Below are 113,770 nucleotides of genomic sequence, written 5' to 3' on the forward strand. Positions count from 1 at the left end.
GCCCAAACGACTGGATCCAATTGGTTGGATTTCAACACCAGATATAAGGCTGTTTTCCTGTATTTTTTGGAAGCAAATGCCTTTGAAAATAAACAAAGCATAGCTTTGAAACGTTTTTAAACATACAATTTAAATATCATGGACTGTTAGTCCCTCCTCCATAGCTCTCTATGAATCCGAGAGGGGTCAACTTCATACAAAACCAGTGGTGAGCCGGCAATTGGCCTGATTAAATAAATTCAACTTCCACCTTTAACTGAGCAAACAAAAGGCAACTTCTCCTTAAAATATACCTTAAATGTTGCAGGACTATTTCACAGTAACTGGACAAGGTCAGCATCATTTAGACTTCATATTGACATTATATTTAAGGGTTAGACTTTTTCAGTGCTATTAAAATGTCAATGTTTATTGTTAATACTATACAAAATGTATGGCAACATGTGTTTATTTTTTCCCAAAACCAAATAAACATTAAACTGGACAATAACAATTTCCTCTTTATTAACAGTCATAAGATTACCTCAGAGAATCTCCTCAAATGTGAGGTCGGTTGCCCTCAGTTTGCAAATTTCAATGGCTACTTTTTAAATGTAAGTTCACTTATTTATCTTATTCAATATTGCTCTATTTGATCGGATTGAGAAGTGCATTTAAAGCTTATTACTATTAATTTAACTTAATCGTATTCTCTCTGTCTAAACCTATTAAATCAGCACCAACCTCTTTACCCTTTCCACGCTTTCCAATTATGAAAGCCCTCTTAAGTCTCCCCAGCAAACATCTCTCTTTCACTCAAACAGTTTTTGTTTCTCTAAATCTACTTAAATTGTCCCCGGATAATAAACATCCAAGGTATTGCCACGGAAGGCTTACTTTTACACTCTTCACTGTGAATACACTAGACTTACCTTCTTTGTTGGCTGGGTGGCAGCTTGCAGTGAAATGCATTTACTTCTATTGTCTATTGGTCCATATTCCCCTGTTAATAACATTATTGCATGCTTGCTTACTTTGTTTTATCAATTCCCTGACATTTTACGCAGCTCCCCCTTGGCAGCTTTCTTTTTAAGATCATAAAAAACTCTCATCTGAGGTCTTTGGTAAGAAACCAGTTCTACTCCACTGAAAGCACTCTCAACCACTTAACCAACCAACTCTTTACCCACTCCACTGAACTATCGAAGGCTCATCCTATCTATCTATCTATCTATCTATGTAGATTGACTCCACTAAAAGAACTTGCATTCAGATGGATGAGGAAACAGGACACATACTGTATGTGATGTCAAATCTGTGTGTGGTAAGGCCTAATTCTTAAAATAAATAAATAAATAAATACAATATTTGTTCCTAGCACTGCATTTGCCTTCTAAACTTGTGGTTAACATAGCGGTATGCATGTGTTGAGAATTGCCTCATGAATTCACTACATTTCATAGCCAGCCCTGGAATTAAACCAGTCATACCAGGTATACCATCTTGGATCATATGGCGTAACCTATATTACGCATTCCCAAAGGCTTATAATTACAGCAATATTGTTTTTTTAATGTAAAGTCGTTACATTTTTTTTAATGTAAAGTTGTGACGAATGTAAAGTCGTCTCAAACTGGTTTCATGAACATGATAATGAGTTCAGTGTTCTTCAATGGCTTTCCCAGTCACCGGATCTGAATCCAATAGAACACCTTTGGGATGTGGTCGAACGGGAGACTCACAGTTTGAAACTGCACCTGAAAAATCAGGAATTGTGTGTGCAATCATGTCATCATGGACCAGAATGTGAAAGGAATGTTTCCAACATCTTGTGGAATCAATGCCACGTAGAATTGAGGCTGTTTTGAGAGCAAAGGGAGGCCCTACAGTGTTCCTAATAAAGTGCCTCTTGAGTGTATTGCAGGGTGTAAGCTTTAGCACAGATGGAGTTTCAGTGAGGAGGCAGATATGTTTCAAAAAACCCTTTGTGGGGCATTTTATTGGTACCGATCTCACAAAAACCAACCCCCCAATGGCCACAACAGCCCACACTTAAATACCCTCCCAGGTGACATGATTAACACAGGACAAACCAAACCAGTCGATACCTAGCAGGTGACTGGCGACAGATCAACAATGAATACTGTATAAATTGGGCCCACAGAGAAGGCCAAGTTGTTCAGTAGAGCTCTGCTGAATCCTGAGCGCGGGAGCTTATTTTTCTAAGCTTTTTGATACTTTTACCTCAAATAAAGACTACTTCTTTCATCAAGATCAGACTGGAACTATTTTTCCTTATAATCCCTTGTTGTTCTCAGTCCTTCTGCATCTAGAGTTCTGTATGAATTTGAGAGTGGTGTTTCTCCAACCCCCATACCTGAACCGTATGTGGCGGGGGTGGCTTTTTGTTGTTTTTCGAAATGCAGAGATTGTTGCTTTAATAAAACATACAGAATATGGATTTGTATAATGCCAGTTTTTTCTTTGTTAATGTGTGAGACTGTTGCGCGGTGTCAATAAGGGGTGCTCGGGCACCAAGCATGGAAGGATGACAATAATAATCCTAAAAAGAAACAAATGTTTAGATAAATCAATATTATACATTCTAAACAGCAGAATTATGTCACAAATTTGTTTTCAAACCTAACATGTTAAAGGGATAGTTCACCCAAATTATAAAATCACATTAAAAACAAATTGCTATTTAAAAAGCACTTCACAGGTTTATTTGTAAATTATTTACAGAAATGTAATTCTTTTGTCATCCTAATCTGGTGGGGGCCATGTCCAAACGCTCATAATACCTACAATTTACTTACAATAAGTATTTGCTATACATTGACAATATCACATACTATATATAATATACTGTCTGTTGTTCACCAAATGTTAAGTTCCATTGAATTGTGGGACTGAAATTGGAATTTACTTAATAGTGTGTAGCAAATTCCTACGACATGGAAGGGTGAATTTAGTATGACTCTATTTTAGTCAATTTAGCAAAACGTTATAATCCTGAATACTCAAAAGCCCACAGCAGCCCGGCAACCTCGTAAAAAAAAAAAAAAACATGCCATATCTTCTGGTACGCATTCTGTGTAGAGGATGTCCTCCTAGATTGGTAACAGTATCCAGCATATTTTCACAATTCCTGAAATACATTTGGCCCAAGGAGGAATTCCTCTCAATACTGGAAGCTTCTCTTGGTCTGAATGTCATCCAGAATCTGCTGCAGCTCCTCATCTTCAAAACGTCCCTCTAAACTGTAAAGAGGGAAGAGCAAAGCTTTAATTCCACTTACTTGTGCAGAAATTGTATACAGTGGCTTCAGAAAGTATTCCGACCCCTTCACTTTTTCCACATTTTAATGTGTTATAAACTTCATTTAAAATGGAGTCTATAGCACAATTTTAATAAAAATGTTTGCCATTAATCCACACACAATACTCCATAATGACAAAGCAAAAAAACATGTTCAGACATTTCTGCAAATATATTAATATTGAAATACAGAAATCCCTAATTTACATATGTAGTCAGACCCTTTCCTATGACACTCTTAAAATTAGCTCAAATGCAAAAATGTCACCAACAGGTCACTCAATAAGTTGAATTGAGCCTTTTTAAATAGGATCTCTGATTTGCATATCAATGACATTGCGTGGATCAGGTTGTCGTTACAAACTGAGCAAATGGAGAGGAACAAAACTGCTCAGGAAAGCTTGGGGAGACTTCCAAAAATCTACATCTGTCGAAGTTGAATGGTGGAGAGGAAAAAGCACAGTCAATGGGACAAGAACATCTCAGTCACTCTACCAAATTGGTCTATAACCAAGTGGCCAAAAATAATTCTGTGTTTGTCAGGATCAAGAGAAAATTATGAAATTTGCTGAGTTAGTAGTGACATCCTAATCCACAGAGTGCGTAATTGATTCCTATGCAAACCAGAGACTGTAAAAACAAAATATATTAATTCTGAAATCACATGTACTATTATCATTGCACTTAGATGGACTCAATTCAACTTGTTGAGTGACTTGTTGAAGACATCAGAATCAGAATTATTTTATTTGGTATGTAAGTATATTTGCACATACAGGAAATTGACTTGGTGAGGTTGGTGCATGGACAAAAAACAATGGCAAGTATTGACAAACAAAATAGCAAAATATTAACAAAATAAACAAATTTACAAAAAAGAACAGCAGAACAATATAATCTTGTAGGCTGTGTGAGGCTAAGTGGCAATGAGGCTAGAGGCTGTGGAATGGTTATGGGGCATGTACACTATAAATTAGAATAATTTTAAATAATTATAAATTACACTGTCAGTGCATTGTGTACGTGACAGGGTGGGGGGGGGGGTGGTGGAAGTCCCTAACCCGTGAGAGGCAGGGGGCTTGTTTATGAGCCCCACTGCCATGGAGAAGAAACTGTTCAGGTGGCGTGAGGTTTTAGTCTTGATTGACTGGAACCTTTTGCCGGATGGAAGTCTATGGAAGAGGTTGTGACCAGGATGGGAAGGGTCAGCTATGATCTTTCCTGCTCTCTTACTGGTCCTGCAGTGGAACAGGTCCAGGAGAGATGGCAGGTTGCAGCCGATGACCTTCTTGGCTGACCGAATGATCGGCTGCAGTCTGCCTTTGTCCTTGGCAGTGGAGGCAGCGAACCAGATGGTGATCGATGAGCTGAGGATGGACTCAATGATGGCCATGTAGAACTCGACCATCACTTTCTGCGGCATGTTGAATTTCTTCAGCTGCCACAGGAAGAACATCCTCTGCTGGGCCTTCTTCATGGTGGAGGTGATGTTCTCCGCCCATCTGAGGTCCTTTGAAATTATTGTCCCCAGGAATCAGAGTCACACATGATGAGGGGGGCAGTTGGGGCTGGGCTTCTCCTGAAGTCTACTACCATCTCTACAGTTTTTAGGGCGTTCAGCTCCAAACAGTTCTGGCTGCACCAGGAAGCCAGGCTGTCAACTTCCTCTCTGTAGGCGGCCTCATCACCATTGGAGATTAATCCAATGAGGGTTGTATCATCCGCGAACTTCAGGAGTTTTACATAAGGGTGGCTAGAGGTGCAGCTGTTGGTGTAGAGGGAGAAGAGTAGAGGAGAGAGCACAACCTTGTGGGGCTCTGATGCTGATGGTCCGAGGCTCTGAGACAAGCTTGCCCAGCCGCACCTTGCTGCTTCCTGTCTGTCAGGAAGTCAGTGATCCACCTGCAGGTGGGCTCAGGCACCCTCAGCTGGGATAGCTTGTCCTGGAGGAGAGCTGGGGCGATGGTGTTGAATGCAGAGCTGAAGTCCACAAACAGGATCCTGGTGTAGGTGCCGGGGGAGTCTAGGTGCTGGAGGATGAAGTGAAGTCCCATGTTGACTGCGTCGTCTACAGACCTGTTGGCTCTGTAGGCAAACTGCAGTGGGTCAAGGAGGGGGTTAGTGATGGCCTTGAGGTGGGTGAGCACGAGGCGCACAAAGGTCTTCATTACCACAGAGGTCAGGGCGACTGGTCTGTAGTCATTAAGGCCTGTGATCCTCTGCTTTTTGGGAACTGGGATGATGGTGGATGTTTTGAAGCAGGCAGGTACCATGCATTCAACCAGTGAAGTGTTAAAGATGTCCGTAAACACTGGAGATACCTGGTCTGCACAGTGATTCAGTGTGGAGGGGGAGACAGCGTCTGGTCCATCTGCCTTGCGGTGGTTCTGTTTCTTTAACAGTTTGTTGACATCTCTCTCCTGGATGGAAAGAGGTGTGATGGGGGGAGGGGGCTGTCTGGGTCCATTGTGTCGGGGGGGGGGGGGGGGGGTAGTGTCATTGTCCAGGCTGGGAAGAAGAGGTGTGATAGCTGTGGAGGGGGGTTGGTTGTGTGGGTCAGAGTCAGGACTGTTCCATTGTCTGTCGAATCTACAGTAGAACTCATTCAGGTCGTTCGCAAGTCTGAGGTCATCCATGGAGTGGGGGGATTTGGTTTTGCAGTCTGTGATCACTCGAAGGCCTTTCCAGACTGACGAGGAGTCGTTGGCTGCAAATTGTTGTTCCTGCTTCTTTGAGTACTGTCGTCTGGCCTCCTTAATCTCCTTGCCAAACGTGTACTTAGCCAGTCTAAACCTTTCCTTGTCTCCACTCCTGAAAGCTCTCTCCTTCTGCAAACGAAGCTGTTTGAGCCTTTCTGTGAACCAGGGCTTGTCATTGTTGTAACTCACCCTGGTGCGTGTTGGAATACATCTGTCCTCACAGAAGCAGATGTATGACGTCACAGACTCTGTGTATTCGTCCAGGCTGTTAGAAGCAGTCTTAAAAATGTCCCAGTCTGTGGTATCTAGGCAGTCACTGCACCCTCCACTGCTTCTCTGCTGTTCCAATTCTTAGATGTCCGCACAGCAGGTTTAGAAAGTTTAAGTTTCTGCCTGTATGCCGGGATCAGATGAATAAGAGCGTGTTCAGATAGTCCCAGAGCCACGCGGGGAACTGCGTGATAAGCTTTGCTGATGGTGTTGTAACAGTGATCCAAAATCTTCTCCTCCCTGGTCGGGTATTTTATTACCTATTTATATTTAGGGAGTTTGTGAGTTAAGTTGCCCTTGTTAAAGTCCCCAAGGACAATAACTGGGGAATACGTGTTCCCTCTCTTTCTCTCCACTCCTGATATTTGGTCGGCGAGTTGACGTTGAGCCACTTTTACATCAGCTGTGGAGGGATGTAAACTCCAGCCAATATAAAAGAAGTGAATTCACGTGGAGAGTAAAACGGTCTGCAGGTGATGAAAAATGATTGCAGGTCAGGAGAACAAGTTAGCAAAATCACTTTCACATCATTGCACCAGCGTTGATTTATATAGAAACAGATCCCTCCACCTTTTGTTTTGCGTGAAAAAAATTGGGTCGTGATCCGCCCATAACAGCTGAAAGCCGGGCAGCTGTACAGCGGAGTCTGGTGTAGATTCAATCAGCAATCAGTAGATTCAATCCGGTGTAGATTCAATCAGTGAAACACAAAACCGAAGAGAGAGAAAAGTCTCTTTTTGTACTGATAAGAAGCAATTCGTCCATTTTGTTGCACAGTGAGCAGACATTTGAGAGGAGTATTCCCGGTAGAGGCGAGCGTAATCCTCTCTCCCTGAAGCGCACCAGAGCCCGGCGCGCTTACCTCTCCGTCTCCGCCTCACTGCTTGGCCAAGGACCAGAGCACATTTGACCTGAATGTCCAATAAATCCACAGATGAGGCGAGAAAGTTGGGACATAAATCAGTTGGTGTTGAGTCCCTGATGTTAAGTATCTCGTCCCTCATGAAAATAATCGGAGCGGAATTACAATTAACAGAATTAAAGACTAAAAACAAACAAAGAAGTGCGCACAACACACCGTGGCAGCCGTAGAAGGCGCCAACATGTTTTCATTTGAGCAAATGTTAAGAGTGTCATAGCAAAGGGGTCTGAATACTTATGTACATGAGGTATTTCTGTATTTCAATTTTAAGAAATTTGCAAACATTTCTAAAAATTTGTTTTCGCTTTGTCTGGAGTCAATACCCAAAACGATAAAATATTTTGTGCATGCATAATGCACCAGTTTATGCTAGGTTTCCTAGTGTGGACCAACTGCTGTGGTCAGTTACCAATGACTACCCAAACCAAAATTAACTGTGTTTGAGTTTTTGGGACTTGGGCGGGGTTTGGGGGTAGAGGTGCAATATATACTGCACCCTCCCATTGTTTTGCTAGGCTAGTCTCAAATGTTTAAAAACATTTAAATGCACTATTAAGTTTGCTCAGCTGCAGGTAAACACCTGTTTAATTTATTGGGAAATGTAATTGGCTCATCTGGCTGCATGGATAACTGAACAATCCGTGCTAGTTTTCGTGTACATTTCCAAACTAAATATATGCCTCACATTCAACCACACAACAGCTTTGCTAGTTTCAAAGTCATGTTACTAAGAAATTCCCTGGAGAAAAACATGAAGATTATTGACAGATTTCTTGTTTCAGTAGAGTAGTGCGAGGGTGAAACTCGCCGGGAAATGTATTTCTGACAAAGTCGATAGTTTGCTCCTCCCTGATCTCCCCAAGTCCTCAGAATCACCCTGGGTGGTGGAAACACAATGCACAAAAAAAAACACACCAGTGCTTGGGCCCAAAAAAAGTCTGGAGTGCGACCCGGTCTCTAGTGGAAAAGCAACATTAGTGTATCAATTCAGCAGGACTTACCTCGGGATGAGGGCTTTTGCCTCCTCTGCTGCTTCAGGACAAAGATTGGCCAAACTTGCCAGTTCAAACTTGTGCAGCTTCTTCTGCAAGAGTAAGCTGTGTGGGACACACAACAGTGAACCATTTCAGTGACTAGACAAGTCAAAGGCATATTCTGCCATTTGAGTATACTGCACTGTACCATCAGAGAGTTGGCCACCTACCAATGTGTAGTTGCAACTGAAAATAAAAATGCATGGTCAAAAACACAAAAACACACTGCCGCACTCTATCACTGAATAAAAACCTGCTACAAGATTTCCTACTTGTTTGTTTTACTGTTTTTTGTTGCGGGAAGTTAAAATGAAATCAAAATACTCACCAGAAGTGATTTTTGATCCGTGTTTCCCTGTTGGCGGTGTGTTCCAGTTGCCGGCTGCAGCCACATACTTTCCCCTCAAGTTGCATACCAAAATAGGAGTTTTGCACAAAAATGTCTGTCATTCTTCTAACAACGCATGACGTCAACAACTCTTTATTTTGACTTGAGGGGAAAGTGTGCACTTGCATCAGACATCCTGAACACAACAACAAACAAGTAGGATACGTTCAAGCAGGTTTGTATTCAGCTATAGAGTGCGGTGGTGTTTTTCTGTTTTTGTCTACGTATTTTTGTAAAACCCGAGTGTGAAGCCTCCAGTTTCAGTTGCAAATAATGCATGCCCTGATATTACATGTAAAACACTTGTCTTCTATGATATATCTGTAAATCTGAATGTTGATAGTGTAATGCTAGCCCCATCGGCGACTAGTATAATTTTTATATTTCAATTTGGGTGTTATGTTTATACAATTTGTATTATTGACGCCCAAAATCGGGGAGGGGGACTATGATTCGGTCGCTGTCTGTTCATATGTCAATGGCTCTATGGCCAAACTATGGTGAAAGATGTGTCTTGACAGAGCTTGTTTAGGAGTTTCAAGGTGACGCCGATTCATCATTAAAAACGTCATAATTGGGTGCGATGTGGAGAGCTAGGGGGGGCATGTCTACTGTACACTTGTTACAGCTTCTATCATAAACAAAAGAGGCTTGTGTGATGTCACTGACCTGCGAACACTTGCGATAGTCTCTCGGTTCTTGAATCTGCTAAAACGTGCAGTATAGTTGAGAGTCTTCATAAACACTTCCGACAGCTCTTGTTCATCCTCAGCACTCTCATTCTGCTGCTTTCGATGCTCCAGAAGCATGTGCACTTCGGAGTTGAGAAGTGTCTCTGCATTCTCGAACTCTGAAATAAAGTGATGAGCAGGAGTTAAAGCATGTCACCAGAGCGGTATAGGATCCACTCTTAAGCCATCTTCACACTGACTTATGGCGGCACAGAGACAGCACTGTATCGTCATTTAATTATGTGGAAAGATGATAAGCCGTCCTAAAAAAACAGCTCCCTGAACCACCTCAACCCCTTATACCAGAGATACCTCTGTATCAGCATGTCTGTGTCAATTAAAGATACTACAGTGCAGGCTTAAATGTCATGGTAACCATTGTGTGCGGAGTACGTGTTCAGCTGTGCGGCACGTGTGGATGTGCTTCATCCCAACTAGCCAGTCAGAAATAGCGAGTATTAGGTGAAATATTTATCACAACTCTAAACATCTCTCCTATGCCTCTATTGTACTCTTCTACAATTTGTGAACGTTTATTTTAAGTTTTGTTTGTTTACCTTTGAAGAATAAGTGTGATCTCATGTGCGATCTATACTCACCGGCCACTTTATTAGGTACACCTGTTCAACTGCTCATTAACGCAAATATCTAATCAGCCAATCACAGGGCAGCAATTCAATGCATTTAGGCATGTAGACATGGTCAAGACGACCTGCTGAAGTTCAAACTGAGCATCATAATGGGGAAGAAAGGTGATTTAACTGACTTTGAACGTGGCATGGTTGTTGGTGCCAGACGGGCTGGTCTGAGTATTTCAGAAACTGCTGATCTACTGGGATTTTCACGCACAACCATCTCTAGGGTTTACAGAGAATGGTCCGAAAAAGAGAAAATATCCAGTGAGCGGCAGTTCTCTGGGTGAAAATGCCTTGTTGATGCCAGAGGTCAGAGGAGAATGGCCAGACTGGTTCGAGATGATGGCAACAGTAACTCAAATAACAACTTGTTACAACCAATGTATGCAGAAGACCATCTCTGAATGCACAACACATCGAACCTTGAAGCATATGGGCTACAGCAGCAGAAGACCACACCGGGTGCCACTGCTATCAGCTAAGAACAGGAAACTGAGGCTACAATTCGCACAGGCTCACCAAAATTGGACAATAGAAGAATGGAAAAAATGTTGCCTGGTCTGATGAGTCTCAATTTCTGCTGTAACATTCAGATGGTTAGGTCAGAATTTGGCGTAAACAACATGAAAGCATGGATCCATCCTGCCTTGTATCAACGGTTCAGGCTGGTGGTGGTGGTGTAATGGTGTGGGGGATATTTCTTGGCACACTTTGGGCCCCTTAGTACCAATTGAGCATCGTTTAAACTCCACAGCCTACCTGAGTATTGTTGCTGACCATGTCCATCCTTTTATGACCACAGTGTACCCATCTTCTGATGGCTACTTCCAGCAGGATAACGCGCCAGGTCACAAAGCTCAAATCATCTCAAAGTTCACTGACAACGAGTTCTGGTCCACAGTCACTAGATCTCAATTCAATAGAGCACCTTTGGGATGTGGTGGAACGGGAGATTCAGCAACTGTGTGATGCTATCATGTCAATATGGAACAAAATCTCTGAGGAATGTTTCCAGCACCTTGTTGAATCTATGCCACAAAGAATTAAGGCAGTTCTGAAGGCAAAAGGGGTCCAACCCAGTACTAGCAAGGTGTACCTAATAAAGTGGCCGGTGAGTGTATATATATATAATTGTCAGACATGTCACGCTGGGTTTAAGAGCTACTGAAGATTACAAAATAAAATAAAAATCAATAGAAAAAGCATCGAAAAATAAAAGGTGCCGATTTTTCTCCATCCGACCCTGCTTGAGAACATATAATTGCCATAGACATGTCTCTTCAAGAGCTATTGAAGAGAGAAAACCGAATATCCAATATAAACCAAACGAGTGTGTGCACGAAAGATACATTTTCCCGCGGTTAGTTTTTGTGTGGATACCGTCTATTGCAGAAATAGAATGTTTGTAAATTAATGTTGTTGTTGTTTTTGAATAATTATAGCGTCACTGTGATCAAAATGGCTTTATAGAACTGGGCCTTATACAAGACTCTGGCTGCCATTAGTAGCGATGTTGGTAATATACTGAGCTAGATAAGGAACAAAATATATCTGGTTTGTTACGTTAAGTAGATACAAACCTTTCGGGAAAAGTAGCTGTGAAGCATCCTCCTCAATATCACCGACATGTGGTGGCACTGAACCACCTGAAGCCATGGATGTTAAGCTGCCCAGCTAACGCGTTAGCTACAATTAATTATCTCAAATGTGGTGTTACCCTGACGATTAACACAACACACACAATAACCTGTTTGGTTATATCAAACGCCTTATTACACGGCTGTTGTGCTAACACACAAAAAAACCATATGGTCAGATATTCGGAAGGTTAGCTCAGAGACGTTGTCAGTCTCTTTAGCTTGCCAACAAAAACACAATACGTACTTCTTCTTCTTCTGTGCTACACTGGCTAGCGCGTTGTTAGCGCTTGAACAGAGACAAGGATCTTGAGCGCAACCTGGCGGTTGAAGGATATGCGACGACAAAAAGCACGCGAGAGTTGATTTGCGAGATGCTACAATTCGCGAGTTTAAATTGGAAAGCAAAACCGACTAAACACCAGACATAGCTAGGCGAAACAGGCGGGGGCAGTGCAGTCTCCAATTGGACAATGCAGTTAAATTCTGACTGTACAGCTTGAAAACATGGCAGTGACAACATGGCATTGGTTTATAAAATCCTCAATAACGTCCTATGAGTTCTCTTTGAATAGGCGAACCATAACACAACCACCAACTGAACATTTGTAATTAATAGATATATATCATAATGATTTAAAACCGACCAGTCTATACATGACAGCACACTTTTTCAATCTCCCAGCTGTAGTAAATATCAAGAAGTGTACATTTTTTAACAAGTCGAGATAGAGGTAGAAATCCGAGGACGGGCTCATTGCAATGAATGGAATGAGGAATGGTATCACCGAAACGTTATTTTCTATTTGGGTAAAGGCACATTTTCCATCCTAGTCAGAGTAGCTGTGTGTTTGTGCGCAGGCGTGTGTGTAGAAAAGGAGGGATTGTTTACATAGAATATTACTATTTAATTGGATATTTCTGTTTTATCCCCTTTATTTCTGTCAAAGTTGGAAAGATATTTTTTGCTTGATTTAAACATACATTGAAGAAAATGTAATATCGTCCTCTTGTATTTCAAAGGCTTACTGAGAAACAATTTTAATTAAATTAGCCTACACATTATGTTGCATCAATGACTTTGTTGTGCCATTGTGATTATTTGTGAAAATAGCTTGATTAAGTGTGACACTGGGCAGGGTTCAAACCTGGAAGACACATGTGACACTGGGCAGGGTTCAAACCTGGAAGACACATGCGTCTACTTTGAGACCAAGAGGACATCCTCAAGGTCAGAAAGCAACCCTTGAGTTTACATGTCTCGGGCAGGGCTACCTCATCATGGGATTGGAATCAGTTTGCTGATTCCATATCACCTCCGCTTCACTACAGTATGAACCCCTTCTCCAGCCCTAATCCCAGCCCTAATCTCAGAGTCCGGGTTGTGACCGAAAACTCATAAACCTACTGTGTACTAGTATCATACTAACCATATAATCTCAGAACCCAGATTTAGTTAGACTACTAACTTTACTATTTAGAGCCTACTGTTAAGTAAAATGTAAGCAGTAAGCGACACATTTCAACATACTACACCTCATTCATATTGAGAAACCATCATCTGTAGCTTAACCATGTTTTTCATGGTAATTGGTTAAATTTCACTACAGCCCCCCTTACCTGCTCTATTGAGTTGTGGGATGAAAATCAGGGCTTACATCCAGATTAGTGTGCAGTGACATCCTGGCATTTTGAGTAATACATTTTCGTAAAAAAATCCATTTCACATATTGAAACACATTCTAATTTTGCATAGTCAATAGGAATCTAATATTAAAATTAAGTTTAGTCTCTCATCTAACTTAACATTTATCCTTAGATTTTGAGTTATTCACCATTATTTCAGACAAAGACATTTGTATTGGGGTAGGCTACATGAAGCCAAATGATCCCATCCCTTATATCTCTATTGAAATGCATTTGAGGCAAGTGTTAATGCTTTGAATGTCGCATGTGACCATAGCCACTGATGTACAAAGCCTGTGTCCACATTTGTGCCTCTTCAAATGTATTTGTCTTGATGTGTTCGTGGTTGGAAAGGAAGCTTCTTTGGTGCATTTCCCTTGAATGCGGTTTCATTATTTTTGCCTAAAGGTGCATACACACATCTAGCGATTTTGTCTTGAGACTCTGCAGAAGTTGTCATGGGCAGAGTGGTGTATTAGAGTGGAGCTGTCATGCGAAATTCTGCCCAACTGCAGAAACTTGACTGGGTAGTGTCACAATGGGGGCTTGAACAGCAGTTAGCGTCCATTGTTATTATGATTGAAGTCGTAATGTACTTAAATTACATTTTTATAATGCAGTCATTAACAAAAAAAAATGACTGCATGAGGGTCTGTCTTTGCAATGAACATGCCTCTATTTCTTATGTTACATTGTAGGGGGAAAAGCAAGCTGGCAGATAGGGAGAGAGAAGACACATCAGAGCTCAAGCTCTATATCCTTAATTAAATCTATGTCCTTTTTGGATTTACATTGTAAATTTACATCTAATGCAGCTAACTCACAAATGCCATAAATAATAGGGCAATAATTTAAATTATAAATGCTGTGTAGTAAATACACTTAATGCTAATGCTGTGTTGGCCATGCCTGGTAGATTAAGCGTTTGCCATAACCCGTTGGTAAGCAAGCAAAAACATCTCCTTTGGAGACTAGTTTTCTCAAACCTACGGTACTCCAGGGTACTAACATACTATATACACATACATGACATCTCCCTTTCTTTAGAATTGCTTTTTTTGTCTTTCGATCTGTTTCAATCCAATTACATTGCAAGTGTTTCGTTTTTTGTTTCTTTAAACAGTTGTGATACAAAATAAAAATCTTTCAACACAGGATACAATACAAAACTTTTCTGTCTTTAAATTTTTTTTTTGAATTATTTACAATCTCTATAACTCCATTTTTTTTCTCGGTCCTAATAACGTTTTGGCACCGTATGGGCCTCCCAAATCGAGTAATTTTCACACCTTCAGTGGCTTCTCTATACTCCACTCTGCACTTTGGTGTTGATGGCATTTGAGAAAGCTCTGGTGATTTTTCTTCTAGGTTGACACTAAGTTCAGGTACTCTATACAGGAAAAGGTAAGTCCTTAACAGTCTCTGGGAAAGTTGTTTTTCTTGACGCAAGTGTCTCCAATTTCTTATGAATATTTTCTCATTTGGCTTTTGCACTATGTATGACCTCGGCTGGTCATGCTTTCCTAGCACAATAGCTGGTTGCCATTTGTTATCCGGTCTGATTCTGACTTTTTCTCCTTCCCTCATGACAGATAGTTTCTGTGTACTTTGGTCGAAATTGTGTTTTTGCTTTTTCTGTCTGCTCACGTGACGACTTCTGACATGCTGGTGATGTCCTGGCTTTAACAGTCTCTTTGAGATTTGTATATTTGTCTTGAGCCTCCCTCCCATAAGTAGCTGTGCAGGTGATAGACCTACTCCGCCCAGTGGTGTGTTTCTGTACTCAAGGAGTGGGATGTATGGATCTCGGTTGCTGTCTTATGTTTTTTTTCAGCAGATTCTTCACAGTCTGAATTGCTCTCTTGGCTTGACCATTTGACTGTGGAAACCCAGGAATCTATGTGGTGTGTTTGAACTTCCAGCTGCTTGCGAAATCCTGAAGTTCTTTACTGACTAGCTGCCTTCCATTATCAGAAAATATTTCGTCAGGAACCCTGTGTCTTGCGAAGATCTGTTATGACATGCATGCTTGTGATTCCTCCGAGCTTGACTAGTAATATTTTGCATAGTAATCTACACATAGCAGATATTCAGCATAGTTGTAATGGAATAAATCCACTCCTACTTTAGCCCAAGCTCTCTCCGGTCTCTTGGATGAGACATGAGGGGCTCTCTTTGATTGTTGTTTTTTGTGCGTTGCAGGTTGCACATTTTGACACAATGTCCTCAATCTGCGTAGCCATGCCCAGCCAAACAGAACATCTCAAGCTCGTTCCTTGCATTTCACGATCCCCATTTGTGCTTCATGGACATTTTCCAACATCTCATCTCTCATGTTATTAGGAACTATCAGCTTTGCGCTCTTGAACAGTAGTCCATCTGAATATGTCAGATCCTCTGAAAGTCCAGTTGTGTTGTAATTTTCTTTGCAACTTTGCTTGTGTCTCCCATAGAGATATTGATGAAACTTTTCGCAGTCGTATACTATAGCTAGTAGCTCCTTTTCTATTTGAGGGTATCTTTTCTGACAGTCTATAAGGGACCTTGACCCGTAAGCAACTGGCTGACCATCTTGCAGGATCACAGCTCCCTAGCCCTCTGAACTTTCTCAACAGAGAATGCCACTGGCTTGTTCACATCGCAGTACTTTAACACTGGTGTATTGCTGGCTAGTGTTTTCAGGCTCTCAAAGCGCTTTTGCTGTTCAGACTCCCAATGCCACTCTACCTCTCCCTCCAGCAGTTTCCTTAGTCGCCCTCTGACGTCTGAGAGATTTGGGATGAACTTTGCCAGATACTGCAACATTCCCATGAATCTCAGAATTCCCTCTTTGTCTTCTGGCTCTGGCATTTCCTATATTGCTTTGATCTTGTCGGAGTCTGGCTTCAGGCCGTCTTTGCTTAACACATTTCCGATGTAGCTGATTTCAGTCATTCTGATTTTGCACTTTTCCTTGTTCAGTTTCATGTTGATACTTCTGATTCTGTCAAGTAGCTGTCTCAGCTGTCTGTCGTGTTACTCTGTGTCCTCGCCCCAGACCAAGATGTTATCAACCACATTGACCACACCCTCTAGGTGTTGGGCTAGGCATCTCTGGAACACCTCTGGTGCGGAAGACATCCCAAATGACATTCATTAAAACCAAAACCTCCCAGTGGGTGTATTGAAGGTGCATAGTCTGGAACTCTCATCATTTAACTGGATTCCTTGGTTAGTGTCCAGAACTGAGAATACCTTTGCATTAGGCATTTCTGTAACTACCTATTCCACTGTGCATAAAGGATAGTGTTCTGTCTTGATGGCTTTGTTTAAATCCTGTGGGTCGATACAAATCTATATCTTGTTGGGCTTCACTATAGTTACCATGCTGTTAACCCACTCAGTTGGCTCAGTCTGTTTTCCATCCTCTTGAGTTCTTCCTCAGTTTTAGTTGTCAGTGCTACTGGCACTTTTCTGGGTGCATGAACCACTGCTGCAACTTCTGGGTCTGTCTGAATGTGATGAACTCCTGGAACACATCCCAGTCTTGTGAATAAATCTTCATATTCATTCAAAATGTCAGTCTCTGTCGTTTATTCAAGCTTAAAAACTCTCTGTATCAAGCCTAGTTTAAGACAAGCTAACCGTATCGCTGGTGCTTTTTCATTTATAACTTGAAATTACAGTTAATGTAATTTCAGTGTTTTCTTACCCTTCGTCGCCATCTGGTGACAAGAATACGTCACTAACTTGCAGCTTGATTTTTGCAATGACTCTCCAGTCAGTTTTAGCGATCTAAAGTCTTTCATGGATATCACGTTACATTCTGCCCCTGTATCCAGCTTCGCTGTACATTTTTATTTTCAGTGTTTCACTCCACTGTTCTTTCTCAGTCTGAATTTGGTTAACATTCACTGCTTCTAGCTGAGCAACATGATGTGTTTCACTTTAATTGTTTCCCTTCAATAGTGACAATGAACATTTCGCCTGTGCAATCTTTCTGTTGTCAGTTTGCGCGCTTGACTTGCACATTTTTGCGAAGTGATTTTTTTCTGTTACATACATTCCAACTCTGACCATATGCTGGACACTTTTGTTCATGTTTGTAGCCACATCTTGAGCAATCACCCCTCGTTTTCTCATTACGTGTAGGTGAACTGTATGTGTCTTTGCTTACTCCAAGTTTTCTTTTGCTTATTCACTTTGTTCACGGGTACCTCGACCTCGTCATGCAGCGTTTTCAACTGGCTCTGGCTCACTAGCACGGCAAATGTCTATTGCTCTCGCTAACGTGCGATCTGGTTCTCTTGAGTAGTCTGCTTCTGATTTGGTCATTAGTGATTCCACACACTATTCTGTCCCGTGTCAATGAATCCGTAAGTTGTACGAACTCACAGTCTTAGCTTTTGTGTTTTCAATGGAGGAGGTGGCGCGCGCGCCGCAGACTTTTGAGGCAGCACAAGCTGCACCCAAAGTTGAAATTCATTGAACTCAGGGCACAAGCTGCGCTGTACCTTGCGTTGAGCACCGCGCCTGTCTTGTCATGTGATTTGTGTTGCTTGTTTCCCAAAACCCTCATTACTAACGTTGCACTTGAAAACGCTTGTAAATTAAACAAGTGCCTCAGACCACTCACAGCAGCAACGTCCATCGTGTCAGTTTACACCGACATGCCCTTTAAACAAAATTCATAGCTTTATTCAGTTCCCTGTGACCTCTGACGCTCATCCAGGCAACTTTGATCAAGTTTGGTATTTGCAAACAAGCACATCAAGGAATTAAAAATTGACTAATCAAGACATGCAAACGTTTTAGATATTTTGTTTCGTAGGCTTATTTATATTTCAGTCATGAATGGGTGGATAAATAGCTAATTGTGATAGCTTATATTGTAACTTGATGCCATCACTTTGATCTTGTGCGCACCACAGTAACCCAAATCCGTTTAATATTATAGTCGGCTAAACATTCAGACAATGGTTTCACAAGAATCGAGAAAGCCGACGTTTGCCGCTGTCGTGTTGAGATGCGCTGCCATGCTATCGGTCGAAATAATATCTCCGAGAGACCTTGAATATCTTATTTTCTGCCTGTTTTTTTCATTGGTTTAGGAGTGCTTTTGACCTGTACAACATAAAGGGGTTTTCTATAGTATAGCCTATAGGAATTCAAATTGTTCTTTTGTTTTACGTTTCCGAGGTATATAGTAAGAAAATAATTAAGCAATCCTACTGCCCTTATGATAATATCTAATGACTTTGAATATAACTGCTCAATACAAGTCGGATACAAATGTACAATACATGGTTTTAATGAAGTACGTTTTTAAAATCACCAGTAATACGACCTCAATTAATTATTTTATAAAGTTTAATGTTTTAAATGTATAACATGATAAAGGAACCATGGATTTGTATGCTGACAAAATATCACAATAAAATGTTTGAGAAGTTTACCTTGGCATTGCCTATTTCTAGGGACATGAGGGAAACCGTGTCAGAACAGAGATTTTCCTGAATCAAACCAATACTGGGCTAGAGTTGTAGAGTAGGTGCAAATAAGGGCTAGTCCCGGCGCGAGTACCAGGCACTGGGTTCGGCCTGAATTTTCCAGAGTATCTGGGCCGAGGCCGTGCCGAATCCATTTACTAGGCACTGGATCGCTGATGGCGCGTGGATTTTCGCCAGGTCCGGTCCGGCTCTGGTGCGGTTGGATACCTTTCAATTTCAATTGTTTGAATGACGAAGTGCAGTGCACCCGAAACCACCCAGCACGAGCCCCACTCACCACACCATACAAGCAGAGGGAAAACTTTTTTTTTTTTTTGCTGGATGGCAATCATTTTGTAGCAGTCTATGTGCACGTGGCGTAACGCCCTTGAAAAGCCTGCGAAATTGACAAACCCTGTGACGCAGTGAAACTCAAAAGGAACTATGCGGGTCTATGGAAATTACTCATGGGGAGTAGGTCATATAGATACTCTGTGGCTAAACTACAGCAACATTTTAAGTGGAAAGTAACCATGACAAAAGATATGAATGACTGGGCTGAAATGTCATGTATTAAATAAGTTGATGTGACATCCTCTCGGTAAAATACAAACTACAGAAATTGAGCATTATGCAGAGCAGATTATTTGACAGATGATTGTTATGAATACTTTTATCGCAAACGGTCCCAAAATGAATAATACTCCGATATCAGGCTGGGTGCGTGAGTGCAATTTCAATTAGGTAGTGATGCATTGGAAGAAGATTTCCATTCTCTTCAAGTCATTTGCTACCATTTTTGTTGAGCAGTGGAATTTTGAGTCAGAGTCTAGTCACTCTAGCGTGAGTTGATTCTTCTCCCTCTCAAATTGGAGTCGACTCCGACTCCAAAGAGTACACTTTAGGGGTCGACTCCCCACCACGAGCTCGGCTGTTGGGAGATGCTGCTTACCCAGAGAACTGTGGCAAGCTGTTGCGGTTTTCCCATGTTGGGACTGTTATGGATTTTTCTGAAGGGTCCTCTGAGTTCCTACATTGAGGAACATCATCTTGATAGGGCCTTATGCACTTGAAATGTATCCTCTTTTTGTCCTACTTAATCATACACAACACACAAACAATAACAATACTCTTCAACATGGATGAAGAACATTTTAAGAAATAAATACCCATTTTCTCATGTACATCTGTCCCTTATACAGTGCCCTCAATAAGTATTTGGACAGTGAAGCAAATTTCAGAATTTTTACCCCATACCCCAACAATCTGATTTGAGATTAAATGATGAGTATGAGGCATAAGTATAATCTAATGTCACTTTTTATTTGAGGGCATTTTTATGCATGTTTTACCATTCAGAAACATGTATTTAGTCCTTCCATTCAAAAAAAAGAAAAAAAAAATGTACTTGGTCCCATACCCATGTCATGCAATGACTGCATCAAGCCTGCAACTATAAATTCTTTGTATGCATTTGCAGTGTGTTTTGGGCCATGTCTTGTGACTGATAGGTGAATGATATCTGGGAGACTTTTTGTATTGCAAGTGAGCAGAGATGGTGTTTCTAAACTTGTCTAAATTCATTCTGATGCTGCCATGGTTATGAATAATAATGCATAATGATGAAAGTTGCAGCGGATACAAAATACACTGTTTTAGGTGTTGAGAAGTTAGCATCGTTCGGTGCACTTGAACATTCTCATTGAGTTCATAGCGTTGAGGTTTGATGGTTACAAGGGATATGTAACCAAACACTGACATTTTTAGTGCTTTTACTTCTAAATGATAGAACAGATATCAGGGTTCTAACCAATGAATGTAAGAGGGGCGCGGCACCACCTTGTCGACATGTCTACACCACTATGTAAACATTCCAGAGCAAATTAAACTGATATTTAGTAATGATGAGTAACTATCTTTGATCGCCAATGACATTGCTGAAAACAAAAGTGAAAGCGTTACCATGTTCTGCAGTGTTTTAGCAGTATTTTGAGATGAACAAACGCAAGTCGGTTTTCATAATGCAATCCAGCGCTACCTTGTTAGAAAAATCCTGGGGAGAACCCTGGATATGTATGAAAATGCCCTCAAATATAAGGTGATATTCTGTAATTTTGCATCATATTAATCATTTTATCTCAAATCCAAACTGGTAGAGTACAGATAGAGCTAAGATTCCTATTATAGCTTCACTGTCTAAATACATGGAAGGCACTATGTTTGAGTAAACAAAGAGTGCATGCGATTTACATCCCAGTACACCAGTTGGGCAGAGTTTGCACTCAATTCTAATTCAGCACAATAGACAGTTGGTCACTCAGCACCCAGGCCATGCCAGGCTCAATTATGTGCATCCAAAGAAAAAGTATGGTGTGGGGAGCAAAGGATTGCTGGGACAGCAGCCAGTTAGAAGCAGTTTTCCCCCCAAAGGATGCTGATTGGCAGGTGGGGTGTAGTACAGGGTTTTAGGTTATTGGTGGTTGCAGTCAATTGGCAACTTGGCATGTTGTAGTCGTTGGTGAGTTGCCTAGGTGAGAGGTCTCACAGGTATCCTTCCTTTTTGAACTGTTCTTGCAAGATATCTCGGTATTCGTCAAAGCCCCCCTCCACTCTTCGCACTTTCCCTCCCTCGCAGACCCACAGCTCTTTACACACCAACCGGATCAGGCGCTCATCGTGGGAGACAAGTACCACCCCACCCTGAACAAAGGACAGAAAACAGATGTATTCCATGAATCAACTTAATGAAACAAAACAAGGGATATTTTTTTAGCTAGGTAACCATGCTTACTTTAAATTTGTTGAGTGACTTCGCTAGTGCCTCAATAGTTTCCATGTCAAGGTGATTGGTCGGCTCGTCAAGGATGTAGAAGTTTGGGCTGAGAGAGAGAGAGAAAATATACAATAATGTCAATTCTACTACTGACAATGACCATTGCTGATTGTAAAACATTTCTTCATTCCTTATGTCCATTTTCTTTGCTTTTGTTCTGGGTTGGATCAATCGGCCCACTGGCGGGCACACCTCAAAAGCTAGTGGCCACTCGTAGTACCGTTGTAGTTCTCACTTGTAGTTCTGCCCAAAAAGACAATTCCCAATGTAATTCCAATGGCAGAGTCAGTATTGTTCCTGGCCAAATTAGGTCGATTCCAGCGTGACTTCGATGTTCCACAATTGCTTCACATACAAATAATTATTAAATATACAAATTCATGCCTTGGCCATCGTCATTTTTTTGGAGCCCAGATTGGACAATAGAAGCATTTCTCTTACTTCTATAAAGCGCAGACATCATATGGAAGAGTCTGAGCCAGCCAAGGGGTGGGAGCGCGCAGGGATTGTATCAGCACAAGTGAGCCACTGAGAACGAGCATAGTAACCCTATGAACCATGCTAAACTTCGGCATCCAGAAGTGCTGCAACAATTGAACAGACACTACAGTACATAAAATCACATTCTGTGGTCAGTATAGACCAGTATTATTTTCTATATTCTGAATAATAATTGTAACATGTAGCTATACCGTACGATCATGAATGCAAGATGACAATATAGGAGCCCAATAAAAAATGTAATAATTAATTGATTTAACTGATGATGATGTATAATAAATAGTTAATTATGGACAATAAAGACACTGATGTTGAAAATTATGAAAGTGTAATGATACATGCCATAAATGATGAATTTGCAAAGAGCATCATTTGATAGATAATGGCGAAGTTAAAGGACAATGACATTTTAATTATTAGTATCATTTGGCCAACTGAAGATTAATGAATGACGACAGCGATGATTAGGCTGCACAAAGTTGTAATGATTAAACGTCACCAACTAATATAACAGTGCAGAAATATTTATAACTATATACAATTTGTATCATTATTATTAATTTATTGCAATTGCTACATCATTTGTGATTGGTCTATCACATGGATTCACTACACAAAAATTGTGCGTCAATTTCTTTCAATAGTTCGAACTGATTAGTTACGTGTCAAAATGCCGTCTTGTTGTGACTATAATTGTACTGTAAGTCGTACTGGTGGGGCCCAAAGTAATTTATTCTTTCATGTAAATATGCATCAAGGAATGCATTTTTACAGGACAAGCTAAGCAACATAGCCTATTGATATATGACCTGGCTACATTGGCGTAGCGTGAGTTTGATGTTTGGGGAAGATATTTCATACAATTCTACACATTCTGATGTGTGAACAAATGTAGGGCCGGTTTACAATTATAATCCATTACATAAAACAGGGCAAAATGTTGTCTATTGGAAACGCTTTTTTATGCAATAGGCCTACATTTTAAATTACCATTTGTTCTGTGTGCCACCAGCCTCCATGGGTTGTGGAGGGAGGCTGTGCTCCTGATGTAGAGCTTTGATTCAGCTCGGACTCCACCAGGGGTTCGGTCTCACTGGAATTTCTAAGAATCAATACGGACTGAAGCGATCAGTGCAGCGCCTTGCCGAGATGGGCAGGTGCGTCATTTGGGTATTGCATCCTGGCCCAAGACCAACCCCCGAAAGCAGAAAGGTTCCAATCCCAAAAAACAAAGATAATTGTAGACACTCTCGCCCCCCTCTGCAATACATGTATTTACAGTCGTCTGCAAAGTCAGGTAGCCAAATTGCTAATGTCCGCTACTTCAACTCCATTTCGGAATCGTATTATTATTAGGGAGGATGTTGTTGTTTGGAACTTAAAACTGAATTTAGCCGCGATAGCCAATGGTGGCAGATTTCTGACAAACATATGCCCTACTCCTTTAAGTCTATTCACATTGTGTGTAGATCCCCAGTGTAATTTCACACGTTAATATGCTGTTTTTAATATTTTTGGATAATTCACATGGTTGTAATGAAATCCCGTTGTCATTTTTAGCACATCTGATCAAAGTTTGTAGTAATAATAATTGTCTGGTGTCAAGTTGTGGGGTCAGGGTAATGGCCCTGCCATTGTTTAGAATGTTTATATTGATTGCAGACTATGATAAGGATCGAGGTTAGATTGCTAGCTCGAGAGCTTCACAGAGCTAGTATCCTACTGTACTTACTCTACCAGCTACTGTGTTTACTGTACTAGTTACTGCATTTACTGTACCACCTAGTGTATCAGACTATACAGTTACATGTAAATGAATGTAATACTTTTATGAGATAATTTAGTGTTTGAATATATTATAGAGTCCAGGCTTGTATCCGCCAAAACCGGAAGTGCTTGTTGGAGAATGATAAATATAACCTTTGACCATCATCATCACTGAGGTCCTTGTGTGAGGCCACAGACACAACACAAACTAGCTACCTATAAAGCCTACAGCCAATCAACAATACACAACACAGACTAGCTACCCATAAAGCCTACAGTTGAGACAGTACCCCATTACCCCGGGCCGGGTTGACATGCAGTTTCTTCGATGGTGTCTACAGTGTTTGGGACTGAGTTACATGTATACATCATATTGGGACATTCTACTATGGTGTACGTTAGCTACTACAATGTATGACAACATTTGGTGGACTATTATTACATCTACTGCAGGGTCTAAGACTACCTATGTTACATATGCAACCCTAGTTACCATGGCATCGTCATCTGGGCAAAGGCCACTCGACTCTTCTGCCCTCCTGACAGGCTAGCAACTGGCCGTGTGGCAAGTTCTCCAGTTATCCCATATCCACCAAGCTGGTGTCTGTACTCTTCCTCTGTACGACCTGAGGGAGAAGAACAGAAGAGAGAATACAAATTACATTGAAGTTACATGCTATTCCATGCGGAAGTCAGCATCTGTGTGTTTTTGGATAGTACCTGGGAATTTGTTGAGTAGCAGCTCCACTGAACACACGTTGAGGTCCAGCTGATCAACATGGTGCTGACTAAAGTAACCGATCTTCAAGTTCCTGAGCATAAATGCAAAATAAAGCTGACAATTACCAAAGCTGTTACAACTCTATTGACATTCATCAATAGGGTCGTGGCAAACACTGCCTTTTTTAATTTCAGTACTTTTCTGTGTGTGCACCCTGAAGTGCACAGGAAGTTATGGAGCTAGCACAGGGAAGGAAAATAGTTGTAATACAAAAAAACATCAATAAAGAACCTTGTCTATAAAGTATATAAAAAGTCCACATAGTCTTCTACACAGATACAAACATTAAAATTATCATTACAGTTTATTATGACAAATAAAGAAACTATTTATCATCAACTTAACATGCCAGGTTGGAGAGGATTGAAGAATCAGAAGGGAGCACATTTTGAGGGAGACAGCATGCGTTAGAGAGAGGAGATGGAGACAGAGATTGATAGACTGAAGGTAGCAAAACAATTGTTCAGTCATAAATTTACCATATTTCTATTGGTTAAAATTGAATTTTCTAAAACGTATGTAATTTAAACGGTTATGACGATCTGTTTTTTTTTTTTTCATGGCCAAGACAGTGAAGACGATCAGACGATCAGTGAAGAGTGCTGTTTTGGTCCAAAGCAAGGACTTTCTCCAAATCTGGTGTCGAGGTCCAGCACTGGCCTACTTAATGTTTTGTTTGTTAACAAGGATATGCACGTATTTGCCACTATTATAAAATGTAACATATGTGCATTTTCAGTGTTCAGTGTGGCCAAAGAGGGCAGCAAGGTGCAAAATTACATGCTTCAAGGCTAACAAACTTTTACAAAATAAGCTTTTGCTCATGGATTTGTGGGGATGTGTGCCCGTGTACGCCCAATTGGGTCATTTCTCGACAATATTTCTGTCTATTAAAGGCACCCATTTAGCCAAAGAGCACTGGATGTTTCAGCAGCCAGTACCCCATGAACCTCAGCTGTCATACTAAGCTTTTCAAATGTTTTTCCTATTATCAAGAGCTCAGATGCACAAAGCTCAAATCAGGAATTATTGATGATCATCATCAATAAGGTCTTAACACAACCACCAATGACACACTATCAGCATAGGAACATGGCTTAAATTATTTACTGGACTTACCGATGGGCTTGTCTGATGCCATTGATTGGTGTTAACTCCCCCATAAGTAGCTTGAGCATGGTCGATTTTCCTGCCCCATTCTCACCCACCTGAGAGGGAAATCAAGAGATTGGTAAGTTTTAAGAGGTGCAACAGGGTAAGGGGAACAAGACACAAGAGAGACAAAGATCCTCAAGAGAAGATACCCAAGTTTTGTATGATATCCTCCAGTCTATAAACAGTAGTAGGCTGAGGTTTTTGCTTATTTTCCTCATCTTTTTCATTTTAAATTGTTGTTTCATTTATCTTTGCTTTTTTTTTTTTTTAATACTGTTATGGTTGTACTACTTAAATAGATCTAATTTACATCGTGCTGTAACATCCTGTTTGTGGTTATTTGTATGTTTTGTCTGATAAAAAATATGTCTTAAGAATTGAGCATACCTACATAATATGTACAAAACATTCATATTTCTGCTCTCCAATAAAACACATTTAAAACATAACAATAGTTGTAGGGTTTGCGCCATTGGTTTACAATTTAACAAAAGATGGCAGCGCATGTGACTTAAGAGTGTGTTGACGTACAATGCAGATGCGAGACTCCAGATCTGCAGATACACACAGTCCAGTGAAAAGGCAGTGGTCTGGGCTATAATAGAAATCCACCTCATCCAACTGAAGGACTGGAGGGGACAGCTTCTCAAAGTTATCAGGGAACCTGTGGAAGCACACACAACCATTAACACAAAAACACATCAGATAACAGTGAATATCAACACTGAAACCATGAATATTATTGAGGAATGCTCTCTCACCGCAAGGTAACTTCTGATTCCTTTTCAAGAGGTTTAAGTTCAGGGCTGAAGGACACAATAGAGGTGAGGTTTGGAAATCAACAAAGAATGGCAAAGATGATTTGTTTGAAAATAGATATACTCACAGTTTTTCCAAGAGCTTCAATTTGCTCTGCACCTGTGCAGCTCTATTAGCATTGTATCTGAACCTGTCAATGAACACCTGGGAGAGAATGAAGGTATTACCCCCAGTTTGGACTTCTTGTATATGTTCAGTTCTTATTATCTACATATGTATTTAATTAATAAAGACAGTTCATTGTTATTAATATGACACCTTGCCTATGCGTCTGAAGATATATTTCTGCTCTGTACAACAACAGTGTAAGAGATTTTACCTGAATGTGCTCTCTGTACTGGAACTGGGCTTCATACTCCCTCTGCTGATTTTTCAGACGATCCTCTTTGGTTTTGACAAAGTTCTCATAGTCTCCTCTGTAACTTTCCAGCCTCTGTGAGTGCAGGTGAATGATGTCAGTGACCACAGCATTCAGGAAGTTCCGGTCATGGGACACTACCAGGATTGTGGATTGCCAAGTCTGTGAGAGGGGCAGAGAGAATGTTTTTATCAATTCCTGTTCTCCGAGGTTGGAATCCTAACTCATGGCGCATACATTTAATCATTGCACAAATTTCCCATTGATATCAATACAAGATTTATCCGAATGTCAAGTAACAAGTGCAGATCTAGAGTTACGATTCCACCCTTTTTAATAATAAAAAAAAAAAGGTTCTACAGTGTTCGTGTGTGAAGGAATCTGAATCACAGGAATTGGTCCTGGGAATAGATGTCTGTCTTATTGAACATCCATTCATACTATTTCCTACACTTTGTTGTGACCAACTGTGTCTTAAAATGTACATAACAGAAGGTTTAAACGCATATCAGTTATGTCCCTCATGCTCAGGAACAACTAATGCTGGCTGTGTAATGTGTTATTTTAGTAGAAGAGCCTTGTGTGTTGGACAACCTTGGAAGCTATGTTTTGAGAACATGAGATAGGTGGGGAATTTAGATGCCCCCCCCCCCCCCCCCCCCCCGAGTGAAATACAAGTATCACGGGACTAATTATCTGTCCTCTCCATGCACGTTTTAGCATGCACAAGGTCTTTTCAGTCTAAAGCAAATGAATGTTCCAAGTTTTCGCCAGAGTCTTGAGGAGCTGTGGCTTCCAGTAAACAACTATTCTATTTCACCTGGGGTATGTTGTGCTCTCTCCTTGCAAGTTTTTTTTCTGTTGATTTCAGTTCTAGTAAAATACATTGATAAATCGAATGAAGGATAATAAATTATTAATTTGAGTTATCCCAATTTCAGAGAACACTAGTGTCAGTCTCACATTCTTTATTTCTAGTGAAAAAGTATATTCCTTCAATTGGTGCCGTGACCAGGATACCTCGGAGTCGACCAAACTCTTCTTCATCAGCTGAGACACAATCGACCAAAACCATGGCCAAAGGTAAGACCATTGCTCTTATAACAAATTTGGCTTTGTGTGTGTGCTCAGTTGTTGAATCTAGGTGTATATTGCTGCCTATCAAGGACTAGCAACCCTAGGAGTTTGGGATTAGCCCACAAAATAGAAAGTGGTGATTGGGTAGTCTATTTTGAAGAAAAGGATTTCCCCCTGGTGCGTTCAAATCTAATTATGAATAGTCTGTTGTTAGACAACAGTATAATCTGTGCAGTATGCGCCACTGTAATTAGAGGGTTGGCTTCTGTCGAACAATTGGTCAAAGCCCAACAGTGGAATAAAACAATGTAACCAAATTCAATTGGGGATAATATACACCACAATTGAATTTGGTATTGAAAAGCTAACGAAAACACATTTGTTGGACTGGACTGCGTTTGGGCATCCTGCCAGTGAGGTTCAAAAATCAGAAATAGTATAAACATTTGGAAATATGGGACAGGAATCAGGAAACTTTGAAGCCCCAACAAGGGGTCGCTTCTCTGTGGCAAAACTCCAGGTGCATGTAGGGGATGCGTATGATGTGGCAAAATGGTCAAATTGGATGACCCACAATGGGGGTATGACACGTGGCCTCCTGAGGGCACTTTTAATAAAAGAAAGAGTTGATAGATTAAAGGTGTTACCACAAAAGAGTTTATGATTTAGAGTTTGTTAGTTTGTAGAGTAATAAGCATTAAAAGCATTCTCACTGAGATCAAATAGAACAATATTGAATAAGAAAAAGGGCAGCTAACCATAAGTTTTTTGTTTTTTTCCCTGAGGTAATCTTATGACTGTTAACAAAAGAGGAAATTGTTCATATTTTGAAAATGTTTATTTATTTGTTGGGTTATACGTTAGACCAGGGGTGCCCACACTTTTTCGGCTTGCGAGCTACTTCCAAAATGACCAGGTCAAAATGATCTACCTACATTAAAAAATGCTATATATGTATATATATATATATATACATTGAGTACATACCTTACTCTGATGACTTGCACTGAATGGAGTCAGCCAGGGTTGCATAGTCCGGACAGTAGCTGCTGGTAGCTAGTCTCAAGCAGGCTTCCAAATGATCATCAGTCATGGTGGAACGGTATTTGGACTTAATAATCTTCATGTGGGAAAAGGCTGATTCGCATAAATAAGTAGATCCAAATAATGCAGTCAAGGAGGTAGCACATTTCCTCATGTTTGGATACTTTTCTTCTGTGAGTAAGTTCCAAAATTGTCCATGAGCTCTGGACTTAAGCTCAATGTCAGCCTGTAGTGTCAAAATCTCATCCTCCACTGCAGACGAGTTCAGGTGAAACAATGTTGCAATTTTTGATGCGAGTAAATCAACATCAACATCTTCCCTAAAAGTGTAGCGATTGGCTCGAGTAAAGCAAAGTCTTGAAACCGTTTGTCAAAGTCTGACAGACAATTTTCAATCTGCTCTGTGTAGCGCGCACTGTCAAGTTGCGCACACACCTTCCCTTGCGTCTCCAGCTCTGATGCGAGGTTTTGGAAGTTCCCCAAATCATGGCACTGCAGCTTTGAGGACATATGTTGCATTTTTCTTTTGAAAGCATTAACTGAGCTGATCATATTGACCACGTTTTTTTCTTTTCCTTGCAGCTCTAAATTAAGGTCATTCAGCATCCTGGTCAGATCAGACTTGGCATAAAAATGCCAAGTCTAGCAGCCACTTACTGTCATTAAGTTGCGTATATTCTGCATGTTTACTGTCAAGGAGAAAGTCCTTTATCTCCGGACAGAGTTCTTGAAATCTCTGCAGGAATTTTCCCCTACTAAGCCATCTCACGTCAGTGTGTAGCAGTAGGTCAGAGTAGTTGCAGTCCGCCTCCTCCAGATGTGCACGGAACAGTCGTCTTTGTAGAGGTTTCGCTCGAATAGAACAGGCGATTTTTGTTGCCACATCCATTATCTCTTTCATGTTTAGCATTTTAGCACACAATGCTTGTTGGTGTATTATGCAGTGGTAATTAAGGAAGTCGGGGAAGGCATCGTCCTGCCTGCACTTGGCAATAAATCCATTCGAGCGGCCCACCATTGCGGGTGCACCGTCCGTGGTAATTGACATTAATTTACACACCGGGAGCTGGGTTTTATCGATAAAGTTTTTGAAAGACTGAAATGTCCTCTCCCCGCGTGTGTTCTTTCATGGGCAGTATTGTTAAAAGCTCCTCTTTTGCAGTCTGTAAACACCATCCGAATAAAAATGCACAACTGGGCTGCATCACCTATGTCTGTGGACTCGTCTAGTTGCAGTGAGAAACACTCGCAGTCCGTGATGTCCTTCCAAAGCTGCTGTGTCAAATCATCTGCCATTACTTCACAGCGCCGTGTAACTGTACTTCTTGACAGCTGAAGAGCTTTTATTGAAGACAATATTTCTGGTTTGTTTTTAAAATCCCAAAACAACAAGTCCGCTGCCTCAACGAAGGCCTCTTTGAACATCTCTCCATCTTGGAAAGACTTCTTATGCTTAATGATGGAGTGACTCACCCGAAACGATGCTTTGGTGGCTGCCTTTGCTTTTGAATTCAGCTTTGTGAAAAACGACTACTGTCCGATTAACTGTGATTTTAGTTCGCTCACCTTTGTTTTTCTCAGCTTGCTTTTCAGAGGGAAGTCAGTGTCGTACTGTTTGTGAACAGTTCGAAAATGCCTCTCCACATTTCCCTTCTTTGGAATAGCAATGACAGATTGACAGATCAGACAAATGCATTTCGAACATGACATGGTGAAAAAAAAGTCCTCCTCCTATTCCGCATGGAAGTGGTAAGTTTTTGGCTTCTTACTTGGTCCAGCTCCCCCACTCATTTTTATATCCCTTCTTGAGTATATATAAATTGGACAAGGTCACTTAGCTTGCTGGAGTTTTGCAGTAGGTAGCGCGTTTAACCACGAATGCATGGTGACACGTGACCCGTAGAAGAGAAGCGATCTCAGACTGGCTGCATTGTACGTCAATCAAGTGGCGCACTCACACTGGCACAATTGCGATTGATGAAGCACAAATGTCCTTCGTAAAAACGCGATCGACCGCACTACTCTCGCGATCGACGTATTGGGCACCCCTGCGTTAGACGTTATTATAAGTAAAAAAATAAGGAAAAGTTTGGTAACCACTGATATGAATTGAATGACCCTTGATGCAGATCAAATCTAATATTGTACTTTTAATGAACATTTTCAGGAATTGGAGTAATACAAAGAACCTTTCTAGTGTACCTACCACAGATAAAAGTTAATTTTGATATAGGATCAAAGAAAATATTAGGGTGCAGAGCCACACCTTACTGTAGGTTCATTTATCTTGTTGTTGGAGGAAGACTTCAAAATGTGCATTAAAAAAGGCCACTCTAAGTATTCCAGAGCGAGGTATGATTTTGTGAGTCGTCACAACCATTGAGCATAGACAAATTAATGGAGAGTTTATCATCCGTGCCTAGTTGACAATAATAATGTTTGCTTACTTGGTCTACAGTGTGTGCCTGGTCTTGTTCAACAAAGTAAACATACTTAGAGAAATATAAGTGAACATTAGACACCAATTCCAATTAGTAGCCGGCTGTAATAAGGGTGTTTTTCTGACATTAATCTCGTTCCCAGACACATCCACCCAAATGCTCGGAAGGTCTGGTGGACCAAAACATCAAACTTCATTTACAATAACATGGACAGGGAGAATGTGCCAGTCCTAAACCATACAAGAAAGAGAGTGGAAATTAAGAGAGTTTGTCTAAACTAGTCTCCTGTAACAATTCATTAAAGTTTATACAAAATATTTTTGATATTTTGGGATGATTATGGACATTTAAAAACTGAAGTGTGAAAAGAGTATGAGAACTGCCAAGTCGCCTTGGACAATAGTTGATAATATCATTGTTTCCCAAACAACTTACAAAATGGAAAATAATGTAGATGTTGATTTTAAAATTGAAATGCAATGTTGTACTCAAACTGATAAGTTGATATAAGAGGTTAAAATGTTCAAATAAGAGGTTAACCTTTATTCCTAATAAAAAAGGATAGAATCGGCACTGGTATGTGAAGGCCACATACATGGCATTGAGGCAGACCATGCTGTACAACCACTGGTAGCGGGATGTTCCGCACTCGTTCTCATTTGTTTTGTCAGCTGGCGACCCTCAGTGGATAGTTATACAAACTTGTTGATTGTAGATGGATTTGTGTTGTGGTGGATTCCTGACTAGCACAGAATCACCAAAAGCAAATGGGGGGGATAGGGCAGAGACCATTATACAATACAAAGCCATTTTTCAGCCCATAAACATTTTGGGGAGTTTTAAATGAGGAGTATCACATTGACAGTAACTGATATATTTTCTTTTTGAAAAGAAAAAGATGAGTGTCCCCAGCGTTGATGTCAATGGAAGCTAACATTAACACAATTTGTCCTTGTCCCCTTTAACGGTACACATTTACATTTTAGTGACATTACAGTGTTTGAGTGTTGTTCAGTGTTTCATAGGACATTAGTTGAGCCAGATCCCAGGGGTCCAGACCACCTTTGTGCAGCCCAGGAAACCAGGGAGGGAGCACCAAATGGAGCCATGGAGGCACCACGTGGAACAGGACCCATGGTATAGCTCTACAAGGCGCCCACCGGTTCCCCTGACTAGTCCAATGAGGGCATAATAATGTCCCTCTCCACACAGGCCTAATAACAAAGGTCACTCTGATCTACCTTTTGATTTTGTTTTGGAAAAAGGGCAATTAAGTATGCTGCTCCCTCTGCTTGGAATCAGTTGCAAAATTACCTGAATCTTTGGGAGCTGGTCTCACTGGATGAATTTAAAGTAATTCTAAATGACTTGGAGGCAGGCACATCTGGCTGTAGATGTTTTGGCTGATTCACATTGCCTCTGTTTGATCCCTGATTGTTGATGATGAATATTGATTAACATTTTTTGATTCTGTAATTTATTGTAAATTGTTATGTTTTTTTTTTTTTGTATGTGGTTTCCTGGTTAAATAGAGGTTATAAAAAGGACATTGTTCCAGTGGGCAAGGACCCCTAACAAAAGGCAAGCAGTCACTCCACTTCCATACTCATGTGCTGATCAATTTGCAAAATACTTTTGGGTCAACGTCACATCTTCAAATTTCATTATAATATGATAATGACATCAAGTGTCAAATGAACATCGATCTAAAAGAAGCAATGACAGTGAGACAGAATGGTATTGCTTGGTGTGGTGGTGGTCCTCTGACTGCAAGGATCACCACTGGTGCAATCCCTTTTGCTTATTGCCTCTCTAACCTGAATATTTCCTTGTCGCCCCTAAGATTTCATTAAGTACAGACATAACCATATCTTGGCTCTGATTAGAATCATCCAAAGATGAGGGTCAAGTAGTTAATATGTAGCACAGATTAACACATTTCATGAGGGCTTTGTTTGGTTGTTATTTTTGTTTGGTTGTTACTTCTTTCAATTGAAATCTTGATGCTTGGGCTCAATATGGTCTCCTGCTACTTCTCAAGTTTAGGAGGACCGTTAAACAGAGCTGAAATGTCACTGTCCTTACCATCTTCAATTAACAGGGAAAGGGGGGGGGGGGACCTTGACCAAAGATGCTCCAGCCTCAAATGACAACAACCCTAACCAAGGGTGAAACCGCTGTGTCTGCCCCCAGGGGAGGAAAGAACTGGTAAAACAGCTCAATCCCTCCCTAAGGGGCGGGGGTGAAGTTCTCGCTCAAAAGGATAGAACAAAGTACAAAGACTTGTGTTTTACCTGTGGTTTAGCCCCATTTGTGATACAAAAAAAACAATAAGAAACTTAAGGCTAATGAACAACCCCAACACTTGCAATGGTGGGTAGACTATGTTCTGAATGCATGAAAAGTATCAGAACTCTAATGGTCTATCTAAAATAATCCTGTAAATAGATGTCTTGAACTCTTATTTAACTTCCATTCATACTATTTCTTACACTTTATTGTGATCAACTGTGTCTTAAAATGTACGTAACAGAATGTTTAAACGCATATCACAGTTATGTCCCTCATGCTCAGGAACAACTAATACTTGCTGTGTAATATGTTATTTAAGTAGGAGAGCCTTGTGGGGTTTGAGAACATGATAGGTGGGGAATTTAGACAACAATGACCCCGGTGTGAGATACAAGTGTCATGGGACTTGTTATCTGTCCTCTTCATGCACGTTTCAGAAGGTCTTTTCAGTCTATAGCAAATGAATGTACCAAGTTTTCGTCAGAGTCTTGAGGAGCTGTGGCTTCCAGTAAACAACTATTCTATTTCACCTGGGGTATGTTGTGCTCTCTCCTTGCAAGTTTTTGTTTCTGTTGATTGTATTTTACTAGAACTGAATTGAGTATAAATTCTTCATTTGATTTGAACCAATTTAGGCAAATACTGGTGTCAGTCTCACATTCTTAATTTCGAGTGAAAAAGTATGTTCCTTGATGTGCCTACCTGCAGGTAATTCTCCAGCCAAAGAATGGCTCTGACATCCAACATGTTGGTGGGTTCTGAAAGAGACAGACAATCAATTAAAGGGCTTTCGCTAAATAATGTAGATCTACTAACTTTGAATTGTGTATGAACCTTAATGAAATCTAAATGTGTTCCGCTTACTCACCATCAAGTAACAAAAGATCAGGCCTAAAAAACACAAAAAAGACATAAAACTGAATGTCAAATTAATGGTCTATCATTCAAAGATTCAAACCACATAAGCAATTAATATCTATATGTTCTAAGGTTGGTTCTACACATTCCAGAGGTAACTGATAAGGAGACTCACTTAGCAAAGAGAGCTCGAGCCAAAGCTAATCTCATCCTCCAGCCTCCTGAGAACTCCCTGTGCAGAGAAAACACAGTTGAATTGCTTTTACACCTTCTACTTAATGTCAAACACATCCTCAGACACACCAAGGTGAAGGTGACTGGACACTTACTTAGTTGTCTGCTGTTGCATTTTGGGTGAAAACCCAAGACCAGCCAGGATAACTGAAGCTCTGTATAGGGATAGAAAAAGAGAAATATAATTTTGTATTTTTGAACATTTTGAAACACACTGGTATACAATGTGCATACTTAAATGCATGTGCATACTTATATTACATAAGATATTTACATAAATGGTTATCAACTTTACCGAGCAGGGGCCTTGTCTGCTTCAATCTCCTCCAGTTTAGCATAGATTTCTGACAGCCGCACACTCTCCAATCCATCCGCACTACAAAAGAGTATGTCAGTAACGGTGAAAAAACTTTTAATGAATCTATATACTTTGTCTTATGTCAAACATACTATATCATCAGCACCAATCAACACAAAAACATTTATTCTGAGATGCTACACTGAGCTTCGACAGTTTAATAGGGAATTGATGTTGAAGTCTAAAGTACGACTTTCATTTGCTCTTCCTGTTTATATCACAAAGTTATGATACCTGATCCCCTGATTCCTGCGACATTAAATTACTCTGTGATGTATTTGTCACGGTGTGAGTCATGTCAATGCCGTTCATGCCCATCCCAGAGTAGCTTACATCCCATTGGCGATGCGGGTGTTGAGCAGGCGTTCCTCAGTCAGAAGCCCCTCCCTGACGGTGTCACTCTCCAGCACACTCTGCAGGGCTGCCGTGTCATCGCCATCAACCTCCTGCTCAACATGCAGGGTGGAGATGTGGGCAGGGACACGCAGACTGCGGCTCGCCATCATCTTCAAGAGTGTAGTCTTTCCAAGTCCATTCCGTCCAACTAGGCCATAGCGACGGCCAGTGGCCAGAGACAGCTCTGCTCCCTGCAGCAAGGACCTGGAACCACAAATAACGATTTTTCTCAAGTGGTGAGAAGCGTTTATAACAAAAAACACACCAGGGTTGCACCCTAGTCAATGGACAGATGAAACAGTATCACAACGTCTCACTCAAACGCCTTTCAGAGTATGTAACAAGCCCTATGGTGTTTAACTAGTACCATCATCGTCATCCATTTGCCAAACAGCCTTCCTCTGTCCATGGAACAGGACTGTAATATTCTGCAAACTGTAGCATATTGCTAAGTATGAACTACTTGCTAAAAAGATGTATGAGAGAGTGAGTGTCTTACTCACCTCTCCCCAAAAGACACATCAAAGTTCTCAATGCGGATGTCATAGCTGCGATTCTTCCCAGACATGTCCACACGGCTGTCCTTCTTACTACTGGCCTGGCTGGCTGATGCCTCTTCCAGTACCCTGAGAAAGAGAGGGACAGAGACGATGTTTCTCTATGTAAATGTAATGGAGAACACACACACCACAGAATAAATCAAGAGTATTCTGAAAAAGAAATTGGATCATTCAAGAGAAAGTGAGAACTATGAGACTCACAGTGGGCTGGTAGTTTTCTGTGAATCACGTTCATTTCTCCTCACATGTTTAGCTTTCAGCTTGGCCTCTGCCTTCTCCAGCTTCCTTGCATCCACAGTCTGAAGAATTTGAGAGTGTGTGTGTAAAATAAGTACAATGGTAAAGTAGATGACAGAAGAAAAACATTAGTGCAAGTCAGACCTGAAGCTCAAATGGAATGCACAAGAAGAAGTGATGCAACAATGTGGGGCAAGACATTACCGTGCTCTGGCCCCGCTTCATCATCCAGATCCCTTGGATATCATTGGTAGCAGACACTGTGAGGAGAGGGACATGGGGGAATGAGGCAGTGACAAGCAACCAAAAAATGAAAATAAATCGAAGAAAAAGATTTGAGCTGTGTGTGTGTGTTGGGGCTAAGAAAAGGTAAAGATAGTTCATATTCTTGCAAAGTAAAACAACAATAACAGAATTTATCTTCAAACTGTATTATTCATACGCATGACCATATAAGGAGTTGCCTGGCAGTGTTATGCCTCTTCAAGAAGCTTACCACAGTCTGCAGATATCTGAGACAACTGCACTGGAGCATCAAGCAGGACCTGTTTCTGAGTGGTGTGACAGTTGTTCCTACGGGAAAAGATAGGAAGCAATAATTAAACAAATAGACGGGGGGATTTGCATCAACAAGTTGCCTTTGAGTACAATGTAGGGATGTATCTTCTATTTGCATGCTATGTTTTCAAGTGAAGTGTGTATGTGTGTGTTGTACTTACAGTTTAAGCGTGTTAAACATCTGAAGACAGATGTCACGGATGTCCTCCTCGTTTTTACAGTCAGCTGACACCTCTTGCAGTACCCCACCAATTGCATCAAACACCTCGTCTTCATCCTCAAAATCGGCCCCTCCGCTGTCTAATACACCTGCAACACACACGTAGGCTACGGTAAAATACAGAGCCTGTACAATCACACAGAATGGAAGGCGCAAACTTAGGTGTGGTTACGGATGTGGACACCGGTACTTGGCACAAAATTAGCCCTCATCAGACTGTGTTAGCGAACGTGTCTCCCTGCGGGTATGACTAAACCCTGGAACGAAATCTATAATGGAGCTGAAGAGGTAACGTTCATTCTGTACTTGGTGGGTAAATGTAATTTTCATATATTACTTAATGTTCAAAAGCCCTCAACTGAATAAACTTCATTCTATAATTGAACAAAAAAAACGCTCCATAGAACTAGAACATTCAATTTCAGCAATTAGACAGAGCCTCCTTTGGGTAGAGCCTCTAGCTGCTTTCGAGAGCAGCCAAGTTAGCTGGCTAGCTTCACGTGCAAAGAGAGGCACTTATACATTCGACTTCGCTCGGCAAAAAAAACATTTCAAACTGTACGCGATCGATTGATGATCTCCGGCAATTCACGGTCTCTTACCGGTGATATAGTCGAACACTTCGGTGTCAATTTCAGGAAACTCGGTCTTAAGAATATCCACGTATGTCGCCATGATATACCGGCCCTGTAGTCAAGAACCGCGCATGTGCTCTTTCTTACGCGACAAAGCATGTAACAAAAGCAATGCATTATGGGCATTGTGGTGTTTGAGCAAAATGATGGCAGCTTTTTAGAAGGCGTTTTCATTATTAGGTGGGTGGGCCGAAGCGCTCTATCTGGTTTAGTTTTTGAGATGACTGATCCCTGGCGAGGGGGGAGCCAGATTTTTTAAGCTACATGTATTTTTTTTCAACACATTTGCGTTTGTTGGCAATGTCAGTTCTTGCAGTTTTTTAAAACAACTTTAAACACGTTTGGTAGTCGATCAGGCAAACGGGGGGCATTACTAAATAGTAAACCAATCCAAAACTCGTGTTACCGTCTCATGACCTTGAATCTGTCAATCATGTAATTCCCAACTGTGAGACAAGGAAGTGAACAGACACACGGAGCAGAGAGAGGTATGAAAAACTGTAGCTCAGCGTTAGTGGCAGAATTACCATCATGAACAAATGTAATGCCATCAGGTACGTACGGTGTTTTGATTGTTCAGAATCTTTTTAGTTATACGATATTATATCATTGATGCAAACTGTAAAAATATCTCTCAGGTTTGAAAGTAGGATTGATGCGGCTAGCTAACAAAACCTATGTATATGCCATTTAGCTGACGCTTTTATCCAAAGCAACTTACATTGCAGTGAGTGCATACATTTCAGTATATATGGTCCCAGCAGGATTTAAACCCACAACCTAAGCGTTGTTAGAGCCATGCTCTACCAACTGAGCCACAGAAGACCACAGACAAATAATTCATTATTTATGAACAGGTGTCCCTAGTAACATTCCTGAGCTGTTACCAATTTAAGCAATTTGGCCCCACAAGTTTAATTAAGGTAAAACCTATATACATGCATTGTTACTACCTACAATATTGCAAACTTACAAATACATTACCTGATAGTACCTGCCTAGCTAGCTATATTGAAATCTGCAGAAGCTATGGCAATATCCATCTTCAACATTCAATAATTACCCTAATTTTGCTATTCTTAGTACATGTAGAACTTGAACCTTGGGTGCAGTTTCATCAATGATGTTCTCTATCTGTCCTTGCACCTGTATCAGTGTAATGAGACAAAACGATAGGGGGAAAGAGAGATGATAGCCAGTTCCCGTCACATTATTAAATGTCTTAAAAATGTCTTAATCTCAAAGTGATTGCTGTTATTGTAATATTACACTTTGCTTTTTCAGGGAATATGTAAGTCCCAATTTGGATTTGAGGTCAGGAGAGATGGCTTTGAGTGATAAGTATAACATGAAATTTTCATTTGTACATATTAAGTACCTGTTATCTGTTTGTCATCAGGCCAGGACCATCTCTCATCTATCTTATACTGTCACATTATATTATAACAGATAACGGTAGTTGTGTAAGAACAACAACATTAACATCGTACCTATAGCCTTGTCAATGTTTGGTGAAGGAGGATTGCAGAACTCCCACAAGGTGCACTGCCTTTATTCTAGTAAAGTAGTTATGTTGCCACAATTATATACTGCTAGGACGTTCATCTATTTCCTCTTCTGCAATGCTATGCCGTATTGATTTCATTTGGTTCGTACAATTCTCTACCCTCTCACCTGGCTCCTGCTGATGAGGATGGGAGCAGGGCAGTCCTCCTACCAGAGATCTGGCCTAATTCACCAATATGGACTTGATGCTGAACCTGCCCTACACAGAGCAGACCTCACAACTGTAAGTATATGGGGTCTGAGGCTCCCCTATTGAGGCTGCTGAGGGGATTAACTCCTGTGGCACAAATTCTTAACATTATTAGATTCCTGATTGCAATACATCATTGTGAACCTGAAGTCCTCTACTTCCATACTACTTCCAATCTCAATTAATACCAAATTCTTTCAAATTCAGAATGAGGAATTGCAATCAGGAATGGAATAACATTAAGACCAAGTAGGATGACTTTGTGCCATAGGAGTCAATCCCCTCGGCAGCCACAATAGGGGAGCCTCAGGACCCCACATACAAGTATGTACATTGAGATACACTCAGGTTAGACCTGCCCCAGAGGGGAGACACCCTTACCACAAACCTGCAGTCATTTGACCCTTTTTTCTGATAGATACAAGCCATAAATGTTCTCCTTGTAAATATCTAATTTAAATAATTTTCATGTGTGTATTTGTGATGTGAACTGTCACACACGACAAGACCATCCAATTTAGAGGCATAGGCTGGTTAGATAGGCCCACCTGAGACTGATTATCAATCAAAGTTATTGCTCCTACCACTCATCATTCTTTTAGTAGCTGCTGCAGCCACACAGGTTGGATGGGACTGAATTTCTTTGGCCACCTTTATTTTTAATTGTTTGATGAAAGTGTTTGTGAAAGCTTGAATTCATCTATGATATGCTTTATTTAACCTTATGTGAATAAATACTTTGTTGGACCTTTACCCTGCCTCCCTGAGCCTCTGTACCAGCTCCTTATCCTGTGGTAGCACCTCACCCCATATTCCTCAATATTTTTAGAATGATGTATTTTATTATGTATAAACTTGTCTTGTATCAACTCCTGGCTGAATAATGCATTTCCCTACTGGGACAATAATTGATTGATTTGAGGTGCTTGGCTGATTCTTTTCATTAACTGCTACTTGAAAGGATAAACTGTTGGAATAGACGTATAATCCCATCATTGGATGTAGTGGTAAAAAGAAAACAGGTGGTCAAACCCTGAACACCATGGATTGAATAGGTTGGAAAACCCTAATGGTTTAAGTGGCATGCACATTGCGTGGTTTAAGTAAAGTTTAGTAAATCAAGACAGATAAGAGACGCACACAAATAAACAGGTGAAATTGAACATTTCTCTGAACAGTTAAGACTATGCACATAATTCAGGAACTATAGCCACAGCCTTTAGCACATAGGTTATCTGCTAGTAAATTTCTCTGATCTTTACAATGTTTGACAATATAAACAGGACAAAAACCAAAACGAACAAAACCTGCCCCCTTGCCCTGCCACTCTCAAAGTGCCCATCTGGATGATGTATTTTTTATTTTATTTCACATTGCATTGCACCACACAAAACCCTAGGCTTACCAAAAACAACAGTTTGGAACATCATTAGAGATGAAAGAAAGAAAGCACTGGTGAGCAGAATCGCAAACGGCCTTATACAGTGGATGACCGAATAATGCTTACCATAATTAAGAAAAAACAACATCAAACAAAACAATTGTCTGACAGATCGGGAACACAGGAGGTAGGCGTGGATGTGTCAGCCACTACTGTCCGAAGAGTTATCCACAAAAACAGGATGGCTGGGTACAGTTTGCTAAAAAGTACCTTAAAGAGCCTGCAGAGTTCTGGAAAAACGTCTTGTAGATAGATGAAACAAAGATGTACCATGTACCAGAGTAATGGCAAGAGGAAAGTGGAGAAAAAAGGAACTGCCCAAGATCCACAACATACCACCTCATCTGTAACCCCTCTGACACACAGGTGGCAGACATCTCTGCCCAGATGTCTACTCACCACCTCAAGCTCAGTCTTGACAAGATGGAGCTGCTCTTCCATCCTGAGGAAAGCCTGCCTTCTCCAGGATTTCTCCATCAGGTTTGAGAACTCCACTGTGTCCCCCTCCCAGACAGCCAAGAATATTGGGGTGATCCTGGACAACCAACTGACCTGTGCGGCTAACATCACAGCGGTGGCAACAACAACATTAGAAGGATACGCCCATTCCTCGTGAGAATCAGCACAACTCCTGATCCAGGCACTTGTCATCCCCTGCCTAGACTATTGCAACTCACTTCTGACTGGGCTCCCCGCCTCCGCCATCAGATCTCTGCAGCTCATCTAGAATGCTGCAGCCTGTCTGGTGTTCAATTTCTCCAAATTCTCCCATGTTATCCCCATCCTCCACACTTTTCACTGACTCCCAGAAGCAGCTTAGATCAGATTCAAGACCCTGGTTCAAGATTCAAGACCCCTGCCTATCTGGCCACTTGGCACCACCATCTCTATGAGGACGTAGAGGTTGTTCTGCTCAGTCACGGCCATTCTCTGTCTTGGTGCCCCAGTGGTGGAATGAGCTTCCCAGCACTGTCAGGACGGCAAAGACACTACCTATCTTCCGCCGTAGACTAAAGACCCATCTCTTTAGGCTACACCTGGGCTCCTCCTCCCCTGACCTCTCCACCCCTTAACACCCTATTGTACATTACCTGGAAAAAAATAACTTGTTTTCTTCCTTTCTCTAGCACTGACTGCCGATGGCACTTGTTCCTATCAAAGGTTTTCCTTACGATGACTGATGTATAGTTGATTTACTTGCTTAGACAAATGTACTTATTGTAAGTTGGAAAAAAGCATCTGCTAAATGACTTAAATGTTAAATGTAATGTAAATGAGTAGTTTGGCTTGGGCATGTATGGCTACCACTGGAACTGGCTCACTTATCTTCATTGATGATGTAACTGCTGACAGCAGCAGCAGAATTACTTCTTAAGTTTACAGAAACATCTTGTCTGCTGAAATCAAGTAAATGCCTCTAAGCTCATTGCACAACATGTCATCATACATCAAGGCAATAAATCCAAACATACTGCCATAGCAATTAAAAAGTGTGGAAAGTTCTTGACTGGCCATGTCAAGCTCCAGATTTAAATCAAATTGAACATGCATTTAATTTGCTGAAGAGGAGACTTAAAGCAAAAAGATCTCAAAACAAACAACAACTGAAGATGCCTGGAGTACAGACCAGGCAGAGCGTCACCACCAGCTTGGTTGGTTGAGTGGTTGAGAATGGGTTCAGTGGGGTAGAACTGTTAGCCAAGAGAGCGCATTGTTGTGTAATCACTCTAAGAATGTCTTCTGCAGGTCTCCTGTTGATTCTGTATTGATTCAAGAGTTCTGAAAATTCCATAGCAGTTGTGATAACAATAGTTGCTCTCAGAATATTGGCCTAAATCAACATTACATTTTACATTTACCTTTTTGACATTCCACCTTGTTAAAATAGTACTGATGCAAGCCCACTAATAATAATTTTAATGATAATAAGTGAAATAAAACAAGTAATTTGAATATCAAGAATTGGTCTAGCTGATGCTGCTGACTCACAAATGATTAGCCATATACAATATCTTCTACAATATAGCCTATAATTTGAAAACAGCCCAAGGACAGTATTATTTCAAAGCAATCAATGTCCGCTTTTGTAAACCAAAGTAGCCTGTGTGAGCTCCGAAATTCATCATCCTGCAAGCAAAAAACAGGTCTGTAAAGTCTCTACAGTTGTTTACACCACTACATGGCAAAAAAGTAATTAACTACGGGAAACACGGTGAGATGGACATTCAATCCTTATTGATCACATGGCACTATCACTACCGCTTCAGGCCAAAACGTGATGGATTATAATTGTAAAGATTATGAAATGTATACCCCCCCCCCCCCCCCACACACACACACACACAAACCCCCACTAAGATTAGAGTGGATTGCTGAATAAACAACTGTTGTTGAAATAGACTCCAACTTGTGTGTTATGATCTGTTCAGCCAATGACGTTTTTCCCAGAGAAATTGCAATTCCTGAAAAAGTAACATCTGATCTGACATATTTCGAGAACTTGAGCTGTCAACAATATCATGTCAGAATTTTGGAAGGGGTCGGCAATAAGGAGAGGAAACCATATAATTATATGAAGATTTTATATAATTCTGTGGGGGAGACAATAAATTATTATAGGCTGCTATAATATCATAATTAAATTAGGGCCGCTGTCTTTCATTGGTCCCAAAACTCGTTCAACGGTCTAGACTTTGCGCTTGCGTACAATCTGGCAGTGGGAAAGCCAGCCAGGGAGAATCGGTGGGAGTTAGCTGTGTAATGGCGGCCTCGGTGTTGGTGTCTGCGGAGAACACCGGACCCACTTTTGCGGTCGGCAATTGCGGGGCGGTAGGGGCCCCCGGTAATGGAGTAGGAGCACCTGGTCCCACATCTTGGAATCGATCACTGGATAGGGCATTAGACGAAGCTTCGGCAACTGGTTGTCTCAACCTCAGCGGCAGGAAATTAAAGGAGTTCCCGAGGAGCGCCACTAACCACGACCTCACAGACACAACTCGGGCCGGTAAGTTTAGGAGGGCCGGGGAAACGATAGATGAAAATAGTCTTGTCAAAGTGGATTAAATCACATTGAACTAACGTTTCATCAACGGCAAAGGACGGTGGCGTTGACAAACTAGCGCGTTTGATTGCTCAATAAATTGTTTATTGGAGTAACGTCAGGACACCCGCCAACAGCCGTGATAACCAGCTAAAGCTAGCTAGCCAGCAGCTAGCGACCAGGCAGTTGCAGTAAACACGGGTGTGTGATACTAGTGTCAGGAATGACATTTTCCAGCCAGCACGCATACAAGAAGTTCGCTAGCTAGGTCAAATTCGTTTGTCATTTTTTTTAATACTTGGAATGTAGCCTACTTCAAATCAATGGAATTTCCACGTGTTCCAACCTAACAGTTATCAATCATAAATGTTCTAACATATTACGTGGCGCGAGACTTTACAGACTCGGACCCAAGGCTCTACCTTTATGGAATGTGTGGAAAAGCTTGGTAAAGCAAGAATAAGCAACACGAACTATGGCGTACTAGACAGCAACGTTCATTTCCTGTTTTAAATCATATTTACTTGTGGGTGAGAAAATGAGAGGGGAACATGGAGCTATTTTTGTTTGTTTTGTTGTTGGTTTTTCATTGGCTGTGCTAGTGCATCGTCTCGCTGTTTGGATGGAGGACAGTTAGTGCACTGATTGGGACACACACACGCCACACAAACGTACGTTCACAATGACTTTCTGAGTGTATCTATTACAAGTCTATATTGATGGTCTGGATGGAAATTACCTAAATGACTATCTCTGCTTATAGGGATGTGCCACTTTGAAAAAGAGAACCTGTTTATAATTGATTACTCCAGACAGTTTCTAACCATGTATTTTGCTTCTACAGAGACTGTCATAAGTAAAAATGTTTGGTCAGTATGGCCATAGGCCCTATTTAAATAAGCTGTGATTTCACCAACAACATGTAAAAATGGGGACAATGCATTATAACAAGCTAATGGTACAATATTTCTATGACATCTGCTGCTTACGGAATTACATTGATTCCTTAAGAGCAGCATTACTTTTTCTAAACATTATTTAAAAATATACATAATTAGTTTACAAAACCTCCTGTCAACAAAAACAGAATATACAGTAATAACTAGAAAAGGAAATTTCAGTAGAAACTTTGTGCTTGCTTAGCTAGCTAAAAGTATTAATTATTGGTAGTGGAGGAAGTTTAGTGACATACTTCTATCGTTGAGTATTGTCAAGTGAGATAAATAAGCTTTTGGTAACCATTGGCATTTTCACTACAAATTGAAAAGTTAGGTTGACACAGTTGGTGTGCATATAACATTAGTGTCTATATTCAGGTTTTTAAATAGATTGATCATTTAGCAAAAGACTTGATGAAGCTAGGTGAAGAGTAGCATTCAAAGCACACACAGCCACCAAATTGAATAATAATAATTTACCAGTTTTTGTAATTAACACATGTTGTAACAAATGCAATTAAAGTGATTTGGAATATGACACCATTAAATCACTGTAGTCATCTTAGATTAGGGATAAGTATCAGGGAAAACACACAGGAGGTACAGAGCCAGAGAGGTAGCAGAGGAACAGCAGTCTGAGGCTGATTCTTGATGAGGGACAGGGGTGAGCAACTTGGTTTTGTATACAGTAAGGCTGGGATGGGTTATAATTCAGGTTATTAGTAATTCTATAGCAGGGATGTAAAACCACCTTCCAGGAGGACCACCTTATCATTGTGTTTTGAGTGTATACCAGCCAACTTCATGTCAATCAAACTGTCCTTTGTTCAGTTCCAGCATTCATTTTAAGGCGCCAGAACTGACCATTTAGGCATTTAAAAATCTTCCTGGGGGGACATGTCCCCGGACCCCCCAAGCAACCATGAATCCTCCACCATGCCCTGCTCCCCACCTAAGCTCTTTTTTGAGCCAGGAAAAACCCTGTACGACTTATGTTAACATTATGAAGTTGGTTTGGTGTTCCTAGCTTCAACAGTGTAAGTGTAAGAGCAGTGGGGTTCTAAGAATTGCAAAGAGCCTGGGGGTGGTTCAGTGGAGTGAGAGAGTAGACTCTTTAATCTACTAAAACCTTAAGTTATACCTAATTTACCCCAATAGTAAATGTCATTTCTATACGTAAGTTGTTGAAGAAAGAGAAAGTGAGAGATGGGGAAAGAAACAGTAAAAAGGTATGATACGTTTTGCCACAGGTGTGCCTCCGGGGGATAGGTGGTACGGAGAGTGATATTATAGTGGACACTGATTGTAGTGGCCACTTCTGTTCACTGTGGGCGCTGTTTCTCATTTTGCAGATAATGCACATTACCTTAGTGAGAAACCTTTTTATCTTCGATTAAGAACAGTGTTTCCGCAATGCATTCAGCAGTGGCCCGCCACTACAAGATATTTACCTCCTCTCCTGTGGGATTTTAGAATTGTATGAGGTATGCAGTAACACATACAGGCTCTCCACGCTCTCTCCACTTTGAGCAACTAGGGCAAGCGACAGGGCGTCAACCACTCGCACAGCTAGTAGTCTATAGGCAAGATCGCAGATGCAGCATCTTCTCCAGTCACCTCGGAGCAGAGTTGCGAGAGAGAGACAGACAGTTGAGTGACGGTGGGTCAAGAACAGGGTTGAGCAGCTACAATAAGGTAGAGAGAGAGAGCTAGCTAGCGGTAAGTTACAAACTTGTTGCACAAAAATTCCCTTCAACATGTGTTGTTGACTACGTTGTCGACTATCCTAGCTAGATGATGGTTATTTTTTATATGACTTTGCTAGCTAACACAGTTCCTCAAGGTGATATTTAGCGAGCATATCAGTTTAAATTATGATGATACAAGCTGGGGCTAGCTAAAGTTAGTCAAACAAATTCTTCTTGATATATTTTTCAAAGAGGAGAAAGCTTGCCCCTGATGATGAAGAAATAGTAGGTAGGGAGAAGGGGGGGCTCTGGGCTCTTGAAAATGACCCTACATTTTGAAGGGGTACAAAGGAATTATGCCCTCTGAAATGTCTAATGGTAAGTTAGCTAGTTGCTACAGGATTGTAATGTTCTTACATGTTGCCTAATAAAATACTAATGAGAGAATTATCCTCCTGAGTTCTTTATGTTTAAGTGTATTTACGTCATCAGAGAGGTAGAAGGGTAGGGTAGTGTCGAATGCAGCAAGGGAGAGATGAAGAGGAGGAGAGGAAAGAGGAGAAGGAAGAGATGAGAGGATAGAGGAGAAGGAAGAGATGAGAGGATAGAGGAGAACAAGAGAGCCATTGTCTGGGAAGTACAGACTGAAGATCTATCCATTTGGGATGGGACCCCAAATGGGTAGATCTTCCAAAGCTAAAGCCATGGCTCTACCACATTGATCATGGTGAGTTTATTCAGCATTACAACATGTCTTCAGTGACAATAAACATATGTTCTAAAATTAGACATTTTTATCTCCTAAATTGACATTCACCCCAACCCAGTTGGTGGGCTATGTCAGCATGGGGTGCTACACTGGCATCGTGCGCACAATTCATAACCTTGACCCCCACTGTGGAAAAGAAACCAAGGGGAAACATTGAAGAACAATGAAAAGTAAACTTACAGTGACAATTTAAACCCAGTCTAATACCCAGTGTTAATAGCATGTAGTATCAAAAAGCTTCATTCAAGTTTTATAAAGTTTGAGCCAGACTACACACTGCATTGTTGAGTTGGTGCGTCCCAGAGTGTTGTGGTGCGTCCCAGAGTGTTGTGGTGCGTCCCAGAGTGTTCTGGGTGTTCCCATCTTAAAGTATGATAGAGGAGTAGTGTGTTCAATCTACTATAAGTACATTTAAGCTTACTTACCCACCAGTAAAGATAATTGACATACTTAAGTTGTTGGAGAGAGAGAGTGATGGATAACATGGAAAAACACTAAAATGGTATGATAAATTATTTGCCACAGGTGAGACTTGAACTCTGGTCTATAGGCCTGGAATGTATTGTCATAACCATTAAGCCACAATAGTTGTTTTTATGTAGATTGACGAAAATGGCGGATTTAGACAGCATTGACCGAAATGGTGTGTTTTTAATGTTCAACAGCAAAAAAAATTAGCTGGTATTCCTGTCTTGCTAGTTACACTAGCTATATTTCTAGATTAGATTGAATGCTGGCATCATATTTGGTTAGTATATTTGTAAAATACAGAGCTAGCTAGCTAGGGACATAAGACACATGCTAGCCAGCAAGGTGGCTAGCTAGCTAGCTAATATTTCACTCGCAATAGTGATATTAGCTATCTTCCATATCGCTGTTTTAATCAGTGAAAATGCTTTTGTAGGACTATAGGCAACATGGGGTATTGAATTTACAAGTGTTATTTTGACAACATTTGCTCAATTCGGCTTATAAACATGTCTTATTCATCTGCAACTGGTTGCTAAGCGATTTAATGGCCACCATGAACAAAGTTCAAAGTAAGTTGCTCAAATTCAGTCTCAGTTAAGTTAAATTTTTAACTCCATGTAAACCCAATGGGACTTTTTGCAGTGAAAAAAAGTTGAATAGTTTAAAAAGTATAATAGGTGTCAGACATTTTACAGGGTTTATAGTTTTTTTAGTTTTCTGCAACAATTTTAAAGATTGTTTGGAGTGTGTCGCTTAAAAGGTGTACCAACCGCAGTGTTCCAAAAATTGCATCCTTTGGTCATCATCGATGAAAACATTTGCACTTTTAAGTATGTATAATGAGTATCAACAAGTTGAATACAAGAAACTCAACTTAGACCTATGCATGTTATAAAGTTGAAATGGTATGTTTTGCATAAAAGCTGTAGGAGGAGTAGCAGTGAGAAGAAGATATAATAATGGTAATAATAAAATTAATTATGATGAGTAACAGTAGTGTGTTGCTCCGCAATCACACTAATAAGTCTGTATTGCTTTGGTATGATGAGGTACACTTGTCCTACTCTCAAAGGTATTTAGGAGTAAATTTAATCATAATCAATACATTTATTCTTTTTTTATTACTCAAAAAATCACTGATATCTGCTTTAATTCTAAATATATTCTGAACCCAGATCTTGTTACAGACACTCCAATCCTACTCTGATTACAGTGAAGACACTGTCTGCATTCCATTTTTGAAAAGTCACTTTAATACACTAAAATTGAAGTTAGCATTTTGTCGTTGTGGTGCATCAAAACATTGAAATCAAAAGTCCTCCATAATTATATGACTTTTCAAAAATAGAATGCAGACAATGTACAAGGTAGTAGGTAAATGGATTTGCCATATCCACTCTGGGATGACGAGAGATTAAGTGAGGGAGGATGGGATGGAGGGAGTTCAGTCAAGATGTTTCTGCTGCTGGACAGGGACGCCCTTGTTGTGATGCCTCTTGCATGTCACATGAAGGGACTGAATTATACCATCAATGCTGTGCCAAACAACAGAGTTTAAAATAGCTGGAACCACGGCTGAAAGTACTGTAGACTGGATGTTCGTTTATCTTGGAAAATTTAATACGCAACACTTTATAAACATCTTTATTAATGGAAACAGCACCGTTTCAAGCAACAGAGATTTACAAAAAAAAAACTATCATAAATCTAACATTGTATATCTGATGAATGATGTCATAGTTAAGCTATCCATTTCTGTGTAAAGGCCTGGAATGGTTGAGTGTGTAGCCTGTCTGTGATTAGCTACGATAAAGATAAGTCTTTGTCTGAATAACAGAAGTCTCAGGTTTGTGTCTGTGTTAGTGAGAGATTGTATGTTGGAGAGAGAGACTATGAAATGATGAGACTATGATGAGACATGTGCAGCATTGCACTGATTGTTGTCTAAGCTAAGGAATTGGAGCATAGTCATTACTGTGTGAGAGAGAGAGAGAGAGAGAGAGACAATAAGGGCGCTTGCAAATTTGGTGTTGCTTGGGGCGAACATACAGGTCACACAGACAAGCCGGAGGAGGAGAGGAGGAGAGGAGGCTAAGGCCTGACTGTTGGAAACATTTGTCCTGTTGTCCTCTCTTGCTTTTCAGCCAGACTTGCTTCTCTCCACATTGTTTCTCAGGGAGGAGCTCGCTGGAAGATATTAAAGAATTAGGAGAGTAGAGAGAAGGAGAGGGTGAAAGTATTATATAACTTCTGTTCAGCTATCTGTCTGGCTCTCTGTCATCCAGGCTGAGTATGTTGGTGTGTTTGTATATGATGAGCATACTCATTTCACACTGTATTTCTGTGTGCTGGTCGGAAGGAGAGTATGGCGAGGGAAGTGGACGTTGTGGAGAGTAGGGTTGAAAATTCCCATGTGACTTACAGGAATGTATGGGTAAAAACGTTTTTGCACACTGATTGTATTTATCAATGACCCTTTTATTATACTCTTCTATTACAAATGAAAAAACAGCCTCTTTAAACATAATCTTGGTGAACATTTTAAGCTGTAATTGAGTAAGATTGTAACATGAAGTATGAAGTAACATTGATCTTGCTCCAGATTACACCTGTGATACACGATATATCTTGATATTTTGTATTTGTTTTCCTTATAGCCTGTATAAGGCTTAGCGTAAAGTTCAAATACAGTTCTTATTCAAAGAAACAGTCTGCATTTACAATGTACAAGTCATTTCTATTGTGAAGTTTTTAGAAACTAATTTTCTATTAAAGTAAATAAAGTTATGCATCAGTTATGCCTAGGTCTTTAACAGTGACAAAATCCTGACAGTGGACTATTTGCAAAGTCTGCGTCAAGACAACGATCTGCAAGATTTCTCTGTGCACAGATCCGCTATTCCTCTCTGTTCTCTGGTTTTCTCCTGCAAACCGTCCGTTGCGCTCCTCTGAAACATGAATTGTCAGGTGGCGTGTGGCCACAGCTCCAGTCGCCTACGAGAATGCAAACAGAAGAGGGTGAGAGAGATGGCAGTGTTTCCACAAAAACTTGATGCAAGGATTTGTAATTCTCCAAACAGCCTATTTCATGCAATTTAAACCAATTGTAAACACATTATGTGCCCCCCATGTGCTTTTGTAATAGGGAAAAATTCCCCAGATTTCTCAACCCATGTTTCGGAAATTCACTCAACCTTCCGCCCCTTTGCAACCCCAATGTAGAGCAGTACTTCCTGTATCTCATATCCCGGATCTGCACACAGCTGCAGAGATAAATATAGATTTAAGCTGGGAACCCCATCAGTGGGTACAGCAACATCTCAACACTGTACGGTGATACTGAACAATACAACACACTCACACACAAACAAACATGTGTAACATCAAGTTGTAAAACTAAACTTATATTTGGTCAGAGGCCTTCACTTTGGAAATGTTGTCCAGTGAGTGTCCTCGTGCACTCTCTACTTAACACTGTGCCTCCGTCTGTGCATGCCTCCTCCTCCCTTCCCCGTCTGTGCATGCCTCCTCCTCCCTTCCCAGTCCTGCTCTTCAATGTTTTGGGTTTATTGTCCTCCTTTCCTATCGTATGTTGAGTTTCATTTTTTATTTTTGTCAAATTGTATTATTTGTATTTATTCATCCATTGACATGCCGTGTTTGATTATTAGACTGCTCTTACATACACACTCGCATGATGACAACAACAACACGTTTGTTGCAGGTCAGGTACACCATAAAGTACAAAAAATACATATTCAACAATTTTTTGATACAGACTCTGGAGTGTTGTAATAAAAACAAATTACAGTTATTACACAGTTATGCACTAAGCGAAGTCAGGTCTCATATCCAAACTAAATTACATGCATGTGATACATTTAGGCATTAAGTTTGCAGTGGCAGCTTAATCTTTGAGTCTCCATTACTAAATTCAAGTTTTAAATCTTCAGAGGCTATAAGATTTGTTGTTTTATAATTATTGGTATGTAGTCTTATTTAATTATGTTATTAGGCAGACATTTCTTTGTCACTGTCTGACACACTACTGTAGTGTGACACTTGTGACTACTGCAACGCACTCTTGGCCGGGCTCCCTGCCTCCGTCATCAGACCTCTGCAGCTCATTCAGCATGCTGCCGTCCATCTGGTGTTCAATCTCCCCAAATTCTCCCATGTCACCCCCTTCCTTCGCACCCTTCACTGGCTCCCGGTAGCAGCTCGCATCAGATTCAAGACCCTGGTGCTCGCCTACCGGGCGGCAAGGGAACAGCCCCTCCCTACTTGCAAGCAATGGTCGGCCCCCAAACCCCTGCACGATCACTCCGCTCTTCCACCTCGGCTGGCCGCCTGGCTCCGCCGCCTCTACGTGGATGCAGCGGTCGTGCTTCTCGGTCATGGCTTTTCACTGTCCTGGCGCCCCGCTGGTGGAACGAGCTTCTCACTGCTGTCAGGACTGCAGAGTCACTACCAATCTTCCGACATAGATTGAAGACCCATCACTTCAGGCTACATCTTAACTCCCTCCTAAAGACCTCTTCATCCCCACTACCCCCAGTACAGTTTCTCTACTGTAAATAAATTAATAAAAAAAGAAAAAAAAAAAGAAAAAGGTAATTCTCCCTTCTTCTAGCATTGTGACTGCCAACGGCCCCTGGTCCTAGCATAGATTACTTTTTCTTATGATGACTGATGGATAGATGATTCACTTACTTAGACAAATGTATTTGTTGTAAGTCGCTTTGGATAGAGACGTCTGCTAAATGCCAAAAATGTAAATGTAAAAAACACACACACACACACACACACAAACAAACTCAAACACACAGCCCTGCTGAGGGGGCTTGATTATTTAGCTATGCAGCATAATTCTATTATTAGGCATGGTCGGCCTCTCTTATTTAGACAAGCATACAAAGAGCTACTCAAGATACTGAGCTCTTTGATAAGCCTGGGGGAGAAAAGTGTCCTTTTATCTCGGTCAGCTTGGCATCTATTTTCAGCTGTCACGGGTGTTTCACTTTGTATGTGTGTGTCTTGGGTTGGAGATGGTAATGGCCCACTGTGCTTCTGCAAGTAGTTCATGCAGGATCAGTAACTTATTAAATGTATTGAAGTTTGAAAGTGGTCAATTGCCAAGTAGATGCTCCATTTCTACACATGTCTTGTCAGCTATTGAAATGTCTGTCTGTCTCTCTCTCTCTCTCTGGAAAGACCTGTCCCGTAATCGGCTGTCAGAGCTGCCTCTGGAGGTATGCATGTTTGTATCGCTGGAGAACCTTAACCTGTACCAGAACTGCCTGCGCTCACTGCCTGAGAGTCTGCTCAACCTTCAGGCCCTCACCTATCTGAACATAAGGTAATACACAAACACACACAATTTAGTCGACAAACATGACAAATTGACATGTTTATACATTTGTAATGACATTACCAAGTAGTGACAGATTCGTATGAACCAACATTCTCCACAATGGAATAACAGCCTGTTAAAACACTAAGACTGAACCAAAACATGGGGAAAGATATCAGATAAAACAGGATTGTGAGGAGTGTGATCAAAGTAATCACAAACTAGTTTTGAATTATTATTATTATTATTTTTTGTATTATTTTCTTATAACAGCTGTGGAATGTTGAGAGTAGATTTGTACTTGAGACATGACTGTTCCCTTTTTCTTTTTCTTTAATTCATCTCTACCTAGCCGGAACCAGCTGTCGAATCTTCCCGGACCGGTGTGCAGTCTGCCGTTAAAGGTTCTAATCGCGTGCAACAACAAGCTTGTATCCCTGCCTGAGGAGCTGGGACAACTACGGCAGCTCACAGAATTGGTCAGTTCAGCACCTCCAGGGCCCTACTCTAAGTAGAAGACCAGTGCTAATTACTTAAGTTTCAGGGGGAAAATGCTGAATAAATGTGAATTTAGGGGTGGTTTGTGAGAATTGTGTAGATATTCTTTAACACCAGAGGAGGAAGTATTTGATTAGGCAACCTATAAGAACTAGGGATGGGCATTCGACTAAATTGTCTTAGTCGATCGTCGGGAGAATTAACGATCGATTTTTGATTAATCATTAATATTTTTATATTAAAATTCACTATTTATAGGCTATATTCAAAATGCAATGAAAATACAAAAACACAGCGTGTTTTCCTCATTGAGATCTTTATTACAAGATGAACAACTCTTGTGGCAGTTAAACAAACAAGATGAACAACTCTTGTGGCAGTTAAACAAACAAGATGAACAACTCTTGTGGCAGTTAAACAAACAAGATGAACAACTCTTGTGGCAGTTAAACTGGATCCGTTCAATTGAAGATACGCGCTGCTGTGCTCTAGCAGCGGAGCCTGCAGCTAAGCCGGTGCTTATAAACACAACTGACCCTCGTTTTTTTTCCAAAATAATAATAATATTAAAAAAAAACAATCATGTTAAACAATAACTTAACCACAAATATATAATACTTAGGTCGGACAGGTTTTGCCAAATGTAACCAAAATGGTCCCACACCACACTTCGCCGTGACCTCTTCATGATTACTTTTGAAATACACGGAAACTCGCAGGTAACTGAGTAGGCCTGTGGCGTTTTTTTCAAATATTGCCCCCGTGTGGTAAAATTAAGCAATAAGCCCCAAAAGGCCGCGGGTTTCGCTGATTTTACAACAGGTAAGGGGAGTTGTTTGGCATGACGCGAAGCCTAGTTTCATCGACTAAAAAAATTATGTAATCGGCGAAATTCTAATGATCAATTAATCGATCGTCGATTAATCATGCCCATCCCTAGTAAGAACATTACAATACTGTAGCATCTAGCTAACTAACCACTAGATATTTTAGAGGGCATCATTTGGTGGAATTGCTTCAGCAAGTCCAACTATTTTTCTTCGACATACTTATTATTATTCCAATTCTTCCACCTACTACTCCTCCTACAACTTGTACACTATTCCCACCAATTCAACTTTAAATTAACAGATAGGTCAAACTTGCATTGCTATTTGTTGTGGTTATGATACCTGTTCAACTTTTTAAACTATACAATCTTGAAAGTGCACTTTTTAACATGAAGGTAACTTTTGCGTTATTCCGTACGGCGTACTCATATTTCACAAAAATCCTGCAGGAGCGGTGGTACAGATCCTGCAGTGGCCGGCTGTGCGGCTGAATGCATATAATAGAAGCACTGGTGATTCACCCCATGTTATTTATGAACGTAGGGTAATGCAACAGTGAAGCTTTTGTTATTATTTTATTATTATTATTTTGGTTCTATACTTATAAGTCTGGATTTGAAATCAAACAATTACTATGAGGTTAAAGTAGAGGTCATCAATTTGTATTTGAGAGTATGTGTGTACATATTGGTTTCACAATTTAGAAATAACTTTTTATACATAGTCCCCCTATTTCAGGGCACCAAAAGTAATGGGACAATTGGCTTGACAAGTGTTTCTGTTAAGTCAGGCGTGTTCCGTCACATAATTTGTGCAGGCAGCTATTGGTGTCTGTCAACATGAGGACCAAAGCATTGGTGAGCTGAGAAGGAAGACTTCTACGCTGGATGACTGAAGAATTCTCACCATAATTAAGAAAAAAAATAAAAACTGTCCCACAGATCAGCAACACTCTTGAGGAGGTAGGCGTGAATGTGTCAAAGACTACTATCCGCAATATACGTCACCAGCCGAACTATAGAGGCTTCTCACTGCAAGGTGCAAACCACTAGTTATCTTCAAAAAGGATGGTCAGGTTACAGTTTGCAAAAAAGTACCTAAAAAGCCTGCAGATGTCTGGAAAATGTCTTGTGCATAGATGAGATGAATATTAACATGTACCAGAGGTATTTCAAGTGGAAAGTTTTGAAGAAAAGAGGATCTGCCCAAGATTTACAGCATACCACAGCATCTGAAATATGGTAGAGGGTTTGGGCATGTATAGTTACTAGAACTGGCTAACTTGTCTTTTTGATGATGTAACCACTGACGGCAGCAGCAGAATGTATTCTGAAGTGTACAGAAACATCTTGTCTGCCAGCAAATGTCTCCAAATTCATTGGAGTTTTTTTCAGGGTCAAAAAGTAGAACGTTATTGACTGGCCAAGTCAATCTTCAGATTTAAATCCAACTGAACATGCATTTCATTTCCTGATAAGATTTTAGGCAACAAGACCTCAAAACAAACAACAACTGAAGATTGCTGCAGTACAGGCCTGACAGAGCATTACCATAGAAATACCCAGCATCTGGAGGGGTCAATGGATTGTAAACTTCAGGCATTTATTGCATGCAAAGGATAGTTGACCAAATATTAAACATGAGTGCTTAATTTGGACATTATATTAATCTTTCCCAATACTTATGGAGCTCTGAAATGGGGGTTCTTTGTAAAAAAAAGTGTTGTCATTTCTAAATGGTGAAATCAATATGTACACAAATGCCATCAAATAAAAGCTGAGAATCTATACTTAAACCTCATAATAGTTGTTTGATTTCCAAACCAAACTTTTGGAGTATAACATCCCTAACTCCTGTCCTTGTTTCTTCCCAACTTCTCCCCTTAATGTGTGATGTATTCAGAGGTGAAACATTCACAATGTTGCAGATAGAAATTTGATATATTAATTACATGACCCCATATTCTACATATATCTACAACACATATCTACAACATATTTCTATCTGAACATTCTACCCTCCCAAACAGGCACCTGTATCAAATCTTCTCTTACCCTCATGTCTCCTATTGTCTCCCCCTCTCCTCTCCCCATAGGACGTGAGCTGTAATGAGATCCAGACACTCCCTCCCCAGGTCGGCCAGTTGGAGGCACTGCGCGACCTCAACATCCGCCGGAACAACCTGGCCCGCCTCCCCCCGGGTTAGAACCTTGTTCACACACCTTAGAAACATATACATATACATATTTTCTGCTGCTGTTTACACCGTCTGTGGCCTGCTCACACAGAGTTGGCGGAGCTACCCCTGGTGCGTCTGGATTTCTCCTGTAACAAGGTGACGTCCATCCCTGTTTGTTACCGCAACCTGAAGCACCTGCAGAGCGTCGTTTTGGACAACAATCCCCTGCAGAATCCACCTGCACAGGTAACACACCACTCAATTTAGAAATACAGATTGTAGATAATAACTAGTTAAACTATTCATTCATTATTTTGTCTATAACTAATCTCTCTCCTTTTCCCCCCAGATTTGTATAAAGGGGAAGATCCATATATTTAAGTATCTGAACATGGAGGCAAGCAAAACTACTCCTGAGCTTCCAGACTATGACAGGAGACCACTTGCCTACGGCTCCTGGTGAGATGCAGACACACGCACTCCAAACATGCACCATGCATACACTCACCATGAGAAGAGTATACAGACATAGTGTACAAACACTAGCTATTTGTCCTTAAACATCCTCCAACACACACGCACACACACACACACACACACACACACACACACACACACACACACACACACACACACACTTCCACTGCCAATAATAAGAATGAGAGGGCAGCCCAAGAAGCAGCTGTCTGCAGAGGGACAGCTGTAGAGGGGCAAACAAGGGGTAGTTTCCTCTTTATCTCTGTCTTCTAGTCTTTTTCTCTTGGTATATATCCACTGCTATCTCTCCTTTCTATATATCTGCTCAGCTCTACTTTGTTGTTTCTTTCTATTCACTTGTAAATGTTCAAAGGAACATGGCAGGAGACTCTCCAGATGCTGGGAAGAGAGATGAAAATGGAGATAGTGTAATGAGAAAGAGAGAGCGTGAAATACTGGTGGGAAGGTGAGACATACAGCTGGAGGAATTTCTGGATTAAGGGGATGGGACTGACATGAAAAGATCTTTCATAATGAATTTAGATTTAGAATAACATGAGGCCTGTAAACACACACTAGCCATGCACACACACACACACACACTGCTGTGTGCATAGTCTCGAGCCATCCGTCGCACTAATGCGGAACATCTGGAAATAATGGATCCAGCTTTTTAGGAACTTCGAGAAGGGAGAAACATATCTTCCGAGGAGGGTCTTCTACAGACAGACACCTCTACCAACAAATCACAAGTTTGGGTAGGTGGGGCTCAGAATTAAGGTGGAAATTGCCCTCTATAAATCGAAATAAATCTCTATAGCTAGTGCACACAGCTAAAATCGGCAAACCTCTAGAAGTTAGCAACTTATTTTGTGTCCAGGGAAAGATGTTGACGATAAGGCACAACTAGATTCGGAAGACTAATAACGGCAGATACAGTGGGGGAAATAATTATTTGATCCCCTGCTGATTTTGTTAGTTTGCCCGATTACAAAGAAATGAGCGGTCTATAATTTTTATGGTACTTTTATTTTAACAAATAGAGACAGAATATCAACAAAGAAGTCCAGAAAAAACACATTATATAAAGTTATAAATTCATTTGCATTTGATCGAAGGAAATAAGTATTTGATCCCCTACAAACCAGCAAGAATTCTGGCTCATACAGACCGGTTATATGCCCATGAGGCACACAGATTACTCCTGTCACTTTAAGAAAGTACTCCTAATCTCTGCTTGTTATGGGTATAAAAGACACCTGTCAATAGAATCAATCTCTTCCATTCCAACCTCTCCACCACCATGGGCAAGACCAAAGAACATTCAAAGGACATCAGGGTAAGAGTTGTAGACCTGCACAAGGCTGGAATGGGCAACAAGACCATCAGCAAGAAGCTTGGTGAGAAGGAGACAACTGTTGGTGCAATTATTAGAAAATGGAAGAAATACAAAATAACCATCAATCCCCCTCGGCCTGGAGCTCCATGCGAGATCTTGCCTCGTGGGGTAAGGATGATCATGAGAAGGGTGAGGGATCAGCCCAGAACTACACGGGAGGAGCTTGGTAATGATCTCAAGGCAGCTGGGACCACAGTCACCAAGAAAACCATTGGTAACACACTACACCGTAACAGATTGAAATCCTGCAGTGCCCGCAAGGTCCCCCTGCTCAAGAAGGCACATGTACAGGCACATCTGAAGTTTGCCAATGAACACCTAAATGATTCAGAGAAGGCGATGTGGTCAGATGAGACCAAAATTGAACTCTTTGGCATAAATTCGACTCTTCGTGTTTGGAGGGAGAGAAATGCTGAATGCTACAATCCCAAGAACACCATCCCCACCGTCAAACACGGAGGTGGAAACATTATGCTTTGGGGTTGTTTCTCTGCTAAGGGTACAGAACGACTTCACTGCATTGAGGGGCCAATGGACGGGGCCATGTACCATAAGATCTTGGACGAGAACCTCCTTCCCTCAGCCAGAGCACTGAGGATGGGTCGTGGATGGGTCTTCCAGGATGACAATGACCCAAAACATACAGCCAAGGCAACAAAGGAGTGGCTCAAGAAGAAGCACACTAAGGTCATGGAGTGGCCTAGCTAGTCTCCAGACCTTAATCCTATAGAAAATTTGTGGAGGGAGCTGAAGCTTCGAGTTGCCAAGCAAAAGCCTTGAAACCTTCAGGATTTGGAGAGGATCTGTAAAGAGGAGTGGACCAAAATCCCTCCAGAGATGTGTGCAAACCTGGTGACCAACTACAACAAACGTCTGACTTCTGTGCTTGCCAAAAAGGGTTTCTCCACCAAGTACTAAGTCATGTTTTGCTTGGGGATCAAATACTTATTTCCTTCGATCAAATGCAAATGAATTTATAACTTTATATAATGTGTTTTTTCTGGACTTCTTTGTTGATATTCTGTCTCTATTTGTTAAAATAAAAGTACCATAAAAATTATAGACCGCTCATTTCTTTGTAATCGGGCAAACTAACAAAATCAGCAGGGGATCAAATAATTATTTCCCCCACTGTATAGGCAGATTTCCTGCGTGTGCTAGTTTTGTGTTCTGCTAGTGTCCTTGTCACTACTGGTAGCTTGAGGCGGTACCTGCAGCCCACTCAGGTTGCACAGGTAGTCCAGCTCCTCCAGGACGGCACATCCATACGTGCGGTCACAAGAAGGTTTGCTGTGTCTCCCAGCACAGTCTCAAGAGCATGGAGGAGATACCAGGAGACCGGCTGTTACACGAGGAGAGCTGGACAGTGTCGTAGAAGGGCATCAACACAACAACAGGACCAGTATCTGCTCCTTTGTGCGAGAAGGAACAGGAGGAGCACTGCCAGAGCCCTACAAAATGACCTCCAGCAAGCTACTGGTGTGTATGTGTCTGACCAAACTGTCAGAAACAGACTCCATGAGGGTGGCATGAGGGCCCGACGTCCTCTAGTGGGACCTGTGCTCACTGCTCAACACCGTGCAGCTTGATTGGCATTCGCGAGAGAACACCAGAATTGGCAGGTCCGCCATTGGCGTCCTGTCCTCTTCACAGATGAGAGCAGGTTCACATTGAGCACATGTGACAGGTGTGAAAGAGTCTGGAGACACTGTGGTGAACGTAATGCTGCCTGTAACAACATCCAGCATGACCGGTTTGGCGGTGGTCAGTGATGGTCTGGGGAGGCATATCCTTGGAGGGTCGCACAGACCTCCATGTCATAGCCAACGGTACCCTGACTGCTGTTAGGTACCGGGATGATATCCTCAGACCCATTGTCAGACCGTACGCTGGTGCAGTGGGCCCTGGGTTCCTCCTAGTGCAGGAAAATGCCTGATACCCTGATCCAGGTCTGGGAGGAGATCCCCCAGGACACCATCCGCCGACTCATCAGGAGCATGCCCAGACGTTGTCGGGAGTGCGTACAGGCATGCGGGGGCCATACACACTACTGAATCATATGAGTTGCCGTGATAAAATTCACAGAAGTTGGATCAGCCTGTGATTTGAATTTTTTACTTTGATTTTCGGTGTGATTTTGAATCCAGCCCCCAATGGGTTGATGATTTTGGTTTCCACCGTTGTTACGTCATTTTGTTCTCAACAAATTATACAATGTACATCAGTAAAGATTTTCAACTTGAACATTTCGTTCATCAAGATCTGATGTGTCCCTTAAGTGTTCCCTTCATTTTTTTGAGCAGTGTATATATTTATTTTATTTTTCTCCTCAGTGTGAGGATGTACACTGCGCTTCCCTGGAGGAGTGAGGGAGAGAGATCTGTTAATTTTCTATTTGTTCTTTCTTATAAATATTTCGGTATGGATGAAAAAGTTGGTTAAACTTAATTTGTACAATGACTTGTTCTGTAATAGAACTACAGAACCCCTATACACTCAATGGCGACATTTCAGCTAAACCTGTGGCATAATCATTGGCGCTAACATTCAAAATCATAATGAGGGCTCTGACGGCAATGTTTTCTGATTGTTTTCCCTGTCACAAGAACTCCAGGGCCCAGTATTTAAAAAAACATTGAATTTGTATCAGAATGATCTATACTACTGAAAATCTGCCAGCTAGATCTGATCCTGGATAGCAAAAAATGATCTGGATCATTATCATCAAGATTAAAAGTTTTGAAATATTGGGCCCTATGGTGATGACGTCCTTTATCTTAGCTCACTCCTAAATTAATATACCGATAGCAGATATGTATGTATTATATCTCTGGTAGATAGCACACTGGTTAGGTTACTACTAAAGCCCACACTTCCAAGCGGTGTAGCCTAAACATTTTTGAAATGCAAAAATGAACAGAACCATTTTATTATATTCTTGATGGAAAATGGAATTGATTGACAGTTAAATTTTCTTCTATGCAGGAAAGAACAAAATTAATTAAATTAAGAACATTACTGTTCTTGGGGAGGAGTGGACCTGGATTGTATTTAGCATTCTAATTTCTAATCTCTTGCCATATATAGGGGGAGGGGAAATATAGTTTTAAAATGTAGCCCAAACCCAAGAGACTTGTGGACCTATTATGACATTTTATATATATATATATATATATATATATATATATAATGCAGAAATAATGCACATCTTTTTTTTTTTACGTTCTCTCGTCAGTCTTTATTACTGAATTGGTGTTTAAAGGCTGCGAAAAAATATTAGTAAACATTCCCATTTCACTAATGTGCATCTACTCTGTCATGCTCTTTTCACCTGCACCTGACCAAGAGTCGGATCAATTGAAAGCATAACAAACAAAGTCTTATACTATTGGCATCAACGCTTACAAACACACAACAGGCGACAACAGCGAGGTCTGGCTAATTTCTGGAAATATACAGTGCCCTTCATAAGTGATGCATATTTCCTTCTTTTGGCTCTACAAAAGTTTGGACTTGAAATCAACCAATTAGTATGAGGTTAAAGTATAGATTCTTAGCTTTTTTTAATGGTATTTGTGTACATATGGGTTTCAACACTTTTTATACATAGTCCCACTATTTCAGGGCACCAAAAGATATGGGATGAATTCATATAAAGTCCAAATTAAGCACTTGTTTCTGGTATTTGGTACTTGTATTTGGTCGACATTCCTTTGCAGGCAATAACTGCCTGAAGTCTGTAACCTGTAGGAATTTCACCCTTGTGAAATAAAATGTCTTGCAGTTCCAAAAAGTGTTTAGTCAAGTAACAAGTTTATTGTCCAAGCAAAATAGTATTGTACAATACACCGAGTACACTGGGTAAATGAAAGGCAGTGCAAATATAACTACATGTTTGAGAGACACACATTTTATACAAGAGACCCCAAAGGTGTGGTGACCTGGAATTGGGGGTGGTTAACAATAGCCTTCCTGTCCACCATTCAAGTGGCAGATTTTCAGAGGTGTCGCTGAGGCCCCTTATTCATTGTTCCCATATGGTGACTAGACAGACCTGTTAGCATTATCATTGATCAAATTTCCTTACAATGCTGCTTCTGGCATTGGTCAGTCTTACTCTTTGATCAGAGATCTCCAGGACATTTTCCACAGGGCATATGGTGACTAGATAGACCTGTTTGATAGCATTATCATTAATGACATTTGCTTACATAATCCCCCCTTGAACCTTAATCAAAGTAAAAGGAAATGAGAAAGGTTTAAAGATGACATTTAATCTTCAGAGACAATCCTGCACATTGGGCACCTCAATTGGTTAATGCATGTAATCACAATTGTTGAGTATCTCTATGATGCTTCCCAAAATCTATATTCTGCAGGCTAACATGAGTTGAATTCAGTTTGAATGGTGATTTTACACCTTTTGTCCTTGTCCTAGTCTGAAGCAGTATTCTATGTGTTAACATGTCCTTAAAAGTCAAATTAAAACTTTGTCTTCATTATTTTGATGGCTCATCACATTCAACAAATGTGCATAGATCAATTGACAAAAGAAAAATTGAAAAGTAAAAAATAGCATAAAGAGCAGTGAGAATCCCAGACTATGTTGTGATCTACCAACACCCGTTTCTGAGTCTCCTCACAGTCTGAATCTTCCATTCCATTCCACCCTTTGATGCTGTTTTCACTTAATAGAAATATCATCACAACAATTGAAAGTTATTCAGCTTTAGTGGTATATACCATTCTGTTTTAGGTTGTCTCCCTCTTGCTAGGGTAATGTTACCTGTCTCTGTTTGCTAGTACCGAGTTGGACCCCCTTTTGCCTTCAGAACTGCCTTAATTCTTTGTGGCATGGATTCAACAAGGTGCTGGAAACATTCCTCAGAGATTTTGGTCCATATTGACATGATAGCATCACGCAGTTGCTGCAGATTTGTCGGCTGCACATCCATGATGCGAATTTCCCGTTCCACCACATCCCAAAGGTGCTCTATTGGATTGAGATCTGGTGACTGTGGAGGCCAGTGAACTCATTGTCATGTTCAAGAAACCAGTTTGAGATAATGTGAGCTTTGTGACATGGCTACTTCCAGCAGGATAACGCACCATCAGAAGATGGGTACACTGTGGTCATAAAGGGACACATGGTCAGCAACAATACTCAGGTAGGCTGTGGCGTTTAAACGATGCTCAATTGGTACTAAGGGGCCCAAAGTGTGCCAAGAAAATATCCCCCACACCATCATACCACCACCACCAGCCTGAACCGTTGATACAAGACAGGATGGATCCATGCTTTCATGTTGTTTACGCCAAATTCTGAACCTACCATCTGAATGTCGCAGCAGAAATCGAGACTCATCAGACCAGGCAACGTTTTTCCAATCTTCTATTGTCCAATTTTGGTGAGCCTGTGCGAATTGTAGCCTCAGTTTCCTGTTCTTAGCTGACAGGAGTGGCACCCGGTGTGGTCTTTTGCTGCTGTAGCCCATCTGCTTCAAGGTTCGACGTGTTATGTGTTCAGAGATGGTCTTCTGCATACCTTGGTTGTAACGAGTGGTTATTTGAGTTACTGTTGCCTTTCTATCATCTCGAACCAGTCTAGCCATTCTCCTCTGACCTCTGGCATCAACAAGGCATTTTCGCCCAGAGAACTGCCGCTTACTGGATATTCTCTTTTTCTGACCATTCTCTGTAAACCCTAGAGATGGTTGTGCGTGAAAATCCCAGTAGATCACCAGTTTGTGTTGCTGTTTTGGATGTTTTCTGGCTGCACCGCCTCCCTTGGTCCAGCAGTATCTCCATAATGCGGTAAATGTTTCCACAGTTGTGACATTTGATTCTGTGATGAACTTTCTTGCCACCTTCCTTGGTGACTATTGCTGATAGTCAGCTACTCAAGACGCTACATACATTTGCAAAAGTGCAATTTCCCTTTTTTTTGCTTGAGGTTCAGTGCAAGTTTGGTGGCTTCATTGATTAATGAACCATACTGTTTGCATGACCAGGGCCAGGAAAGCTGGATCACTTCTTTGGGGATTTAGACTTACAGAATTTCTTGTGTAGCAGGAAAACAGTCTGTTCAGGTAGGCTGCAGGATTCTCACTCCTCACTAGTGTTGTGTTTTGAATCAGTCCCCAGTTTGCTTGTGGATTACCAATAAGAGTCATCCATGCAATTTCTCTCTGTTGAGCAGAGGACCCATCCCACTGCCCTACACTTTTGCAAAGGTTCCCGAAATCCATAATAGGCAGTGGAACATGTTCATGTATTTGTTCATATTCATAGCGTGTGGTGGGTTGACCACCATCTTGTGCTAGTTTTTTGCAAGTCCGGCGTCAAGTCCCTTATGTGAAATGGAGCAGCGTTGATGGGACCAACAGTATTTCTGCATCCCTCAGTTTCAAAACCAGCATCCTCTGTGCTGTCACAATCAGTTTCCAAGTATGCTGGTCGGTTGATCCCAAGAGCATCCACGTGATTCCAAATGTGTGAAGTTTAGTTGACAGAACATTATTCGCTGCAGACTTATGCTTAACTTCTGGATTCCTCCCACTTCGTGCCAAAAGAAACTCATGCATTTTAGCATTTTTACAGTTGCTTGGTCAGTGATAGATTCAAAGCTTTTCACACACTTAATCAGTTTTTCAGAGAAGTCACTTGATGGCGCAGAGTAATGCTAGTTTCTGCTGCCAATCATTGTTCAGCCAATCCTGCTGCATTTTTTGCTTTATGGTTCTCCATTGTTTCATCCTGTTCAGCATATTTTTCCAGATGGTGCCTCAATTCTGTCTGACCCTCAAGCTTGTAACACATTGGCATGTTTGCGCTTCTTGTTGGAACATTTACTATTGCGCTCCTTGACATGATTTGACTAGCCAATCTAACCTTATCTGTAAGTGATCCATAGGATTTTTCCTTGCAATGTATAATAATAATAATGTTTCAGATGTCTATTTTATTTTATTCTATTATTCTGTTGTCACTTTATTTTGTTGTTTGTGATGTGAGCTGCTTTCCCCCCGGGAATCAATAAAGTACCTATCTATCTATCTTTTGCAACATACTCAATGGCCCATTCCATCGTATTAGGTTCTAAGAACACTCGTACAATATACCTATGGTGGCAATTTAACAGAAGGACAGGATAGATATGGGATACTGTGCTGGTTCTGAAAAGCCCAGTTCCTTTGCAAATCCACCTCCCACTTAACCCCCAGTATAATTTTCTAACTTTACAGTGTTAGCAGGTCAAAATCATACATCCATCAGATGCACATCAAGGAGAATTCTCATGCCTATGTATTGAATATACTCCTAAATCTCCCTTTTCCTATTTTGTTTAACTCTTTCACATTTGCTATTATTCATGGCTTGATACATTTCCCCTCTTGACATGCAAGTTACTCACAGGATTCCTTTTTTCTTTGTTCGTCGAAAGGAGGTTCAGAATGGAGATCTTTACACAAAGGATGATCTTGCCTCAGTTGTTGAATTTTCCTCAGATTGTTCCTGGGTTGAAGAAAATGTTGATCCTCAAAGTTGAACTCCAAGCGTCCATCCTTTGGTTGGCAATGTAAACCCATAATGCAAGTTGAATAGGCTCTTAACATTCTACGTAATTTCTATAAACCCCCAAAATTCCCGCTATGGGTTTGTAATGGGCAGCGATCTAGCCTACAATGTGAGGCGGTGGTTGGAGCTAGGTGTGATTCACTTTCTGAGTGAATTTATCATCTTCTCTAGGCTACTAATGATCCAATAATTGAATTAATCAGATCAAACAACATAGACAGGAAGTCTACAAATGTAGACAATAGATAGGAAGCCTACAACTGTAATGCAGAAGAAAACATTGTTAAAGCATCCAGAAAAAATACATTTGAATAGAGGCACAAATGTCCTTGAACTTGAAATTGACAGTGATTTCAGTTTTGAATCATCCAATAGGGCCTATTTGAATTATTTCGGAACATGTTGACAAATGAGGCCCCCTGAACATGAGCAGTTATCCACAACAGGGTGGTTGTGTGGTACAAAAAATGTACATCCAGGATTTCCCCCACTTCACCACACCCAAATGGGCTGAAGCAGGTTGTCAGACTATTCACACCCTGGCCATTGTTAACAAATGGGTGGGGGAATTGAACGTTGCAAAACACGTTTTGCGCACATAGGCATCTCTGTCATATTAAGTAGAGACATAGGAGAGTAAAAAGAAAAAAATAATCTACTTTACTATCCAGTCTCAAACCTACTGAAACCCCAAATCCTTACTCCTCTCAAATGAAAATGTAATTCTGTGATCCATAGGTTGCATTATCAAAGCTGATTATTTATGTGAAATTACAGCTAAAACATTTCCCCTTCACCTGAACCTGTCGCGTGTTGCTGCGCATGAGAGAATGCGTGATGACTACAACAAACAGTATGAGAGAAGATAAGGATATTGGAAAAACACATTTCCCATTAAGATAAATTGGTATTTAAACAATTTACACTCTTCATCTCCCTGTAATGAGCTGATCTGCTAATCAACTCTGTTTGACTAAATATAGAACATTCTCTTATTTGTGAAAGGGGTTTATTGGGCAAGCTGATTCAGGGAGGCTCTGTAATCTCAAACTATTCTCTCTCTCATGTTCAATTTGTGATTTTTTTTTTTACTAGGAGGAAACAATATTTTATTCTATTGTCACTTTATTTTGTTGTTGTTTGTGATGTGAGCTGCTGTAACGCCTTAATTTCCATGGGGATCAATAAAGTAACTATATATCTCTATCTATCTATCTATCTATCTATCTAAATGTCAGCACTGTCAGTAATTTCTCCCACAGAAGGATGGATCTTTTTAAAAGATCTTTCATAGCTCTTGCCTCCACCTTGTTGTGGCTTTCGGCAGCACTTCACACGTCTTCACAACTATTATCTGCCACAGCTGTGGAATTGAGTTAATCCACCTCTGCGATGACAACATGCTATTTTAAACAGTGACTTACTGTGTCTATGCACAATGGCCTACCTGTCTCTGTCATACCATAGCCATGGAGTCTGTTGACCATTTATATAGTAGAGGATGGCATGGGAAGGAAAATAATGTTCTCCTGTCCTGGATAGTAGTCTATTTTTTTGATCCAGTCGCAATTCTGCTATAACTTCCTGACTTGTGTCTCAAAGAAAATGAAAATTCCACACTTAATTCTGAAATGGGTGTTATAGTACGTCTCACGTCTAGTCATGTCAGTTCTCTGCGCTTTTGTCTTGCGCCTAATCTGTGTGTCGCGTATATAAACTCATTTAACAGATGAAAGCTAACGTTTGAATGTTGTCATAGTGTGTTATATTCATGTAAAACATATGAATTAAACAGTTAGCTGCACACAATCTGTACATGCTATGACGAGAGGCGCAAAACCAGTGTTGAACAGTTGAAGGTCTAGTCAAAATACATATCACAGCGTAGATCCATACTGGTATACTGCCTAGCCCTACATGTGTACAACATATTGTTCTAAGCATACCTGTTGCTGTTCAATGGTCATTTCAGTTAATGATACACATTGGTTCTTTAAGAACTTTTATGCATTACGAGTTTAACTGTCCCACTTTTATAATGTATTATATCATAACCCAAATGGCTGTTTTAGTCAACTGTATATGACCAGATCTCCTCCCTGATCTTTTTCTAAATAATTATGATAAAATATGGGTATAAACTTTGAAGTATAGTAATCAGTTTCAAAACAGGACGAATCTGAGGGGGCAAGTGCAAGTGCCCCCTATGGGCATGAGGCCTCTTGATACAGGCTCCCCACACTCTTACACACAGATATACACTGCCCTTAGGCCTTCACACAGATGCACACATCATAGCCTTCTGTAATATTTCCTTGTCAGTATGGAGGAGCTGTATCCTGGACGAACATATGGAGCACTGGACTCGGGCTTCAACAGTGTGGACAGTGGGGACAAGAGATGGTCAGGCAATGAGGTGAGACACTTGCATCAATGCTGACATATACTAAAGCAAAAGGACCAGAGATTAAAGAGGGCTTTAAATACTTTCAGCTAATACTCAGCTTGCTTTAGAGATGTTGGCTATACATACAGTCTGTACATCTGGGCATTAATTTGAAACATCACCCAAAAACAACTTAATTGTTGACCTCGGCTCACCTCTGTGTGGGTGCGGCCTTTGAGTGATGCAGCGCTGACTGTACGTATAGACTTGGGATGAAAGGACTTTGTATGGGATCAAGCTTTGACTTTTTTTGTGTAGTAGTACTGTGTGTTTGCATATGTTTACATAAGAAAAGACATTCTAAAATGACCTCATCATCTGTTACTCATATAGAGTTCTTTAGATTTACATGACTCTTTTGCAAAAGTCACACTGGTGCTATGTTTGCAAGTTGCAAGATGCTAATAATTCAATTAATGTTATTCCCCCACTTCTATTTCTGTCTTTCCTTTTGCCTTCTTGTTGCTGCCACACTCACTCTCTGCTCATCACCTTTATAAATGTTTATTTTCCTGCAGCCCACTGAAGAGTTGTCAGACTTGCCGTTGCGAGTTGCAGAGATCACCAAAGAGCAGAGACAGCGACGAGAGAGGGAGAGGGAGGAGAATAGAAGCGGGTCCGTGGCCAACGGCACATGTGAGAATCGACAACTGTGTGTTTGTGTGTTTGTGCGTTTGTGCGTTTGTGTGTACGTCTGAGTCGTTCCTTAAAATAAGGGGCCAGTGATGATTTACTGGAGTGGAGTACTTGGTAGAGCTGTTTAAAGGAATTGTGAAACCACTTTTAATGGAGGAACATTAACCTCGCTGAGACCAGGCTTTCCTAGTTGGGAAAGCTTGTGGAAATCTTTTGCAGAAAGTAACTACGAAGGGGTGAAAACCTGTTTGGAATGAGTGACGCCTCGTGACGCGTCAAACCATTTTCTTCAATGTTACAAGCTAGCATAGACAACAACTCTCTGCAAAATAGTCTTACCAGGTCGGAAAAGCTGTGATGCATAACAACAACCATTCTACGGGCATGTGGGAGGGTTTCTTGGAATGTAACATCCAATGGAATTGCAAGAACATTCTCCCATTGCTCTGTCCAGTTCAATCCAAGACATAGGCTAATCTAAAATTCTCCAGACCTCCAAAGGAGGCGTGAGAACAACTTGATTTGGAGGTATGGCTACGCGAGACGAGAGGAACAGTAACAGTGAAATTGTTAAATGTTTTTCCTGTAACTACACAGATGGAATTACATTCCATTTTTCTTTGCAGTTCAATCTAACCATTTAGAAACTTTGACCTAAAAGTCACACACTTGGCTCCCTTATTTTTGGAATGACCTTGTTCCTTCCTTTGTGTTTATCTTACATGTTAGTAAGTCGGTGATATTTGGTATTTTCCTGTTTGTGTGTAATGTCTGTCCACCCCAACTCTCACTGGCTTTTGTTGCAAGTTTTGTCTATTGATTCCAAATCTAAGCTGTCATGGTTTGTGTTTGTGTGTCTGTCTTCCTCCAGTGGAGGCGGAGCTAGAGCAGATAGACTTTATTGACAGCTGTACAGGAGAAGAGGAAGAAGAGGAGGGGAGGAGCCGTGGAGCAGAGACCATCAGCCTCAGTTCTCAGTTCATGGCTTATATCGAGCGTCGCATCACCAGAGAGGTAGGCTGGTGTTAGACTGGCTAGTGTGAGGTGTCACATGGAAGTGTTAAGGTGGTTGTATTGATTTGTTGTCCGTTTTTTAGGGCTCTCCGGTGAAGTCCAACTCCACCAGAGACTCAAGGGCAGATGACGCAAGGCGACATAATTCTCTGCAAAACAGGTACAGATTACAGATCTACTGAATCCTACCAATCCACATTGCAGTGACCTCACTTACAGACATGTCAGTCTCCACTCTACCTACCTGTTTATTACGAGCTCTGTTGCAGAAATCTGATTGAATTCTTGTTGTCCCCATCTGTTTTTCCAACCTGCAGAAGTGCCCATGATATTGGCATCACAGCATCTTCTGTTATTCAGGTAATGTGTGTGTGCGCTGTGTGCACAGTGTGTACCATTCTACAGGCATGTGGGGGGAGGTTTGTTCTGTTTGTTCTGTAAATTGAGTTGGTGGAAAATCAGATTCATTGAGTCACTGGTGATACCATTTCATGTCCATTTTTTCACTCTTTCTCTTGTTCTCTCTGTCTCCCTGTGCTCAGAGAGCTGGAGGTGTTGTGGGCTCTGGGCTTGGGTCAGGGCCTGGGATAGGTGGGGCAGTTGGTGGTGGTGTGGAGCGTGTGCGGCGGGAGGCCCAGCTTGCTGCCCTGCGGTACGAGGAGGAGAGGCAGAAATCCCGCTCCATGCAGAGAGAGGCCGTTATGAGCTATGTCAAGGTCAGAAATCAACGTCAAGTAACACACATGCTAATATGCATGCCTGATAATATGCAGTGGAAACACAATTACCCTCACAGCCTACTCATACACACCCACACACACACACACAAGCACACAAACACATGCGACACCTCCGCCCAAATGCTTGAAATGTTTGGTGGACCAACGCATCAAACTTGCCCTTCCTTGAAAAAACAATAACTCTGAGAATCTGCCAGTCGCATAGTCACTGGCTTTATCATCTTAATCTACCAACCAATCATCTCCTACAATACCTCCCCAGTGCTTCCGCACCACACTTTTCTGATTCGGAGCCACGCCTTGCAGTCGTGTGATTCGCTGAAATCAAATAATGACAAATACTTTACTCTGTAAATTCCCTCCCACTGAAGCCAGGTTTGAGTTGTTGGTATTCCAGGATTATATGTGCTGTGCACAATAGCTTGGAGACAAGGTTATTATGCAAGTGAATATAATGTTAGTAGTTAGTAAAGGATGTTGACGCCTTGTAGCTGAGTGTGTTTGTCTTTGCAGCACAAAGCAGTTCAAAGCCCTACTAAGCTGAGTCCCACAGAAAGCGAGGTGAGTCAATACACTACTCTCTCAACCCATTCCATCTACCGTTTTTTCTCCCTATTATGTTCTCTGTTCATCTTTGCATGTTGAATTGGCTACTGTTTGGATGAAGTGTTGAGGATAGGATGCAATGGTATTCCTTGAAATGGCATGCTTACACTCTTAAGCAATCCTGTCCATTCCCCATGCATTCTATCTCATCTATTACAGTGCCCTCCATAAGTATTGGGAAAGGGAAGTACTTTTTTTCTTTTGGCTCTATACTCCAACAGTTTGGATTTGAAATCAAACAATTACTATGAGGTTAAAGTAGAGGTTCTCAGCTTTAATTAGGTGGGCTTACTTAAAACACCTACACCTTTTTAGATATTCACCTCATTTCAACTGTAAAATGTGCCAAAAACTCAAAATGATCAACTCAGATGAAAGCTTTTTGATACCTATTAAACCTTTTAAACTATTAAGGTTTTTGTAACTCCAAAACCTCTCATCTGGTTAACATGGTGGAATGTTGATTCAAGCCAACATTCTGTGAGCTCATTTGTTACTGCAACTACCATGGACCTTTCAGGACTCTTCAATAAAAAGCAACAGGAGACCTGCAGAACACATTCTTATAATGAGCAAAACAGAACAATGCACTCTCTTTGCTACCGTTCTACCCCACTGAAACCACTCTCAACCACTTAATCTACCAACTCTCTACCCCAGGCTCATCCTATCTATCTATCTATCTATCCAACCAACGAAGTAACCAAACTATCATGAACTTTATCCGCTACTATAATAACACTCACTTTCTTTCAACTACCCAGCCAATCCATCAAAACATATTTCAACTTTTTCCACAACAAAAATAAGACTTTGCAATGGCCAAGCCCACGTTTCTTCTCAGGCAAAAATACCTAAAAACTAACAGCAACTGAAGATGGCTGCAATACAGCAGGCCTGGCAGAGCATCACCACAGAAGATACCCAGCGCCTGGTGGGGTCAATGGGTCGCAGACTTCAGGCCATTATTTTATGCGAAGGATTGTTGACCAAATACTAAATATTAGTGCTTCATTTGGACATTATGATTTTCTCCCAATACGTTTGCTGCCCTGACATAGGGGGGAGTATGTTTAACAAATCTTGTAATTTCTAAATGGTGAAATCAATCTGAACAAAACAGCATTTAAATAAAGCTGATGATCTCTACTTTGACCTCAAAGTAATTGTTTGATTTCAAATCTAATCTGTTGGGAGTATAGATCCAAAAGAAAAGAAAATGCTTCCTTTCCCCAATAGTTATGGAGCGCATTGTATCAAACTATACATTTTACATTTACCCTCCATCTTTCCCAATGTTTCACTCCCTCTGTGCTGTTCCCCTTCCGTGTTGTATATCCTCATTCCCTCTCCTAACTCCCTGCCAGAACATGTACCCTTCCAGACGCTCCACCCACACTGATGACTCCGCCCTCTTCATGGTAAGAGCCTGTGTGAACCTCTCCATGCTCCCCACCCTATCAACCAATCATCCCTCAACCAATAACCTTTCCTTATCATCCTCTTCTCTACTTGTACGGATGCAGGGTTTAAGTTACACTCTCTACAGTTGATTTGTAGAGAACTCACACCATTCACACCGTGGATTAGCCGAATATTTATGCCAACCTCCATATGCATTTTGAATGTTTATCTTGGTCAAAATCGGCCCTTCTTCTTTGCAATTTTAATTGCAACTCAAGTTAAATTAGTGTGTCATGCAATGGTCATGCCAATAATTCAGTGTTGCTTTGTTAGTGAGTACTGCGTTCCTCGTTTAATACTCACTGAAATAGTGGAGTCATGCTTTTTGTTTGCATTAATGCTCATGATCTGCTGCTTGGTTTTTGGATTGTTTGGTTGACTATTGGATGGCTGTTGGAATCCTTGCCTATTCTTCCTTTCTGACTCTAAACTATCTTTCACTAACTTCTTTCACAGAGAGTAGGTCACTCCTTCCTGCTGCATTGTAATCAGCATACAGTTGCTTAAACCCTCCTCTTCTTGACTGCTTTCTCTGACCCTGTGTCTCTCTGTGTTTGATCATCTTTCTCTCTCTCTTCCTCTGGCTGGCTCCCTGTAAGAGCGAGTACCAGCCTCTCATGGTGTTTGAGATAGACAATGACACCAACACTATAAAAAGGAGGCCTGGCACTCACAAACAGGTGAAAGAGACTTTGACTTTGTACTCAACTCAACAAACACATTTCCCACTCACATATACATAAGTGTCTTCCGTAAATATTGGAAAGAGGAAGCATTTTGTCTTCTTTCAGCTCTGTGCTCCAACGGTTTGGATTTGAAATCAAACAGGTCATGAGGTTAAAGTAGAGATTATCAGCATTAATTCATTTTCTATTTTAAGATTGGTTACACCGTTTAGAAATTGCAACCCTTTTTATACATAGTCCCCCTTATTTATATAATGAAAATTGGCAGGTGTTTCTGGTTAGTCAGGTGTGTTCTGTCACATCGTTTGTGTAGGCATAAGAGAGCTGTCAATGTCTAGTTTTGATTCTCGGTTTTGCATTTGCCTTTGGAGTCTGCTATTGGTGTCTGTCAGCATGAGGACCAAAGACACGTCAATGAAAGTCAAGGAAGCAATTATGAGACTGAAATATCAGAACAATCAATCAGAAATATAGCCAAAACCTTAGACTGACCAAAATCAACAGTTTGTAACGTCATTAAAAAAGAAAGAAAGCACTGGTGAGCTCAGCAATCGCAAACAGGCTGGTAGGCCAAGGAAGCCTTCTACAACGGATGACATAAGAACACTCTCCAGGAGATAGGCGTGAATGTATCAGAGACTACCAACCACAGAATACGTCACAGAGGCTTCACTACAAGGTGCAAACCACTAGTTATCCTAATAAAAGATGGTCAGGTTACAGTTTGCTTAAAAATACCTAAAAAGCCTGCAAAGGTCTGGAAAATGGTCTTGTGGACAGATAAGATTAATCTTATCATAGTGATTGCAAGTGGACAGTTCAGAGAAAAAAGGATCTAGATAGATAGATAGATAGAAACTTTATTTATCCCTAGGGGAAATTCAGGAAATCTGCCCAAGATTTACAGTATACCACCTCATCTGTGAAGCATGGTGGAGGGGGTGCTATGGTTTGGGCATGTAAAGCTGCCATAAGAACTGGCTAACTTGTCTTTATTGATGATATTTCTGCTGACAGCAGTGGCAGAATGTATTCTCAAGTGTACAGAAACACTCAAGTACAAACAAATACCTTCAAATTCATTGGATAATGCTTCATCAAACAGTAAGACAATGACCCCAAACATACTTCCATAGCAACTAGGGCAACTATCAGGGGCCAAAAAGCGGGAAGTTCTTGACTGACCAAGTCAGTCTTCAGATTCATATCCAATTGAACATGCATTTCATTTCCTGATAATAAGATTGTAGGCAAAAAGACCTCAAAACAAACAACAACTAAAGATGGCTGCAATACAGACCTGGCAGAGCATCACCACAGAATATACCCAGCTTCTGGTGGGGTCAATGGGTGGCAGACTTCAGGAAGTTATTGCGTGCAAAGGATTGTTAACCAATTACTAAACATGAGTACTTAATTTGGACATTATGTGATTGTTTCCAATACCTTTGGAGCCCTGAAAAATGTTGTACTTTCTAAATGGTGAACTCAATTTGAAAAAACAACAACCATTCACTTAGTTTATAATCTCTGTTCTGACCCCATAGTAATTGTTTGATTTCAAATCCAAACTGTTGGAGTATAGAGCTAAAAGAAGACAAAATGCTTCCTCTTTCAAATACTTATGGAGGGCACTGTATATATCCTAATGCAGATCCCACATGTGCACACAGCATACATAAACTAAGGTATGTAAACATACCACCGTACTCATACACAGTTGTGGTTTTGTGGCCTGTAAAGTATCTGTGCTGCATGCTGTGTGTGCTTATTCAATTAACAGTCATTCAATAAACAGTCATGATGCTGTTTTTGCTGTTATGACTAAAATGGAACCCCAACTCTTTCTCTCCCATTTCTTCCTCCTCTCTCTATTTGCATATATAATCCGTTATTTCATTTCATTTCTCTATTTTATATTCACTCTTCATTGTACATGAGTTATTCTTTCTCTAAATTCTTATTTTATTTAAAAACCTTGATCCTACTATTGCTTCGCTATCTTTTCTTTTCTCCTTTATTTCTGTCTCTCCTGCACTCTCCTCCTTATCCCTCCTAGTCTCTCTCTGGGATGTCCATAGATGGATGTCTTTCCCACCCTGCTGATATCACCTCCTGTCTGCTGCAGGTACTGACAACTCAGTATGTGTTGGCTTTTCAGAACAGCATATTTTTTCTCTCTCTTTCTCCCTCTGTGTGCCACTGGTCCAGGACCACTTCTGTGATGGTCACATTACACATTAGCCATTTTGATGTTTTTTAGCTGATATATGGAATCCTTGTGCTGCCTAATGTTATTGCCATTTAGGTCAAAGTATGTGTATTTGGCATACATTTTATTTTCCTAGCTCCTCCTAAAACAATTTCCCACATGCCATGACACATGCTGTTTCATACAGCTACTGAGTGACATGGTTAGCCTGTTTGTTAAGTCAAATATAACCCTCTGAAACCCATTCACAGGCTTTTTTGCAACCTTTCGACACATTTTATTGAGAATTGCTCCTAGCTATATCTGGTGTGCCAAATAGCTCAGTGAATGACTAACATCATCACTTGTGCATCTGTTCTTTGAGTATTTTATTTTTTTCAAGAAAAGCCAGGAAGCAAAACTGACTGGTGTTGGTGTTTTAAGTTTAGAATTTGGGTAAGATGAATATGGACAGATTGAAAAGGGGGAAAAAAGCCATAAATGCTATGAATGTGTATGCTTTCATCCCATGCAAATTTAAACCAAGATTAGAAAAATAAATAATAATAATAATAATAATTACATATATATATATATATATATATATATATATATGTGTGTGTGTGTGTGTGTGTATATATATATATATATATATGTGTGTGTGTGTATATATATATATATGTATATATATATATATGTTTATATATATATATTTTTTTTTGTATCTGTACTTGACTCTCTTCTTGACTGGTTGCTCAACAGGGGGAAGAGCGTGCCTCCCTGTCTCCCACAGGTAAGCAACTGTTTGTGTCATTAATTTGTCATTTACATCAATTACTGAAGTTCAACAATATGTCCCACTGGCTTGCAGCAATCCATTTAGTGCAACACACCACACACTCTCCTCGCTTCTCTATGCCAGCTTCTCTATCACTATCCAATACACTCCCATTCACTCTGCTTCTCTCCCACCTGCTGAATTCTTGTTTTGCTTGCAGCCCTCCAATCACCCACTTACCCTGGCCCTGTTGCACTGCCCTCCTGCCGCGGTCCTGCCCAACGGCCAGACAGCTTCCTATTTCGCCTCAGCCAAAAAGAGGAGAAGAGGAGAGGTATGTCATGGGGTCATGACCAGGGCCTAAAATGTAATTTTTGGTCTACCAGCCAAAGTGTCTGGTGGATAAGAAAATTGCCACAATTTTTTACCAACCACATTTTAAACCAATATACTCCCTGCACAGAACAAACCTCCTGTATGCTTTATTTTAGGTTGTAACCAGAGACATTGTTGTAACCGGGTTGGGGGGGGGGGTTGTTTGAAAGTCAGGAGAAGTGTGATGGAGATGCGGAGCAGTTACAGTCAGCTGAAGGAGGAATGAGTGTTGTCACAAATGTTAAATCAACAGTGACCATTTTTTTTTAAATTATTTTTTATCTCTTAAACCTTTGTTGGCTACCCGCCAAAGTGGCTGGTAAGATTTACAGATTTATCCGCCAATGCCAAAATCTACCTGCATTTGGCGGGTGTTAATCTTTTGCCCTGGTCAATTGGGTGTTGCATACTACATTCCTCTGTCAAGTCTGGCCCGGCCAACACATCTTGATGGGACTTTTTCAGTCCCTGAACGTATACATCGTCTTCTCTGCTTTGTGTGCTATGATTGTGTGTGTGTATATGTGTGTGTATATATATATATATATATATATATATATATATATATATATATATATACATACATATCCATATATATATGAGACCTGTAGAACACATTCTTAGAACAGTGGTTTAGCACTCAACCACTTAACCAAGAAACTCTGCCACTCTCAACCATTCACCCATCCAACACTCTACCCACTCTGCTGAACTACACCAGGCTTATTCTATCGATCGATCGATCTATCTATCTAACCTTCTCTCATCTATCTAATCTCTCATTTAACCTTCTCATCCATCTATCTATCTATCTATCAAATCTATCCAACCCGCCAATCAAATCTTTAACTTTATCTGCTACCATAATAAGACTCTCACTTTCTTTCAACTACCCAGCAAATCTATCTTATCTTTCCTCCAAACCATCTTTAAACTTTTTCTACTACCAAAATAAGACTTTGCAAGCACACAGATTCTTCTGGAACTTATTTTTCTAGTTTCAGAGTTCTGTCTTATTTTAAAATTCTGTCTGTCTCATTTAGGAGTTTGTATGGCTATTGTATTCTCAATATAATAATATACATTTAGCAGATGCTTTTTTCCAAAGCAAGTGAGTGAGTGCATACATTTGTTGTATATATGTTAATGACATACACTTTCAACATATAGACCCTCACAGAGTGATGTTCTACAGTGGCCATGCCCCTCAACTGGGGTACGGAAATGGGGTTTACAATGGGTTTTTCCAATGTCATTACCCAAACTATTTTGATAATGATGCCCCAAACCCATGAACATTTTTATTGAAACACAAAATACTAACAGCGAATGTTAAGAATAGTCAACAGTAAGGGAATGATGATTATTTATAATGTGAGGTACATGGTGGGATTTTGGGGAGGGTTGTCCATTTTCAATTTCAGTCAGGGTTTTTTTCATGTGTTTGTTCATTGTGTGCACACACTGACATGGCCCCCCAACTGGGTTGGAGTGAATGTCAATTTAGGTGACTCAAGGCTTTTAGAACATATATTTATTGCTATTTAACAAATACACAAGCGATGTAAAAAATATACATTTTAAAAACAGGAAATCTCTCTCCATTGAGAGTATTGTGCCCAAAACGAAGATATCAGGAAAATCACATCCCTAAAACATGCAGCTCAATGGCAGTTTCCAGCCTACCTGAGAGCATTTTATTGTCACCCACTGATGAAATCATACCTCTGTTGCAGCAGACACGCGGTGTGAAGTGCTGCTGAAATCCACCACTAGGTGGTGACAAGCTGTGAAGGATGAATGGTTTGCCTCATCAGCTTTCCTTATCAGATAGATTGGCAAAGTCAAGTTTATTATAGAAGCTTGTGAATTGAATAGATGAAGATTGGAAATAGTTTGAATATCAGGTTATTTAAACGAGGACCAAGCAATGGGACCAACTCCTATCTACTCTCATACCGTCATCACGCATTCGCTCACAGTGCAGAGAAACGGGGAAATGTTTTAGCGCAGTCTGACATGAATAAGCACGAGTCGGCATTAGTAATGTAACGTATTGACTACAGAATGAAGTTTGTAATTTTCATGCGAGACAGAAGTAAGAATGTTGGGTTTCAGTGGGATTGAGACTGGATAGAAAAGTAGCCTACAGTTGTTATCTATAAAACCGTCATAATTGGGTGCAAATTTTCACGGTAGCCTTCTCTCGTTCACACAATGTAATAATAAAAATGATGCATTTACTTTCAGGGGGGAGAGCGTTCTGGATAAATTGTCACGCTTTTGTTTGTTAATCGGAAATTTGTTAATAATGGCCGGTAACTGGACACAATGTGCTGGTTTGTTCTGTTATTTCAGTTTTATTCAATGCTGATTACATTCCGGATGATGGGAGAATAACACAGTGGTTAGTGCAAGTTAAATGCATGAAATGATCGGGTCTCCGGTAAATGACACAAGGCCTACAACTGATTCACCCGAGTGGACCCAATAAACAGATCTGATCATGAGTGTTGCATATATTTGTCAGTATATCAATCCCAACTCATCCAAACCTGCACTACAATCTAGCACTAGCCTATGCCAACGCGCACCACGACACAAAGTGATCGCATATAGGCTTTAGGAGTAGCCTAACCAGTGTGATATCTAGACTACCAGAGTGCAAGTTGCTATGAGTGGGGGAAGGTGAGTGAATTTGTCAGCAAATGTGGGATGATGTCATCTTCTGCTGTCCTATGTAGGTTGTTATCATTAAGCGTCACAAGAGGCTCTGTCAAATCCAAGGGCCCAAATATGGCATCTGGTGTGAGGAGGAGCTCTCTAAAGGTCTTCTGAACTGACAGTGGCAGTTTAATCTGAGACCACCAAAGTTGGCGGAGTAAGGACACAGTTGAAGCTAAGGCCTTACCATTAGAGCGTGCTCTGTCCATCTGGAGCAGGAGTAGCTTGGACACCCCTGTAGCCTTCGTGAGGAGATCCTCATATCCTCCCGGGAGGCAAGAGGTCAGCAGAGCCATCTAGGACTAAAGAATTGTTATTATGGTGGCCCATGATGCCGAGGGTCCAGAAAATGGTCTTCACGCAATCATCGCATCACACCTGACTTACCAAAAAAAGCAAGGGACGAAAGCAAATCCAGACTTCAATCTGCAGAGAATGACAATACTGGCCGGAGCGTTTCAAGTATGGGTTGCCAGGCATTTGTGAACACTGCAAGATTGTTTCAAAAGTCCCGCTGCCACGGAGGCATTTGTGCACTGTAAATTAAAGAATGAAATTGGCTGATTTGCTAGTAAAGTTGATACATGTTTGTTACTCGCAAGAGTTAAGGTTAGAGAGGAGTTCAGGGAAGGACATTTTTCACGTTGAGACTCCGGTTGAATGCACAGTGATCCGGAATAGTTTGATTTCTTTGTTCAATTATGATTTTTTTTTTTTTTCCCCCTAGTGTGCTTTGAGTTTCCCCATAATGGAACTAAACTAAATATAAATGTAATAATATGATTGTGGTCAAACAATTAAACAAGTCAATCAAGTTAATTGCATGGTTTGCTGTGATGAATCACAAATTAACCGCAATTTCTGTTTATCATCGACTGTTGGCGTATCCTTCTCCATTAATTGTTGCATGTTGTAAATAAAATCAATGTGCACGCTCAGCGAAAATAAAACAATTGTACAATACAAGGGTCAAACTGGGGAAAAATGGGTTAACGGTGTTAAAAAAACAAAACGGGTGTTATGGAATTTCTTTTAATCACAGGAATAAACGTATTAACTTTTCCAGCCCTAAATAATATACATATAATACAGGCTACTTATTTTCTTCTGCCATGGTATTGTATCAAATATCATGATACTGAACTACTATCAGTATCGAAGTTAAAAATTCTGGTATCATGACAAAGTGTGTGTGTGTATACGCACATGTTTATTTTTCTTTCCTTGCAGGAGATTCTGCAGTCCCTATGGCTGAGCCTGAAGAGATCACCCCTACTCAGCCTCAGGGCCCTGTTGGTGAAGAGGCTGAGCTGGTGGGGCAACTGCGGAAGGTAACACCTGACATAATTATACTAAACTTTAACTATGCACCCACTCTTGGATTCCACCTTAGACTTTCAGGAACCAAGTTATGATCTCATGGAATGTATTGTATGATTTCCTACTCTGACCTGCATACCCATTTCTCCAATTAGCAAATATTTTTACCCTATCAGCTTATTTTAGAATATCGAATATTTGTTTTGGGAAAGTGCTAAAAAGACTGAGGAGCTTGATGTTGAGTCTTCCCCAAATAACTTGTTATATTTCATGCAAATCTGCAAATATGTTGCTTATGACACAATTGTATATGTATGCTTATGACAGAATTATTTGTTCTGGCACATCTAATATTGAGAAGGCTATGAGAGACTTTTCGAACTGAAACGTGTGCTTAATGCAAGGAAAACCAAATTCAGGGATTTCACTTCTCTGAAAGCAGACAGATGGAGTCATTTGCAGGTGTTAACTGTAGAAAGCCAGTAAATTGATAGGGTCCCCTCCTATAATACCTTGGGATTTGGTTAGATGAAAAGCTACATTTTAAACAGCACATTGAACACTTGACCAAGATTCTTTTTTTTAAAAAATTTTATAGTAACAAATATTGTTTTTCAATTAAGCAATTATCGTGAATAAAGTCACAGCTGAGGGGTGTTGTTCGGTCTGACGCAAAGAGCAGGGTTAGGCAACCCATCAGATGTGACTTTATTCGCGATAAAGCACAGATTCAAGTGCCTTAATGCTTTTATACAACGGTTACAAAATAAAACAGAATTGTGATGACAAAATAATGCCTTATGTATTTATTGTGTGATAGATTGTGGTGGTTTCTGACCTGAGGTTAGAAATATAGTTCTCAAAATTACCACTGTTGTCATGGTAACATGATAAACAAATAATTATTGTAAACGTAATTCCAGTGTTTGCGCAAGGATATTACCGTAATGTATAGTAAATAGAAAAAACGTGTCATAGCTGTTACTATATTAGGGAATAAAGCAAGGCTTCAAACGCCTCTTGGCCAATCACAAAAATCTCGTTCTGATCAACCCGTTGTATAATGTCAGTTAGATCTTGTTCAAAGCACTTTTTTTTATTTTTTTTTATCTGTGTTGGATTATGGTGATATTGTTTATATGCAGGCCTCAGCAAGTACCTTAAAAGCTCTTGACACAGTGTATCATGGTGTTTTAAGATGTATCACCAATGCTAGGTCACTCACTCATCACTGATGTCATGGTGCAATGGGCCTCTCTTTCCACCAGTAGGTTAAAGCACTCGTGCGTATTCACCAGATCAGTCACTCAGTATAGTCTTCGCTCACAGTCACTGCTTTATCTGTTCCTAAGTCTAGAACTGAGATAGGGAAAATAAAATTTTCACATAATGCCCCTTCATCCTGGAACATATACATATGTTTAAGTTAGAGAAGCTAGTGTGAATAAATAAAATAAAAACATGTTATTGCTGTTTCTTCTCCTGTAAATGTCTGGTGCTCTTCTTGTAGAACATTGAGTCGCGCCTGAAAGTGTCCTTGCCTAGTGACCTGGGAGCCGCACTCACTGACGGGGTCGTGCTGTGCCATCTAGCCAATCATGTGCGACCACGATCTGTGCCCAGCATCCATGTGCCCTCCCCTGCTGTGGTGAGTGCATGTCTTATGTATGTGCATTGGAGAGATGTTCCTGTTAGTATTCATGTACCTTTATACATTTTCACATCAGACACTAACATATCTAAACAATCATTTTATATTGGAATACATTTGCTTTTAAACATCGATTTTTTTAATTGTACTTATTTTTCTGTGCCTTAAGCCCAAACTGACAATGGCCAAGTGTCGACGGAACGTTGAGAACTTCCTGGAGGCATGTCGTAGGATCGGTGTCCCACAGGTAAGACTTTCACAAGGAATTAACTAACTTAAATGTACTAATTTCAAACTTGCTGAAAATGTTTTCAACCTATAGAGCTTTTTTATTTATTTCACTTAATTTGATGCTGCTTGTCTGCTACTAACAATAACTTTTTCTCTCTCCCCTCTTTGCTCTTCTCTTTAACCATGACACCTCCCTCCAACTCATCTTTCATCTGTACACAATACCTCCCTCTATTTGATCTTGTCCCCCTCCCTCTGCCATGCCCATGCCACCATGTCCCTCCCTTCCCTTTGCGATAGGCGAGTTTATGCTCAGTGGGGGAGGTTCTTGGGGGTCAGGGGGGTGGTGTTTATGGGACAGTGGGGGTCCTGCTCACCATGGCTCCTCCACTCATGCCCTCTCCCCCAGCCCAGTTAGCAGGCTTTGCCCTCTTCTATCTCTCCATCATGTCTGTCTTGTGTGCTCTCTACTGCCACCTGGTGGCCCACCTTTGAACATGACCACACATTCACTGCCTGACATTGAATTGGCTCTTTTATTCATCCACTCATGTAAAGACACATGGACACACACAATTACATACCTAAACTCACTCCTCAATGCTTGTCCTTACTGAGGGTCACTCCCATAACCATTACTGCAGCAGTATCCAAACTAACAAGTGGCAGAACTCAAGAGAAAAGCACAAGAATGAGTGGGACCTCCACTCAGCCTTAAAAAAAGAGGAGCTTGCCAGTGACTGGTTGCAACCCATCGAAAATGGCACAACTCTTGCCAAATGACAGTCCTTTTTTCTTCTAGCTGTTTCTTTGGGGGTTCCATTCCGTCAGGGAGTGGTTAGGTGGCACTTTGATACCCCTGTGTGCCCCTTCCCTTTGTTAGCCATCCCCCCTGAGAGAGACATTGGGACCCTGGAGGTTGTGTTGTCTGTGTCACTAAATCCTCTGCTGTACCTACTAAACCTTCTCCTGTGCCTTAAGTTTGTCTGCCTGTGTGTATGTATGTTTAAGAGAGAATCACACAATCAGAAAGCACTTCAATTGCACAAAAATCTATTTTGAGTGTTTCTCGTATATGTGTGCTTCCTTTCTCACTGCACCTGAGTACCACCAGTGACCTACTAACATGGAGGGAGTCTTATAAATCATTGCCAAACGCTTCTTTCTTGAACTCAGCTTAGCTACAAAAACTGTTTGCCAATGAATAATGGCAAGTGAATCGGTAAGCCAATCAATGGTTGTGTAGACACCTCTCAGTGCTTGTCATCAAAGCCAACACTCATTTGTGTTGGACGAATGGGGTTAGCAGTTACATCAATCAGCTTCTGGACATAGTAGGACCAATTTTAATGGGTCCTCATAGGGGCCGTCTCTACCGGATGTGTTTTTCAATCCTGTGACTGTTGTTGCTCGGCTACCTGATGCAGTGCTTGAGTTGGTCATGGTAGCTAGCAACAATTAGCGATTATGCTAACAAAACTTAGGTGTAGGCATTTCTGTGCTAGTAAAATAGTAGCTTGCTATCAAGAGGGGGTAAAATAAATGCTGTTTTTGGCAGAGCATCCATCTTGGAATTGCAATCCATCTCTTGCCATGAGACACACACAGTAGTTTTTTCTTCTAGCTGTTTGTCTGGGGGTTCCATTCCCTCAGGGAGTGGTTGGATGGCGCTTTGATACCCCTGTGTGCCCCTTCCCTTTGTTAGCCATCCCCACTGAGAGACATTGGGACCCTGGAGGTTGTGTTTTTCTGTGCCACTAAATCCTCTAAATGGCTATCTCAGTGCAAAATGAGGATGCCTTCCACTACAATTTCTGAAAAACGTATACACTCTTTTTGTATGAAACAAACACTCTCTAAATGTATTTCACCCCCTCTTGCTGGCAGGCTCCTCTGTTACTAGCATACAAATACCTACGAAGTTCGTGTTACCATAATCGCTAATCGCTGCTAGCTACAAGCACTGTACCAGGAAGCCTAGTAACAACAGTCAAGTCATTTTCCACTCCGCTTTGAACAGTGGAGCGGCTACATTATGAAGAAATCATGCCTTTTGGGATAAAACCACATTTTACACAGAGCATAAACACCACAAAATTGGTGAGTGGAAATGTGACAGAAAAGTACCCCAAAACGTTTAGTTTTTAGGTTTTTTTTTCCAGTTATTTCACCCCTGGTTTCAGTATCAATAGACAAGTGGGAAATGATATAATGAAAAGAAATCTGCCCTGTGCATTTCACTCTGGCAAATCCTGTGTGAATTGTTTTTGTCCAGTGGAGAGAGAAAACCCCAATTTTAGCAGAGTTTCTTAATAAAAGGTTAGCTTGAGCATTTTAAGTTAAGCATTTTAAAAATCTTTAAATACACATTGTAAAGTCGGATACGGGTGTCTAGCTCAAAGTCAAAGTCAAAGTGGCTTTATTGTCAATTTCTTCACATGTCAAGACATACAAAGGAATCGAGAGGACGTTTCTCACTCTCCCACGTCTCTCACTCTCCCACGGTAGCTCAAAATTAACACTAACATCTAAGGATCCATGTTGCATATCATTTTATCAGTATATACTAGAGAACAGTAATATTCATTTTCTACTTGTTTACATGTAAAATATTGAAACTAGGGATGAAATACCAGCAAAAACACAATGACTCGGACCATTTTAGGGTACTTTTCTGTCACATTTCTTCCAACCATTGCCCCAAAGTGATTATTATTATTATTTATTATTATTATTATTATTATTATTATTATTAATAATACAGGGGAAAACACACTGAGACCAAGACCTATTTTGCAGTTGCACCCTGTCCACAAAAATCGATACAATTACAAAACAACATATTCAATATACAACACTGTTAAATACAGAAATAAATACATCATGTAAAACCACAATAGATCAAGAGAAAGAATCACATCCATACCAAAGAGGTCCTCGATCAACACCCTAAATTTCCCAAGCGGCACCAGAACAACCAACTGTAATGTTTTTTATAGATTGTTCCAGCAGTGAGGTGCACCACAATTAAAAGTGGTGGAGACCCGAGGAACCTCAAGAGTTAACCAACTCTGAGAACGAGTTAGGTAATTGATGTTCTTGAATTTCAATAATGAGGTTAGGTAAGCCAGGAGTTTATGCAGTAGGGCTTTAAACACAAAAAGAGAGTTATTGACAAGATCTACAGGACTTTAACAAGGTCCAGACAACCATTTTATAAAGTATGCAATGAGTATTAAAACGATCACCTGTGATAAAGTAAAGGGCACTATGGTAGATGGGATCCAAAGGTTTAGTGGCTGCTGCATTTTGGTCGATGATATCAAGTACTGGCATGAAAGTTCAATGAAGGGGAAAGGCACGATCTATTTCTATAAAAGAAGCCCACCTTAAATTTTAGCTTTTGAACAAGCTCCTCCGTATGTTTTCTGAACATCAAGTCTTTGTCAAAACTTTGTCAGGTATTTATAGGCGGGGGCACCACCCAAAGTACATATGCATAAATCAGATAAATTTTTCTGCAATTTGGTAAATAACATATATTTAGTCTTTCCAGCATTAAGCACCAACCTCAGCCCAACCAATGCTTTTCTACAGGAGAAAGAATGCAGACTAGCTCAGAAAGAGCCTGGCCAGTCGTAGGAGCAATAGCATATACGACAGTGTCATCGGCATATAGATGTAGTTTACAATTATTTACAGATAATCCAATATTGCTGATGTATATAGGAAACAGAACTGGACCAAGAATTGATCCTTGTGGAACACCCTTCGTGATGTCCAGAAAAACTGATTTAACACCATCAGTTAAGACGCACAGCGTTCTGTCCATTAAATCATTTTCAAACCATCGACATGAAGCCTGAGCCAGGCCAATTTCAGACAACCTCTGAATGAGGTGCACATTTAGAATAGAATGCAAAGATAAAAAGGTTCTTAGCTGGGAGTTGACCAGGGACTCTAATACTTTGGAAAGGCAATGCAGCTTAGATATTGGGCGGTAGTTATCTAGGTCGGGGGGGTCACCACATTTATGGAGTGGGAGCAGCCTTCCAAACCTTGGGGATAGTACCTGAGATAAGTCAGATTCAAATAAGTGTCAATGACTCGAGGTTTGTCAATGGAAGAAAGCTGTAATAGGCCTGGATCAAGCAGATCAGCCCCAAGAATAACATTATTGAAATGAAAACAAAGATTGACTGATCTCCCATCGAGCCAACTGGGGGCTATGAGATGGAAGCGCAGTCAACTGTCTGACCAAGGTCAGCCAAAGCACCATTTCTCTCAAATAAAAAGCCTGTCGGGATAAAATGCTGAGCGTTAACTCTTTTATTTAGTGGCCATTTCTTAAATGGGCTGCCAGGAGGGGGTATAAGAGCAAATCTGTGATGGTCCTATTGCTAAAAATGCTCTTTTTAAGACCTGCCAATGTGTACAATTTTGTACTTTTATCCCAAAAGGCACCAAAAGTGCTTTTCTTCAAAATGCGGCCTGTAGCTGCTCCACTAGAAGGCCTTTTTTGTAGGCAAAAGCGTGTTTGGTGGATACGGCCCTTTACTGTCCTATGACAGACAAAGCACATCATTTTGTAAAAGATGGTGAATCTGTATGTAGTTTATTGATGATCTGACGTCGAAGGGCAAGAAATAGTGTCTCCTTGTGCCTAGTGTGGTGTGTATGCTTGTATTTTCTGTCGGTCTGTGCCTATTGAATCTCTCCTGTGTTCTCTAAACCTTTCAACTCTGCTCAGAGCTCCTTTCACAATAAAATAAACCAAAATATCTTGTGTTACTCCTCTATCCTTTTCCTCTTTTCAATAGTTCTGCCTGTCTTGATACACACACACACGTACATGATGAAGTTGTAAAACTTACATTTGGTCAGAGGCCTTGACTTGTAGGTCCAGTGACTGTCCTAGTGCACCTCTACTTAACCCTGTGCCTCCATCTGTGCATGCCTCCTCCTGCCTTCCCAGTCCTCTGCTCTCCTCCAGCTCTTCAATGTTTTGTTCTCCTCCTTTCCCATCTTATGTTGAGTTTCATGTTTTTACATTTCCATTATCTTTTAGATGCTGTTGTTGTTATTTTGTTATTTTTATTTATTCCTCCATTGACATGCCCTTTTTGTCGCCCCACCCCGCTCCACTCCGCTCTGCCCCCTGTCCTGTGTGTGTTTGTCCGGCATCAGAATCAGCTGTGCCTCCCCCTCCACATCCTGGAGGAGAGGGGGCTCCCTCAGGTGGCCGGGACAGTGCGTGCGTTGATGGATCTGGCACCCCCGAAACATTCGCCCTCACCCGCCAACACCACCGCTACCCCTCTTGCCATGTAGGGCACATTTACGCACTTGCTCATTCAAGGATTGGACAAGCACAGGACCCTCCTCCATCATACATGGCTTGCCTCTCAACTGCCATTTCTCATTACCCCTTAGCCTCACCTCATGAACTGCCCCAGCCATACAGGGGCACCCTGAACCCAGCCTCCCCAGACATGTCTTCCCCTAAACTCCAATGGAGAGAGAGAGAGAGAGAGGCAAGAGTAGGTGGAAGTAAGGGATGACTATCTCTTCCTCAGTGACCCCACAGACTGCTTATTACTATGAGCCCATAAAGAGATGAACGGATGAACAGCAGAGACCGTCACAGATGACCTGAAAGGAAGAGTTTATTTTTCTTCTATATATTAGTCAGTTGTCTTTGTTCACTTCTCACTCTGTTCTCTTTCTCTGTCCATTGGGGATTGTTTTATTTTGCACCATATTAATATTGCTTTATTGCATCTTATTTTTTATATTCATTTTATGGACACGTCGGAAAAATCCTTGCATGTTGGGGGAGTTAGGAGAGTAGTGGTGTGTTGCTTGAGTAACCCTTAAGGTCATGTGTTTCTCATGTGAGCAGCAATAATGGTGATGGTTGCAATGGGGTTACTGATACTGCCAACTCATTAATGGTTGTAATTTAAACCCGATTCTTTTTCAAAGTGGTTGTATCAAGAGCTGGCTGAATCAAAATCTGTGCTGGAGTAGATCAAGAGAGCCCCAGGGATCTCTCAATTTTTTACTTTCTTAAATGTTATGTGTACAAATATATACTGTATATATAAAACTGCAATTCATGTTTGTTGCCACAAGGAGTTGCAGTTTCCCATAGCTGCATGGACACTGCACCCGAGGGTGTAGGTAGACGCTGTCCCTAAGCGCTGGTCCAGGGCAAGTAAAATAAAGTACTATAAGATAATACAAGCCTCTGATGGTTAGTGTTACAGTGGGATTGAGAACTGATCCTAGACCAGTGTTTACAGGCAACTTCTTCCTTGAGCACAGCTCAAATCAGCCTCTAATTTAGGGTATAAGAGCAGGTTGAGTGACAGCATGATGCCAATCTGCTCACTTGTATCTGTTTATGCGTTTTTGTCAAATGAAATCCTGCAATATAGTTCTCGTATTAAGTCCACTCTGACTGAGGGTTTTAAGGCCGGGGGCTGGGGAAAACACCAGGATACTGAACACTAGAGTTAAGCCTACACTACCTTTTTTTAAACAACTTTTTTATTTAACAAGCTGCCTCTCATTTGAGTTTGACAAACATGGAGGGGTCTGTGGACTAGTAAACATGACAGTGTTGTCTTTGAGAATGTTGTATATGCACACAGGACTCATTTGTATTAATTGTGGAACATGTAGCCAACCTTGCATGATATTCAAAGGGGTCTTCAGTTTGCAGAACCTTACGGTTCTCATGATCTTACTACTTTCGTGGACATAAGGTTCGCTCTTACTGTACACATGGTACACAGATTGCTCATTTGGTCTGGCTATGGATAGTGTAACCCCCGTCCCCTTTGTCTGCCAGGCTCTAGCGATATCTACAGTACGTCACTAGATGTCCTAACGGGACATAATTTAGGGCTGTGTAATTGAAAAAGAATGAAACAACATTTTGTAAGAGGTATGTTTTTACCATTTGCAAATATATTATAAATCTTTTGTTTAGATATTTTAGTATTATTCACCCTTACCATGACTAGGACATTTCCCCAGCTGTAATCATGTGACCCTATTGTCCCCTGCGTGACATGGACAGTAAATAGATAAATTCCATACATTCCATACAAGTGCGTACTACATCCCACATTCAAGGACCTTCTTTAATTTCCACAACATGGTCTTTTGAAAATGTACTTTTCATTTTTACAACGCTTGTTGAGAAATTGTCCTTGAAAACATGTTAAAAATGGAAAACATCTGGAATTAATATTTGGCGTTATGTTTTAAGTGCATTAATAAAAGTTTCCAATTTCAGTTTGTGTTATGCTTGTCTCTGTTTTAAAGCCTCTTGCACTGTGTATGGTGTGAGGTGCTGGAATGTTCATGACAATATTTGATAATAAAAACAACTTTTATTGTCATTGCATTATATTTGCCAAGTGGCAACGTCTTAGATTGGCGCTACGCAATAATTCCACACAGATAACATGTTGAGATTGAAATGACCTGAGACTCCTCACTTTTTCTTCTTGCCCTTCTTGCCCTTTTTGCCCTCCTTGCCTTTCTTAAAAGGGCCCAACCCACGTCGCACCAGTGTCCCCTTCCACCAGGACTGGATCTAAACATGCAGAGGACAGTGAGTTAAACGGAACAGGGTGAACAGAAACTCACTCAGGGGTAGAGCAACATTGCAACAGCTATTGAGCCATAGCTCTACACAATGAATTCAAGTAACCTTAGGAAGGATTCAAATGTGGCATGGTAAACACTTTCTTATATAATAAAGATTCTAAAGACCAACAACCACATTGATGGAGAGCACCAAATATTGCATTGTGATACATTTACTTGCTGGAGGTTTAGATGTTTACCTGCTGGTTTAAAGATTATTCATTAAGCATGTGTTATGATTACCTTGGTTGCTGCATCCCGCTCCAACTGTTCCCTCTCCAGCTGTCTGCGTAGGTTCTCTTTTTCCATTCTATCCTCTATGACCACCTGCTCACTCTCTCTGTACTGGAACATTGTAATTGTAAATACATTTAAATGTTAAATACTCACATGGAGTAATATTTCTATTTGAGACCAAATGAAACATGCATGCTCTGTACTAACCTTCTTGGCAAGCTCCTGTAGATGGGAGAGGTTGTTGGCCTTGTTGTTTTTCATGGTGTTGAGCTCCTGCTGCTTACCCTCCATGTCTCTTTCAAAGCGCTCCATCCACACCTCCAGCTTCTCCCCGAGACTCTGAGGGTCACAGACGGTACTGGATTATAACTTAAAGAATACCTGAAGTAATTTACCAATGTGCCGGCCCAATATGAATTATGTATGCCATTTTCCAACAATTGATGAACACTTACTGTCTGATGCTCCTTCAGGAAAGTCTCCATCACCATATGAACTCGCCTCTCTTCCTCCAACCGCTCCTGCAGAAGCTAAAGACAGAGGAACTACACAGATGCAGACATACTTCCAAAAATGTCTACATATTATCTTAAGGAAGATATAAGCTGCTATAGGACATTGTTGAAGTGGACAAAGTTTATAGCAAGGTTCCACACACACCCTTATCTCATCCTCCAGCTCCTTCTCAGAGTGAGTGTTAAGCTTCTGTCCTTGATACACCAGTAGCTCTGCACTGCTTTTCACATACTTCCTCTCCAGTCCAGTCTTAGCCTTCATCTCCTGTAGCTGGTCCTTAAGGTGGGCAGTCATCTCCTCTCGTTGCTGAAGCGATGAGGGTAAAACACTTACCACTACATAATGCAACAAACAGTACACATTACGGGCTCCAATTTGCTTCTGCTAAAGAGCGCTGCGTAGCACTAGAACCATGTTTTGGTAATTCGGTGTCACCGCAAAGTGTGTCAACCTTAATATCAATATAGGCGGGGCAGTAAATGGTTGGTAGACTTGTCAAGGGGAGTTGGCAAATTCAAACACATATGACATTCCACCTTAAATAATTACCAATAGGCGAAAATAGACCCTACTTTCTTTACCAAATATGGACTCATAAGCAGGCAGGCGTGAATCAACAATGACGTGCATTTCTGTCACTACATCGAAATTGAAACCTAGACTGAAAACATACTTTATTTTTTCAAATTAAGGCATTAACAAAGAGGAAACAAAAAGGTATGAAATTATATAAACAAATGCATGTAGGCAACTGTAAGACTACATTAAAGTGGCAGGTAATTATGGTTATGACTGATGGTTGCGAGTTATAAAGAATAATTGCTTATTTATTTTGCTGATGCAAATGATAAAAAAATAAAAAACATGAGAAAAGTTGCGACAAGTTCAAACCATTACAGCATTTGTTGACTTGCAACAGGTTGAATTTGGCGCACCACTGTTAAGATTGTTGAGTGCTTCGACTATGATATTATTGCAAACGGCAGGGTAGAATAACTTGCCCTAAGCGGGTATCGAAATCACGACCTTTCGCTTACAAACCAGCTGCGCTAGCTACACCAAGAGAGTTAACTCCCTTGGAGGAGCTGCTAAGAAGCCTTACACAGGGTCGTTACAATATCAGACACTTCAGCTCGTGGTTACATTTGTTGCCTTGCCTACAACTGATATGGTCATGTTATTTGTCAAAAATGATTATCCATTCCAACATTCACAGTGAAATCCTGTTTGACGAGGGCAATGGAGGTCTTTGTCATATTCAATTATCCGCACCCACTCATTGTCTGTATGCCCAACATATGCAATTACATTATTGACAATAATATTTGACTTCCCATTTAATGTTGGCATGCCATGTTGTATCTTGGTTACCCTGTGTAACAGTACCTGCAGCTCAAGTGCTTTATCTCTGCGGATGTCAAGTAGCTGTCTCTGGAGAGCTTTGGTCTTTCGGCGGCCCTCCTCCTCCCTATAATATATAGGGATGTCATCCTCAATATATGTGCAGTATCAGAATGAGTCATCTTTCCCAATCAGCAGTATTTAAAGATCTTCAAAGCAAAATCTGTTGTAAGCAAAGAAAAAGTTACGTGCCCTTCACAAGCATTTGATAGTACCTGATAGATATTTTGATCTTGAACATTACCTAATTATGATATCCAGGAGGTGGGCCTTCTTTTTTTTTTCTAATTCCACAGCCAATAGCAAGCTGTGAAAGGCTCCTCTCTTGTGTTGCTCTGTTAACATATTAGTGATCACCTGGGCCACAAACTGCCTGTATGACAGGAAGAGAGAGATAGTACCCTGTCTTTAAGTATGAGGGAGAGAATGCAGTCTGCTTTGCATCTTGTCAGTGTGCATCAAGTGTGTGCAGTGGTTCAGAACTCACCGGTCTCTCTGCACCTTGGCCAGGTTGTCAGGTGAGAGAGGGTTCTCCTCTAGTGTGCGGTTTAGCTCCTTCTGTGACCTGTGCAGCTCATGTGTAGCATCAGACAGGCCTCGAGCCTCCCCCTGACTCTGACGTGCCACCTTCAGATTCTGTTCAGCTCCTTTCTGCTGTTTTAGCACCTCACCAATGTCCGCTGACACCACCTGCCAGTGAGACAGGTATACCTCCAGGTAAAAATGGATAGCAGAACATGGTAACCCAATTTGAGCTGTGGGTCTTAAGAGTGTCACAATGTTGTTAGAAGCATGGCATAACATAGACAAGACATGACACGTCACAATATGTCTAGTGAAGACATTTTGCATGAATTGGAAACTATTGATGATGACATAACATTGGGCTACATAATATTAATATGGGGTAAGTTGAGCCATTTCTTACATTCAGCATCACACTTTCAAGGGAAATATACAACAAAATAAACAACAATATCGACATATATTTCAGGATGTGTATCCCTGGAAATAATCAGAATTCATGGAAATATAACAGTTTTGAAAACCTAGCTTGTCCAAAAGAACAAGTGTCTTGGCACAATTTATCCCGGGTATGGGGTAATATATAGCCTAAGAGGCAAGTTCTCTGCAGTTCAGGGTGCCAAGCCCATGAAACTGGTCAGCAAGATTCCATTTTATCAGTGTTGTGTGCCTATACTCGGGGCATGATGATGTCTGCACTGTTACAAGTGTACTATCTGAGTTCATATGCATGACAAATTGCAAACAAACTATGTATATTATGCATAAAAATGACAATTTAATCAGCATTTGTTAGGTTATGTTGAGCTTAACTTTGCCTGACCAAATGGCACAATTTACCCCAAAGCAACCATTTTGATTATATTAACCCACACAGCTAACAGGATGCACTTTCATGCTAGGTTTAGAACCTCATATGTATAATACAGTCTCAATTATCTACTTTAGTTTAGATAAAAGAATCATGAAATCATTTAACACAATCAATTCATTTGACTTTGAGAAAATCAGTTTTTTGGACCTAACGCCACCACTTTTTCCATGTGCTGTCCTGCATCACAGACTGATGACCTCTTCCTAAATATCTGGTCACATGATTCATTTTTTGTATGGTTTCCTACCTAGAAACAAGTGGTGGCATTGGTTCAACTTACCCAGTGGCACACCACTTATCCCACTCTCCCCGTAACAGTAAATGTAAGTTAAAGACTGATGACATGAAAAGAGCAGTAGTAGGCTAGACCATTTGTAGGACAGTAGTGTGTCACTGTCACATACAAGTCCACCCTGCACAGCTTTGGCTACTTACAGTACATAAATAATAATTTACCATATCCGCTTCTGAACGACCCTTGTAGGTGTCGGGCATTATGTGGCCCAGCACCGCTAGCTGATCAGCACAGTCCTGCAGCACGGTACACAGTCTGAGCAGCTCCACCCCCGACAATGGAACCGACATTCTGCTGTTCGACTTACAAGCGAAGTCGTTGCGATTGCTGTAAAAGATGTGGTCTGTGTCTATGGGAGTTGGAACATACAGAAATGATTGAATCAAAGTAACACATGAAACTAGCAAACGTTATATAAAACTTCTAATTGAATTTTCAGTTTCTTGAATTAACAAATAACAACCTTTCAATCAAACAAACAGTCAAATTATATAATTACAATGTAAGTCATCGAACACCAAACAGTCGACCGAAATTCACATGGACCATGTATGTGTTATTCAATCGTGGCGGGGGCGTATTGTTCTATTTTCCTTCATATTGTTCAACTGATTGTAGCTACATCAGGTGCCTTTTTACTACATCGCGTACCGTCATCGAGCAGTGAGAAAGTCAATGCGTGGACGGGTCTATTTGATTAACCGGTTGGACTCACTGTTCATATGAAACTCACCATGCTTAAACGAGAAAAATAAGTTCCAGAAGAAACTTTGTGGTCTTGCAAAGTCTTATTTTGGTAGTAAAACAAGTATAAATAGATGGATAGATAGACGGCAGTGGATGGTGTAAAGTTGGATTGGATTGTGAAGCTTAAAAGAAGAAAGAGGAGTAGCGTTATGAGTATGACCATAGCAACAGTATACTCTTCATTGAAACTACTGTTAATTTATGCGACTTAAAAAGGCTTACAATTTATTAGGTTTAAATAGTGTTACAAATCTGAATGAAAGTTCAGATAAAAATTAGAAATATAATTTCGAATTTGTATCTGAACTGCTGTGGCAAGCCCACTAATAACGAGAAAATTAAGTTCCAGAAGAAACTTTGTGGGCTTGCAAAGTCTTATTTTGGTAGTGGAAAAGGTTAAAAGAGTTTTCGATAGATAGCTAGATTTGCTGGATAGTTGAAAGAAAGAGTGGTTGAGAGTGGTAGAGTTGGTTGGTTAAGTGGTTGAGAGTGGTTTCAGTGGGGTAGAACTGGTAGCAAAAAGAGTGCATTGTTCTAAGCAAAGAGAGTGCACATTCTAAGAAAGTGTTCTGCAGGTCTCCTGTTGCTTTTATTCAAGAGTTCTGAAAGTTCCATAGCAGTTGCAGTAACAATGGTGGTTCTCAAAATGTTGGGCTAAATCAACATTCCACAATGTTAAAAGATAGGAGTTTTTGAGTTACAAAAAGCTGAATAGTTTAAAAAGTATAATGTTTGAAAAACATAAATGTAAGCAACTCAAGTTAGACTTCGCTGCATGTTTCAAAGTTTTATTGGTGTGAATAGCTTAAAAGCTGGTGGAGGATACCGAAAAATCTGAAGATTTGGAATAATAATAATAATTAGAAAAATATGTTTCAGAAGAAACTTAATGGGCTTGCAAAGTCTTATTTTGGGAGTGGAAAAGGTTTCGATAGATAGATAGATTTGCTGACTAGTTGAAAGAAAGTGAGACAGTCTTATTATGGTAGCAGATAAAGTTAGAAATGGTTTGCTTGGTTGGTTTTGATGGATAGGATGGGCCAGGGGTACTTCAGTATAGTGGGTAGAGAGTTTAGTGGTTGAGAGTGGTTGGCTAAGCGGATGCGTTTTTGGAGCTACAAAAAGCTTAATAGTTTTAAAGGTTTAATGGATGTCAGAAAGCTTTTATCAGGGTTGATGATGATTTTCTGGGTAGTTGAAAAAAAGTGAGATACATTGGTTAGCTTGGTTGATTGGATGGATGAATGGATAGATGAAAGAGAGGAGGTCTAGAAAGATCAAAACAATTAAGAGGTTAACCAGTGTGGGTTATACTGAGTGAAGCAGTAGTGACTGGTGAAAGGAAGAAAGGATAATGTTAGTAGTTAGATTGAAGTTAGATAGAAGGTTTAGATAGAAATACGGTTGGAAAGGTTAGATAGACAGTATGTTAGAAGGTCATAGATAGATAGATAGATAGATAGATAGATAGATGGGATGAGCCTGGGGTAGTTCAGTGGAGTAGGTAGAGGGTTGAGTGGTTGAGAGTGGTAGAGTTGGTTGGTTGAGTGGTTGAGAGTGGCTTCAGTGGGATAGAACTGTTAGCAAAGAGAGTGCATCAAGAATGTGTTCTGCAGGCCTTGTGTTGTTTTGAGTCCTGAAAGTTCCATGTTGATTGTAGTAACAAATGAGGTCACAAAATGTTGGCCTAAATCAACATTCCACCATGTTAACTGGATGAGAGGTTTTGGAGCTACAAAAAGCTTAGTTTAATAGGTATCAAAAAGCTATTATCAGAGTTGATAGTTTGGAGTGTTTGGCACATTTTACAGTTCAAATGGTGAAAAAATTGCATCTTTTAGTTTCCATAGACCACCATGTTAAAAAGTGCACTTTCAAGTGTAACGTTTAAAAAGTTTAATAGGTATCAAAACCAAAAGTCATAGCAACACGAGTTAGACCTCTGCACGTTTTAACGTTGGATTGGTGTGAATAGCTTAAAAGTTGTAGGAGTCGCAGGTGGAAGAATTGGAATAATAATAAGTATGTTGAAGAACAATAGTTGGACTTGCTTAAGCAAGCCCACCTAATAATAATAATAATAATAATAATAATAAGTATGAGTAATAACAATAGATGTACTTGCTGAAGCAAGCCCACTAATATATAATAATAATAATAATATATATGAGCATTTATTTTGTGATAGATTGTGGTGTTTTCTGTCCTGTGCTCAGAAATATAGTTCTCAAAACGGGCACTGTTGTCAAGGTAATGTGATAAACAAATCTTTGTAATTCGAGTGTTTACACTGGGATATTACTGCGACTTATGGTAGACTAGTCGGGTCATAGCTGTTACTTTATCAGGGAATAAAGCTTTGAATGTCTCTCGGCCAATCACAATGTTTGTTCTGAGGAAACCATTGTATAAAGATAGATTATATCTCTGACCACGCTCAGATATCTTCCTTTTTCAATCCACCAGACCCTTTTCCCTGTTGTTTTGGGAAGGAAGTATTTTGTGCACTCCCGCACCAAAGCGCTGCGCCTTGCTGCTTTTGGCGGAGCACTCTGGGTGGCCTCATGGGGCAAATCGATGAAATCCGATTCCGGATTGGCTCTATAATTTCCTCACATGGTTTCTCCTACCACTGCTACGCTGATGACACTCAACTCTTTCCCCCCCTCTGACACAAGTGGCGACACGTGTCTCTGCGTGTCTTGCAGACATTTCTGCTTGGATATCAGCCCACTACCTCAAGCTCAACTTTAACAAGACTGAGTTGCTCTTCCTCCCTGGGAAAGGCTGCCCTCTCCAAGTCTTCTCCATCACAGTCAAGAACTCCACTTTGACCTCCTCCTAGACAGCCAAGAATCTTGGGGTCATCCTTGGCAACAACCTGTGCAGCGAACATCACAGCGACAGCGCGCTCCTGTAGATTCTTCCGACAACATCCGAAGGGTTAGGGTTATTGCTGATTATTGTCCTGTAGGCTGTCTCATCATTGTTAGTGATCAGGCCAACAACAGTGGTGTCATCGGCAAACTTAATGGTGGATTTGGAGCTGTGCATGGCCACACAGTCGTGGTTAACAGGGAGTACAGCAAGGGACTGAGCACGCAGCCATGGGGGGCCCTGCGTGTTGAGAGTCAGAGTGGAGGAGGTGATACTGCCTACCCTCACCACCTGAAGTCCAGGATCCAGTTACACTGATTTGTCAGTTTATATTCAAGTTTTATATTACAAGACAATACTGAGGAATTTTGATGTTTGATGTTTTGATGCAATGATATTTGCATTGATTTTATGTTATGAATGCATTACCCAAAGTTCTAAACAGATGTTTTAATGCTTTTCAATGCCATGTGGTATTAACACTACAATGTTTGATATTTTAATTATTGAGTTTGTATTTTGAATGTTGAAATTGTTTGACAAATCATTCAAAGAACGATACATCTACTGATTGTTGAAAATAAATACTCTATTAAGAAGCACTCACCTCTGTATCTGTGTGTGTGTGTGTGTACAGTACACATCTGCATTGTTAAAGTTATTATACCTTACCAAGACCATGTCATGTTAAACCACATTACGTCATTCAGTATAACAACCATATTTTTATATAAGAACATATATAATAGTTTGTTTCAGTTCAAAAGATGCTACAAGTCTCTACTGATAGAAGATAAAGCGTTTTTGATTGATATTTTTCATTTCACTACAACAAAGGCCGCTGTTTCAGGTACAGAAGCAGAGTTTCAACTTTTAAATGGCCAGACTTGTGTGCTTGAAAAAAAATGTTTTCATAACCTTTATACTTTTTGAGCTGTACTAGAATTTGCCTGAAATTTTATTAATTCCTATAGCCATTCGCTCTGAATGGGGACATTTAAAAAATGTATCTCCTTTTATATCTTTTAAGTTTGACACCTACATTCAACTTTAAAATGTGTAGACTGACTACACTTAAAGAAGTTTCATTCATATGTTTGACATCTGTCTTTTTCTATCTATCTATCTATGGGTCAATGACGGATAAGGATTTTGGATAGGCATGTCCTATCTGTCTCCAGCATGCTGCAGGGTCGGAATTCACACGCTGCCTGTGGTGAGTGTTCTTTTCTTTGCTTGTGAGTGCCATCTAGGAAATAGGTTAAAATAGATATAAATGATTAATAAATGCATAATTACCTTAATTTAATTTCATGCTATAAATTGTTTTGACATTTCTCTCATAAAATTTTACAAAGATGTAAAAAAAACGTTCTTTCCGAAATATTAGTGAAAATGACTGAAATTGCAGACAAATCTATGCAAAACTATAGTAAAAGTTATACTAAAATAAATAATTGTATGTATATAAATCATGAATTAAATATAAATGCACAGAAACTGCCAATGCAGGACAAACATCTATCATGTACACAGACCTGGGCAAACTACGGCCCGCGGGCCACATCTGGCCCTTTGTACGTCCCTGTCCGGCCCGCGTGAGGCCAATCATAAATTATAGGGATGCACCGAAAATTTGGCCACCGAAAATTTTCGGCCGAAAATGGCCCAAAAGAGCATTTTCGGTTTTCGGCCGAAATACCTAAATCACCGAAACAACACGGCCGAAACACAATTGTAATGACGCAATTAAAAAGCGCAGCCAGCACACGGTTATCTGGATAAGAGCCAGCCAACATGTCTGCGGTGTGGACTTATTTCAATATCTCGGAGAAAGACCCACGGATAGCGATTTGCAAAACATGCAATGCTGAAATTTCAAGAGGGGGTGTATCTGCAAAGAGTTTCTCCACGTCGGGTTTAATTTATCACCTGAAATCCAAACATCCCGATTGCCATTCTAAATATGAGAAGAATGCGGCGCAGAAAAGAAAAGTCAATCCGAGCACGCCCACTCCGTCTGTAGCGGACGTTTTTGAAAAGGCAAGAAAGTTTTCCAGTGATGGTGCCAAGGCAAAAGGCATAACAAAAAATTATGGAATTCATTGCCTTAGATCAGTGGTGGCCAACCCGTCGATTCCCTGTAGATCCCGAAAATAATAATAATTATAATATAATATTATTTATTACACGGCTCTTCTTAATGCTGTAGATTAGAACGTTCCATTCACTTGAATGGGCCTTCCAAACGTTCGGCGGTCAATTATTTTCGTATAACAGACCGTTGCTAATAATAATTGACCGCTGTCTGTCTGTCAATACTATGAATGGTAACAAATAAATAATAATAATTTAAAAAACTTTTGTAATTGATTTATTCTTTGAATTGCAATGCATTGATTTTAGTGAGGTTAGTACACAGTCATAGCCATAAATGCAATGGTTCTAATAATTGACAATCTTAGCTAACGCTAAGAAAAGAAAAGTTGATAACGAATGCCGTGTTTTCAACAAGACATGGACTGCCAAGTATTTCTTTACAGAAATTAAAGGTAAAGCCGTGTGCTTAATCTGTGGTACACAGGTCGCTGTGTTAAAGGATTATAATTTGAATCGCCACTACACGACCAAGCATGAGGATAAATACAGAAATCTGTCTGATGAAGAGCGTGCGCGGGAGTCTGATGCGTTGCTAGCAAAACTGCAAACCCAACAAGGACTTTTTACGAAACTTCACACCCCAGAGATGCAGCCGTCAGGACAAGTTATGTCATTTCTCACAAAATCGCCAGAAAAAGTAAGGCGTTTTCTGACGGAGAGTTTATTAAGGAGTGCTTATTGGACTCTGTTGCGCTGATGTGCCCGGAGAAAAAGGGCGCATTTGAGAACGTGTCACTCTCCCGACGCACTGTAACGAGGCGGGTTGAGGACATCGCTGGAAACTTGGAGCTTCAGCTGAAGAACAGAGCGGCCGACTTTGACTGTTTTTCTCTGGCTTTGGATGAGAGCTGCGATGTACGTGACACCGCCCAGCTACTCATCTTCTTACGTGGGATAACTGCAGACTTTCAAATCACGGAGGAGTTGGCAGCCATGCAGTCAATGAAAGGGACAACCACTGGTAATGACTTGTTCACAGAGGTAAATGCATGTTTGGACATGTAATTTAGGACTGAATGGGACAAGCTGGCAGGTGTGACAACAGACGGTTGTCCAAATCTGACGGGGAAAAATGTTGGACTTTTAAAGAGAATGCAGGATAAAGTGACAGAAATGAACCCTGTGCAGAAATTGACATTTTTGCATTGTATTATACATCAGGAAGTGTTATGTAAGACAGTGTTAAAAATGAACCATGTTGTTGATGCTGTAACTAAAACAGTTAACTACATCCGAGCGAGAGCATTAAATCACAGACAATTTGTTGCATTTTTGGAGGAAAATGAGATTGAACATGGTGACATAAGCTATCACTGCACTGTCAGGTGGCTCAGCCTTGGCAAAGTACTGAAAAGTGTCTGGGACCTGAGAGACCAGATTCAGGATTTCTGTGTTAAGAAAGGACATGACATCCCAGAGCTTTCAGATAAAGACTGGGTGGCAGACCTCGGATTCGCTGTGGATGTGACTGCACTAATGAACGAACTAAATGTCAAACTGCAGTGCAAGGGCCTTTTTGTGCATGAGATGTACAGTGCAGTGAAGGCTTTCATGAGAAAGTTGCAGCTTATCTCAAGCCAAGTGAAGGACAACATTCTGACCCACTTGCCAACACTAAAGGAAGCCAAAAGATCAGCCGATCACCTCCACAAGTAGTCAACCATGTTAGAAGCACTGCATGCAGAGTTTTCGAGGCGATTTCAAGATTTCAAAACTCTTGAGAGTGAAATGCACATGGTTTCTTCTCCCTTCAACTGCAGTGTGGATAATGCACCAAGTGATGTTCAGATGGAACTCATTGACCTGCAGTCTGACACACTTCTGGCAGAGCACTTCAGGTCAGTCTCACTGCTGGACTTTTACTCCTCCCTCAAAGAGGAGAACTTTCCACACCTGAGGAGGCATGCTCAGAGGATTCTAGTCCTCTTTGGATCTACCTATGTATGTGAACAGACATTCTCAGTGATGAAGTTCAACAAATCCAAACACAGATCCTCTATCACTGATGACCACCTCTCAGCTGTCCTTCGCATAGCCACCTCAGACATTCAGCCAGATTTCAATGCCCTTGTTCAAGCCCAGAACAGACTGGATTATTCTCACTGAAGAGGTAAAATGAGGTGGAAAACATTACAAGTTATTGTTTGTTGTATTGCTGTATTTCTATAAACTTGTTAAATTGTTTGTTGTTTTTCATTGTTTGTGGAGATTAACAAGTAAAAAATAAATTGCACTGATTCAATAATTGTTTTTGTTTTCTTATTTGACCTATACACCACAATTTCACATTGCCTAATATAAATATTTACAGAATAGTTTTATTCTTCCGATTATCAGTACCAGCTATTCAAAATATATAATTTAGTGCATTTTACAATGGAAGAAAGTTGAGCAGAATTAGGTTCAAGTTATCGTTGGTGTGGCCCTCTGACACAATTCAGGTTTCTCATGTGGCCCCTTGTAAAAATTAATTGCCCACCCCTGATGTACAACGTTCTGCAGTGGTCTCACCACATGATGTTTTCAAGTTCAGTCAAATTTTACAGGCACAGAATTGGCCACCTAAAATAAACAGGCCTTCTTCCCGCCAAAGTTCACTTTCAAATTTATCATCAAAATGTTGATTTGCAGATAAAACTTAATATTCATAGTTTTTTTTTTAAGTCATACCACATGACATATGGAAACTACATTCCAGCAGTTAAAAAGGTGATTTTTTTCAAAATTTGAGAGAGACTTACTAACCTACTAGATGTTTCCTTGGGTCCTTGGCATGCGGCTATATGATGTCACTTCCTGGCCTTGAATAATTTTCAAAGTAAAAGTCCCAAAATGGTATTTTCATGATGGTCTCGCCAGATGATAACTCATAAAATGAACATCTTCGACAACATTCATTTGTATATTATGATGGAAATATAAATGCAATTGATTTGCAATTTTTTCAAGGAATATAAAACATGTTTGACATTATGCCAAATGGGGCAGGAGATAAATTTGAATAATTTTAAAGTAATTTTAAACAAGTTTTCAAAATAGCAGTCATGGCTGGACGCTTAGACCACATGATATCTTGGCACTTCAAATAACAGAAAAATTACCAATAACTAAAAGGTTTGAAAAAGTTAAAGTGGGTATGTATATGGGAAAGGTACTAGATATATATGTTATATTTTTATGCATTTCGATTTTTTTTTTAAAGAGAAAAAATGGAGTTGGACAGAAAAAGTAGGCGTCACGTTATTGACCCCTATATATCTATCTAACCTCTCATCTATCTAACCTTCTATCATCTATCAATTCATCCATCCGACCAACCAAACCATCCTCTACCATAATAACACTATCACTCTCTTTACCCAGCAAATCTATCTCTTTATCGTTATATGTTTCTACTTCCAAAATAAAACTTTGCAAGCCCACGAAGTTTCTTCTGGAAGTTATTTTCTAGTTTGTAGAAAAAAACGCAGTTGGTGGTCACGGCCCCTACCTCGGTTACAATTCAGTTCACTGAATGAATACTGAATTAATCAATATTACTTGGCAGAGCAAACGCTCACTAACATTGACTCGCAACATTTTTGTGTTAGCAACAACATATTCTAAACGTTTCAACAACAAACTTACCAGTTTGAAGTTCTATGGATAAGAGGAGGGCAATGTTTTCGGCATAGTTCGCTACCCCTTGTTTCTAGTTTACACATATCACCATAGTAACGGCCAACTCGTACACTTACTATTGTTTTTCTCGTAGAGGAGAAATAATAACTGATTTTATCAACCGTGGCTGTTGAAACGATAATAATATGCAGTATAGTGTGACAATAAAGTGAAGGCAGTGGTGAAAGTTCAAAATTAGATATTTTGATCAGGCGCCTATGTGGTTGCCCATGTCAATGATATTTTCCCAGCATTCCGTTCGAACTTCCTTTTCCTCCATTTTTCTTACAGCGTAGGTAAGATACCCAAATTGCCACTTTTATAAAATTCAATTTCAGTGTTATTGACTTCATATTTCGTATAAATGCATATCGACACAAACATTATTATACTTATACTTGCTATTTAATTAATTTTCTCTGACCAAAAGACCCTGATGTCAAAGATAGAGCTTGGATTAAGCTATGAGGCTAATGTGCAAACCCTTAGTTCGGGGATGAGGCGGTTCATTTACAGACAATATTCCGAATTTATCATGAACTCAAACGTGTTTTACCTCAAGACAGCAATGTCATGACAGCATTACGACTCCAGCATGTGACAGACTTACCTACTGCCTGGTTGTCAGCTGCTAGTGTACACAAGAATACAGATCAAACTCATCACCGGCGTGCCTAGATCATGGGCTGAGTAGACGAACACTATCGGCCACTCTGACAATTCATGTATCTGGCATGTGTTTTAATCTCTCAAATTCACAAGCAAGTTGACATCATTATCACAACTTAATACTTGAATTTATATTTGTTTCCAGGTGTTGCCTAGCTTGGAGAAGACTCACAATGCCAGGAAGGTTAGTAGCTAGCAAGATAACTACAGGCTTGCAATGATACTTTCTGCCCAAGTAGTGAACCCTCCTGTATGTTTGCACTTTAAGGTCATTAACCCATTGTTTTCTCTCTATATATTTATGTAGTACGCTGATGTTTTATAATTGACTGAATACTAAATATATACTGTTCCACCAAAATCACACAATTGATCAATCTGTTGATTTTGGTGAGAATGTTAAGTAGGTAGTTGAATGCTTGATTAATCTCTGTGGCACTAGCTTTTGGACAGACTAGGATCCATGTTTGGAACTTAATTAATGTTGTTTATCAAACTTTCCAGACTATGGAGCAAGGCAATCTTTGCTGGATACAAGCGTGGTCTGAGGAACCAGCGGGAGCACACAGCCCTGCTGAAAGTTGAGGGAGTGTACACACGCGATGAGACAGACTTCTATCTGGGCAAGCGCTGTGCCTACGTCTACAAGGCCAAGAAGTGAGTCTTCAGTCTGATGCAGTACCACTTGTCCCTGGTGATGCCGTTCCTCCATCAGGCCTTCTCCTTTGCAACTTTGTTGTTGGGTGGTTGTTCCCTTGGACGGGCATCAAGCTTGCCAAATTTCTCTTGCCAAGTAATTTTATAGCAAGTAAAGAGTTAACTTTGACCAAATCCAGAGTTGGAGCTAAAGTTGACTTGCTAACTCCCTATGCTTGCCTTGTAGTATACCCCTTAAGTAGTTGAAGTGTTTTTATTTTTTTGCAAGGCACATGTGGCTAGCTTGATGGATGTTAAAGGGGGCAATCACACAATGAACCATCAGTCAGTGAAAGGATTTCATTTGGCAGTTTTCTGCAGTTTTTTTATTTTGATGCATGGCAGTCTCCAACTATCTGTCTGTTGGACTGCATGTGGCTTGAACCCGGCTGTTGCCTAAAATGGGGCAATTGTAGGACTGTTGATCTCAGGTTTGATATAGCCACTTGTTATGTTTCCTTGACGGGACCTCTGCTGTGATGCACACTCTTGTTGTGGTAGTGTCAATGAAAAACTTGTCCTTTGAAGGAGACGACATCAAATGTGTTATTGTCCTGTTGATGGCATTCAAAGTGTTCTGACAAAACATTGCGATATTTGATCCTTTCATTTCAGAATCAGAATTCTTTTATTTGGCCAAGTATATTTGCACATACAGGAAATTGACTTGGTGAGGTTGGTGCATGGACATGAAAAACAAATAGCAAATATTGACAAGAAATGTACAAAATAGCAAAGTATTAACAAAATAGCAATAACAAATTTACAAAAAAGAGCAGCAGAACAACACATCTTGTAGGCTGTGAGAGACTAATTGTCAATGAGGCTAGAGGCTGTGAAATGGTTGTGGGGCATGTACACTATAAATTGGAATAATTATAAATTACCCTATCAGTGCATTGTTTGTGTGACAGGGTGGAAGTCCCAGAGGCAGGGGGCTTGGTTGTGAGCCCCACTGCCATGGGGAAGAAACTGTTCAGGTGGCGTGAGGTTTTAGTCTTGATTGACTAACCTTTTGCTGGATGGAAGTCTCTGGAAGAGGTTGTGACCAGGATGGGAAGGATCAGCGATGATCTTTCCTCCTCTCTTACCGGTCCTGGAGTGGAACAGGTCCAGCAGAGATGGTAGGTTGCAGCCGATGACCTTCTCAGCTGACCAAATGATCCGCTGCAGTCTGCCTTTGTCCTTGGCAGTGGAGGCAGCAAACCAGAAGGTGATTGATGAGCTGAGGATGGACTCAATGATGGCCGTGTAGAACTCGACCATCACTTTCTGCGGCATGTTGAATTTCTTCAGCTGCCGCAGGAGAACATCCTCTGCTGGGCCTTCTTGATGGTGGAGGTGATATTCTCCGCCCACCTGAGGTCCTTTGAAATTACTGTCCCCAGAAATCTGAATGACTCCACAATGTTAACTGGGGTGTCTCACATGATGAGGGGGGCGGTTGGGGCTGGGCTTCTCCTGAAGTCTACTACCATCTCTACAGTTTTTAGGGCGTTCAGCTCCAAGTAGTTCTGGCTGCACCAGGAAGCCAGACTGTCAACTTCCTCTCTGTAGGCGGCCTCATCCCCATTGGAGATTAATCCAATGAGGGTTGTGTCATCCACAAACTTCAGGAGTTTGACAGCAGGGTGGCTAGAGGTGCAGCTGTTGGTGTAGAGCAGACCTGGGCATTTTACGGCCCGCGGGCCACATTCGTCCCTTTGGCTGTCCCTGTCCAGCCCGTGTGAGGTCAATCAGAAATTAGAAATCAAATGTAAATAAGTGTACGCCATGCGCGCAATACAACCGAATTGCTTTTATTTTTAAGGCGACTGCTATTTTTCTTTCAATTTACGTATGTGCGTGCGTGCCTACGCACCTTCACAGTAATGTGTTGGAGAACAGGTGTCTACAAGAGATACTGAGTTGGCTGTTACCCATCAAATGTCAGCCCACGTAAAAAAAAAAAAAAAAAAGATTGATACAGAATGTACAGTTTTTAACGGTTTGTTGTACTTTTGGAGGAGCATGAGACTGAACATCGTGACAGGCTACCACACAGCTGTCAGATGGCTAAGCCTGGGCAAAGTGCTTAAGAGTATGGGACCTAAGAGCAGAGATTCAAGAGTTCTGTGAGAAGAAAGGGAATGACATCCCAGAGCTCTCAGATGCAGACTGGATAATAGATTTTGGATTTGTGAGACTACACCAATGGATGAACTAAATACCAAACTGCAATGCAAGGGCCTTTTTGTATATGAAATGTACAGCTTGGTGAAGGCTTTCATGAGAAAGTTGCTGTTTCTTTCAAGCCAAATGGAGGACAACATTCTCACCCACTTGCCAACACTAAAGGAAGCCACACCATCAGCTGATCACCTCCGCAGGTACTCATCCATGTTAGGAGCACAGTCTGATACACTACTGGCAGAGCACTTTAAGTCAGTATCACTGCTGGATTTTTACTTTTCTCTTAAAGAGGAGAACTTTCCACACATGAGGAGGCATGCTCAGAAGATGTTAGTTCTCTTTGGATCTACCTACATATGTGAACAAACATTCTCAGTGATGAAGTTTAACAAATACAGATACAGATCCTCTCTCACTGATCACCTGTCAGCTGTCCTTCCCATATCCATCTCAGACATTTAACCAGACTTAAATGCACTTGTTCAAGCCCAAGACAGACTGGGTTGTTTCTCACTGAACAAGAAAAAAGTACTGAAAAACATCAAAAGCACTTATTGCTGTTTGGATAAAGTTAATTAATTGCTGGTCTTTAACATGCTGCAAAACATACACATTTTCGGTAATTTTGTAAAACTTAAAAGTATGTTGTTAAAAATGAAATAGTGATATAATTATTGGTGTTTTTACAATTTTTTACTGCTATATTTGACCTATGCATATTTTCACAGCCTTATCGTAACATGTACTCTTACCAATAGCAGCTAATCAAAACCATATAATTGACTGCTTTTTATAAAGCGATAAAATTAATATTGAGCAGAATTATGTTAAGCCTATTGGTTCGGCCCTCCACAACAGTCCCAGTTTCTCATGTAGCCCCTTGGGAAAATTAATTGCCCACCCCTTGTGGGGCTCTGATGCTGATGGTCCGGGGCTCCGAGACAAGCTTGCCCAGCCGTACCTGCTGCTTCCTGTCTGTCAGAAAGTCAGTGATCCACCTGCAGGTGGGCTCAGGCACACTCAGCTGGGATAGCTTGTCCTGGAGGAGAGCTGGGGCGATAGTGTTAAATGCAGAGCTAAAGTCCACAAACAGAATCTTGGCATAGGTGCCGGGGGAGTGTTGGGTGCTGGAGCATGAAGTGAAGTCCCATGTTGACTGCGTCGTCTACAGACCTGTTGGCTCTATAGGCAAACTGCAGTGGGTCAAGGAGGGGGTTAGTGATGGCCTTGAGGTGGGTGAGCACGAGGCGCACAAAGGTCTTCATTACCACAGAGGTCAGGGCAACTGGTCTGTAGGGTTAAGGCCTGTGATCCTCTGCTTTTTGGGAACTGGGATGATGGTGGATGTTTTGAGGCAGGCAGGTACCATGCATTCAACCAATGAAGTGTTAAAGATGTCCGTAAACACTGGAGACAGCTGGTCTGCACAGTGATTCAGTGTGGATCATCTGGTCCAGCTGCCTTGCGGGGGTTCTGTTTCTTTAACAGTTTGTTGACGTCTCTCTCCTGGACAGAGAGAGGGGTGACGGGGGAGGGGGCTGTAGAGGTTAGTGTGTCTGTCCAGGCTGGGAAGAGGATGGCTGCTCCATTCTCTGTCGAATCTACAGTAGAAGTCATTCAGGTCATTTGCAAGTCTGAGGTCATCCATAGAGTGGGGGGATTTGGTTTTGCAGTCTGTGATCACTCGAAGGCCTTTCGAGACTGACAGTCGTTGGCTGCAAACTGTTGTTCTACCTTTTGAGTACTGTCGTCTGGCCTCCTTAATCTCCTTGCCAAACGCGTACTTAGCCAGTCTAAACCTTTCCTTGTCTCCACTCCTGAAAGCCCTCTCCTTCTCCAAACGAAGCTTTTAAAAATGTGATGCAACAGAATTCAACATCTTTAGTCCTTCGTGATAGTAATGGTAGGCCTTTACCGTCCGATTTTGATGGACAATACTGAGTCACTGTTTTTTCACATCATTACTCATTGACTGCCCACTTTCGGTATTGCCCCTGTTATCATGAAGGAACTAACTCTTGAAAAGGGTTGTACTGGTTTGTGGGGTTTGATGTCCATATTATTGAACCATTTGTTGTAATTGCACCCATATGTTCTGAACTTTGTTAAAATATATTTATTTCTCCAGAGATGTGTGCCATATTTGGTTTACTCTCCCTTGTGTGCCTCATCTGCCTAAACTGGTCTTTAGTTATCTAGGATGTTAAAGTGACAAGATGGTTTTGGTGGGATTAGTTACCCATGTGTATAATGCTATTATCAGATTAGGTTTATTCCACTGCCAAATTATTTTGGGAGAATAGCTTGCTGTTGTACAACACCTTTGTCATAATTAACATGTTTAGAATAAGACTTATGAATTCCCCTGCTGTCATTCATTCTCTCTAGGAACACTGTGACACCTGGTGGCAAGCCCAACAAGACTAGGGTAATCTGGGGCAAAGTTATGCGCGCTCATGGCAACAGTGGAATGGTGCGTGCCAAGTTCAGCAGCAACCTTCCCGCAAAGGCCATTGGACACAGGGTTCGAGTGGTGAGTAGCCTTCAACACAACTTCACCTTTTTGTTTAACCCAGTTTCAACATTCCATGGTGTACTCTGGTGTACCATTTGGAGGTTTTAGCTTACAGCTTTTTAAACAACCAACTCAACTGACATTTGAATGTTCACTCAAATGATGCCTAGTTGCTATGGTGCCCTCTCTGAATTGTTAGCTTTTCTCTGTTATACATGTGCAGCAATAATTATTACCATGGCAAGTCATTACATGTCCATGATTTGAGGGACCTTGTCTGTTCTACTCATTAAATTTCTATGGGTAAAACACCATCCCTAAGATGGTGATGTTTTAAGGTTGTTTGAGGCAATTTTTTTCTTCATAAAGTATACACCATTGATAACGGTATTATTAATGTGGCCCAAAGAGTTAATTGAATAGTAGGGCTCAAGATGAGAACCACTGAGAAAACTGATGTGGCCAGTTTGTCCTTGGCTGGGACCGGTCTACTGAGTTGTTATTTTTCTTATCTTTCCTGTTGGCCTAGTTAGGAACCGTTTTGACTGCAAGCTTTCGTAATGTTTCTGCCTGTCTCCAAAAACGACACGTGTCTCCAGTTATGTTTACATTCTGCGGTTTGATATGGACTTCCATAGTGTGTTTGTGATGATGGATTACGTCATTAGAAAGAGGCAAGAATTGACTTGGAGTATAATCACATTCATTTAATGCAACAGATTTAAATTTCAAATATTGTGCTTTCTCACAATTGAGTATGGTTTTATTTGTCACAGAAGATTTGCTAAACAAATCATATAGCTTAAAATCATCTAGAAAAATAGCAGAAAATATGTGATTTGTGAACATACTGTGTAATACACTTGCTCCTTGTTAGGGGCCTACTCTGAGAGCAGTGTTAGAGCAAAAATGTTAAGCATACAAGATCCTGGTCCAATCTTGTCAAATTTGGAATGGTCTTGTGAAGGAAAATCAATTGATTCCTTGTCACAGTTCTCACAAAGTGATATTTTGAATTTACTTTGTGGATTTTTTTAGTTCATAGACTTAAGTTAACGGGAATGTTTTATTCCATTATGATTGTTCCTATTGAAAGAACATTTGTGGTAGCTTAATAGTTATCTTAGTGTTACGAGATACTGGTGGTCTTGCTGTGTCACCTCTCCCACTCCTGTTTTCTATTCATTCAAAGCCTATGGAATCCACTAACTGTCGCCTTTTGTTTTTCAGATGCTGTACCCATCCCGTGTGTAATGTGCTGTTGTATACATACAATAAACAAGTCAGTTCCAAACATTGTGTTCTGTGTTCTATTGGAGTTGGATTTTCATTACAGGCCTCTAATAGAACAGTATGGGGAATGGTGAACCCAATTTTCAAAGATTAAGTTCTTCTAAATTCTTTATTTTATCTGCCTTTAGTTATGACCAGTAACACATGTTTTAACCATTTAATGACTTATGTTACATAAAGGCAACAATGTCTTTAAACACCTAATAAAATGTTTGTAATTACACCAGTGTAAATTCTCTGAATCACAAGTCTCTAAACACAGAAATGCTCTTTCCTCTGAAAGTCTCGTATGTGGGCAGAAGGGTGAGTTTCTGAAATTCAATGCAACACAATGCTAAGAAGATGTCCAGAGATGCATTTTACAAGAAAAATAGAAATTTTTGTTGAAGGTACTGTCACTTGAATGCTAATGTTGTGTTTGCTGTATGCAACATCAGGCTTTAAGGACTAATAACATTTTCATGCTTTTTGCATAAAATCCACAACCTTGATATTATTGTGCTATCTGAATAGGATAGGTTTGTGAGTAAGTTAACATATTACAAGAGGAATCTATAAATATACATTTTACAGTTGGATTGTAATTGGGTTGGGGGTGGGGGTTGACATTCATAATTTTCAGTCTCTTGCAGAATGGTTTTGAAAATTACAGCTAATTTACTACACTATATTACTCCTGTCACTACACTCTTAGGTTTTGAATTTGGGCTAGTGTTGTTTGACACTAGTCCACTTTGGTGTACACTTCTAAGTTAGGCAATGCCCACAGATAGCATCCACTGAAACCCTAACCATCTGCCGCCTCTCTGCTGCCCCTGCCCGCTGTCCCTGCGCTGTGGCCTGCTTGAGGTTGGAGGGTATCTTCTGCCAGGGCACCTGGAATCTGCTGAACCATGATAAGGTTGGAGCAGCCTTGAGTTCATGTTGCCTTTCTCAATTTGAAACTTGATTTTTCAAGTCCTCTCCTTGTCCTCCACTCGCTTCCTGCTCAACTCAATGGAGAAGACCTAGGTTCCTCCCCTTAGATATTCCCCTCCAGTGCATTTTGAGAATGATTGGAGATGTGAGGAATGTAGTTTCAGACCATTGAGAAAGGGCCATACTTGAGTGTGCTGAAAAATATATAATTACTATATTACTTATTAATTGGTGAGGAGGCTCACCAATGATGCCTCCTTTTACAGCAGTGTTCCACAGAGATTCAGGATGTATTTTATTCTAGCAGCCATGAGATGTTTTAATGATTTGCTAGAATCACACCTCTGCTGTGTATAACCTTGTTGAGACCAGTCGAAAAGCCTGGAGAAATTATATGCAGAAAGGCTACAAAGGGGGTGGAAACCCGTTTGTAATGAGTGATGCCTTGCGACACGTCATACCAATCAAATACCTTGCTTGGGCGGAGCTGAAAAAAATAACAATCCATCAAGAACCCTCCCCCAACATGCCCGTAGAATGGTTGGTTGTTTTTTTTCCAGCTCCGCCCAAGCAAGATATTTGATTGGTATGACGTGTCCAATGAAATTGCGAGCACATTCTCCCATCGTTCGTTCAGTTCAATCCAAGCCAGATCAGCTGATCTAAAATTCTCCAGATGGAAAGGAAGAGTGAGAAGGTGATTTGGAGGTATGGCTATGTGAGACTAGGGTGTGTATTGTCTAGTGTTTGATTGTTTATTGTGTTTTTATATTTACTCTCTGTTTTTGTGGTTCTTTGGATATCTACTGCTGAAAATGAATGTGTTTCCCCTTGGGGATTAATAAAGTACTACTCTAGTCAATATTCCCTACCTGAACTGCACATTCAACCAAATGTATTTCATCAATTCAATAAAACAAGGGCTGTCCATCTTACTTTTGAGATGATATTCAGTGTTGTCATATTAAACTGATAGTGAAACACAGTTATGCCCTTCCCAAAACTGCACATGCTAACCCTAACCCTAACTAAATAAACCTATAAAGTGTATTCAATCTCAAAATAAAATAAGGCCTGTCCATCTCTTTCATAAATAAATATCTATAGATCTTTCAATGGAACTGTCAACAGTAGTTGCTGATGGTATTTCAGTCTTATGCTCTGTGTCTTAATAACGTTGCTCTTTTGGTCATGTAGTTCATAACCTGTCCAGTAGATGGTGATATGTAAAGCCTATTCAAAGCACTGACAATCAGAATTATGTCATTTTGGATCTGAATGATCAAATCCTATTTTATTCTGAAAAACCGTCTTAAAATCACCCGGATTGAAATGGTCCTGGATATCAAAATAGGGTTCTACATAATTCGGTTAATTCTG

At 40.7% G+C, this 113,770-nt stretch overlaps 5 protein-coding genes across 8 annotated transcripts; 2 read left to right on the top strand and 3 right to left on the bottom strand.

Annotated features, from left to right (window-relative positions):
- Positions 1 to 1,977: 1,977 nt before the first annotated feature.
- Positions 1,978 to 11,869, bottom strand: LOC310822195 (DNA-directed RNA polymerase II subunit RPB4). Its single transcript, XM_083694546.1, has 4 exons — positions 11,560 to 11,869; positions 9,283 to 9,463; positions 8,193 to 8,288; positions 1,978 to 3,242 (listed from the first exon to the last, which is right to left on the bottom strand). Exons 1-4 carry the CDS (start codon positions 11,633 to 11,635, stop codon positions 3,164 to 3,166), a joined length of 432 nt encoding a protein of 143 aa, XP_083550672.1. The 5' UTR covers positions 11,636 to 11,869; the 3' UTR covers positions 1,978 to 3,163.
- An 8,038-nt stretch (positions 11,870 to 19,907) lies between these two features.
- abcf3 (ATP-binding cassette, sub-family F (GCN20), member 3) lies at positions 19,908 to 37,940 on the bottom strand. The gene is made up of 21 exons (XM_083695914.1): positions 37,862 to 37,940; positions 37,201 to 37,348; positions 36,978 to 37,054; positions 36,686 to 36,741; positions 36,446 to 36,543; positions 36,188 to 36,310; positions 35,622 to 35,888; positions 35,226 to 35,306; positions 35,026 to 35,085; positions 34,872 to 34,928; positions 34,707 to 34,729; positions 34,541 to 34,596; positions 26,946 to 27,146; positions 26,694 to 26,770; positions 26,569 to 26,613; positions 26,339 to 26,471; positions 25,772 to 25,860; positions 24,592 to 24,683; positions 24,365 to 24,497; positions 21,562 to 21,649; positions 19,908 to 21,470 (listed from the first exon to the last, which is right to left on the bottom strand). Exons 1-21 carry the CDS (start codon positions 37,932 to 37,934, stop codon positions 21,312 to 21,314), a joined length of 2,136 nt encoding a protein of 711 aa, XP_083552040.1. The 5' UTR covers positions 37,935 to 37,940; the 3' UTR covers positions 19,908 to 21,311.
- Positions 37,941 to 43,836: 5,896 nt separating this feature from the next.
- Positions 43,837 to 90,478, top strand: lrch3 (leucine-rich repeats and calponin homology (CH) domain containing 3). Of its 3 annotated transcripts, none has more exons than XM_083695252.1 (21): positions 43,837 to 44,095; positions 53,212 to 53,356; positions 53,703 to 53,829; positions 56,774 to 56,879; positions 56,967 to 57,103; positions 57,207 to 57,316; positions 68,634 to 68,727; positions 69,276 to 69,393; positions 70,265 to 70,407; positions 70,491 to 70,567; positions 70,725 to 70,767; positions 70,950 to 71,123; positions 71,661 to 71,708; positions 73,121 to 73,174; positions 75,963 to 76,031; positions 76,857 to 76,887; positions 77,093 to 77,206; positions 81,202 to 81,302; positions 82,802 to 82,939; positions 83,112 to 83,189; positions 88,361 to 90,478. In XM_083695252.1, exons 1-21 carry the CDS (start codon positions 43,852 to 43,854, stop codon positions 88,502 to 88,504), a joined length of 2,295 nt encoding a protein of 764 aa, XP_083551378.1. In that variant the 5' UTR covers positions 43,837 to 43,851; the 3' UTR covers positions 88,505 to 90,478. The 3 variants fall into 3 exon arrangements, with proteins under 3 accessions (XP_083551378.1, XP_083551379.1, XP_083551380.1); XM_083695254.1 differs by lacking the exon at positions 43,837 to 44,095 and adding an exon at positions 51,922 to 52,610; XM_083695253.1 differs by lacking the exon at positions 75,963 to 76,031.
- A 150-nt stretch (positions 90,479 to 90,628) lies between these two features.
- On the bottom strand, positions 90,629 to 104,141 carry drc9 (dynein regulatory complex subunit 9). Of its 2 annotated transcripts, none has more exons than XM_083695260.1 (10): positions 104,095 to 104,141; positions 94,845 to 95,010; positions 93,477 to 93,679; positions 93,234 to 93,362; positions 92,975 to 93,056; positions 91,733 to 91,894; positions 91,528 to 91,602; positions 91,280 to 91,411; positions 91,079 to 91,180; positions 90,629 to 90,782 (listed from the first exon to the last, which is right to left on the bottom strand). In XM_083695260.1, the coding sequence occupies exons 2-10, from the start codon at positions 94,971 to 94,973 to the stop codon at positions 90,681 to 90,683; spliced, it is 1,116 nt and encodes a 371-aa protein (XP_083551386.1). In that variant the 5' UTR covers positions 94,974 to 95,010; positions 104,095 to 104,141; the 3' UTR covers positions 90,629 to 90,680. The 2 variants fall into 2 exon arrangements, with proteins under 2 accessions (XP_083551386.1, XP_083551385.1); XM_083695259.1 differs by having other exon boundaries at positions 94,845 to 95,032; positions 104,095 to 104,103.
- Positions 104,142 to 104,389: 248 nt separating this feature from the next.
- Positions 104,390 to 111,473, top strand: rpl35a (ribosomal protein L35a). Its single transcript, XM_083694810.1, has 5 exons — positions 104,390 to 104,423; positions 104,942 to 104,980; positions 105,301 to 105,453; positions 110,053 to 110,197; positions 111,410 to 111,473. The coding sequence occupies exons 2-5, from the start codon at positions 104,970 to 104,972 to the stop codon at positions 111,431 to 111,433; spliced, it is 333 nt and encodes a 110-aa protein (XP_083550936.1). The 5' UTR covers positions 104,390 to 104,423; positions 104,942 to 104,969; the 3' UTR covers positions 111,434 to 111,473.
- Positions 111,474 to 113,770: the final 2,297 nt, after the last annotated feature.

This window comes from Argentina silus (genome assembly GCF_951799395.1).
Source record: "Argentina silus genome assembly, chromosome: X".
Taxonomy (NCBI): Eukaryota; Metazoa; Chordata; class Actinopteri; order Argentiniformes; family Argentinidae; genus Argentina; species Argentina silus.

Bases quoted from the DNA above. Each gene is read 5' to 3' on its own strand.
- LOC310822195 (XM_083694546.1), bottom strand. From the start codon at position 11,635: ATGGCTTCAGGTGGTTCAGTGCCACCACATGTCGGTGATATTGAGGAG. The intron at 9,464-11,559 runs GTTTGTATCTAC...ACTTTATTTCAG, and splicing joins ACAGCTACTTTTCCCGAAAG to AGTTCGAGAATGCAGAGACA. The intron at 3,243-8,192 runs GTAAGTCCTGCT...CCCTCTTTACAG, and splicing joins GCAAAAGCCCTCATCCCGAG to TTTAGAGGGACGTTTTGAAG.
- abcf3 (XM_083695914.1), bottom strand. From the start codon at position 37,934: ATGGCGACATACGTGGATATTCTTAAGACCGAGTTTCCTGAAATTGAC. The intron at 34,730-34,871 runs GTGAGTCTCCTT...TGTGTTTTTTAG, and splicing joins GCTCGAGCTCTCTTTGCTAA to GCCTGATCTTTTGTTACTTG. The intron at 26,472-26,568 runs GTGAGAGAGCAT...GTGCTTCCACAG, and splicing joins GAATCAGAAGTTACCTTGCG to GTTCCCTGATAACTTTGAGA.
- lrch3 (XM_083695252.1), top strand. From the start codon at position 43,852: ATGGCGGCCTCGGTGTTGGTGTCTGCGGAGAACACCGGACCCACTTTT. The intron at 73,175-75,962 runs GTAAGAGCCTGT...TATCCCTCCTAG, and splicing joins ATGACTCCGCCCTCTTCATG to TCTCTCTCTGGGATGTCCAT. The intron at 81,303-82,801 runs GTAACACCTGAC...CTCTTCTTGTAG, and splicing joins TGGTGGGGCAACTGCGGAAG to AACATTGAGTCGCGCCTGAA.
- drc9 (XM_083695260.1), bottom strand. From the start codon at position 94,973: ATGTCGGTTCCATTGTCGGGGGTGGAGCTGCTCAGACTGTGTACCGTG. The intron at 91,412-91,527 runs GTAAGTGTTCAT...TGTGACCCTCAG, and splicing joins TCCTGAAGGAGCATCAGACA to AGTCTCGGGGAGAAGCTGGA. The intron at 90,783-91,078 runs GTAATCATAACA...CTGCATGTTTAG, and splicing joins AGCGGGATGCAGCAACCAAG to ATCCAGTCCTGGTGGAAGGG.
- rpl35a (XM_083694810.1), top strand. The intron at 105,454-110,052 runs GTGAGTCTTCAG...CATTCTCTCTAG, and splicing joins TACGTCTACAAGGCCAAGAA to GAACACTGTGACACCTGGTG. The intron at 110,198-111,409 runs GTGAGTAGCCTT...TTTGTTTTTCAG, and splicing joins TTGGACACAGGGTTCGAGTG to ATGCTGTACCCATCCCGTGT.